The sequence below is a fragment of the Porites lutea genome, chromosome 10 (genome assembly GCF_958299795.1).
Source record: "Porites lutea chromosome 10, jaPorLute2.1, whole genome shotgun sequence".
NCBI lineage: Eukaryota > Metazoa > Cnidaria > Anthozoa > Scleractinia > Poritidae > Porites > Porites lutea.
The window spans coordinates 15,422,113-15,565,402 of NC_133210.1; the positions used below are offsets into that span (position 1 = coordinate 15,422,113).

General features: G+C 39.3%; 10 protein-coding genes across 15 annotated transcripts; 7 read left to right on the plus strand and 3 right to left on the minus strand.

Moving 5' to 3' along the window:
• The first annotated feature begins 1,968 nt into the window (after window positions 1–1,968).
• On the plus strand, window positions 1,969–3,630 carry LOC140949577 (zinc finger MYM-type protein 1-like). Its single transcript, XM_073398734.1, has one exon. It carries the CDS (start codon window positions 1,969–1,971, stop codon window positions 3,628–3,630), a length of 1,662 nt encoding a protein of 553 aa, XP_073254835.1.
• Window positions 3,631–10,278: 6,648 nt separating this feature from the next.
• LOC140949578 (histamine H2 receptor-like) lies at window positions 10,279–11,561 on the plus strand. The gene is made up of 2 exons (XM_073398735.1): window positions 10,279–11,106; window positions 11,475–11,561. Exons 1-2 carry the CDS (start codon window positions 10,279–10,281, stop codon window positions 11,559–11,561), a joined length of 915 nt encoding a protein of 304 aa, XP_073254836.1.
• A 6,520-nt stretch (window positions 11,562–18,081) lies between these two features.
• Window positions 18,082–44,496, minus strand: LOC140951168 (uncharacterized). 4 transcript variants are annotated; one of them, XM_073400390.1, is made up of 10 exons: window positions 44,406–44,496; window positions 44,174–44,238; window positions 42,993–43,040; window positions 26,996–27,072; window positions 25,287–25,588; window positions 23,489–23,535; window positions 22,734–22,778; window positions 22,239–22,301; window positions 20,401–20,550; window positions 18,082–19,308 (listed from the first exon to the last, which is right to left on the minus strand). In XM_073400390.1, exons 5-10 carry the CDS (start codon window positions 25,568–25,570, stop codon window positions 18,830–18,832), a joined length of 1,068 nt encoding a protein of 355 aa, XP_073256491.1. In that variant the 5' UTR covers window positions 25,571–25,588; window positions 26,996–27,072; window positions 42,993–43,040; window positions 44,174–44,238; window positions 44,406–44,496; the 3' UTR covers window positions 18,082–18,829. The 4 variants fall into 4 exon arrangements, with proteins under 4 accessions (XP_073256491.1, XP_073256492.1, XP_073256493.1 ...); XM_073400391.1 differs by lacking the exons at window positions 44,174–44,238; window positions 44,406–44,496 and having other exon boundaries at window positions 42,993–43,109; XM_073400392.1 differs by lacking the exons at window positions 42,993–43,040; window positions 44,174–44,238; window positions 44,406–44,496 and adding an exon at window positions 35,189–35,328.
• Window positions 40,274–57,042, plus strand: LOC140951169 (uncharacterized). The gene is made up of 5 exons (XM_073400393.1): window positions 40,274–40,341; window positions 50,218–50,622; window positions 51,783–51,851; window positions 53,545–53,610; window positions 55,946–57,042. Exons 2-5 carry the CDS (start codon window positions 50,218–50,220, stop codon window positions 56,351–56,353), a joined length of 948 nt encoding a protein of 315 aa, XP_073256494.1. The 5' UTR covers window positions 40,274–40,341; the 3' UTR covers window positions 56,354–57,042.
• Window positions 57,043–62,349: 5,307 nt separating this feature from the next.
• LOC140950157 (patatin-like phospholipase domain-containing protein 4) lies at window positions 62,350–72,837 on the minus strand. 3 transcript variants are annotated; one of them, XM_073399346.1, is made up of 3 exons: window positions 72,415–72,837; window positions 69,886–69,951; window positions 62,350–63,414 (listed from the first exon to the last, which is right to left on the minus strand). In XM_073399346.1, the coding sequence occupies exons 1-3, from the start codon at window positions 72,835–72,837 to the stop codon at window positions 63,133–63,135; spliced, it is 771 nt and encodes a 256-aa protein (XP_073255447.1). In that variant the 3' UTR covers window positions 62,350–63,132. The 3 variants fall into 3 exon arrangements, with proteins under 3 accessions (XP_073255447.1, XP_073255448.1, XP_073255445.1); XM_073399347.1 differs by lacking the exon at window positions 62,350–63,414 and adding an exon at window positions 67,361–67,878; XM_073399344.1 differs by lacking the exon at window positions 62,350–63,414 and adding an exon at window positions 67,727–68,200.
• A 4,798-nt stretch (window positions 72,838–77,635) lies between these two features.
• On the minus strand, window positions 77,636–80,379 carry LOC140951058 (DNA-directed RNA polymerase I subunit RPA12-like). The gene is made up of 4 exons (XM_073400281.1): window positions 80,204–80,379; window positions 78,804–78,901; window positions 78,422–78,531; window positions 77,636–77,739 (listed from the first exon to the last, which is right to left on the minus strand). Exons 1-4 carry the CDS (start codon window positions 80,328–80,330, stop codon window positions 77,715–77,717), a joined length of 360 nt encoding a protein of 119 aa, XP_073256382.1. The 5' UTR covers window positions 80,331–80,379; the 3' UTR covers window positions 77,636–77,714.
• A 2,086-nt stretch (window positions 80,380–82,465) lies between these two features.
• On the plus strand, window positions 82,466–87,027 carry LOC140949579 (extracellular calcium-sensing receptor-like). Its single transcript, XM_073398737.1, has 2 exons — window positions 82,466–82,559; window positions 84,374–87,027. The coding sequence occupies exons 1-2, from the start codon at window positions 82,466–82,468 to the stop codon at window positions 87,025–87,027; spliced, it is 2,748 nt and encodes a 915-aa protein (XP_073254838.1).
• Window positions 87,028–93,225: 6,198 nt separating this feature from the next.
• Window positions 93,226–96,489, plus strand: LOC140950516 (extracellular calcium-sensing receptor-like). Its single transcript, XM_073399755.1, has one exon. The coding sequence runs from the start codon at window positions 93,237–93,239 to the stop codon at window positions 95,853–95,855; it is 2,619 nt and encodes an 872-aa protein (XP_073255856.1). The 5' UTR covers window positions 93,226–93,236; the 3' UTR covers window positions 95,856–96,489.
• Window positions 96,490–106,245: 9,756 nt separating this feature from the next.
• Window positions 106,246–121,467, plus strand: LOC140951092 (tyrosine kinase receptor Cad96Ca-like). Its single transcript, XM_073400311.1, has 11 exons — window positions 106,246–106,353; window positions 107,294–107,345; window positions 108,932–109,122; window positions 109,912–110,028; window positions 111,040–111,227; window positions 111,847–111,975; window positions 112,173–112,261; window positions 113,566–113,606; window positions 114,749–114,848; window positions 115,729–115,825; window positions 121,197–121,467. The coding sequence occupies exons 1-11, from the start codon at window positions 106,332–106,334 to the stop codon at window positions 121,308–121,310; spliced, it is 1,140 nt and encodes a 379-aa protein (XP_073256412.1). The 5' UTR covers window positions 106,246–106,331; the 3' UTR covers window positions 121,311–121,467.
• A 14,815-nt stretch (window positions 121,468–136,282) lies between these two features.
• Window positions 136,283–139,265, plus strand: LOC140949580 (fibroblast growth factor receptor 1-like). Its single transcript, XM_073398738.1, has 5 exons — window positions 136,283–136,465; window positions 137,312–137,440; window positions 138,157–138,245; window positions 138,801–138,841; window positions 139,162–139,265. Exons 1-5 carry the CDS (start codon window positions 136,283–136,285, stop codon window positions 139,263–139,265), a joined length of 546 nt encoding a protein of 181 aa, XP_073254839.1.
• Window positions 139,266–143,290: the final 4,025 nt, after the last annotated feature.

The following is a 143,290-nucleotide window of genomic DNA, read 5'->3' on the forward strand; positions in this document are numbered from 1 at the left end:
TCGAACGCACCGTTATATAATATAACTTTACATTACGTAATGAACACGTACAGGTCTTTAAAGCTCTCAAGGAACTCGATCAAGCCAAAAGGACAAGACGTGACGGAATTACAGCAAAGGTACGAAAACTAGCAGCACCCAAAATTTCTCAGAGTCTGACTTGCCTTGGCAATGAATCGCTCCGCACTGGTCATGATGTTCAATTTCTATCGTCTGGAAAATAGCTAGGGTAACATCAACAGGGCCGTACATAGCAGGGGGGCAGGGGGGGGGGGAGGGGCATTTGCCCCCGCCAGGAAAACTAAATGATTTTTTTTCTAACATAGTGTTTGATTTTGTTGGGCTATTTCTTGTAGCTATATTGGTCCGAAATCTCAAGAAAACCGACTAATTGACTGAAAAATCGTCCTTCAATGTAAATTCCAAATAATTATTTGGGAAACTCTTTCGAGGCAAAAGCCAGTACGAGTTATGACAATAATGATTATGTAATTTGGGCTACCTGTGGTTTAGTATTTGGCGGGAAACAGTTGACGCATGTTTCTTGCCAACGTTCCCAAAACGTTTCTCCCTCAATCCGCTGGGAAAATGTCGGAAAGAAAGCGCCCGGCTCCCGCTCAACGAGGTATAATGGACTTCTTTGACGCCAAAAAAAGGTAAGTATCAAACTTCAACGTGTGTTATTTAATACATCTAATAGTTGCCTTGGTTGTTGTGTTCATTCTTAGCTCGTTGTGGTATGAAAATCGGTGGGACACTTCACAGTTTTGTAGATTGGACAAAACAACATTGCGATTTAACCGTCCAGCGATTGAATACTCTATGAAATTAAGCTTAACTTTTCAAAATTCGATAGCTCCAATGATGAGGACAATGATGAGAACTAAACAAGTGAGGAATCGACTAGCACAGAAGGTACGTTTGATACAATTGAAAGAATTTATCATTTGACTTTAGATTCGGTCTTCGCAAACCATCGGCAGCGTTGTGCGAAATAACGTCAACGGTACTCTGATTTTTGGAGGACTTATTGATATGATTGACTGAAGAAGCTAAGTTGCATAATCTATTTGTAATGGTTACGTAGCGATTAATTTTCTTTTACATGTATAAGTATTTTCATAAGTATTTTCCTTTTAGGTGGAATAATGATAGAAGAAAATTCCTGGCCCATTGAAGTTCTCGTGGAAATTTTTAAGTGGTTTTCAATAGAGGAACGACTCAAGCAACTGACACCAGTGTGCAAACTCTTTCACCAAGCCGTCCATACACCAAAGTTTTGGAAGATAGTTGATACTAATTCAGAATTTACACTTTCTTCATTTCATTCTGTTTTTGGGCACGCTAAACATATGTTAACACATCTCGGTTTTCGTTATTCTCAACGACAAGGTGCAGAAATCTGATAGAAAATGCTCTGAACGATTGTGTTAACCTTGTCCACTTAGACCTCGCGTACAATACGTCACTTTTAACTTTGTTTTTTATACAAAGCATGCCATTTTTAAGATACCTTGACATAACAAGCTGCCAAAATGTGAAGGAAAGTAGTTTAACACTATCCCTTAAAAACAAGAGAGGGCTGCAGGTTTTAAAAATGGGGAATTGTTTTCAGATAGATTGAAATTTACTCGTTTCCATAATCAGGAGTCTGCCTGACGTAAGGAACGTAGTTGCCAATTGGTGTGGCTCAATAACAGTAGAACAAGCCCGCGATGTTTTGCAGCAGTGCAATTTGCTGGCGTTTTCATTTTCACCATGTTGGGGGCCTCCTAACTTGTGGGAAGAATTTGTACAAGATTTTAAACATGTAGAGTTTGGGGAGGATCTGTTAGATCACGTCAAACGAGTAAACCTCCTGGGATTTTTGTATGATGATGAAGTAGAATGAATAGAGACTCATGTGTAATAGGTGCTATGAGAAATGGCTGAACAAAGAATTGAAAGTGTTAATGAAAAAATATATATATGAAGGCTCTTGTTTTTAATAAACAGTCAGTCGCAGCTCGCGTTTATTTTATTAACTTATTTGCAGACCCAAGTCCATGTGTTAGAGATCCTAATGTCCCAGCTAATTATACCGGTAAAACTTTATCAGACGACCAAAAGCTTGAGCTTCTAACCGTAAAGTTTAGCTTTCCGCACGGATTCAAGTTTCCGACAACAGCCGGAAGGCGTTTCCAACTATCATGGATGGAGAAGCGGCCATGGCTGCGTTACAGCATTAGAAATGACGCAGCTCACTGTATCTATTGTATATGTTTTTCCAACAATACTGTTCCAAATGAATCGCCATTTATCTCAAAGGGCTTCAAAAACTGGAAGAAAGCAGGTGATGAGCGCCTTGACACCCATGCGCGCAGTGAAGAACACCAACTTTCAGAGGAAAAGATGACTAACTTCCTTAAGACACGCCGCCCAGGCAATGACATCAGTGCAAGACTACAAAGACAGGCAGCCGAGCAACAGCATCGCACAGTTAAAGGCGTCGTGTCTATTATTGATGTAGTCATTGCATTAGGACAGAGGGGCATTCCATTAAGAGGCAATTGGGATCCCTCTAAAAGAAATGAAGATGGGAATTTCTCCTTCTTTGTTGACTGGAAATCCAAGTATGATCCAGAACTCAAACACCATTTGGATCATGCTTCCGGTAATGCTAAGTACACGTCTCCGAGGATTCAGAACGAAATAATCAATTTGTGCGACAGTTTCATTAGAAACCGTGTCCGGGCATCAATACCAAAGTATTGGAGTGTAAAGGCCGACGAAACGCAAGATTGTTCTACAACTGAACAACTCAGTATATGCGTGCGATATCTGAGCAGTAAAAATGAAGTCTGTGAAGAATTTATTGGATTCGTAAGGCTTGAAAAATTGGATGCCCAGACCATTACGGATACCTTGTTACACGCACTACAAGAATGGGGCTTAAATATGTCCGGCCTAGTTGGCCAAGGATATGATGGAGCAAGCTTCATGAGTTCAAGTAGGAATGGGATGCAAGCTAAAGTTGCAGAGAAGTACCCTAATGCCACGTACGTTCACTGCAGGTCCCACGTTTTGAACCTTGCAATCTCGAGTGGTTGCAAAGCTGTGCGATCCATTCAGAATCTGTTTGATAACGTCAGCAAACTTACGTGGTTTCTTAGTGGCAGCGCCAAAAGGAAAGAAATATTTCTTCAGTCGGCCGCGGCCTCCGATGACAGTGAACTGTTGAGCGCTCTAGTTGCATGTGCTGATGAAGACCAAGAAGATGAATCCGCCAAAACACTGGAGGAAGGAAGCAAGCGACAGACTGTACCGAAATTCTGTGCTACTCGTTGGAGTGCAAAAGCTACTACCCTCTCTGCTCTTCTTGCTAAATATGGCTCTGTACTTCCAGCTCTGGATGAAATTTCGTCATCAAGCAGTGGCGATGCTAACAGTGATGCTTCAGCTTATTCACGTCTTCTCCAAGACTCTGAATTTATAGCCGCTTTGACAGTATCTCAGTTTGTTCTGTCATTTTTAGCCCAAGTAACAAAGTCCCTACAAGCTAAGAGCTGTACCCTTGGCGATGCATACCAAAGCGTAACTCTTGCCAAAGAATGCATTAAATCAGAGATGAATCCTGGCAGAAGGTGTTGAGTCGAATCAGCAAGGTAGCTGACCCTATCAACGTCACCCTGATAAAGCCTCGTACAACGACCGTTCAACGCCATCGAGCAAACGACGCACACAACGATCAGCCATCAAACTACTACAGGATTAATGTGTTCTATCCATTTATAGATCACGTTGTAGGTGAACTTGAAACGAGATTTTCAGTCCAGCACGAAGGCCCGATTACCGCTCAAAACCTGTTCCCTTTGTACTTGCCCAAGTTAACTGACAGGCATTTCGGAAGATCAAGAACTACTTCAACAAGCATCTAGATTTCTCGGAGAAGTCTAATTTTGACGCAGAGCTGGCAAGGTGGGGGATGAAACACGCGATGGAGCCAGAGTCAGAACAAGAGAAAGCAATACCTGATTGCAGTCCGCAAGAATTTCCTGCCATTCACAAGGTCTGTCGATCTTTCTAACCACGCCTGTCGGAAGCGTCAGTTGCGAACGCTCCTTCTCAGCCCTACGCCGTCTAAAGTTACGGACTCGGCCATCAATGACAGAAAATCGATTAAGTGGCCTTGCTATGCTGTTAATTCATCGCAGAACGGACTTCGTTCCCACTCCAAAAGAGATCTATGACATGAAGTCAAAGTGGAGAAGAATCTAGAACAGCCTAATATAGACTCGTTTTTGAGACTTGGTATTCTGATACCGAAACCTGCAATTTTAGCTCAGTTCCTTCGAGCCAATATCTGTTCAAACTAACGAAGGCTTTCAACCCATTTTTGAAACCATCCATACAAAGTGTTAAACTTCTGTTCACAGTATAGCTTGAGTTAAAGATGGTATATAAATCATCATCGTCTAGCAGTGACCTCGGGGGCAATTTCAAACCAAACAAGGTGTTTATGCCATAATAAATCATGACAATTAAAAAGAAAAGTATCAGTGTGGTTTGTTTCATTAAATGTCTTAGAGGCAACCTTCTGTGTAGGGGTGAAAACAAAACGTCCAACTAGAAACCCTGTCTGTATACGGGAGACCCCTGTGAAGGTGTGCGGAGATTGCCCCCGCAGACAAAAAATTCTAGGTACGGCCCTGATTATGGGTAAAGAAAGGCAGCTATCAAATTTATCATCTTCTTTTTCGCCCTGGTGAAACGAACTTAAGGCTAATTTCCATTTAAATTCTGTAGAAATCGTGACAAAGAAATGAATAATGATGGTTGCTTTCTCAGGAAGCCCAACTGCGCAAATGCGAAGACGAGTTGCTTGTAGCTGGAACGACATAAAAACGCCGCATGTTGAATGCCGAATGTACGATAAGGCCTTCCAAATTTATCGATACGAAATAAAAATGCCATAGAACAAATTTAACCAAGCAATATCGCTAATTGATTGAGAACAGTTGAGAACAGTTGTTAAAGGTCATATCGACAGTCCAGGCGTTTTGCACCCTATGATGTATTGAACGGATTATAAACAATCTTTTCAATTGATAACAACTGCCTTTAAAAAACTTACCGACATTATGTTTTTAAAGGCAGGCGACAACCAATTAAAGGCTTCTTTACGTACTGCCCAAGTTCCCAGTGATTGGAAATCCGCACGGGTCATTTCACTCTTTAAGAAGGGAAAGGCTGATGAGATGGACAATTATCGCCCGATTTCCATTTTACCTGTTCTATCTAAGGTTTTAGAACGGGCTGTACATATCCAACTCTACAAATATCTCCAGCAAAACAAGATCTTGAGCCCTTATCAGTGCGGGTTTCGGAAGTGTCACTCGACAGAATTCGCTGCTCTTAGTTTTTCTGATAATATTCGTAGGAACATGGACCAAGGTCAATTAACTGGTGCTGTGTTTATTGACCTTCGCAAAGCTTTCGACACTGTGGATCATGCGGTACTTCTGGACAAGCTTTCCAATTTGGGGATTTTGGATAAAGAGCATGGCTGGTTTACGGATTACCTGTCAAACCGCACCCAAGTTGTAGAGTTTCAAGGGGTGACTTCTGCTTCGGAAGCCGTCTCTTCTGGTGTGCCTCAGGGCTCTATCCTCGGACCATTATTGTTTATTCTACTCATTAATGATTTACCTGAAGTAGTGTCCGATTGCAATATTCTGATGTACGCTGATGACACTGTTTTATACTGTTCATCCTCTCAAGCCTCTGTCATTCAAGACAAGCTGAATGCCGAACTGTCTAAGATTGATCACTGGCTTTCTTTTAATAGTCAAAAAGCGAAGCTATGCTTTTCGGATCCGCCCCTAGATTATCTGCTGTTAACTCTTTTTCTATTACCTTAAATAACAATGTAATTAAGCGGGTTTTCACTTCACTTATCTAGGTATAGTTTTTGATGACCGCCTTAGCTGGAACGAGCAAATAAAGTACCTAATTTCGAAGGCGGGAAAACGCGTAGGAATGCTCGGCAGGCTTCGCAGAAGCCTCACTAGAGAGAGTGCAAATGTAGTGTACTGTAGTCTAATTAGGCCAATTTTAGAACACTGTGTAAGTGTGTGGGGCTGTTGCGGGGAAGGTCGTAAACAAGACCTTGAAGCCCTCCAAAACCGGGCTGCTAGGATAGTGGCTTGTACTGTGCGCAGCAAGCAGGCATTGGACGTTCTGAAATGGCCCACCTTGGAGGAGCGCCGACGTCAATCTGTTTTTAAACTCGTTAAGAAATGCCTGCAAGGTCAATGTCCCCAGTATTTTAACCCATTCGCCCCTGAACCGCCCGTAACCGCCCGTGCGGATCCAGGTCCTTTCTACCCATTGTGACGTCATCAGTTTTAACGGTCAAGGATAACTTTCTTCACTAACTTGTGCAGAGTGAAACCATACAAGAATGAGCACAATTCAGTCAAGGACACCGGAGAAACAAGCAAAAAACCACGTGACATTGACCTGAAAATCTCCATGAAAATCTTGTTCCATTACCCACCTACCTTTCCTTTCGCCTAATCCTAAGATCCTAAAAGCTTTCCTAAAAACTCTTCCCACCAAAATCAAGCCTACTAAATGCCCAGCAAGAGAAAAAAAAAATGAGGCAAGAAAAGCAAAAAAAGAAGGGAGGAGAGAAAGCGAAAAGTAAAAGTCAAGACTGCTGTGTCACTTTTAAACCCAAAAACTGTCGAAATTTTGCTTTCTGCGCATGCCCGAACATCGCAAGCTGATATTTTGCATTTGGATCAAAAGGCCGCGAAGTGTTCGACCTGTAAACCAGTTTGTGGTAAGTTTTAGCTCTTTATAGCACGACAGTGACCAGAAAACCACTCGACTAGCTTCAAAACGCGTTTTTCGGCAAAATCTCCAGGAGCGAATGGGTTAAACAATATTTTAAACGTAATAATACAATCCATGCGCGCGCTACTAGACAAAGCAACCTCTTACATCCGCCTGCGGTGAGAACTGAAATTGCAAAAAGATCCTTTTATTATTATGGTTGCACTCTTTTTAACGAATTATCTTAATGATATTTCGTGTTTTACATGTTTTAATCTTTTAATTGAAAATAGTTTTCTATTTATATTATTACCTGTATTAGTGTAATGTTTATATTTTTAGTGAGTTTTTGTGCGTTGTTGCTCAGGGCTCCCATTGATAACAGACAGCTTTTTGCGTCTGAAGGGGCTACCCTGAGCGGTTTAAATTAATAAAGGTTCTTCTTCTTCTTCTTCTTCTTCTTCTTCTTCCATCTACAGTATTAACTTTTATATGAGAAAGGTCTTTTTAGTTAACGTAAAGAACAACAACAACAAACAAAACTTTATTCACACTAAAGCTAAATGCAATTGCCCTGCATGCAAATTGGCAAAAAAACTGCTATTAGAGACAGGAAAATTTAAACGCATTGAAGGTAATGAAAATGATTCGAGCTAACAACACGGAAGCTGATTTGAAGAGTTATACGTAGATATGATTTTGTAAATAGTTCAGTGGAAGATTTCCGGAAAGTTAAGATCACGATATTCGTGGCAGATATTGAATTAGAAAAACGATTAATAACGGAACTGTAAGAATCAACCCCACGGTTTACAGCGGTCCGGGGCTGAGACGAAATTTCTCATAGGAACATAAACAATACAATACATTTTATTACTGCGCGTTTCACAAACATACGAACTCTTAAGTTCAAAGGCCGCCTTCACAATTGCGTTTTTCGCTGCCGTCAATCATAATTACGACCACAAGCAACGAACCTTGAAACACAGAAACACACAAAACGGATCGAAATCTACCAATCACAAATCACAACCCTTGACCTTTTGAACCCGTTAAAGTAAAGTATTGTTTCCTAAGAGGTCCGTTAAGATGATTGACGGCAGCGAAAAACGCAATCGTCAGTTGGCTTTTGAACTTCAGAATTCGCATGTTTGTGAAAAGCGCAGTAATTCTTCCAGTTGGGTTTTTCAGAATGAATTTACAGGACTCATTAGTCTAAGTGGTTTCGAAATAACTAAAAATTACATGTATAGAAGACAAACTTAAGTTACAATTGAATTTGAATTTAAAAAGCTAATAAACAATTAATTGAAAAAGATCAACAAAATACGGGTATCATTTTGGATCATGGTTCAGTATCACGCAAGCGTAGCTCTTCAATGGTGAGCCAACCAAGTTGATGTAAGACTGCAGTGGTGTAATGTGATCAAACTTTTTTGTATTAGCAAGTATACGGCGGACCGACGGCAAAGTTTTGCATAAGTTGTAGTTTATGGACATTTTCTTGAAGTTCCAGACCATACGGTGAAGTAATACAGGCGCGGATCTAGGATAAATACTGACCGATTTCCTAAACGAGCACCTTCTAGCGGGGTCCGGGGGCGGGCTCACCCAGGAAATTTTTTGGGTTTTTCTCCCTAAGTACCCTTTCCTGGGTTTCCGAGTCATTCAGACAGGATATTGGCCAATTTTCAAATTGGAAAGTGTTTTTTTATTATTAAAAATATATTTTTTATGAAAAATGTGACCGATTTCCGTAAAACGGTGGAAACCGATGTGGATCCGCGCCCGCAATAGAACAGTTTGCTAAATGTCAATTAGGGAATGTAGGATTATGTTCAGTGCGTCTTTAGAGAAAAAGTTTCGTACCCTATTTATTTAAGGTGATTCCCTAGTTTTGCACTGCGCATCTCTTACTGCGCATAACAAGATGGCCGCCGTAAAAAAGAGCATGTGAAGTAATATTATTAAAATGAAGTTGACTGAAGAGAAACGCTTTTGGAATTTTTGCTTGCTGTTGTTTCTTGCCGAGGTGAGACTCAATGTGTTGGGAATGTGCATAACGTAAGCAGTACGCGTGTTGCTGAGTTCGACCTCCTCTCAGAGAACCTCGATAGTGGCTGTTTAACTTGTGCTTACTCACTTTGATTTTCATTTAGACACTTTCTTTATCACATTGTGTCTTAAATGTGATATCTCGATGTAAATTCTGTAAAAACGGATTTTTAATACTTCCTTCCCCCTTTCACGTACATTCTATTTTGAAACTCGCCCCAGTCCTCTCTCAAAAATTGGAGAAAATGCGTTTGGTGCGCACTTTCTGCAGCTCTACCGCAAAAACGAGTACGGTAACCCCCATTTTTTATTTCATGATTTTAATAAGGACAGTGCTTCCTTTCGATGAGAAAAAAAATTGGCACAAATCTATGTTCAGTGTTTTGGCAATTTTACTAAATTGTACGGATTGAGCCATCACGGGTCGAAAAGCTCGCGTCCAATTTAATTCTACTTTGGACCGTAAAGTAAAAACAAGGGCATTAAAAGGCATTTTTCTGGTACGTGAGTGGATAAACAATACATTAAAGTCAAATTCTGTGTGATGCCACATGCATCATCGAAAAAATCTCTCCTTTTTGTCCAGTTTTGGGCTGCCCGCGGTTTTTGTAAAAGGGTCCTAAATAGCCGTATTTGTCAGCACTGTGACGTCAAAACGAGCACGGTGATCCCCACTTTTTATTACTTTTTTATCATATTCTTGACTTGTTACATCAGTGTACCAAGTTTTAGCTACAATCTATGTTAGGTTCTTTTACTATGGAATCACCTTAAACTAATGTTGACAAAGGAGAGGCGGTTAGTGAAGCGATACGGTCATTCAAGTGTGACGCCGAGGTCCTTGGCGGAAGTTACAGGTACTAGATCTTGACCAAGGAAAGTGTACTAAAAGTTTTCCCCAGCCTCCCTTTCAAACTAAAACAGCGTAAAACAAAACATTAAAGGCTATTTCAAAGAAAAACAACTTTGGAAGAAGTTGGTAATTTTGTATCAAAATCATTGGTTAACCCCTTTGGAAAATGCAAATTTTCCGTCTATGTTGAAGTGCCATTTTAATTTTTATACTCAAAAAGCCTCCTTTTCAAAGTAGAACATAGTGAAACATAACAGCAAAGGCTTATTCAAAGAAAAACATCCTTCTTCACGCCGAACCGTCTAGAACCATTTGTTAATTACTACCACAGTTCTCTCACCTTACAGCTGCTCTCACCTGTAAAAGGTATATTTGCCTGAAATATGATGCTTATTACTTTAAAGAACCTGCTTGCACCACTTAGCCTTCCATTAGGAACCACTAGTTAACACTGATATATTTAATTAGTTGACAGTAATTAGCAGCATTATAACAAATAACGAACTGATCTGCATATTTATTGTTGAGAAGAACTCCCTTTTACTGTTAAGATGGAGACCTGGTTTTGGATTCTCGGCTGGGTTCTTTCATTTCTGACCATCACTGGAAATTTATTTACAATCTTCCTCATCTGCAGCAGACGAAATCTCCGCACCAAAACCAACGCGTTTATTCTTTCACTCGCCGTGGCAGATTTCTTTGTTGGTTTGAGCGTTATTCCCTCAATGTTCTTCTGCGACAACTTCTGCGAATGGCCTCGACGTTGGCTGTCTTGGGTGAATTTTACAAGATGGTTGTTTAGTAATGCATCTGTTGTAAACTTATGCGTCTTAGTACTGGATCGTTTTATTGCCATCGTCCATCCTCTAAAATACATTACATTTATGAATCGCCGCCGAATTACCCAAGTTATTTTTTTCTCTTGGCTTCTAACAGTTAGTTTTAATGTGCTAAAAGTTACCCTCTATATGTTTTATTTCAGAAAAATTCGTGTTATCTTTATTTGGCTGATTGTAATTTTCTTCGAGTTCCTTCCATGTGTTGTATTAATATCCTGCTTTGCATCAATGATATTTCACGTACACAAGCATGATCGGTCAGCACGCATCGTCGCAAAACAGTTACGTTTTAACCATCAGGTGTCGTTTAAAACCCATCACGAGAAGTCTGCAGTAATAATGATGGGTATTGTGATAGGAGTGTTTCTTGTTTGCTATGGGATGTATCTGCGCTGTAGTTTTTTAATACTATTCCACACTACCTCGTCGCCATGCAATGATGAAAACTACAAAATTCCTGTCTTGGTTTTAAACTCGACCTTTAACCCGCTGGCCTATGCCTTTTTGAAAAGAGATATAAAAAGAGAGGTTAAAAGAATTGTCAGCGCTGCTTTTAAAGAAAATAACAAAGTTACGTGACGCCTACCACTTTACGTGCGCAACTCCGCATTCTTGTAGGATGTAGGTCTTACTGAATATATGAACGAGTTTGAAAGGCTTGAGCGAAGACTGATAAATCTGTGACTCTTGGACTCAAAGCGAACTGAAATTTGGAAAAAAAATGGCGTATGAGGAGAGACCCTAGGAGAATATGGAGGGAAAGAACCTAAGATCAATGTTCACTGTGATGATATGGGACACAAAAGTTCTCATTGGATTGAATGTTTTAGTTTCACATCGTGACAGTATAATAAGTTCGTGTTCACATCCCACTAGTAAAACCTCTGTTTCACTTGCGCATGCTGGAGTTTTGCGTACTCAAAGAGAATAGAGTAAAATCTTTGTTGAGCATGTGCCGCTTGGTGCTTGGATACAGTTTCGAAAACCAGGCTTAATAGCCGTTCGCTTGATACAGCGGGCTTATCGGTTATGACCTTCGGTCCATTTGCAATAAACACGGATGCTCGCACTCTGAATACCAGGTTAACAAGAGAAAACAAGATTGACTAGTTAACAGAAATTCGGGGTTCGGCGACTTCAAAGGCTTGACGCGATTTCAGGCAGAGCTTCCATTTTTCTCCTTATTTAAGAAGACAGAAAGGGACTTCCAGATCAATAACCTTCGTAATCAACTCTGTTAAGGGCGGTAGATTCCTAGAATTTACTGAGCCGAACTGAGGGGTTTAGTGTTAGTTTTTCTCGTAGTATGAAATAATTTCCTTGTGAGTAAGACACATCAGTGAAAATGTAGTGGTTTTGTAATCTTTTCGTGCAAATTATTTTAGCTCAGTCCAGGTGTGACTGAATTATTAAAAAATCGTCTAAAGTGTAAAACAACTTATTATGGATAAAGAAAGGCAGCTATCAAATTTATCATCTTCTTTTTCGCCCTGGTGAAACGAACTTAAGGCTAATTTCCATTTAAATTCTGTAGAAATCGTGACAAAGAAATGAATAATGATGGTTGCTTTCTCAGGAAGCCCAACTGCGCAAATGCGAAGACGAGTTGCTCGTAGCTGGAACGACATAAAAACGCCGCATGTTGAATGCCGAATGTACGATAAAGCCTTCCAAATTTATCGATACGAAATAAAAATGCCATAGAACATATTTAACCAAACAATATCGCTAATTGATTGATAAGCAGGTGAGAACAGTTGTCAAAGGTGGTATCGACAGTCCAGGCGTTTTGCGCCATTTATATATTGAACGGATTATAAACGATCTTTTAGAGGTTGGCTTTTTTTTCAGTTGATAACAACTGCCTTTAAAAAACTTATCGACATAATGTTTTTAAAGGCAGGCGATAACCAATTAAAGGCTTCCATCTACATTATTAACTTTTGCATGAGAAAGGCTTTTTTAGTTAACGTAAAGAACAACAACAACAACAAAAAAAACTTTATTCATACTGAAGCTAAATGCAATTATCATTCGAAGCAAATTTTTCTTTCTTTTCATTGGCCGAGAGCCCACCACGTGACTTGCAAATAACTGCCTACAAATAATGGTCTGCTCATGCGCAATGCCGTCCAACTGTGTTTGGCTGCAAATAAAATTCTGCACATGAGTAAAGGAAACCGTGCTTTTCTCCTTCTTGCGATCGCTCTTGTGTGAAAGTGGCAGATCTCTTCGCTTCCCGAGGATATTCATTAAATAAACAAACTCGGTGATCAAATGATAAAACAATTACTGAACTCGGTTATCGCAAAATATCGTGATTTGTCAGTGTCTCGCAGATCAATTACTTGCCTCAGCATTACTCAACCTCGTCCAATAATTGTTAATTGTCCAGCAAATTAGCAAAAAAACTGCTATTAAAGGCAGGGAAAATTAAACGTATTGAAGACGGTGGCTAAAACGTCTCTAAAAAAGTGAATTCAAGCTTTTTCAGCATTGCTTTTGTTCCATGTCTTTTAACTTGTCAAATGTTGATGAATTTTTTCTGGAGTTGAATTCCGAAAGACTGCATTTAAGATTTAAAAAATAGTTGTGTTATGTTCAGAGATTATTATATCTATTTTAAGAAACCCTTTGTCTAGAGACACTTGTCGCTTAGACCATTGTATTCTATTCATTTTTTAAGGGATTAGATCCCTCATAACTTAAAACAACATCAACAATTTCGTCATCGACGCTTTTAAACATGGCAGAAACTACATTTTGAAAAGTTGAATAGTTCCGTAAACCGTAAATTTAGCAGGAAAACACGGGTAAACCTTGCTACCGTGCTTTCAGAAGCATTTTTCAGAGACTATGAAGCCTTTTCTACCTTAGATGAAGGTATCTCCGTTAAAAGAAAGGTATGATGCTTGAGAGCAAGGTATCGTCTTTGGTAAACAAGACGGTGTTTCTAAAATTGTCCGAATTCTTGTTCGATCTTACAACCTCAGAAAAATGACGGTTTTGCCTTATATTTAGGTTTTCTTTGAACTATTGAAAAACTTTCTAGGTTCTTTGGTTTTGCACAAAGGAAACACATAGTAGTACAATTGCTTGAAAGGAAAAAACAGTTAACAACATTTTTAATGACAGGCAACGCGGGTCTATCATCCGTTCTGGTAATCAATGGTAAGGCGCTTTGTTAACATGAACGATACAAAAAAAGGCAAGGAAAATATTATCACTCATTTTTGCGTTGTTGTTTCAACAGAAGAAAATTCCTTTGAAACGATCACATAGGACATGAAATATCCATCGATTTGCACTCAAAAAGGAGAGACTTCCGATGTAAAAAATTTAAGTAATTCTTGTAGAAATGCTCTTGAAACCCTCTATGATTGCCTGTTTTTCTTCTTTCTTCTTTTAATGCATACAATATGCCAAGGTGTACGAACCGCCATCAAAGCAGGTCAAATTTTCTTTACAACTGAAGTAGCTTTTTCATGATGTAATAATGGAGAATGAATTCGCGCGCTGATAATATATAGCCAGTTAGATTCAGTTTCCAATCAATCGTCCGGGAGGAAAAGTAACTTTCTGCGCGCGCAAGGAAAAAAGATTTTGTGCAAGTACAGCAAGTAACGTGAAATAAAGTCATGTGGTTGATTTCATTTGTAACTGGTTAGAAAACTTTATATCAGTTGTTTGTTGTGGTACATGTAGAAAAACGCACATTTTCTCTCGCCAGGCGGTGAATATCTGCGCAAGATTGAAAGTAATATCGACAGCAAATCTCTGTAGGGATACCATCACCATTCATCCATTTCTTCCTATCAACTGGTGTTAAAACTGATAGTTAGGAGACGCTACGAAACGCAGCGAGCAGTAAAATTCACTCGGGTTTAATTTAGGAATACCGTATTTCTTCAAATAAGCGCCCTCCTCCAAATAAGCGCCAACACCCATTAGTATTATCAAAAAAATGCGTTATCTCTTCTTTTAATGTTTTTCCTATTGCCGCGCTGTTTGTAAACGCGGTAAATTTCCCAGGAACAACTAGACCACTCTCTATTTTCTTCAAAGGGAAGCGTAATAAGCGCTCCCCTCGATTAAACGCCCCCAGGGCCCTCCTTCCAATAACCGCCCGGGCACTTATTCCAGGGAATACGGTGTACCCTGCACTGAGCGCACTAGCGAAAAGCGTAGACTAATGACATTCAAAGTAAATTATAATTGCAACATGGAAAACTACAATCTCACCCAACCAAACCTAAAATGTCGTATTTACTCGAATAAGCGCCCCGAATACCCGCCTCTATAAGCGACGCATTTGAGGCGTGAAAAGTTCAATTAGCGCTGGGGCACTTATTCAAGTTCGTTATGGTACAACAAAAGGTAAAAAGCAGAAGAAAAACAGACTGAAATGACATAGCCTGTGTCGCAAGCGTTTCCGCGCGAGTTCGTCGCGCAATGACTCGATTGGAAACGCTTGCTATGCAGGCTAGAATGACAGAATCTAAATCTTAAATGCAGGCTAGAATGACAGAATTTGAAGGATTCAATCACTAGTTTAACAGCGGCATCTACAACAATGAGATGCCAAGTTGAATTAAGACAAAAAAATTAAAGGTTTTTACCGTAATTGACGCAGCTAATTCGCAGTTCTAATTAAATCCAGAAAAAAAAAAAAAAAAAAGAAAGAAAGAAAGAAAAATCAGAGCGAACAAGCGGTCATTATTTCCTACCTTTTTCTGCTATTGCAGTCCACGTATTTCAGTAGTTTCTGTCAAACTGGTCCTGCTAAAAGTTTATCCCCATTTATTAACGACATTTTTTCTTTCAAATTTGAGCCACGAAGTCGCTAAAAACATAGAAAATCTTTTTTTTTTGGAAGTAAACGCCATAGGCAGCCCAAACTCTGTGGGAGTTCGTTGTTCGTTTTTTGTCGAAAAAATGGAATTTAGGACATATTATGTTTATTTTCACACATTCTCTTATAAATTCAAAGTTCAACGAACTCACACAGAGCTTGGTATGCCTGTGCAAACACATGCCCCCACTGGGGCCCTATTTTCCCTCAGAGCAAAGAGGCCGCGCATTGTGGACGTCTTCGGACCCTGGGAACCAACACTCATTCAAAGATGGCGGGAGGAAGGCATGGTTGGTTTTTCTCGTTTTTCATCTACTTTGCAAGGTTAGTAGTAATCATAGATAGATCAAACAGAAATAACTGTATTATTTATCTTTTTAAACAGTTTTAGAAGTGCTTTTGGTAATTGTTTACTTTGCATTTGGTATTTCAACGCTTTGATTTTCAGGGGAAAATCGGTGCGTGTCCGACAGTGTATGAGGTTTTATTTGCAAATTGACCTTATTGAATGTTCAGTGTGTAGCAAATCGCCACTTCCACATAGTCCCACAATGCAGCTTATTTGCCCCCCAAAATTGTGCACAAGCATTGTTTTCAATTTCTCTCTTGGGAGTTGAAAGTTAAAAAGTGGAAAAGAAAATGCCGGTTCAATTTTCATTTCTTTTTCGATTTTAAAACACAAAAGATTTAAATATAATTGATAAAAAAATCGAGAAGCAACAAAATTAGCCTATGATTCTCAAATTTCTCCTACCTTTTCATAGAGTAAATAATATACCAAAAATCGTTTTTTATTTCGTTTCCTTTTTCAACTTGGACATACCGATTAGAAATAACAATAAAAGATACTGAGAGTACTGATTTCATTTACCAACTTGAAAGCAAGTCAATTTTTATATTTAGCTGGGAGAAAAAAGGAATTTCAGCAGCTACTTTATGTTAATTATTTCCTATCTCTTTTGAAGCGGATTTTTATGGGGATGGGGAATGGGTTACTGAAGAATTCGTAGCGCCTGGACAATGTAGCCGAAAATCTTTAAGGATCCAAGCTGATCAATCAACATCTGTTCTACTGAGCTGCTATATTAAAACGTTGACTTACGCTTCAACGTCGAGTCAAAAATGTCTTTAAAACACTGGGAGTTAAATTAACTAGGCACGACGTCAGAGGGGGAGCGTGAAGAACTTAATGATCTGATGGCGTCATTGAGGTTCATAGTACAAGGCAGAATTTAGAACAATAGTTGTTTGCCTACAAAAACACCTGTAATTAAAGTTATCCACTGCCATGAATTCGGGTGAAAAGTCATGAAAAGGGGCCTAAAATGGTTAAAAATAAGTAAGGTAGTCATTGCCCGGAAAATATGGACGAATTCGAAGGGCCAAATTGAGGTCCAAAAAATATTAAACTGAACAAAGTGCGCAACTCAAACAAGACTTTGTCATCTTTCAAAAATGACTGTCATTAGACAGCATTAAAGAACTATGTTATCGCGGGGATGCACCAAAATGGAACATCCCCTTAATTGGCATAATCATACTGGGTAAGAGAAAACTAGAGCAAAACTAAAATCCCTGGGGGGTACTCCATTAAATAAGCTATATAGGTATGTGCCGCCTCATCGGGTATAGGGTTTTTGCGCCGTTTTGGTCTGAAAACGTGTTTACACTTTGCCAATTTTGGTCTGGAATCGGGTATGGGTTTTGAGAGTGCTCAGGACGTGTATGAAGGTATTTATTGTTTCAATTTCAAATGAGTACGAAAGAAAGAGAAATATGCGAGTTCCACGTGGATTTGAAGAATTTTTTTTTTACACTCTAATCTAAGTAATGATAACATAATTTCTGCATAAAGCCAGGCCCCGGTTGTTCAAACGTTGGATAGCGATATCCACGGGATAAATCGCTATCCAGCGGATAAGTATTAAGGAAACCAATTGCGTTATCCACTGGATAGATTTTTATCCGATTGATATAGTGCTATCCAACTTTTGAATAACCGGGGCCAGGTCTGAAAATGGCCGTATATGGATTTTAGAGGTCTGGTCTGAAAACGGGTGTGGAAAACAACATTTTTGGTCTGAAATAGGGTCAAAAAAAGGGGAAATAGGGGCTTCGTTTCTTAGATCAATTTATATTAGGTTTCTGGGAAACTGCCCACCTACCCCTAAAAGGATGCTTTTTTTTTCTTGTAGATACTTTTCAAAAAGTAGATAACATCCATCGAGTAATATTTTTTGCGTATTCTTACATTTCCTACCTTTTCTTACTATTTCTTTCTTTGTCTTAGTCAGACATAACCTATTTCGTCTTTGGATAGCCGTGAACGCCATTTTTTAAGGTCACTATTACACTCAAGAAGCCTCGTCTTCCAGGCAAATATACCATTGATCAACATCGCTTCGAAGCAAATATACCATCGAATCATTGGTGTGTTACTCGCATCTTTGAACTGTGGTAAGCGCCAGTTAGTTATCGGGTATTGTAGCCAATCAGAAACGGCGAAATATTCCGAATGAAGATTTAAAAAGAGAACATGCGCTACAAGTTAAGAGTTATACAAGCGAACCTGTTCAGCGGTCTCCCGTCTGTTTTGTAATTGCGATACCAAACGCAGTAGCAGAGTCTAAAAAAATGGCGATAAAATTACTACAAGCAAGACCTACATTCAACGACGCCTTAGTACCGTCCAGGCAATTTATTTCTTTATTTTCTCATACACCTTTTTAACGGGCTAGAAGAGTTAACTTTGCCTTTTTTAGGCAGTCAAGGACAGTGAAGACATAAAAGAAAAAAAGAAAAAAAAGGAGCAAAAGTAGTGAAAAGTACAACTTTTACTCTAGCGTGTGTGTGCCGGGTTCTCGGATAACAGGACGTCGCGAAGATAAAACAAGCGAGGCGAAAATAAGGCGCGCGCGATCTGGGAAAGGGGGGGTTGCGGGAAGAAAGATAGGAGAGAGAGATCCACAACCCTTTCTCTTCCCAGCCGTCGCGTGTTTGTCGCATCACTTTTCATAACTGCACAACTACACTAATAACTTAGAACCTGGAACAGGCTATGTTTATACGGGAAGAAATTTAAACCAATCACATCTTAGGCCAGAGCGGCAACAGACCAATTTCGATATGTTAACATTCCTGCTTAATTCTGAGGCCTGGGAAAATCAGACAAAAGAAATCACCTTGAGGCTCAAGGATGAACGACACATTTCTTTTGTTTAATCACTTCAAGCCCTGGAGCCAGTAAATTTTGTACACCGAAATGGTTTTATTTTCAGTATCAATTATATTGCGTTCGTGGTTATACTAAAAGAAATCAAAACTCTACAACACCCTCCTCGGCCCTCGATTTGGCGGCCAGTGTTCTCTCCACCAAGGGTGGCCCAAAGAGGTTCGACTACACGCTTCTTTCTATTTGGTACAAACTACACACGTCAGTTCTTTCCCTTCAACATAAGGAACGCACGGTATACCGTAACCGCAATTAACTTGCACTAGGTATAACAATGCTCCATTTGTGTTACTATGGCCACCCGGGACGGCCTCAGCATTCACATCAATGCACACAAATTCGCTGGTATGCTTGTGGCCATAGTGAGATGTCATCAAGTACCCGTGGTACTCTTTGGTCCATCCCGAGGGACACTTGTTGGTTGCAGGGATCATCATTTGGGAACCACGTGACTTGACGTAACACACGGCGCAAGGAGCATCCTGGTCATTAAGATTTTTGCTAAAGCCTGGGAAATTGCCTGTCTCATACTCCGTGCCGTATATCGCTCCGGTTCCCTGCCAGCCTTGGATGTACTTGTCATAAACAGGGTTGTCGGGAAGACAAACAAAATTAGATCCTCCACCGGGGTGATTATAAAAACCACTGCCCATCACACCTGTGAAAACACGGGAAAAATGGCATTTAAAAGAGTGTCTGTCGTAAAAGGTATTACATTTGACTGTCCCGTTAAATTATGGTCATCCCCGGAATAAAGCAGTTAGTATGAACAAGTTGAATTACCAGGATCCCGCCGGGGGGGGGGGGGGGGGTTATCCAGATTTCAAGTGACGGGGATAAAATTTTCGATTCCGGGATTTTTTTGGACGGTATTACTTTGGGTGGCTTGATTTGATAAGGGATATTTTAGGTGTTCAAAACAATCTAATATTCGATGTAAAGACAAACATTCAATTTCTAATTTTTTTAAATTTTATTTTTATATCATTTGATGCGTTCTAGGTTCTAAATATCGGCATGGGATTTTTTTGGGGGTTAGCTTTTAGCCCAGGGATTTTTATTGGTTTAGTTGGAAGCCCTAGCGATTTTTTGGTTTTGATTTTTACCCCCATTCGATCATCCCCGTCAATTGAAATCCAGATTCCAGAGTACCCCCCTGGAACCAGGATAAGTAGGAGATAGGCTCCTGGGATAAGCAATTATGAAAAAAATAAATGTACTTGGGGCAAATATCATGCAAACAGAAACAACTTGGAAAAAATCAGGGGCAAAGATGGCAAATACTGTATTTGTCCCGAATTGGCAAGGAAGGAAATCTTGGTAGGGCTGTGACACGAATACATGGAAGGCAGAAGCCCAATACCCGGAGCGAGCAACTTCCATGAATCGTGTCAAGGCGTTTTTACCGACCCGTTTATTTAACGATTTTGGTAGTAAGCAAAACCTGCAGACCGAAAAATTACGGATGTTTAGTTTTCTTTATACTTTGATTAAACTCAAGAACGGAGCAACTTTTCACGAGAATTATTGCTCTCAAAATAAACCAGTCCGTAAAAACGCCATTTCACAGGCCTAATATGGGAGTTGCTCGCTCCGGATTATGGGCGAGGCTCTTACGCAAGGTGCACGTGAACGCTCCTGGTAATGGGCTCACTGTCTCTGAGTAGATAGTACTGATTTAGCTGCATAAACTTCCAAGTCTTTTTATTTTCTATCGTTTTATAGATATATATACTTGTAATCCTCATACCAGTGTACACAAGTGAGGCGTCTCCTGAGCAGTTAGTTCGTCCCCATCGGTTATACGTCACACCTGACTGCGCCTGTCCTTCAGCTCCTCTATCTCCTTTAGGCCCAGAAGGACCCACAGGTCCAGGAATCCCCGTTGGACCTTCGTTCCCTATAAAGCGCGGGAAAAAATACATTACACTGTGTTTCTAGGAAAATAGCGTCTAAATAATCCGGGACGAACATTATTACGGCCATTAAAAAGTATGTTGGACAAGTTATTTTATTTTATTAGCTTCGCTAAAAAAACAAACAAACAGAAAGAACGTTGGCGGGGACGCCGCAACAGCTGTGGCCAATTACAGCGGGCCAGGATACTACTACTACAAATAATAATAAAAAAAACAAGAAATATTAAAAAACAAAGTGATACAAGAAAAACTACAGCTACGTACAACAAGTTATTGGACGAGACAAGGGACGAGCACTATTACATTTTAAACAGATAGACTTGAACGAACGTGGGTCTTCACAATCATAGGAAAACAGCTAACGCAGACTTATAATAATTAAAAATAACCGATTTAAAGGAAGCTAAGGTCGATGAGCTCAAATATAGTTCATCCGCTAATCAATTCCAAATTCTGCTAGTTGTGGTTTAATGTTAAGTTGAGACTAAACTTGTTACTATCAGTTTAATTGAGAGCATTATTGATGGTTATCGATGTAGAAGCTAAAAAAGACCACATATGCGCTTTCATCAAAAACGGAAGCACTATGTTTTGCACATAGTTTATCCTTTTTCAAGCGTTTAGAGAGTGAATTTGCATTTGCGAGCTTTATTTATAACTGACTTCCGCAGGCAGTAGGACCGGTTTAATCTATTCTCTTTTCCTGAAATAACTATTATTGTGAAGTTTCGTTTTTGTTAACCGGGCGTTTCTGCTAGATCTCACTTTTTTGAATCAGATATCCGATGATAACAGTTCATAGTATTATATTAGCGACGTTTCGCGAGAAAATAAGTCAGGTGGTTTATTATTCGGATTCAGATTATAAATTATTTCTAGCATACACCACTTGTATATATCTCAAAATGTACCTTATTTCCCCCCTAAAATTTTGCATAACCGTTGTTTTCAGTTTCTTTTGGGATGGCTGTAAAACTGAAATGAAAAACAAAGGTTATGCAAAATTTTGGGGGGAAAATAAGGTGCATTATGGGAGATGTCAAGTGGCGTATACCTGCTACATGTTCATTACATGAAGAATGCTAGGAGACCTAAATCAATAAACAAGCAACTTAGCAAGCGTTCCCCTGCAAGCTAGATACAAGATGTCCTTAATTGTTTTGCTCGTGCCTAAACTTTTGGCCCTTGCTTGCTCGCGCGGGAACGTGTTTGCTACAAAACAAAAAAACTGCCAATTGCGTTAGCGGGTAGTGCCCAGAACGTTAGTGGGGACCCATGTAATCACTCCTACAATAATCTCACGTTTGTCTGGGTTAGTGATGTTAATTGCTGCGTTTAAAGATCTCGATTAAAGTTCTCCTAACCTATTTTGCTTTGAGCTTCGACCTGTAATGACCAGTTGTTATCATATAACAACCCCTACCATGGTAGTATGACGGTATTAGCAGAGGCAGCGGAATATATTTTTTAAGGGTAAGGGGGGTGGTAAGGAGCGGGGGGCTGACTAGCGACTCGAAGTAAGGAGCCTGAGGAGACGTTCCACGTAAAAGTCTTAAGCCCCCATAATGTAAGCCCCCCGGCTCCACCGTCCCTGATGAGTTAGCAACTACTCGCGAAGAGAATTCTATAAAGCGCTCTACCCCTTTAGATTTATCTGGTATCCGGCTACCTTTTGGTCCCGTAAGTCCTCGTGGTCCCGCGGGTCCTTGTCTCCCGTCTCTACCGTCTCGTCCTAAGAGGTAAGAAACCTTCCTGAGGACGCAAACTTCACGAAATTCTCATTCTGTGTGTTAAGCATGCCTCACAATAACTTAACTATCACCCTTAGAAGATAAAACATGAAGGGAGAATGTCCTTATAAGAGGAGCTAAGAATGCTGTCAAACCTCTCATAAGCGAGTGAAGCAGTATAGTGGGGACCTCCGGTATCCCAGTCTTTGTTGTTGGTTGGAGGGGTTTCTCTTTTTGACTGAGTAACCTAGACACTTAATTGACTTGCTGTGAAAGTCCTTTAAATGGGGTCCTGTCCCAGCTGAGTCCCTTAACTAGCAATAGCTACATGTTGTGGCGTTCGACTGTTAACAATGATAATGATAATGAAAATGTAAATTAAAAAAAAAGGCGTTGCGAGGGAACGTTTCGACCTTCCACTGAGTAGTAATTACCAGCAGGTCCGGGTGGTCCTGGCATACCATCCCGTCCGTCTCGACCTAAAAGGTAAACAAAAAAAAAGCATGATTGCAAGACTAAACGCTCATTTCTGTCATTAAATTTTCTAGACAAAAACAAACCATAGTGGAAAAAGTGAAAATCTAAAAAAGACCGCCATATTGGATGACCTCAAATGCCCCCAGGAGAACTTTTTCTATATGTATTCTATCATAGCACGCTATCTATCAAGGGCAGAAACTTGTCAAAATATCGCAAATATCGTAAATAAAAATATCGTAAAGAAAATGCTAGGGGTTCCAACCACCACTCCCTCTTGTACCACGATGGACGTACCAGTTTGCATGTACGTCAGAGGGATTAAAAAAAGAAATTCAAGGGCAACGCACGACATGTTTCAAACACTATGAAACACGTGCTGTGAGTGTTTTAAGGCCGATACACTAGGGATTTTGCTCCCGGAGCATGCTCCAGGGGTACGCTTCGGGAGCAAAGTTCCTCCTTGTGTACCAACGATTTCATGGGTATACTTCATCCTCGGGAGTAGAATTTCCACCCCGCAAAATGCTCCACGATATTTAACTGGTTAAATATTTGGGAGCAAGCTCCCGGGGCAAATAACGCTCCCTCGTATGTACTGACACGTGCAAAATGATCCTGGAGCATGCTCCGGGAGCAAAACCCCTCGTGTGTATCGGCCTAGATGGCTTCAAAAACGTAACCAGGGAGTATGGGCTCAGTGGCTATTTACCTCGAAAAGAGGACCGCAGGCTCAGGTCCTTAGAGAGTTCAACAATTCTGAAATACGAATAAAAGATAAAAATTACAAACAAGGGTCTTAAAGGTCTGGTGGCATGCGCATTTACGGTTAAAGATTTATATTTTGCTGGCTTATTTTCTCTCCGTTACGTATACGTTACGGCCAGCGCTCGTTCTAAAGACCCCCTTGATATGGAACCACGTCCCCTGAAATATTATAGGGTCCATCAGCCACGAGATACGACAGGCAAGGTCCTAACGAGCGAACTGATCATCTCGACGCGTAAACCGAGGTTAGGAAAATTTCCAATGGTATTTTCAAACGTATTTTCCATTTTATTCGTAGCCTGTATGGTCAGCGTTCGAAAGGAAAGGGGAACGGAATTTGGGCGCGAAACCGCTCGCGAGGGAGAAGAGAGGAGGGAGACTTTTCCAAGGGCGCCATTATTTTCTCCATCCTGCCAACTGGTTATGTATGCAAAACTAAGGCAACCCTGAAAGTCTAGCTGTTCCCTACCCTTCCCCTCTCCCTCGCGCGCCCGAAATCCCCTTCCTCTCCCCTTCCCCTTTGCTTTCAAACGCCTGCCACGTAGGCTATTTTCTTCGCCTAACGACTTGTTTGGCAGACTTATGGCTAAGTAAGTACAAAAATCGCGGAAGAATAGTTTTGGACTTGAACACACTCTTGTGATTTAGACTGAAGGGTCGGTGTTGTTTGGAAATGCTCAAACAGACAGTTTTTATTAACTATTTTTATTTACCATTTCGAAGCTCAAGGGAAACTTGGTGACGTTTTCTCCCTCAAAACAACCACACAGTGCCATTCGAGACAACAACGACCAAGACCTACTCTTACAAACTAAAAACAGACAGCAGGTGCTGAATTTTGCGGCCACCTTGATTGGTTATTTTTACAGATCATAGGCATATTTCGCGAGCGAACGTTTAGTGAGTGGTGTTATAGAGACACATTGGACCGAACGTTACTGACCGAGGTACAGTACGTGAATACTGACGTCGCTTGGTATTAGATAGATTTATAATCCCGATCACAGCAAACGCCAATTTGTACCACGTGCCCTAGTTTTCCCTTTACTTGAAGTTAAAATTAATGAGTAATTAGCTAAAAAAATAGTTTCACCTCAGGTTTATCCACAGAATTATTTTGGTAGTTGCGATCTTTTCATTGTCTAATTTTAGAAATTGTCAACGCGGATGAGACGTTTGCCTTGCGCGCGCATGCGTTCTTTTAGGGTACATCCGGATCAGGATCAGTGATCCGAGATCAATCGGATCTATTGCACCAACGAAAGCGATGAATCCTTGTGCAGAGTGGATTTATAGATCCCTTTGATGTATCATAATCTGAGTGTTCTCGGGCCACTGATCCTGATCCGGATAATCCCAAAGGAAAACACCTTTTTTTCACCCTGCATTAGCGCGCGTGATAGGAGTGGTGCTTTTGTAAAGTCGGTAGAGACAGGAAAAAAGTGCTTTAATCTCTTAGTGGCGATTTAGCTCAGTAGACTTCAAGTCTTATTGCCACTCTCGTGGAGCCATTCGACTGATTTCTTTGAACCGAAAGTGCTCTATTTACACTCTGGGACTCATCGCAGCCCGTTGGTCTTAGTCCACATTAGCCATACAAATCAGACTACCTTGACTCTTATGCCAAGAGTAAATAATTCCCTAATGAGATTCTGCTTAATTTCACTCACGAAAAAGGCCTCCCATTTGGGACTCAAGGGGCTAAAACAAATCGAAATTGAATTAACAGCTTGCAATAGTACCTGCTCTCCACTGCAATGACCCTCTTACCAAGGTCTGACAAATTAACACGCGGGTTAGTCGTCCTCTTCTGTCGAGCATAATTTTTCGTTTGCTCCCACTTCCCATACTTCACTGTTTGGGAAATTGCTTCTATCTTGTTTTCGGCAATAGTGAGTCGTCCTTCCCATTGACTGCGCGGTTTACGTTCTTTATCCTGAACCACTCTAAGTTCACTTTCAATCGTCGCAAGTCGACTTTCTTTTCCCCTGAGCTGGGTCTCAACGTCTTCAAGTTTCCTATGCATTGAGACGAGGAAGATAAACTGGAAAGCGATGCACGTTAAGAGGCACGTAACCACAGCAAAACATAACAAAGTGCGAATGCGCTCCCATTTGAAGCACCTTCTGGAGGGAGGAATCTTACTTGATTCCTGTTCCATTATATGAAAGATATTAAGCACTTTAGAGAGATCTGAAATGCTTTACGCTGCCAAGTCGCAAAAACTATATGAGAACCTGGTAAGGACTTTAAATATAGCTTGTTTAGGAGGCATGCCAATGTTTAAGCACGTTTCAGTTACATGGATATGCTAGCAAATTGCAAAGGCACGTACTTGGCACTCTTTTTGCATACTTCAGTTTTTACACCCATAGTTTAAATTACTGATCTGCCAAACATAAGCTAGTAAAACCGACCTCTTGGACCCATCTTTTCTTGTGTTAACATCCGGTGCTTGTGATTAATCGGCCTACGTAGCTGACACAACACGGTAAGAGGCAGTGGCGGATCCAGGGGAGAGGCCGGGGGTCCGCCCCCCTGACTTTTAGACCAAACAGAGGCCCGAAGGGCCGAAAAAAAAGCTTTTTGAAGACCGGGCCCCCCACTTATCTAAGGGTCTGCCCAGCCCCCCCCCGCCCTTATCGCGGGGTCTGGATCGGTACAGGGGCTATGTCACAGGAAATTTGCAGATCCAGGTTCATTCCGTTTAGTGCACTTAACCATACACAAAATGCTCCGTTTGAGATACAGTGAAATCCCGCCTTACACCACACACCTACCTCGGCAATATGGTCAGCTCGTTGTTACGGCCACTTTTTATTGGTCGCCCGGCAAAAACAACCATACATTTCCTTGTAAAGAAACCCTCGTTAATACGGTCAGCTCGTTATCACGGCCAAATTTTTTCGGCCCATTGGTGACCGTGTTAACGGGAGTTGCACTGTATGAAGAAGACCATAGCTCAATTTTTTGGTGACTTGCAGCAAACTGATTTGTTGCAAGACAGGTTTGCAGTACGTGGGTGGTAAAACGACCAACGTTGCTTTGAACACACTCGTTTTGCGTCACCATCATGTTGTAAAACAAGTTTTATGTATTTGTTGCCCGTTTTATCGTACCTTGAGCCATCACCTCCGCAGACAGAAAAAGACGGCGCGCGGGGGACGATGGAAAAAAAAGCCTTTGCCCTCTTCTCATCGTCCCCCCGCGCGCTTTCCATTTTTCGCTGATTGCTATTTTTATTGAGATATACTGTACCCATCGGGAGCTTCTGCGGAGGAGAGTGTACCTTGGGTGAACAATGCATTTACCTTAATTACATGTCTGAACAGAGGGGCATTCTGTTTGCGCATGTGCTGTACGGAGAGGCTTTTATAAGTAGCCGCTGACACGCGCCTGCACGTGGTGAGCGCGCGTTCGCTTCCCGCTCTTTTTGAGCGAAACCATTTACCTTAATTACATATCTGTTATTTCAGGTTCCTCCTTGCCGTCAGACAGAGTGATTCTTCTGAATTCCCAATTTTCTCACTAAGAAGAGTGGGCAAACAAAGACATACTCAAGTAAATGTCATCTTCAAATGATTATTAAGTTTCATTTCAACCAACGGTTTACTTTTCAAACAAGACAAATTGTTGGAATAAACAATAGAAGAAACAATCGCTCTGAAGCAATGTTCACACAATAGAGTGTTTTCACTCACGTGGCCAGCATCTATGCAAATTTATTGGAACAAAAGAAAGCGTTTGCATAAGAAAAGAGTTCAACTCCCAGAGGATTGGTTTGGGACACCAACATGACCGCCGTTTCATTGTTTTGGGACACCAATATGGCCGCCGTGACGTCATGTGAAAACACTCTATACCGGATAGCTCTTGCGCAGGCGCGAAAACCATATTGGATAAAACTTCTGTCCTCGCACAAGAACGGTGATTTTGGCGCTATAATTTCTATAACGGAGCGAAGCTGCGCCGCGCCGATGTACAAATAGGAGCGTCACTCATCGGATAGGTTCTGTGCCAGACTTTGGTGTAGTGTGAACAGAGGTATTCGGACAGTGGCGGAAGTGAATCAGTAGGAGTGAGGACTGGTAAGCACTGAAACGGAAGTAATTGTTCAAGAGTGAAGACTGGAATTAAGACGGAATCCATCAGGAAATTGAGTAATTTTAATTTTCATTGGACAAAAATTTTGTACCAGAATAATGAAAAAAAAATCCCATTCTTTTTTAGATTTTTCAAGGACTATAGATTTAATTAGTTATCTGTAATGACACCGAGGACTATTTCTCATGGGGACCCGAGAAAATAAATGTCAAATTTTACAAAAATTGTAAAACACAGCTAAATTAGGAAAATTTAATTTGTAAGATGTCTTTTTCCGAAATTTGGCATTTATTTTCTGGGCTCCCATAAGAAATTTTCTTTGGTGTTATTGCAGATAACTAATTACACCTTTAGCCCTTGAAAAATGTAAAAAAGAATGCAACATGCTTTAAATTATACCGGTACAAGGTTTTTGTCCACTGAAAATTAAAATTATAATTACTCAATTTCCTGGTGGATTCCGTCTTAAGTGCACTAAAACCTTTTAGCCTGCAAGCAAGCTCTCCAATTATGGCGAGTAGAGCGAGGCGAGACTCTCTTGGTCGCGAGAGAAGACGTCCGGCTGTAGCGTGACTTTTCCCGACTACCCTAAATGGTGTGCTTACTCGCGGGCTACAAAACCTCTCGGCCAAGTCCGCTCAGGCGCCAAGTTCGATGTGTGTGAACGACCTGCTCTAGTCCCGGGTGTTAAAACACCGCTAATTTCCCCGCTCCCTGGGTCAAGATATTTTTTAAAAGCCCCGTATAGCGGGAAATTAGTAAAATTTAGTTCTAGGCTCGATTTTAAACGCTCTCTCCTATCTGGTATTCTGTATTCAGCGTGTGTATTTCTTAAAATTCAAACCATCGGACCCGTCAATAAAAATTCTCGATTGCGTTCCTTTAATTCATGAAAAATCAGAGTTACCCTGGGTGCCAGGGGATTTTTTTTCTTACCTAATTCCTACGAACGGACCTTTGGGACCAGTGTAGAAAAATGCGGTTAGATCGCTTACTAAACAACAATATTTGTATGGTATGCTTGTAAGGGCAAGGGATCTTAAGCGAAACCCGACCTATAAATATTGCTGAATCAGCCCGAGGTCTAGTAGTAGAGATTTTCAGTTTTGACCTGGAAATGGCGATTTATTACAGATAGTATACACTGAATAACAATTATTCCCCTGTATTGTTATGTTTAGATGAACGAGGCCGAATTCAAAGGAAGATATTTATGGATCAAATCAGTTAGCCTTTCCCGTCTCCTTTGTGAACTGCAAAACAGTAATTCTCCAAACAACGAACATTGCCAAAATCTATTTTTCCTTTACTTCGTACACAGAGGAACTCATAAGTCGCCTGAAAACCTTGATCTCGCTTGTATGGTTTTCCCGTCAGATTGCAAAAATGTGACATAATAAGTAAATAAGGTCACGAGTCCACCGGAAGGGTCCCGACAGGAAGCGGAAGTCTCTCTTCATTTTGCCAAACTACCGCTGTCTCGTTAATTGAACGCCAGCAACTCACCCTCCCTCGACGCCCGTGGAAGATTTGTCTCTCCTCTATGCTTGAGCACCATTGTGAGAAACCAGTAACAACGGAGCCAAAGTTCTCGGGAGGCGGGAGGGGGGGGGGGGGGGGAGGGGGCGACGTTTGTAGGGTCATCATCCCACCGACCTTATCATGAAAACTGGCTGGGAACGCAATCTACGTGTGTGGTTGCAAACCGACATTATTTGTCTTGGAATGGAGACCTTTTTTTGCAAGATACCTAGAAGCAAGCGAGTTCCTCTTTTTAAGTGGCCCTAAAACCGATTCAAAACAAAAGTTCATCATATGGATATAAAAAACGTTACTATGACGGGTGCTAGTCGCCTTTTTAAGACAAAGGGCAGACCATGCAACAGCAAAATTCCGGAGTAGATTTTCACGGAAACGAAAACCGAGATGCTTCAATTTATTACGAGTACTTTAAGAGTCATCGGGGTTATCTGGGAACTTTAAACTTTTGTTTTTCAACTTTTTCAAATGAACTTAAGAGTCTAATAGCACATAGTCGATTGACAAACAAAAGAGTCTAATAGCACATAGTCGACTGACAAACTAACTTTCGAAAGATTCATCATTCATGATCATTTTCAAAAAACACTTTGTGTCTTCTTGCACGCAAACCCTCACGTGCAAATATCCTATTGACACTCAACCGCGGCATTTTTACAGGACAGACTGGGAGACCTCCTTTGACCTGTGATTTGCATCTGACAGGCAGAGAAAAAAAATTCGAAAATCACGAAAAAACAATACAAAAACAAAAGAAATCATTTTGAAATTAACTGCGGTCTGGCAGAAACTAGACACACAATTCGTACCAAAATTCGAACGATTAAAACGAACTGTTATTGGGAACTCAGGTCATTTAGCAGGCAAGAGGTATGCAGTCTGGATAAGAATGGAACGAATTATGGCAGGGATGACAACAGGCTTACATGTTTCATTTACTTCTTCGGACAAATCATGCATCCCATAGATCAATTATTACCGTATGTCGATAAACTAATCCAGAATTTTTAACGTAAAGCATTAATGAATACCCCAGTTTCGGAGCTTCTCATCGTTTAGCGTTTGCTTTAGCGTGCGTGCGTGAGCTAATGTGTTTAAACAAGCGGCCAATTTTTTTTTAATGGGCGGAACCTGTGCGACTAAATCGCGGTTGAAGCAGGAAATTCCTGAGTTAGTCACCCGTACAAAGACAATGTCCTTTTGTAAAAGTTAATGCCCAGGGAAAAAAACATCCCAGCAAACTGAAGAGGCTGTCAAACAATATCAAGTGAAAATGATACTTCTTTTCTGTCAAATGTCATCTCGTCTTACTATGTCTAGTATGAAAGTTCTCAACCGGGTAAGTTGGAAAATTAGAAATATGGGATTACGGAATTCGGAATCTGCACTAGACTTAATTAATATAATTAGTTAGGGAAAAAATTCCTTTCTGGACACCACCTCCACTTGGTTTGAAATGTGTATCAAACAAACCCCAAGTTTAAAAAAGTCTATTCGAAACTGAAAAGGAATTAAACCAAAAATACAAAACAAAACAAAACAAACCTTAAAAAGCAACAACAAAAACAAAACATACAAACCGGGAAATCAAACCTAAGATAAAAACAAAAAGAACAAACAAAACAAGTACAAAAAGACACTAAAGAAAATAGGAATGTAAATGGAAAAATGATTAGCTTCTTAAATACATTTGTGTCCGAATTTTTATAGGCTATAGAGGGAAAAATTGATTTCCAATCGAGTTTGTTCCTCCCTCTTTTCCTCCTCAACGTTAAGTCCACCATCGATGGTTAAGCTTATTCAGGGACAACCAGTGTCAAAGTGCTTATCTGGCTTGTGCCAAGTTTATAAAAAGTGCGTTTTCAAATAAGAAGAATCCAGCAAATGTAACCTTGGCCGCTGGACTGCGAGCAAGCTCTCCCGGCGGTACAGGTTCCTTAACTCCTTTCCTCTCCCGTACCCCCTAGATAGATCTTGCTAGAAGGCTATATTGGCCGCCTGTACCCAACGTGAAAAAAGTTCGAACACCAAAAACAATCGTTTTAGTTCAGAAACTACGACGAAGCGTATGCAGAGCAGTGAAAAGCAATATCTGACTTTTCTGCTTAATGAGATAAAAATGAAGAATAAGCAATTTTACTCGAAATACATAGCTGTCTTAGTTTGGGTCATCGGAGGGGGGCACGAAACCTCTTTCGAATAGACAAACTCTTTTTCGATCACGTGCGAATAACTGCTATTTAGAGGTCAGACAACGCATGAGCATTAACATTCAAACAAGTAAGCTTCTTCACGAGTACACTGAAGAAAAACCTTACAGCATCATTCACAGGTTAGCGTTGATATTTCATGCGGTCCGGTGTGATACCCAACTTAATGACTGGTGATTTGCGTTCGACAAGCAGAAAATAGAGTGAGAGACATTAAAAACAATAAAGCACACAAAATAGCAAAGAAAGACACTATTTCTTTGGGATTTTGTCGCGCTATCGGATAGCAATCTCGCAAAATAAGTCTGCTGCATAAAATGTAATTAAGTGCTGGAAACCGAGTCCAATATTTGCTAACAAAGTTCGTTCACGGGGAAAAGGAAGTTCCTTTACCTTCATAGCTATCTAGAGAAGAAAATGCTACACTGGATGGGAACAACTCGAAGAAGCGAGCTCAGTAATTCTTGACACCTGATGCCTTGCGCGCTGGCCCTTGAAATGCCTTATAGTTTAATACTCTAACATGGACACTGGAAGACTACTCTTATTCTAAGCGCGAGTCAGTTGAAATCTCTGTAAGTTTAGGCCTCTAAAATTGTCCATATCAATCACGCTGCCTCAAGGTATTCCGCAACTTTGAACATAAAGAAAGTCAATTGGCTGTAGTACAGAGGTTCAATCAACCTTCGCAATGTCGCTTAGTTATGCTTTACCTTTTCGATACGAGGTGCGGGGAAGAGTTCAGAAATTAGCTGACAAGCAAGCTCTCCATTTCAAGGGGCGAGCTAAGCGACTTGAGAGAACGTGCCAGCAAGCAGCAAGACTGAGAGGGGTTGGGGAAAGGACGTATGGAGAAATAAAGGAGGTTCCCGCAGAAACCTTCAAATGCCCATAAATAGGATCAGGGACTGTACAAGAAAAACGTAACATACTGAGGTCTTCTCAGTTTGATTTCAAACCCAATCAGTCTTTTTCTCCTACAAATTCATATATTTCGAAGAGCCTACAGGACAATGCCAACGCTGATATCATTGTGATTTTATCTAATTTGTTAAGTGCCTTGAAAACCGAAAGAGCCCTTCCATGAGGAAATAGTCAGCCAAGACGTTGCATTTGAACGAACTCCATATAGGATTTCATGTACAGACTCAAAAGTTAGAATTTCAAACTAAATAAATAGTACCATGTGAAAGTACTGCTGAAGAGGTTTCATTTGAATGGTAACAACATAGGATTTCATCTGCAGACCCAAAAGTTAGAACTACATACTAAATATGGTACCATGTGAAAGTACTGCTGAAGAGGTTCATTTAAATGGTCACACAATAAGAATTCATTTACAGAATCAAAAGTAAGAACTTCAAACTAGATAAATAGTACCAGTGAAATTACTCACGAAGAGGTTTCATTTGAATGATTACACAATAAGATTTCATCACATAATCAAAAGTTAGAACTACAAGCTAAATAAACAGCACCATGTGAAAGTACTGCTTTGTTTCAAGCCAACGAAAGTATTGCCTATGCGTAAATTGTTTCATTTGAATGATCGTATCGTTATAATCATATAGGGATTCAGTCCATGTCAGTCTAAGGACTAAAAGCTACGGTAGGTGATAACTACATCTATTATCTGACTGTGAGTGCAACTGAAAAGGCCGTTAACTATATAGCGTGGAAGAATAACAAGAACTCTCCCAAAGAAATGATTTGTTGTGATAAGCTTTTAAAATTGCAAAAGTTAAACCCGGAGCTCTAAGACACTGAGTAGACATTCGAGCGATTAATAACACCGTCCCTAACATTGACAGATCTTCTTGTTGGCGTCTTTCTACAACCCCTCTTCGCTGGTCAGCTTTTTTCAGTATATGTTCCTTTCAGCCTTTCCGCTGGGAAGATTTATTAGCAACATGAATATTTCATTCCATGATGCTCATTTTTCAAGTAATTGTAAGGAGTAATTGAATATAGGTCTATAGCAGACTTGAATTCAATAAACCAGAACACGCGCTTTCACTGTGTTGGTGAAGAATACGAATTGCTTTCCTAAAAAACCTTTCAATTCGATTAAGCACCACAAAGCTTGACCACTAACTGGTTAGTTATTTTTTCAACTTTCATTGTGAATAAAATAATCCTGCCGTCGTACAGCGAGATAAACGGATAGTCTTGAAGCCATGCACTTTGAAAATGTGGTCAGAAATTAGCGGCGGTGTTCCATGCATGTCTAACCTTCTCTAAGGTTACATGCCGCAGAATTTTCCCAATATTTCTCATGGAACATCATGCAATACATCTAGCTCACCAGCTACAAGTATAGACTCAATACATTCACCGATTATGACACTTTTAGCTCTTGAAAAGGGGCAGTTAGCCCGCGGATCGATGGCGACATTTCAGGATGAAAAAGGCTCAAAGTTGTGAAGGCAAACTGAACTGCAACCTGACATGTGCAGTTGATCAGCTCTGGTTGTTCATGTTCAGAACAACTAAAAGAAAAAAAAAAGAAAAAAAGGAAAGGAGAAAGAAGCGGTAACTGCACGTGGAGGCAAACTAGGTTCTGCCTCGTACACTGAATCTATGCGGCTAATGAGGGGAATGTATTGTTGTGTCACCCAAACTGTATCACTGATATTTCGGATCTTCCGCTGCGAGCTGTAAAGAACGTTTCCTCTAAATTGTCATCCACACTATTATTAACTAAATCTCGATAGAATTTGAAAGATTTTGTGATATAGATTTTCAATGCCGTTCACTTCAAGGCGACATGCAGGGTTACCTTCCTCTAAAGACTCGAAACCTCTCAACTTTGTCAATAGAATGATGATAGGAATACCTTCAAAGCTTGCCCAAGAATTGTTCATACCACACAAAGGAAAGAAATTAAAGTCATAATGCTTAACTTTCGGTCTAAAGTAAAATAGTAGCAGTGAAGTGAAACTTCTAACTAGACTGTGCACTGATGACGCCTTCTGTGGTGTCTACAAGTGATGCCTGTCGACATTATATTGTTTTTCAGTGGTGACAACTTCTCCTCGTAGCTACAATCAAATCACAGAAATTATGTCTACAATAGAAACTACTTAGATCCAGTACGGAGCAATGCATTTAAGAAAGCAAGGCATGAAAGAAAAGAGAAACGTTTTGAATGTCAACTGAATAGGGCATAATAAAGGCCAAAAACGATTACCGAGATATACTAAGAACTAGAATTCGACCATTACTTTCTGTAGACAAAAGCACTGGAACTATAACAATACTGAAATATAGTTTTACGTTCACCCACCATTATCAGAACAGAAAAAGAACACCTTCCATAAGCCGAGTCAGAGACCGGCGTAGTCAGAACCACAATTTGTGACATCATGAACAGGAAACTGTTATTTTAAATATCTAACTGCAAGCATAGTCCCGATACAACATTAAAATTTACCTTTTTGAGGTTACAGACAGACAACACTACAAAGGCGTACTCGATTTTAAGTTCGATCATTCAAATCCCGTAGGGTTTCTCAAGTTATGAACGAAGCACCTCGTGGTAAAATTGTATTATAGAACCACAGACACAGAGGCCCTTTCTGAATGCGACAAGCCTCAACCAGAAAGGTCAATCGCCTATTTCGTTTTTTGCAACCGAAATACAATATAATCGTTATTATACCTGCGTCATAGTCTTTTCGTGCGATGCATGTCGCTCAAGTGCCAGGTTCCGAACTACAAAAATGAGCAACCACTGCTGCGACAAACGTGAGCATTTCGATTTGTGCAAATCAGGTAAAAGGGACACTCACATACGAATACAAGGAGAATGTTCTCAGTCCAACAAGGTATTCCGGAGCATTTTATCCCCATCACTGTATTGAAGAGCAGACAAACCAGACGTATAACATTTCCGAGAAAAAACTTTAAGGTTTAGAAATCAAGTGTTGTTATATAAAATGTTATATAAAAATATATAAAATGGATAAATACGCAAAAGAAGCATTGCTACTTGAAATTACACGGCGCCTAAAAGCGGTCGATGTCGCGGGGTTATAAGACACATAACAAGGAGTGTCTAACTTGATTGACAAACGTGAAGCGTGTCATGTTTTTATCACCTGGGACTACCTGCCATCGGCACTGCCCAAGAAACAACGCATGCGCGGTGGAATTCAAACAAAAGAGCTCTACGTAGCATACAAGCACAGCCCTCAGCATTATTCAGGTTAGAATTAATAGATAATGTATCCCCGATCTATCTCAAAGGCCTAGCAAAATACGTTTTCTTGGTCAGTGGTTTGCGTCTTACAAGCAGAAAAATAAAGATCAAAGAAATAAACCACCTCCACTAAATGACAAAGAAGGAAACTCGATGATTTTTGAGGGGAATTTTGTCACGCTGCTGTTACTATTGAACACTAATTCTTGCAATCCTGCAATCCAAAAACTCTCTCCTCCCAATGCAATATCAATTGAAAGCTTGGGGACTATACAGGCCGTATTTGCAAACTGAGCTCCATTTCCAGAGAAAAGAGATTTCGGTTTACTTATACACAGCTGACAAAAGAGGAAAATGCTAAATAGATACAATTGAGACTAAAGATGTGAATTCAGCAAACTGAACTAAGTGATTCATAAGCTTTGGCGTGTTTTAAGAACTTCGAACACATTTGAACAAGAATCTTTAAAAAATATACACCCGTCGGTAGCGTGAATCAAGGCGGTTTCTCCCTCATCTGGAAAGACTATGCTTTTCTGTCCGCTAGCATTTTCGAAAGTCTTGGTGAAGGCCTTATTAGAAGAACAAAAACTACTTCTCCCTTATGTCCACTTCTCTAACCTGACCAGCTTAAGCGGAATCAATTCCGTGTTATCAGAGTTGGCTGGGCAACAAAAAATTATAAAGTGGTAAGAAAACAAGAGGTTACAACTGAAAGCTCGTGGAGAATTTACGTTCTGTCTCGGAGGATGTAGGCTTGTCGAGGCAGGCTTCAGGGTCTTTCAGTAGCCGTTTAGTAACGAACGTGCCGCGAGGTATGTGCAAGACTTTTTTTCATCTGCAATCGGGTAAATAAAATTGTTGATAGTAAATCATAATTCGGCTTGGACAACCAAGGCAGTGTATGGCTTTTTTATAGTTAAAATAGTTTTTTTTCTTGGAAATCAATGATCGTGAATCTGCCTGGCTAGACGAAATGTTACTTAGATATTATTTGTCTGACACTTCTTCACTGTAGTCCAACGAGAAAATTTCGCGAAAGCTAATAAAAGCAAAAATACTTCATGCAAGGTTGGTACTTTACTGTTTAAAGTCTAATATATTAAAAATGTGCTGTTCTACTCATTTGTTCACTTATTTGTCAAATTTTTTTTCATCTTGGTCTGCGAAGCGTTTTCGACGAAGAAGAAGCTCATAACTTTGGAAAAAGTGCAAAGATAGTTAACTGATGATTTTATATATCCTTGTTCATGTTTCTACTGCGTGAAAGCTCATCAAATAAAACAAGGAACGCCGAAGACTTTTGCACTGAATTGATTGCAGTGGAACACGCTTTAGTGCCACCCGTAACATTTTAAATATACGCACTAATTTCACCACTTCATGTAGGAGGGTGAAAAGGTTGGTCTTGTAGGGTGTAATTTCTTCGAATCAACTTCCAAAGCACCTTCGGTAATTGAAGTAAACTCTTTATTGATCTAGTCACTGGCTTATCGAGCTTAAACGGTCACGGCGCTTGTTAAAATAGCGACCTTTTATTATACCATTGCATAGTTTATCACTGTACTATATTCTTGTTTTGTCTGCCTGGGTAACCGCATCGACTGTGGTATATTTGCCATCTTCAGCTCCTTCGATATGTTCAACACAATCATATTAGAAAAGATGTGAAAACGCAAAGTTACTGCCGCGAGTGGCAGGCCGTGAGACTTTTAAAAAGAGAATCAGTCAAGAATCTGCTGGTTACACAAAATCTATTTCAACTACGAACAATTTTACGCTATCAACTATCAAATATTAAAATTATACTCTCTGATTCCCAGCAATGAAGTTCAAATACGCACACCTTTTTCACCAACCAGCACATTAATCCACTAAATGAAAAAACTTGAAATAATTTCCAGTTAAATGCTAACAATTTGGCGGCAAATTTACCTTTCTTAATACCAAGATGGAATGGTTGACTTAAGGCTTCAAACCTTCTTTGTTAATGTCGAGACTGATAATCTATTGAAGCTTCCGAGCAAGCTTGCTCAAGAATTGTCCAGGTCCACAAGAGTCAAATGCTTCGGTTCATCTTCAAACAAACTAACTCCGTAAAGCGAATCCTACAACAACCACAACTAAGCTGTTTGCGCGATGTACTGTGCAGGAGGCTTGTGTGAAATCACAGACAACTGGCCCTTTCACCGTACTGAGCAAAAATTATGACAGGTTCCTAATATGAGCCATGAAGGGAAAACTAATTTTGGATGAGGACTGTTCACAGTAACAGTATGATAACTCTTTTGCTTTCAAAGTGAACGATGCAAGGATTTCATGTGGTCTAAATCAGTGTCCAAATGAAACTTCTCCAGTAATACATTCACAATGCTATTTTTTTTCCCAGCATTTTTACAAATTTGATTTAAAAATTTTTGTCAAATTTTTACCTTGGCCAGGGTAAGAAGACTTTGAATAATTTATTGCATCTGCTACACAAACAAAGGAAGCCTTCTTGCCTGAAAAGGTTATACTTGTTTGCTGCTTTGATCATGTTCAGTTACTTTTCAGTTCAATCATGCACGTTAGCTACTAAAAAATAGGATTGTATTTCACCGATGCTTTGTCATAATATTAAACCTAAACAGAACCATACAGAATCATTGTGAGCTGAGAAATGCAAAAGCCCAAACAGCAAACATCGTTCAGTCTAGCTAAGTGAGAGAATTATATCTTGTTATATCTTATGGTCAAGTATTTGTGGTAAGAGGACTGACCAGAACTGAACCTAAGAAGTGTCAACATTCAAATAAAATGGCAAGAGCGTATAATCATACAATTGTCAACCTTTGTTTTTCCCTTTGCTTTCTTTGGCATAAATACATTCGGTGCAAGTTAAATTGCCTGTTGGATTCAGTTAGACAGAATTTGCTAAGAAACTCGAAATGCAAATATCAGCCCAATCAGTTTTAGACTTCAATTCTAACTGAGAAGTTATCTTCTGTTGATTAAACATGCATGCTTTTTTGTTCTAATTGGCCCTCTGCAAGTCCTCAATGAAGTATTTCGGGAGTTTTCGGGGAGTACAAACCGCGCTATCGTATAGAAACGGGTAAAATACAGGTCTCAATGATTACGAGTATTAAGTTATGTCTGCATGATGAAGTCGGAAGTCATGCAAATCAAGTAGAGCCAAAGCTCGGCATAGAGAAATATTTCTTTGAAACCCCTGGCCGGACCTATCCTTCTTGGTGTCTGGATATTAAATGAAGTATGCCTCCCTGAGAAACAACTTTTAGTAACCTGAAGGAGAGAAACGGCCTTCCAGTTCGCTAGGATTCATGCTCTATGAAAATAATTCTTCTACGCGAATGTTAAATTTAATCTGTTTAGAACAAAAAACCTTCAATCTAAAACCAGAATATAGACAATATAGCATATTTCAATTAGAAAGCAAGATAATTAAGAGGAAGGAATGAAGAATATACTAAGACAGTCGAGGACAAAATTTATATTCTGTGGCCAGGAACACTAGTTCATCTGGTAAAGCTACATGTTTTTACAAAAATACAGCTATAATTTCATTGACGCCATAAAAATGAAAACAGAAGACACTCTTTTCCGGTATTGTCGCTCTTCGCTCTTGTTAAGAAACAACAACACTAACACTACATGCATCTTCAACATCATTAACAATCGTTGATAAATACAAGAAACAACCATACCCAAAGAGAAACATAAATTTTGATGTTAAAGGCAGAAGACAGAGCCTTTCACGCCTGCAGTAGACTGGCTCCTAAGTTTGATCAAGCAGATCTCTTGCGTGTGCTATTTAGAAAGCGTAGCGTGGTAATACTTTTTTAAGCTGAGGCTTCAATGTGGGGGTCGGGGGGGGGGGGGGAGGGCCTTCAAATCCTGAGGCTATTGAAGAACAACAGGCTTTCGGTCCAAAGACACGCTTTTTCAAAGACGGTAAACAGTGAAATTGTGTACCTCCCTGAAACCCATACCCTGTTCAGCCGCACATACCCGTCAAAGTCAAATAAGGGAGTACCTGCCCCCCTCGGGGGACGGAGGTGGGGGGGGGGGGGGGGTTGAGGACTCTGTCTACTGAGACAAGTCAACCAGAAAGGTCAATCGTGTATTCCGGTCTAAATTACTGTCATGTTTCACTGTAAAACAAGTTACAGCTTCTTTTCACTGTACAACAAATGCTAGGTTCCAGCTTTCGAGTAAAATGAAAACACAATACTAACTGACATGAACTAACGCTCCACAAACGTGAACATTTCGCGTTGTTTAAATCAACAATCGACACTTAAGTGAAGTATGTTAAAATCCACCAAGGTATGAGGAGAATTGTATAACGTTTCACGAAGAGCAGGGGTGAAATTTCGGATCATCGGAACTGAACTCTTTGGTTTCCGAGATCAGAGAAGTTCTTGTTGCAGAAACAAATCGAGTTTTTTATACTTGAAACACACATACATAGTACAGCAGTCTATTAAAAGTGGTCATCAACGTCATCAGTAGGGAGGTAGGATAGCCATACCTTCTTCCAATAAATTCAGTGATTAGAGAGATTGACAAAAATGAAACATAGTAAGTGTTATGACTGAGTCTTTCTATCACGTGCCTGTCCAAATGGGCTCCTGTCATTCTTGTCACGCGCCATAACCTGCCTTTAATGGGCATAAAAAATCAATTGGACGGGCTTTACGTCCTACGTATGCAAGAAAAGGCTTCCAGGATTATTCACAGGTTTGAGTTATAAAAAATTCCTCTATTTCTGTTTTGTACTCTACGTCAGGGAGTTTCGAACTTTTTCTAGTCCTGATATTTTATCGCGCAAGCAAAGAAATTAAATAGAGGAACCAAAAAGGCACAACTTAAAAAATGAGGGAAAATAATAATTTTCTTTTCTTTCGTGTAATTTTTCATGCTGCAGTTTTGCAAAGTAAGCTCTCAAACAAGCTGCACCGGGAAGCTGAGTTCTATTTTCAGGCAAGGTTGGGCTTGCAGCCACGTACATGGCACCTTATAAACGAGGAAAACCAATTTAAAATATTTTAGAACCAACAAGAATTCGAAAAACAGGTCATTAAGATTCTTAAGCTGTTGCGCAAGAACTTTGAACGGGTTGCAATTGATTAAGAGTCTAAGATGCACTGAGTATGAACTGATTCAAAACATGCGATAGCTAGCGACTTTTTATAGAAATAATAATTGAAGCAAGCAAACAGTTTCTCCCAAAACCCCGGGCAACTATCATTAAGCCTAGAGCCTGATATAAAACCTGACTTTCGAATGCAGGCACTCTCCAAAAAGTACGAGGGAAACGTTTAAGATGGTATTTCTTCGAAATGTCCTTACTTTGTTAATTTCAGTACAACAGATAAAAACTAATTCTTTTTGAATAACATAGGTTGTTTTATCTTCAACGCATTCCAAAGGAAAAACTTAATCCTTCGTAAATTATTGTTCACTGCTCGACTGGCTAACCGCTCCCTGATAATTTATTTCTTTGTCCATAATAATATTATCGCCTAAATTATTAATTTTTTGCTACACCTTGGTTAGTATGCAACACCTGATCTATAAACATGGCAATTCAAAAATGTACATTGTTATAAGGGCTGGTTATCGAACGTTCATTGACTAAACTTATCGCCGTCTTGAGAACAATCACGTTTTCGAGTTAGGATACTAACTACTTTCTTCTATTTTAACGTATACATATTTATCAAACAGTTTTAGCGTGGTCAGTTTGCACGTTGTCGGAGCCGATTAAGCCGCGAGGTAATGGTAAAAAAGAGGGGTTATTGATAGATGTTGAATGCAAGGATCATTAAGCTTTTGCAGTCACCTGGTATATTTGAACAATTAATCGAGAGTGCAATGGCTGCATGGGCGGACTGTCCACGTCCGCCGCTGTTGCGATGAACGAATCGTTCTTTTGCAAGCAGTTGAAGAAAATAAATTCGTTTAGAATCGATCTTTATTTGTAGAAGAAACTCAGTAGAGGCGCTGTTTTCTTAGATTTCGTAACAATGTATGTATATGCATGTAGTGTACGATCTGTGATCCCTGTTAACATCGACGTAAAGGTTTGTATGTCGTTTGACAAAAATCAAGCGCTGTACCTTATTAGAGTAGGTTTTTAAGCTAGCCCGTTGTTAGGAAAAGCGTTCAAAAATCGAATAAGTATACGTACCTGTGCTTCAATTGATCAATTCTTCGGTAAATCGCGGTCCGATAACGACAATTGACCAAGCACCTTATAATTTTGTCGATTGTGAATTTCAAATGGTATCGTCTTTGGACGTAAACATTTTTTTTTGGACGTAAACTTGTCAACAAAGAAGCAAGAAAATCGGGATGGTACTAATTACGAGTAAAACTACAAGAGCAGTTTTTCAATCTAGCCAGGAAATTGTGTTATTTTAAAATATTAAGCCATTATGACAATGCTCTTAAACTTCGTTGCGATTATCCACTTTTCGAGACATGGCGCTTTCTTCGTGTAGCTGTGGAAGCCTAGTTTTAGAACAGCTGACGAATGCATCGGCTTTTTGTGTTGACTAGCTAGCTATAGCATATAATCAGAGCCTCTACACAATGCATGACTTATAAGCGATGTTTTACTGTACTGAGAAATCAGTGTACTAGGTTTCTTAGACCTCTCCTAACCACTGACTTCGAATCACTCCCTACTCGATAAACGATCCAACAATGTTATAAGAAGACAAACCCTTTTATTATGGGCAGTATTGTAAAGCAAATCCATAAAATGTCGACGGACTTCCTACCTAAATATTCCTTAAGTGTGGCAGATTTTGCTTCTTTTAAAACCAAGCGGTAAATGTTCAGGCTCAAAACCTAACTGGCTTGATAATCTGTCGCGGTTTTGTGGATAGGACTATTTCCCAAACATGGCCAAGGCCGCCGAAGGACACTGCAAACGAAATTACTTAGTACAGTCTTTAGATTGATATTTACTTCGTAAAGCAAAATAAAACCAAAAATAAGTTAACCTTAAATGGCAGTCTTACTTAAATGGCAGTCTTACACATGTAACAGCGGCCTAGTTGTTTATCTCTCACTGCTAGCCAAATATTTTCACAGACGCGATTTGGTACAATGTTGGTAAGCTTAATTCTTTATCCACGTACAGTTACTCAATAAGTTTAGTCAAATGGTTGTATAAGTGAAACCAAGATAAGTGCCTCAAAAATTATTGCTATCAGTCAACCTGGGATCCACCATAAATAATCGTGTCCCAGAATCAAGAAGTAGTAGCTTCGGTAATTGGAGATTCAACTCATCTCCGTAATACAGTTTCGCAGACCCTCCGATGACAAACAGTTACGAAAACTAGGATTTATCTCAGTAGAGAAATAAAAGGACGGTACCTCATGACCAACACTGGATGAAAATTTTTAAAAACCAGATGTGTAACTCTGAATAAAAAAAAGAAGAAGACAACAGTTTAGTTCTTGTGCTGAACGCATGCCGAAAAATTATATAACAGAGATAGGTCACAGGTCAAAGCTTCCTTCACGTGCAGTACTAGTTAGGTCTAGTGCTTGGGTCTAGGGAGGAGAACGATGTTACGTAACAACTGCAGCTCCCTTAACCCTCAGACGTACAATACACACGCAAAGTCACCCCCCACCGTGGCGTACAAGGAGTCGGGGGGGGGGGGGGGGAGTTAACAAAATGAAATTTGGAAGTTTCGATAAAGTTTGATTTCAGGGCCACTTTTCATGGACGTGAATAAATATCATTTATTTGATTCTCAATTACATCAATCTCCTTCGTGAGAAAAACTAAACGTGGGACAAAACCTATATAAACCGTGTCCAGTTTACTTGTTTATAAGTGTTTGCTTGGGGGGTTCATGAGTAACACACACAAGAATAAGCGAAAGAAACAGGACACGGGAATATTATGGTATTTTGCACTCTTGTTTTGGCTTACACCGTCTCGGTTTGCTCTCACCGGACACAAAGACGCAAGCATTTTAACAAACACTGACGAAATTGAAGTGAATTCCATTCTCTTCAAGAGTCTATCTAGGAACGTTTTTCATGGAAACCGGGGGAGGAGGAGTCAACGTTGCTCGAACTATTGAAACTGTTTTACACTCAACCAATTTCACCCCAACTTGCCTTATTACACATTGATTCCAGAAATTTCGTCTACATATGATCTCCAATAGTAAGTATCTTGGTTTAAAATCAACAAGTATTAAATATACAAAACATTCTTTCAATGAGAGTTGTATTGGGAGGGGGTCAGAGATTTTCACCCCCAACCCCCCTTGGTCGGTCAATGCTCATCTGCTTGTGCTTGCTTCTGTCCTGCGGTCACACGTGTAAAACCCCAAAATAACTAGGCAATTATCACAAAACCCCTTTTTGCCAGCTCGTTGAGTTTATATTTTCGCATAAATTTTGAGGCCAACGTTTATGTCCTTGCGTAGACGCCTAAATGGTAAGATCAATAAATGGTACATTCACCTAAAGTCATAACTGCTAGTGTAGTGGCTGTAGAGTAGGCTCTTAAGCGAAACAGGACAACTAGTTCATACCTGAAGCCGAAGGCCTTTAAAAAATGAGTGAACGGATAATTCCTCTGGTTTACAGGACGTGAACCCTGAAAGTCAAACCATTCAAATGTGCGTTTATGAAATGCGTCATAAATCTAAACAAGAGCTTATGCATGACAATCCTCGACATAACCACTAAACCAAGCTAGTTTTCAAGGTTTCTTTCAAATCAGTGTTATACAACGCTGTTTGCCTTAATGTTGACTGTACTTACGCCACAAAATTAATCCAAGCAAAGTTGAAATTTCGGCATTTATCTCCGATAAAGTAGTTCTACGTACATAATGCGCCTTATCTGGGTGGCATAAAAGGGTGAGTCACATAACTAGACGCATCTTGTTTCACAGGCTTAACCAATTGCCAGTGAAGTGTGGAAAAATCATTTTGACGTATATGTCATTTTGCATCACAGCTTAAGAAACGGACTGGTATGGACTGGTAAAAGGAGGACCTTTAAAACATGGAGTATAGTCAAATTCGAACTTTTTAAAACGAACTGGTTAACCTTTGGAATACGGAATTCTAGAAGCGGAGAAACACATTTCCTACCAACCAGTTTTTTAGACTTGATTAAGCTTCATTTTGTTTTTTGAGGCATGCGCATAAGCCAAAATTTGGGGAGAACTGAGTTTTTGTTTATGATTTTTTTTGTCCTTGTTTCGATCCTTTTTTCTTTCTCTCTTTCCTTCCTTTTCCCTTCTTTTCTGTATATCTGGTTTTGTTGCCTTCTTTATCGTCTTTCTTTCCTATATAGAATTATGGCTGGCTGGTTTTTTTTCTTGTGAGAATACATTCTATAAGAATATTGAGGCTGAAGATTGAGATATTTGAAGAATAATTTTGAAAAGGATATAATAGGTCATAATATTTTGTGTTGAAAATCTGAATTACCTGTTTTTAACTTAACCGAATAAACTCATTTCTTTCCCTCAACGACAAAACTACCCCCCCAAACCGGAAGAAACCAACAGTAACTATAGCCAAATGTTTAATGCTCAAGACAGTTCGATGAACGGTACATGAAAGACATATCTATAGTATACAGCACAAAAGAAATCAACAAACTGCAAAAAGTATACGATAAATTCTTTCTTTTTAAAATATAATACAAGAATAGTACAAGAATGTTTTCAGCCTAAAATCGGCGGAAAAATAACAATATCCAGCCTGGGTCGGAAAAACAACATTCCTACAGAAAGACTGTAGCTTTCAAGACAAAGGAGCGGGTGAACAGCGAAATTGGCAGTGGGGTTTCCCCCAAACATGTTAATAGGTTTTTGTGTGTAACTCTTGCAGGATTGGTCAGAATTTTCAAAATGAGATATCTGTGCAAAGATCTATACTCCCTGAATTCGTTGCTCACTTAACTTAATTAATTAAACTTAAGATAAGTTTGTTCAGCATAGTTCTTCTTGACCCAAACTGACTCGAGACTGGTAAAACGGGGCGCATGCGTTCTGGTCACCTTATTTACCCCTTTTCCTTTAAACGCTTGCCAAGCAGGCTATGAATAGGTACCTAGTTTTATTATTTATTCCAATATCTCTCCTTTTCTGAATGGGTCACTGAAATAGGGCTATGCCTAAGATGCTCTAAAACGTCCCCCCCCCCCCCCCCCTAAATACCAAGATTTTCACGTTGCTTTCCACATTTCTATAGCGTTTTTAATTAACCTACCCAACAGCCCTTTTCACTGTTCTTTGACTCCTGAGTATTTAATAGCCTGCTAAAACGAGTTACAGACACAACAGGATGGCTGTCCCACGGTCGTTGTTACCACCAGTGGGGTTGGTTTCTATTTTTTCGGTCGGGATATGTCATTATCAGCCTTATCTGACTTACCTGGTATGCTTAGAATAGCACCCACTGTGGCAGCTATCTCAAGTGACATTAACTCTTCGAGGTCACTCGAGGTCCTCAAGCGTGGAGTCGTACGGCTCCGCCATTTCAGTTGAATTTATCAACTCACCGCTGACCACGTGAATCGCCTTTTCAAACCACAGGCAAACCAATGCAAGCAGCGCCCCACAGTGGGTGATGAAATGTTTAGAAAACTATACCTTATGTGACGGTTGTGACCAGAAAAGCGACAAAAGTGCTTCAAAGATGCTCCATATGGCAGTTTGGTCTGTTATAATCTGATAGTACTGTCTTAGAAAATCTAATTAGAAGTTGTCCAAAATAGACCTTATTCACGATACCCGCCATCTTTGCACGCGCTTTAGGATTGATGGGATAAAAGCAAGGTCACGTGGTATTTCAGGGGAAAAAGAAGTGATAGAATTTGCTAATACGAGTAATCGCGGTCGAGTTGGATCAATCTCGCAAAACGAAACGACGATTTAATAGTCAGCCGAAGTGTACGGTTCGAGTTTCGACAAGTTTACGTCATTATTACTTCCTGTGAGGACATCCTCGGTCGCTACTACATCTAAAAAAGTAACAATGATCACTTCCTCCCATAATTTTTTCTTTAAAATTTCATTTATTTGCTTCTTACAAACATTACATAAACATAGATACTTAAATACAGGAGAAAAACACTTAATACAAAAGAAACAAAATTAATTAACAAATTGGTAGTAAGGTTTCTAGACGAATATTACGTAGAATAAATTTTTTCTTTTGTCTTTTGGAATCTGTTCATATTGGATTTAAAAAAAAAAGGCAGGGGAAAAAATGAGAATTCACTCAAATAAATGCCTTTTCTGAATAATTTTTTTTCCACTCTCCTTCAAAACTTTTCTCTGTTCCTTTAATAACTGAAATTCTCTCCTCTCTCCCTCTCTGTCTTTTCCTCCTTATTTTTTTCTCGCTCTGTTCCTTCACGCCGCACTCCACTATCCGAACGCAATAGTAGGAGGATTTCCACTGTCGCGAAATGTTTACGCGCTACTCGCTCGTTCAACTTTTACGTTTACGCGTGATCTTTCATACATAGCCTTTACTTATTTATTTACTTAGTTTCACCGATTCATGGCAGGGTCACCGCGACAGCGCGTGGCGCCACAACGCGGGCCTGAACAATCCCTTCCCCCCGTAAGAGATAGCCCACCACACCGCGCACTCGTTACAAACGGTGTGTGGGTTCTTTAAGGTCCCACAGAATTTATATGAGCAAGGGTTGTGAGATGGGGCCTACGGTTTGTCGTCCTTATCCGAGAAGACTAGAAAGTCTAACTGTTTGCGGATGTCTTTAACAAAGGCAGCACTTTCTCCTCAGTTATTTAATAACTGAAATCTCTCCTCTCTCCCTCCCCCTCTTTTCCTCCTTATTTTTGTCTCGCTCTCTTCCTTCGCGCCGTACTCCACTATCCGAACGCCTGGAACAGGCTACCACCGTCGCCTTCCTCGGATCTTAAGGTCCCTTATATCAATAGAGACGCCCATACAATGTTCAGAGTAAGAAGGGTTTACCTTACACCCAACGTCCCCAATCTCAACCTGCTGTAAAGCAGCTGGAAATAGCACTCACTGGATCAACTGGAAATAAGACAAATATGTTGAAAAGGAATGTCAAAGAGCGCCAGAGACGAAAACTGCTAGAAAAGGATGGTGCTTAGGGAGGGGTAGGAAGCAGGCAGGCAGGAGGCAGTGGAATTGTCTTACCAGTCCGAATTGGCTCTCTCGATCTCGAACCTTTACCGGCTCTATGTTGCGCTCGGTCCTACTACACGTATAAGCCCCTTTCATGACTCTGTAGGTTGTATGAGAAGATCCCACACTTGTTGGTCAAAGGGTCTGCTCACTTAAACGCAGAACACGCGCTTGCGCCATAAAAGGCGGAATATCAGACTCAGTTCCAGCACGGTATTGATCACCGGGTATAAACCGATGGCCCTGTGCAGCTTTATTGGGACACACAATTCTGCTTTGTGCATAACCTACAGAACAAGTTAGTTTTGACGTCTTTCGAGTGATCATAGGGAGGCACGAGGTGTTTGTAGAGAGCGAGAAGCTCACCTGAAAAAGGCAAAAATTACGCCTGATCTGCAGGCTACCCTGAGCACTACCAAGAGAACGTAACAGAGTAGACGCGGGTGATAACCTCGAAGAAATGAGTTATCTCTATGTAAATGAAGGTTTGAGCCTATTCACATGATACCAAAACGACTTTCATTCTGTAACGAGTTCATTCCATCTCCATATATTTCTCTGTAATTGTTTACGTGATACCGAAACGACATTTTTTCCCATACAAGTCATTCCAGAATGAGTTCATTCCAATTTTCATTCCGAATAAAATTCTCGTCCTGGTACCAGGGTTCCTGGGTACGAAATTTTATTCTGGTATCATTTAAACTGAAAACGAACTTCGTTTCGTATTGAACATTGCAAATCTGAGCCGTTTGATTGTAATATGTGAACGCAGTACGAACTTTACTCTGGAACGAAACCCACTCCGGAATGAAAGTCATTACGGAATCATTTACACCGCCCCTTAGTTTAAGAAAAATGGAGGGGGAGTTAAAGTAAGATTCGGCGTTATCAACTAAGTTGATAAGGTAGACTAGCCATCGTAAGGGGATAGAAAAGCAAACTTTTCACGCGCTAGCCCTTCGTTTAATAATTGGAAATTGATTCAGCGGTAACCAGGATACGATGTTAAGTAGATTGATAAAATCAATACAGATGTATCGCTAGTAGACCAGTTTAAAGAGCTGGACGTACTTATGAAAAGTTACTAGGGACAAATAAATGAGATGAAACAAAGGACTAAAGGTTGAGACTAGCTAGCATAGTGGTACCTATCATTTGAGGCCAACGCCGCGCTAATCATAATGATGATCAGGACATAAAATACGATACTGACAAATTAATTCAAATTTTCATTTTTCAATCGCTATACAACAGACTGGAATAGTATTCCATCGGACATTATGCATTCACCTTCATTAAGCAGTTTTAAGTCCTATTTATCGGATCATTTGTGTCAATGTTAAGTCAGGTGTAACTCATGGGTGACAAGTATGCAAGTTAATTTAGGTTAGTTTTGGGCCGTATTTAAATTTTACTTCTTAATTTTGGTGTCAATTTTAGTATGCAATTTAATTAGGTTAGCTTTGGGCCGCATTTAAATTTTACTTCTTAATTTTTAGTATGTTTAATATTGGAGAATATTCTTTGTATGGGAATCTGGTTTCCCGCAATTATTCTCCAGTCATGCACTTTTTGTATTTTTTGTAATATTATTTATTTACTTGTATTAGCATGACAAAGTATTATTAAACTTAAACTTAAACTATTTTCATTCGGGTACGATTTCAGTGGGATGGTGCACAGTCTACCTTTCTAGTATTCGGCGGAAGAGGGAGGGGGAAAGATAAGTGACGGGCCTTTGAGACCTGCCCTTATTTTGAAGGTGCCATTTCATTGATAGGAGGATTTCCACTGTCACGAAATGTTTACGTGCGTACGCGCTCGTTCAATTTTACATTTACGCGTGATCTTTAGTTTCGCCGATTCTCGGCAGGGTCACCGCGATCGCTCGTGGCGCCGCTACGCGGGCCTGAACAGCCCTTCCCCCCATAAGAGACAGACCACCACACCGGGGACTACTTCCCCAACTCTTTACGAACGGTATGTGGGTTCTTTAAGGTCCTACGGAATTTAAATGTGCAAGGGTTGTGAGACCGGGCTTACGGTTTGTCGTCCTTATCCGAGAAGACTAGAAAGTCCTACTGTTTGCGGAAGTCTTTACCTAAGCTATATATGGATAGTAGGGGAGACTGGTTATGAAAGATCAAATATATAAAAAACGGTGCTTTAGTGTATTTTGGGACCTCCCTGATGGTGTACAATCTATTGTTTTTTGTTCACAAATTATGACTGAATGAATTGATGCGATGAGTTTTATTGGTCGGTTAAGTCCACAAAATCAGATAAAAAATGAGTTCATAGCCATCCCCTCTATTAACATTGCCCAAGCTTACCTGAAACGAATACGGTATCGTAATCACCATTATGTTTTTACCACAAGAACTTTACAATTCTTTGACATGTATACGTTTTTAAATTCCATTTAGATGAATTACCAAACTGCTCCACATCTAGCTTCTCAGCATGATGATCTTTTAAGTGTCTCCTCCGAGACAATACCATTGTATCATCTACTACCCATCAAGGAAGAGGCAGCTTTAGACCAAAGCTGTTGCCATGGAGATGGATCCCAGCTAATAAGTTTGAGCGGCCTGCTAGAAACTGCATTTGATATTCAAGCTGAAACCGCCACTACCAATACAACGTTCAACCACGGCAACGATGGCAGCTCCTTTTCTGTAACTCAGGGTTGTCCTGACAAATGTCCCTGTGTTTGCCATGTACCAGCTCCATGCACTTCCTTTAATCAGAGGCGCCCCTCTGTGATCATGACTCCTGTGGCTAGACGCCGCAAAGCAACAAGTGAATCATGTACACACGCTCCTCTTAAGGTACGTACAGGTACTTTAGGGTGCTTAATCAACAGCGTTTTAGAGCGACGGAAGTCAACTGGAAGTGAACTTTTTGCATCATTGGGCAGTAGTTTGGTTGAAACTCTCGGGCAAATCGTCTTAATAAGGGAAAAGAAACTTAGCAACACAAATTTGTTAGCGTAAAGGCACGTAAAAAGGCACGGTTGACTTGTGTCGCTCAACAAGAGAGCTTAAGCAAAGCCGTTTTTAGCGACGGACGGCTACCGGAATTTGTTGTTGTTGCTTTTTTTTTTCATCCTCAGGCAGTGATTTTGCCCAAATTTGGTAGTGTCAAGGTTTATTAAAAGAGAAAAGGCCACACTTCCTGTTGCCGTCCGTGGCTCCAAAAAGCCTTTGCTTAAGCAAATATTAAACTATGCCTTCCTTGAGAAGACTAGGGGTATACAGGCCTTGCCCGCTGTGCAGGCAAAACTCATTTTTCGGATTCGCTTTGCCGACCCCAAGGATTCTGAAAACAAAGAAGATCGGGGAGACGATCTGGAGTCATGAGTTTCCGTTTGAAATTCATCATGGCGGTTATGAATATCCCGAGTAGGTCCTCGCGGGTAAACAGTGCAAGAAAAACGCCTGCATGAAAGTTTATACAACACTTGTCCACGTGCACTGTATTATCGTTCGGTTTACAATTGGTGGTGTCAAAATACAGAACGAACGATGTTCTACTTGATGATGTACCCTCCACCCTCAATTTGAAATCTCCCCATAACTAAACCCACAGCAAGTCGCAGAATCATAGTTTGAAGGCCTAGCAAATTGCTCAGTGAAAATCGTCATTTATTGTTGGTGAGGCTGTGTGGGATGTCCAGTTGCTTGCCCACGAATATGAAAGTAAAACCTTGATGGCGATCTTTTTAAACGGCAGGGAACTCTTTTGATATGTGTTTTTAACTTTTTCTTCTTTATTCTTCTTCCTTTTCATGGGGGAGGGGGAGGGGGGGTTCGTGTTATAACTTCTTATTCCGTAGACAAACACATTTGCTTTGACAGACAATCTTTGATGGAGGAACGCCACTTGAAGCATTTTTCACAAAGTCTATCTTGAACTTCTTTAGTGAAAAAAATAACTTAACTAAAAGGAAACGAATGGCTATGTTATTCTTCTGTGGTTCTTTAACCAGATTAACCAGATTGGAGAAAACCTTGAAATGCCCTTCCATATCGTTCCAAATCAGGACGTCGTTACAAGCGTAAGTGTCTTTATGTTGTGTCTTTTGGTCGAGTCAAAATCTGAGAGCGCTAAAGACAAGAGCGTTCTAATGGTAAAAACATTTCGAAATCTAGAAACTACGAAACGCTTCTTCATGACGAATTTCTTGAATAACATCACAGATCTCATTTAAATGTAAAATGGCGCTTTAAAGACTGCTTACAAGGTTGTTCGTTCTACGCAGTTTGATACTGGTGTAAAAGACACGACGATGCTGTTTTTGCACAGGTACCCCAAGCTCACGAGTGAGACTCGTTGTTGCGTAACAGAAATATTATAAGGGTTTGTATGGAGATTTAAGCGATCGTTATTTAGGGGACAAACACAGAAGTAAAGATACATCAGAATTTCTTTCCTTGTGTCCTTGTCTAAATGTATGGTGTTTTCTTAGCATCTTTGGCCGTTCCAGCGAAGTTTTATTACGCAAGAACCAGTCTCACTAGTGAGCTTGGGATACCTGTGGTTTTTCGTTGTCTCGTTATACACCACACATCTTCCACCCAGGGGGTGTGTTATTTCACCATTTATTATATTTTTTGCCAATTAGCTTCGTTATAGTTGATCTATTCTCATGAAACGTAAGCTTTATAAGTTTTACTTAGACGGCGAGCAGTCTCGCTTTTGCTCGAAACTCTGTAACGCTATGCTAGTGCAAGGGTGTGGGGCGTCATCGTCGTTAGTTTAGGTACTGATCGTTGTCGTTTTGATTATGGTTGTCCGTTCGTCGTAAGCATTTATTTTCTCTACCACAGATTTAATGATTCTTTATGGTAAAGGGTATTGAATGTCCAGTTACAGCTCAAAAAGAGAAAATTAAGACGGAAGACATTTAAGTGGGCCTCGTGCATGCTTGAAATACTTGAAGGCGGCAAAGGCTTTCTGATAAGTGACTTTCCCAACTTCAAACTCATAAACCATCATGCCTTAAGCTTGAGCACTCCACGCTCGCCTTCATCTCTCTCTTTCTTGATTGCAATATATTTAAGTGCTCGTTTGTCCTGGCATTACGTGAAAAAGACACAGTGGATGTTGGTGATGGTGATAATGCCTGATAATGGTGATGATTAGGCATAAATAGATTGTCCTCGGCAACTTTTGAGCAACTTTTAGCGTTTTGAGCAACTCTTGGTAGTACCAGCAACCTAGGGCAACTTTTGCCTTCCTTGGCAACTTTTGAGCAACAAATTGATATAAAACCGATCCAAACCATAAAAGGTCGTTTCATTTCGAAGGATTTTATTAAAACTGGTTTTATCAAAACTGATTTTATGTTTTTTTATGTTTTTATGTTTTTTTTTAAACTGATTTTATTTCATAGTATTTATATTTGTCATATAACAATGGCTTTTGGCCTCTTTCAATGATTGTAAGAATATTTAATGAAAATGTTTAAATGGCAACAAACAAACAAACACGTTTTGAGTATTTATCTAAAACAAAACGACTCTAGAGAGCAAGCAACTTTTTGATATTTGAGCAACTTTAGAGCTACTTTTGGGTATATTGTGAAGCAACTTTTCCTGAATTTACTAGCACATTCTATTCATGCCTAGTGATGATGATATGTACATAAACTGTCGGTTGAAACAGAGGACGCAAAAAACCACTTATCTAGCCAACGTTTACCATATATGGTGAGTGCATATTGTAAGCAACTTTTATGCCTCTTTCAGCAGGAGGAACAAGAATGCAACGAGACTATGGATGTCATTCCTGAGAAAGAAAGCAACAAAAGGGTGGTAAGCGTATCCAAGAGAGAACAATGAAACAGAGAATGAAACGCCCAATCCAGCCCAAAGTTATTTTTTGGCCGATTACAGTCGGTTGTTTCTAAGCATAGACACGCGGCAAAAAATCATGTTCTATTAAGGTGCCAGACATGACGTGTTTTGCCACCAAACATTTGAGTTTGACAGCCGTTAAAGCAAACTGTCGCGCCAAAGGCTTAAGTTGTTTGTATGCTTTTGAACAGGGTGATCCGCTCATCTTTTATTTTTCTCAACTTTTAGGAATATTTCTCTCTCAGAAACAGCACACTTGCATCTAAGAATCACTCTTTGGTGTTTACAACTCCAGAAATTCTTCGCAATGTTTATAATACTTGCGATGAATATTTTCTTCAGTGAAAACAAATCAAGTCGACAAACAGCCGTCTACTTTGCACGTGAACATTCGTTTAAGGCCATCCCAAACTTCGAATGCCTGGCGGTAAATCATGTGATGTTTGCCCTCAATTAGAACATGTTTTTCGTCACGTGTACACGTTTAGATGCATCCGACGGTAAACGCTCGAAATTAATCAAACATTTGTTTCCGGCGAGGTCCGCATCGTTTATTCATTGCTGTCAGCAGCCTTCCTGGTCAGTTGTAAAGAGAGAATTCTACAGTCCCGAGAGAGAATTATTCTCTCTTGACAGTCGTCATTAAAATATTCTGCATTATTTGATTTGAGGCAGCCGCGCGTGAACATGATTTCGTTTCAAACAGTCGATTAAAATGTGCGGACGTCCTAGGAATTAGACTTCCGTTCAAATACGGCCTCTAAAAGAAGCTTAAGTGAAATTTCCATACCCCGGCCAACGACCTAAGACCCCCCCCCCCCCCCCCACACAACTGTCCCATTATTCTCTCTTGATGTATCGCATTCCAAGAAATCAATAGAACGGCAAATCGAATAAGTGTCCTTTGAACAAACCAGTAATGGCATACATTAAGGCGGAGGCTGTTTAATGACCAGTTGGAGCTACAACCAGTTGTGGAATTTATGCACTTCAGGCATCGCACTTATGGACAGTTACTGCATTAAGATATTTCATAGTTAATGGAGGTGACTGGTTATGAAGCCCGGCAAACATCAAAGGAGCAAACAAAGATGCCAAGATTTATGTTGGAAGGTCCACGACCCTGCACAATCTTTTGTTTTGCGTTCATACGTTATGCATGAATTACGTAACCAGCACGTTTCTATTGGTTAGTTCCTCAGTACGGAGTAAACAACTATTGTGTTTTGTGCAGGGTCAAGGCCAAAAAAGAGAACAAAAACATACAACAAAGAACTTTGTCGGGTTTCATAACCATTCCCTCTATTAACTATGGATATTTGCAGGAGAAATTATTATTTATCCAGTCTGTCTGCTTTGACTTATTCCTTATTTGTCGATGGGGGCACACTGGCTACAGTCAACGCCGCTCAGAGCGGTACGCATGACGATCAAGATAAACTCTAATAAAATTTGTTTTATGGTCATTAAGTTTTTTCCCTATTTCACCCGACTTTCGCCACCAAGTATGAGATAGTCATTGAGGATATCAACAAAAGAAAGTAATCAGATTCACAACAACGTTTTTCAGGATCTCTCTTGTTCCCATCCTATGGGTGGAGAGGCCCTGAGAACGAGAAAGTCAGATTTAGAGAAGATTATTGTTCGAGAGCAGGATTTTTATGCGTATAGTTTGTGTCTACGCGCATAAAAATGCATTCGTGTTCTTTATAACTTAGAGAGAGTGCCTAAATTTTTACCTTTCTTGGGTTATTGCTGAGTTATGTTAATTTGCCGTTGATGAACTCTACATGGCGAGAAAAGTGCTGGTTTGGACCTATGACGTCATTGAATGGCCGACATCCTGACCACCATCTTCTCTTCACCGAAAATTCAGATTTTTGCAGATAGTAGAGAAACTAAGGATGTTTTAGTAGTAACATCATGACATTTATGGCAAACAGCAACTGAATGTCACCAACTTCGTTAAAATGTGTTAGGATAACAGGTTCTGCCTCAAATTTGTTTTAAACAAATAAGGCTTAAACCGTATGAAGTTGTCTCCCCCTCCCTGTACATCAGAGGCTAAAATGTTTTGCAAACTGAACCAGTCACGGTGAACTTTTGCATCGGTTCATACGTGCCTGGAAGCCAATTACGTTTCCTTGCATTTACAAGATTAGAAGAAATCGTGTGAACATAGCCTTTTAGCAACGAGTAAATAAGATGTCCACTCATTTTGTGTCTGTTTGCAAACTTAAGCGTCTTAAATGCCTCCGGACAAAGTCTTTGTTAATTTTTTCCCTTGCGATAGGAAAAAGTCTGGAAAGATACTAAAGACGGAAAGCGTTTCCTTCGAGCTAATATCGATGGTCTGGAGACGAGATTTAAGCTGACAGAAGAAGATTGGGAAGTAATGGAGATCACCCATTTCCCAGGTGGAGGTCGTTTGTTAGGTGGTGCCTGGACTACGATTTTTAAGCGTGGTTTACACGAAAGCAATCCCTGGTGCAACTTGCGCCTAAAGAATAATCACGTTCGAAAGGAAAACTCTCGAAAGATCATTTCAGCACCGTTCTTCAGAGGATCTGGAAACTGCAAGCGCCGTGAGTGCAACATGAAATTCAAAATGGTCATTGAAGAGGACAGGGGAAAATATGTCAAAGTGACGTACACGGGAAATGTCTGCCACAACCATGAATCATATCCAACGAAAAAGTGACTTCAAGAATGACTGCAAAAGACCTGACAACGGTCTCGGCATTAATATTTCCGGCGGTTAGTTGAACCCGCCCATGCAAGGATAGGTTAGCTTTGTGAGCTTTAATCGTAGAAGTAAGAAGATGTTTGACTTTTTTAGTGTCTCGAAAATCAAAATACGAGCAGTTCAAGTTTTTAAAGGATGGGAGAGAAAGTAGAACTGTAAAAACGGAATGTACCCCTTTCTATATTCTTAAAGGTCAAAACCGTTACAAATGGACGTCATTTTTACAGTAGAAGAGACACAACAGACAAAGTAGGTGGAACGAACAGTTATATAAGGCCCCTGGAAAGGACGCGGAGGTTACCAAATCTCATTTTTCTATCCTATTTTTCCAATTCCTTTCTTCGATGTCTTCACATTACTATCTAGGAGCCTGCAACAGGCTAATCCAATGATAGCTAAGATTCCATTCCACTGGCAAAAGCGCGAGGACGAACCCAAAGTCAAAGTCACTTAGGGGATACTCAGATCTTAAAAATAGGCACATCACAGCTCTGTTTATAATTGATAAAAAAAAAGATCAATTAAAACTTTGATGTATCTTAGTGCTAAGGATTGTTTGTAGATTTTATCACATTTGTATAACCTTTATATTGTTTACAGGTTGTTGATTTATTTAATAAACTTTGCAGTTCCTCTTCTTTTCATCTTAACTGTCTTTTTTTTTCCTTCTGTGAATATTTGTTTTATTTCCTCCCTTTACATACAGTATGCAAACAGAGTTCGGGCCATAACCAGAACTGGATAAATGACGTCACCCAACTTATCAAAAGACGCCCACACCAAGGGTAACAATACACGTTCATTTCTTAGCTCGCTTGTGCGCTTTGAAATCAGGCCTTTTCCCACATTAGTTTGAGAACTTGCTTTTGAACAATAACGAAACGAGCAGAAGAGGGTTAAAAATTGCGATTTACACGTCGTGAAACGAATAAAGTTGGGACTTTTAGCCTGATCAGGCGCCAACCATCTGGAGAACGCAGATAGGCAGCAGTTTTGCTCGTCGTTCGAAAATTGTTTTTTGCAATCTTAATTTAATTTGCTTGTACTTGGTGATATTTTCATTGTAGTGCAGGTCTCCTCCACTTAGTGCTACGGTTTTGAATAACCAAATGCTACGTTTTTGAAGAACCAACTCTGGCCCTGTTACGACAGCGACTATACCGTACATCACAGGCACCTCTGAAACTATTGCACGTATATTACAACCTTACAATATACGTGTTGCACACAAACCGATAACCACTTAACAGCGACTGCTTACTAATGGCAAGGACAAAGACAAACCGGAGGACAGACAGGGAGCAGTATACAACATCAAATGCTGCGACTGCCAGGCTTCTTACATTGGTGAAACCGGCAGAAACCTAAACACGCGACTGACCGAACACAAACGAGATACGAAGAATGGTGACGTCAACAATCACATTGCTGAGCAACATTTAAAGACGAAACATCAAATTGACTGGGACTCTGCGACATGTATAACGTATTCTACTGACTTCTATCAACGTCTTACTTTAGAAAGCCGGTTTACAAACTTGGAACAAACGCCACTGAATCGTAGCCAACAGTTACCAGCGCAGTACACACGACTTATTGACGAGATCAAGCAAAACTAACTACGAGAGAATGACAATTTGACTAACATTAGACGACTGTATAACTGTGACAATAGACGGATCGAAACGCACCAATTACTGATTACGAGTTTTCATAGCCAATAACATCACGGCTTAACTGACAGACGACCAATAACATCACGACGTAATTGACCAATCAAATCAATAACCAGAGTATAATACCATCAACTGACGTGATACAACTCACTTTGACTCCGAAGATGACTGCCGCACAGGTTGTCGAAACGTCAGTCACTGTCAACAACAACAGTCCTATTCAGGACTACGTTCACCCGGACGATCAAACTCAACCTACTTTTGAAATGACTTCTGGGTTCAAACCTTTCACAGGCAACAATGAGTTGCGCAATGAGCGTTGGCTGTGAAGAGACAAATCCATTGCACAGCTCAGGCCATGTTCCTTTTCTTGCAGTCTGGTAGAAATCCACATGATTGCTTTCTTGGATGGCAATATTATACAGAAATCCGGGACTGTTCAGAAGTGTAAAAACAGCTTCTCGAAATGAACTTTCGAAGCTTCAAGATATTGAGCTTCCTAGACACAGCCTATAGACACCCGTGAAGTGCGAAATTGCGAAACGTTAACTCAGAGCTTCAAACAAAGAGGCAGACAACAAATGTGCTGTTTTCATCTTTTGGTGTTTAACTCTTTAACCAAGTAATGGCGAGATTATTTGTCACTCTACTGTTTAATATGCAAACTGAATCATATGGTGTTACCATTCAAACGGTACGACTTTGGCAGAACGTTTGGTAAGATTTCGGTATCACCCGTGTACATCTTGTGACTTAAAATCTATCCATGCTCTCCTCTTTTAGGGTTAGTGAAACATATACATGGGTCTATTTATTTCTTGGCATTTTAAGAAAGGGAAATCGGAATTGTTCACTTTGGTCGTAATGGGGAGTAAAAGGAATAATAAGATGCAAAAAGATATAAGGCGTATTTCTACAAATTCCCGCGACACCAAAGATTTCCATCCATAAAGGGTGTTTTCAGTTTGTAGAGGAACTGTGTACCATTTGAGCTTGGCTAGCTTGGACCAAGAAAAAGCAGAATTTAAGGAACAATGAAATTTTTTTAGTACGAAGAAACAGTCACCCAGCAAAGACACGCCTTCACACAATACCAATGCATTAGACAAGCGGAAACTGTCGAACGCGCCACCGAACGAACGTAGGAATACGCAACTGGTAGTGTGGCGCTGTTAACGGTAGCCGACCTTGGAGCGATGTTAACATGGTCGAGTCAGAAGGTTCCCTCAAAGAAGAGAGGACGAATTACAAAAGGCAAAAGCAATTACACGCTGCTGATTGGATTTCTCGCTTCTCAGCAAATCAATTCAGTAACAGTGCACCGAGAAATGATTCAGCAATACCTCACCACTAACACTCAAAGTCTTACTCTGGATCAAGTGATAGAATAGTTTGGAGATGTGTTCATAGGGACAAGGCTTCATGGAAGAAACCTTTACCTTACGATTGACAGTCACAATGGTAAAAAAAGTCCCGACAAGCCTAGTCGAGTCCTGTTTGCACTTAAAGATAAAGATGAAGTCCGAACTAGAACGGCTAGAACGACTTCAAATGCTTCGCAAGGTAAAACGAGCCTACATTCTGGGTGTCAAATGTTGTAGTTGTTGAAAAGCTCAACGGAAAATTGAGGATCTGCATCGATTCTGCCCACCTGAATCAGGCACTGAATCGCTCACACTGCCCATTACCTGTGACAGAGGATGTTCTACTTTAGTTAGCCGATGTTAAGTTTTAACAAAGATGGTTCCTTACACATCTAGCTCGACGACGAGTCATCCAGAGTCCCTGGAGGCGCTCCTGTTGAAAACGAACGCTATTTGGAGTGTCAACTGGCCCGGAGCTATCTCCACAGGAAAAGCTCGATCCGATTCTAGAGGGCATAACTGATGTACACCGAAACTTTGAAGACCTGTTGATTACCCTTTCAGCCTCAATGCAGGAGCATGGTGGGAATAAGCGCTTTAGGAAGGTTCCTGTACAGGAACATTAAACTCAGTAGACAGAAGTTCCTGTTCAAGTGCTTCCACGTTTCACTTGTCGGTCACTTGTTTACCAGTGAAAGGTTGAAGCCTCATCCGGAATAGGTAGAAGCTCTCTTCAGCATGCCTAGACCCAAATATATTCAAGCCGAGTAGCGCTCCGTTAGTACAAACTAGATGTTCCATATTGGAAGTAAAGTGCGGCCTCATGTAGAAAGATCAAGGGGCTGGAACGGTAGTAAATAATCTATTGTATCTAAGTTTAGGATATAAAATGGTCTTCAAGGTTGTAAGATTAAAAAAAGGAGAGAGTAAATTGTTGTCTCCCTCTCAACCGTTTTTGTCTCGTCACGCAAAGCTAGGAGCGCTGCGTGACGAGACAAAAGGGAGACTGATGTTCAAAACATATAGTTGAGTTATGTTGAATTTTTTAAGCTTGATCTTCAGCTTTGTCCGTATGTGACTATAATTCGGAACCTGCTTACTCTTAGAATTAGCTTCAAATAAAAACAAACACAGAGCATAATGCAAGCAATGAATTCCCAACGATTTTAATCAATAACTACAAGCATTAATATATCTCACTAATATATTATCCGTATGTTTTTAAAATAAACGCTGCATAATGAAAGGTTGTATATAAAATAAATACTCCAAAATCAGTTCAGATTGTTACTGACAAGAACCCAATAAAAGCATATTCCATTCGATTCAGTAAATCGTCACTGAACTATATTCGTTTCTGTTGCATTCATTTGTTTACTTCATGAGATCAATACAAATAAGTAATAAGTATTTTAAATGAAAAGGAAAACTGGAATTCAGTTTGCAGAGTTTGCCCACCTCGGTAAGCAAATCGCTTGTTTTATTCGCCTCTTTGCCGGGGCAACTTATGACCTCAATTGTAATTCTGTTTGTTCGCCTCGTTGCACCATTCACCTACTTAGAAAAAGTAGTGAACTACAACAGGAAGGTTATCTGCCAAAAACGATTCTGCTGATGTGATTGTTTAGGGCGCTGTGAAACTAATTGTCTCCTCGTGACAAGATTTCATCAATTGTGTTCGTGATCCACAATGATCCAACAGCTAATAACTGGTTGGGCTCATGGAAGGAAAAGTGATGCCAAAATGAAAGAACGTTGTCTCCCCCTCGAATCCACACTTAAACGATCGCTACCTTCCCAAAATACTTAACTTTACAACTGACATGACAAGCAAATGAGTAACATACCGGCTGCGTTACAGAAAATATTAAACTGTCCCTCGAAATCGCGTCCGAGTCTCGACTACCAACCTCATACGGATGTCTAACCAAGAGGTCGCAGATTCAAGAGTGCTAAGAAACTCTTTAACAAGTTTATCGCCATTTCCTTTTAAAGAGTGTTTAGAAAGAATCATAGATTTCCACTTTCTAGCGCTCACAAAATTCTCGGATAAAACGTTTTCGCCGCCATTTTAGTTTGCTAGCATGCTTTATAGGATGCTAGGCGGCGGGGACTGGGAACTGCTAAAACAGCGAAACGAACTTCCAAACTTCCAAACAAACTACTCGACAAATCGAGTTCTCAGAAGCTTTTAAGACAAAATTCGGTAGCTGCCACGTGCGGGCCGCAACAAATATCTCTCAAGGTTAAGTTCTTCTAAGACCTGTCTGATATGTCTGAGCCCCACCCGTAGACTTACTAATTGGCTACCTTGACCTTGAGAACTACGGCCAACATGAAACGAGGCTAAATGTCATCACGGGTTCTCCCTTTCCCCATTCCATCCGAGTAGGTGCACTGATACACATCGTTGATGTCCCAACCTTTAGTACGATTCAAAGCAGGAATCCACATAAAGTTACTCAAGGCTGGTTTGTATAGGTAATAGCATGATTTGTAGTGATATTTGGCATAAATACCACGAGTGATATTTCAAAATTGTTATACGTAATTTCACGAGCCGTTAGGCGAGTGAAATTTGAGACCATTTTGAAATATCACGAGTGGTATTTATGCCAAATATCACCTAAAAATTATGCTATTAATTGCATATACTACTACCCGTAGAAGGTTTGTAATTTTCACATGTAGGTAATTCAAATTAAGCTGAAATACCACTGCTCTAAGCCAATCAAATTGAGACCATTTTGAAAAATCAAATTTGAGACCATTTTGAAATATCACGAGTGGTATTTATGCCAAATATCGCCTACAAATTATGCTATTAATTGCATATACTACTACCCGTAGAAGGTTTGTAATTTTCACATGTAGGTAATTCAAATTTAGCTGAAATACCACTGCTCTAAGCCAATCAAATTGCAGAAATTCGCATGTAGTAGTATAAGAATCGTAATGAGGACACTCTTAATGTGTACCTAACTACTGAAATCTAGTCTACCAGTTTTAAAGTTAGGTTTACACTAACAACTAATTGAAAGCAAAAGCGGAGGTGGAAGCAGCGGTTGAAGAGTTTGTGTCATTCAAGAAACAAAGAAAGACCTGATTAGAATTGAAAGTTTTACCAACAAGGACGGCAAATGTAACGAAAACAACCAAAAAGCTCTTGGTCTAACAAGCAAAACAACAACTTTGCGCAAGGATCGCAATTTTAAGTCCATTTTTTTTCACGTCACTGTGCTGCACTGACCACGAAGTTTATTAATTTCTTTATGCAACGCCTTAGGTCCGGTGTCTAAGAAATCATCTGCACGGGAATTCATTTACATTTTTGCACTTTAAGCGAGTTGGAAAAATCGAGATTAAGTTTGAAGAAACGCGAATTCAAGTTGATGATGACGTTTTCGCTGCCGTCGCTGTTTCTACTCCCTAAGCACCTGGGACCGAAACGACGGAGGAGTAGACAGAAACAGAAACATTAAGTCAACTTCTGCTTCTTTTTCCTTTGTTCTGGTGCAAACCTAATTTGAACCAATGGCGCTACATACTCAGCGATTTTGTTTTTTTGGACAACTGTTCAGAACACTGTAAGGTGCGGAAGAAATGCAAAAATGCTTTACAGGAATCAGGCGAAAACCTTGTGCGCATCAAATCGTGTTTTTCACCCTTTTTCAATAACAATCTTACTATACACTTAAGACAACTGATTTTTCTTGACATAATCCAAGGCGTCGTCGTACCCTTTACCGTATATCTTACGAAGAAGACGCTTCCTGGGCGGGTACAAAATATTTGTCGCTCTTCGCATGTTTTCTCTGTTAACGTACACGTGCATATTCCTCCAACAAATCTCGGAAAAGGATCGGGAATTATCCTGCGGGCAGATTTCATTATTCCCGCTGAAAGGAGACACTCTAATGGTAATTCCCGATGGGGGAATAGGGAGGTTGTCAGTAAATCCACCATCAAACCAGGTCTGTGGAAAAGAAGGTGAAAGAACAAGGATAAAGCTCAGGAAATTCGAGCGCACAGAACATCCTATTCCACGGAAAGCGACTCGTTGACTTCAAAGTCCTTTTGAAAGGGATTATTGTTTTAATGATGGTTTCTCAGTCAAAATTATGGTAGAATCTAATCATAATGAACTATGGATTGTGACTTCTATATATACGTGTATAAATTTAAGAAGCGATTTATGTTGTCCCCTTAGGGGTTAAGCATGTGTGACTGACGCTTTGGTCTATTAAGATAAGTATAATAAATGCGTAAGATGCATGAGCATATTAAATGCTTAATAAATTAGACGAAAGATCATGACTGAAAATTCTTATAATGGCGTGTCCCTCAGGTTAGTGGGCGTAATCAAGTATCATGAAAGTAAGAAGGGGGTGTGAGGTTCTTTTCTGCCCTGCAGTTAGAATTTTTGTGGAGACCTTTTCTGTAGCCTGAGATAACAGCTGACATTTCGGGACCCCCCCACAGGTGGTTGACGTGCGAAATGACGTCTGAGAACGAGCGGAAAAATTCCATACTGATGACCTGTCACTACCCAGATCTGAGTAGTGCTTCGGACTGGATGAAGCAGATCTCCAACCAATAAGAAGCAGTACCCAGATCCGGGTAGTGACACGTCATCAGTATGGAATTTCTGTGCTCGTTTCTCAGACGTCATTTCGAGGGAAACCCGGGGGGGGGGGGGGTACTCGGGACTTCAGGTGACGGGGATGATCGAAGGATTTTTTTGGGTTTGAAATTTCGATTCCGGAATTTTTTTGGGTAGGAAAATTTGGCTTGGGTAGCTTGATTTGAGTAGGGATTTTTTGGGGGTATTAAGAAGAATCGGTAGTGCCCTGGCTGCGTAGTTCTGCGAATAAAGGACAAACAAACGTGTTTTGCTGTTGTTTAATAGTTAACTATGGTGTCGCTTTACATCGCACGTGTTATACAATAGTCTGCATTATCCCGTGGTGCCCGGCCGTGTACAAGACTTCAACAGCTTCAATTCAGTCAATTGGCTTTACCGTTACTGGAATTTCCTTTTGCTTAAGGGCCACAAAATCGGCATGGGATTTTTGGGGGGTTAATTTTTGGTCCAGGGATTTTTTTGGGTTTTGCTGAAAGCCCTAGGATTTTTTTGGGTCTTGACTTTTGGCTCCATTCGATCATCCCCGTCACTTGAAATCCCGAGTACCCACCCCTGGGGCGGGAAACCACCAGAGACGTCGCGAGATGTCCGCTGTTTTCTCAGGCTATTTTTTTGGGAGTAACATTTGGGTAAAGACGTTCTGGCGCCAGTGTTTTTATTTTTACCTTATTTATAGCAAACAACAATATCAGGCTAGTTCACGCTATACCTGATATCAGACACATCTGGTATAGCATGAACAGCAACGGCATAGAACTAGAACAAGTCGTCCACACACATCGCACATCGTGCCGCAGCGGTTGGCCAAGAAGGTTTGGTGTACTAAATCCCAGTCTTCACTCCTAAAATATTTACTTCCGTCTTAGTATTCCAGTCCTCTCTGCTATTTATTCACTCCCGCTACATTCCGAATACCTGTTCACACTAAACCAAAGTGTGGTGCTGGTGTGGCACAGAAGCTATCCGATATGTGATGCTCCACTTTCGAGATCAGCGCGTCGCCGCTTCGCTCCGTTACAGAAATCGCGCCGAAATCACAGATCTTACGTGTGAACAGAAGCCCTATCCGGTATGGTTTTCGCGCCGGCGCAAATTCTGCCCGGTATTGCGTGAACACAGCCTCAGTTATGTTTACAGAGGTAAATTCAGGGTTCGTACTCTTTTGAGCCCTTCAAATTCCATGACTTTTTCCATGACCTTTACAAGACCTTAGGTTTAGTTGTCACTTTCAATAATTTTCAACATGTTCCTCGTTTTGGGGTATTTTTGAACATTAAAAAGTTCATCAGACACAAATTCTGGTGTCCACCAAAATGAGTGCCGTTTGCGCTGTTTAATTACTCCTCTCTATCTTATATTGTCCTTACTTTGTCATCTGCGGTAACTAAACTATCAAACAAAACTTTCATTTTCCATGACTTTCAAGGACCGACAAATAAAATCCATGACTTTCCAGGCCTGGAAAATGAAATTCTTAAATTCCATGACTTTCCAGGTTTTCCATGACCTGTACGAACCCTGTAAATTACACGCTGATGACATGGCCATTTTCTAATCTTGTTCTTTTTTAATAGGTCTGTCTTCTTGGTTTACCCATAATTTAACCTATTTCTACGAAATTTCCCGTTCCTATTGACCCGAGTAAAAGCCTGGCCCAATTGGATGAGCTTTCGGGCAGACAAGGGAGAACAAATTTTGTCCAGTATCGGCTTCTTGAAATTGCTGTAACTTTTTCAAACAGCACAAAAGCCTTTGAAAATACAAATGACCCAAAAACCGTTTTTCAAATTCACACTCGCCTCGGACTTGAAAGGCGAAAGGGTTTGATTTTCTAGACCTAAAAAAACTCCATTCAGCGGTAAGAATAGATCTGCCCTTTTTCAGAACAATACCGGCAAGAGCAAGATCGGACTCTTTCCCGGTAAACTAGGGTTTGAAAGAAAAGTTATTTTTCTTATCACAGTTGACAAAAAATGTTTTTATTGGAATCAATAATTCACAGCCTCATGGGAGGAGACCAGTGTCACCACGATTGTGTACTTCTTGATATTTTGAAAGTGATACGTTTTTGTCAAAGGAAATCTCTGAGAGGTGGCTAGTCTTGCTCAAAGTTACCAAAAATAGTACAGGAAAACTATTTTTAGCTGAGAGCGGTTAGGAATCCATAGTGGTCAAACGTCTTTGGCAGTTTCTGCTTCCTTTAGTGTGATTTTTTTACTATTACGCGGAAAAATAGGCAAGGAAGTATAAAAGAATAAGTCATAAAGTCCGCCACTTTCCTTGAGTTTTTCTTAAAACAGCGAGCTCCTTTTTCGTTGATAATGCTTTGCGCGCGGGTACAGTCATGTTGAAGAAAAAATGGCACCGACAGTTCAAACCAATTTCAGTTTTCAAACAGGCAGAAACATTCAAACAGTTAAGTAAATTGACACCTCCTTATTTACTAGACGCCCTAATAGTTTACGACCCATCAAAGGGTCAAAGACTGAAGTCAAGAATTATATATCCCGCAATATGGATTGGAGAGCTGTGCACGATGATCCTCATGCTGTGGAACTCTCTAATGGATCACATAAGACAAGCAAAATGGATAGACGCTTTTAAATCATTTTTTAAAGGCACCTTTTAAGCAAGCTTTACATTCATGAATTCTTTCCTTTTTTAAATTTTTAGCCAGATTTTTTTCTGTGATTTTATATTGCTTTACTTTATTTCTTATACGTTTTTAAGTAAAGCGTTATTGGCCAATTAGTTTTTTATTCTACCTTATTCATTTGCTAATATCATCATCATCATCATCATTATCATCATCACCTATTATTATTATTATTATTATTATTATTATTATTATTATTATTATTATTATTATTATTATTATTATTATTATTCAATCTTCATCGCGATAATTTCAACTCACCTACATTGCCAAAAGTAGGCAAACTGTCCTGGAGTTGAATTCCTAAGAACCAAAACCCCATATCCAAATTCAGAAAGAGAAAGAAAATTTAGACATTTCACGTCATATTCTAGTCGTGCTAAGAAATGTACAAAATGTGCTGCAAGTGCAAAGTTGTTGTTTAGCTTATCAAACCTATTGCTTTTTTGACGTTCTGCGATCCTTGCCGTCGTCGTAATCGGACCTTAGGGTCCTTAATGGCTATAGCGAAGATGCACGGGAAGCTGGGTCCCCCAAACCTCACAACAGTCTCGTTATGTCCCCATTACTGTCTAAGGAAACACTGGACGCAATACCTGTACTATACACGTTCATCGAGTCAGTATTTAATAACCACTGCAGCTGGTGAAACATTTTTACCTTTTACTATGACCGGTACATTTTTATATCATATTTATTAACAACACTCAAGAAGTGCGAGACGCGCCAGCTTACAACTCGTGCTTCTCAAGAGTCCTCAAAACTAGAATATCCGCATGCTTATATAACTGATTACCGCGCTGAGAGGTGCATCTTTTATTTCAACGTACACAAATACCTAGTTGCTTACCATTACAAAAAGATTTAGTTTAAAAGTCTCATGCATAAACATTCACCTATTTAACTGAGCGTTGGAGAGAGTTTGGGTTGGGGAGTCGTTGGAAGGAATGGACCAGTTACAAAATTTGACCAATAAAAGCCGAAGAGACCAGAAAAAAGTAGGAAAACTGTATCACCTTAAATGGCAGCCCAAACTTTAAGAACCTGACCAAACAAAAGAGCGTGAGCCACCTCATTTTCTGACCATTGTTTCCAGTTTTTCCTTGCAAATCAAACGCACCACTAATCTCGACGACTTTCTATGGGCAAAGCAGAGGATCGGGTGATAACGGGGTAATTACATAAATTCTCTTCTTGTAAAAATCGAAGTGTGTCGTCATAGCCTAATTGCACTATACTCTCTATGCCTTCCTTTCGAGGGGGGACAAATATTTGCAGTTCTCTTTGGAGATTTTCTCTGTTCACATAAATATTCATATTATGGAAAGTGATATCAGTAAAACCCTTTGACTCGTCCTGAGGGCAGATATCGTTGTCTTTACCGCTGAATGGAGAAATACGAATAGTTCGGCCAAACTGGAGTCGTGGTAAATTATCACTCAATCCGCCATCAACCCATTTCTGTCAACAGAATCACAGAGATGTACTAAAACCTAATACTGGTTTTTAATTAGCGGCAGAATCGGAGTTGGAGTCACTTTGGAGCTTAACCAACCACGACGACCACGACGACGAAAACAGCGGCAACAACAACTAGACCCTCCCCCGATTTTTTCTTTTCAAGTTTAATAAAGACCAGTTAGCGAATGTCCATTGAGACTGCTGAAAAAAAACAGCCTTAAAATTGGCAAAATTAACAAATTTAAAGGTAATACGTTAAAAGTAAGCGAAGATACTGCTCCACATAGTCGCGAAATTTAATAGAAGTGTGTATGGTTGGGGGGCACGAGCGTGCCTCCCACCTTACAAGCGCCTGTAAAATTCGGCGACTTTGCGCAGCTACAGCTGTATTTCTTCGTCAGTTTTCAACAAATCATGATCAGCCTTCGCATCTTTACAAATTTTAAGGCGCCCTTTTTATCCGGGTTAACGCATTTTTGCTTGCTGGTCCCAGTCAAATGTGGAAAAAACCGTGGAACAAAACAACAGCTCTGCATGTGTATCACGCTTTTCAGTAAATTTCTTTGACGTTCACTGCACAACGATGTGAAACCTCGTAATGCGACGTTTTATGGAGAAAGTGAACGTACAACGACAATTTTCCTTCCTCTTTTTGAACCTCGATAATGTTCTTAAGAATTCAACTCCAGGAGAAATCGCAGGCCTACATTTGACAATTTGGGCGGGTACAAATACACGAGATAAGTTTGAATGGACGCAAATTCATTTTTCTTCCCACGTTTTCAATGCCGTCATCGTTGTCGTTGCTTAAGCTTCCTCTTATCAGAAAAGCAAGGACTAAACCAACCAATCGCAACAACTGAGAATAAACGTTGTGATTGGTTATTTATTACCGCTTCTGCTTCTGATCACCAATTTTCCGAAAACAATACAAATAAGTAATAAACAAAGAATTGGAGGAAACAATAGAGTTTGAGGTACATGTAAGTATTACAATTATTGTTTTATCATACATACTCCACCCTTGCTCACCCTTGTTACAAAGGTACGCTAGGGTGGCGCATCCTTGCGGGCTTTCCAAACCAACGGTATGGCTCAGCTTCAAATCCCGAATGTGATACCATATGAGGGTTGAGCTCTGGGGGCGATCAATAGTTTTCTCCTCTCCTCCAAAAACAACATTTCCAAATTCCGGAGAACAACCTTGTGCTGCCTCTTACTCATCATTCATGTTTACTCTCTTGTATAATTTTATTTAAAAAAAAAAAAAAAAATAGCCAAAGAATATGAATTGAAAAACAAATGCATAATTCAATCCATAACAGTATAATAAACTAGAATAATAAGTGTGGTGAAAAGAACTTAGAAACAATTTTTGAGTTCCAGAAGGGAATTGGACCCCCAGTCTTCCAGAGACCAGTCAGATGCTCTAACCACTGAGCTACTGAGAACTTAAGTGATGGTCAAGTCCTTTGCGGGCTGACTAACAACCGCAACTTGAATTATATTACATGTACAATTAAATAATAAGTAGAAATAAATAATGACAATCCAGTTGTCAATCCGCTTGAAAATTTTTGCGGCAAAGAAAACTTTAAAGCACAAAATTAGATATCATTTTGGCGTAGACATGGTAATTATGTACAATAACGATACGCATTGAAGATTAAGTATCAACCACATACCTGCCCTTTAAATTGTGGAAACTTCAGCCCAGCATAGAAAGGAATGTAGCAGCTTGCCAGTAAAACCTTGAAAACCGAAGATAAATTTAAGATCATATTTATATTTGAAACGTATAAACCACTTACCCTAGTATGTGCGTGGGCATTGGTTTCAGTGATCAAACTCTTATTTTGAACCACGAATACCCTATCTCCTCCAATAATAGCCATCCCTCGATTAATTACCTCGGACCTCAAATAATCACCCCCGCAGAAGGAAGTATAATCGCCTCCTCGAATAATCGCCCCCCCCCCGCACCCCTCTCGTCATCCTTTCTTTCTTTTACACCCTCCCTGTCAAGTTGAAGTGGAGTCTGATCCAGCAAAACTGATTAGTGACAAATAAAGCTAGGATGCCAAGGATACTGACATTATTTCAATTTAATCAAGGAACCAAATTTGCAACACTTAAAAAGCCCATGTTCAGAGTATTTGATGTGATCAATTTTGGTTTAATGGGATAATAATAAAAAAAATATTTAGAGCCATCTTCCAGTAAGCAATTTTTGAAATAATCGTCTCCCTCGAATAATTGCCCCCTTTTTGTCTGGCCATTAGTCGAGAAAATACAGCATAATTATGTAAACCCTTTAAGAAAAAATCATATGTATCATTTCAACAAGTATTGTCCTAATTACTTCAGAAAAAGATAATGATTCCAGACAAACTGTATGCCTCTACTGCGTAATTTGTCATCACTGTATTTACACTGTAAGGAAACTAACATAAATAAACTTGGAGCATTCAAAAAACAGCCCTCTGCTAGTCCTTTCCCCTCCCCTTTCCCCCTAGACTGCAAAACAGTCCGTACTTTTGTGTATTCAAGTGCGTGGGAACAGTCAAACAAAAAGGTCTGGAGTGAGACTGTGTACAGGTGCAGCACACATTTTTTACATTTCTGTGCCACCCAATGGGCGTGTGATGCTCGCGCACTTCGCTTGCGTGAGACTGTTACTCTTACACTTCACTAAACCAATTTTGAGAAAAAAACGGACTGCTTTGCAGTCTACTTTTCCCACTCCCCCCCCCCAAAAAAAAAATGAACTAACATTATTGTGTCCCTTCAAACAAAAGCCAATCACACTTCCAAAACAATAACAGTAAGTGAAAACATGACTGGACATGTTTAGGTAACAATGGTTTTCTTACTTTGACAGTAACATGGGATGTCCAGAATGTTAAGAAAGTCTTTTACTTCCAAAAAAAAAAGGAAACAGATCTCTAGACTACATATTCACCATACGGTTCAGCAGACTTAATAATTAATATTATTATTCATTCAAAATATTTTCCCGATTCTGACTGGCTAAAAGTACACACATAATTCACCATAACCAGCTACTGATGACCAAATTTGGAAGAATTTTGCAATAAATCAACCAATGACATCAAAAGTGCAGCTTCCTTGTAGGATAATGCACTGTTAACTGAGAAGACCTGGGGACGAGGTTGAGTTGTTTTGGTTGTGAAAACAAAAATGGCGGACATTTCACTCATTTCAAGAGTAAAAACTAGGCGAAAAAATAGCTAAAAACATGGCAAGAACAGCAAGAAGACAACTTGAAGGGCGACATCTGCTATTTGGAGAATATTTGCAGTGCTGAACAACCCTAAATGTGCACTATCGAAGATGAACTTAACATCGATGGAGGTAAGCATGTTTTAGCTATGTTTTTAAACTAGGAATTATTTTGAATGAATAATAAAACAATGATTGAATTCGGCTTTCGTATCATAAGAATTATGGAGATCGAGGAGAGTGTTATTTAAAAATAACAAGGGCACATTTAGGGGTGGGCCAAGGGGGCCCTGGCCCCCCCTTTTGTCCAGGAATTTTTTTCTTCTGTAAGCATGTGTTGGATGGTACTTCAAGCTTTGTTACTTAAATATATTTTCTTTAATAAACTTTGTTAATAAGAAAATTTATTGAAAGTTGTCTTTGCTGGGAGGTTGCCCTCTCACCACAATTGCTCCAGCCCTTGCTAGCATCATAAAGTGTTAATTACTTCTTTGATCACAACCACAGCTGTGGCTTATTAAATATTTCAGCATTTACATGTTCAATATTGCTAAATTTAAGCATCCAAAATGCACTAGATTGCATCTCAGAGAACTTCAATCTCAAAAATTTTTCCCAGAGGAGCAATTTTTTGTGCCCGAAACTCCCTAGAAAAGTGTGCCATTCGAAGCCCTGTTGGGCACTATCACACCCATACTGCCACTGTGTACTATATCTCTAGGCCCCCTCTATCAGAAAATCCTCTGTCCACCCCTGAATAATGTACACAAAAATCTAGATACTGATGGAAGAGTCTGGTGGTGTACTGTGATGCCACCATGTGAATGAATGGTTCAGTTACTATCATACACGGAAACAAAGGGAAACAAACATTCAAAAATTAAGGATAATTAAACCAATACATTACACAAAGAGCAGTCTAAAACACACTACATCTTAATTTAAAAGCTGGAAAAAAAATCACCTCTTACTTGGATCAAGTCTTCCTTTGACTCAAATTCCGATATGATAACATTTTTCCTTTCTTTTAAACTTGTTACTGAAATAAAAAGCCTTCCTGAGGCAACCTTGTGAGAATTTGTTGGTAGATGAAGTTCAAGTCCTTTTCTGATGTTTCCCACCAGGTCAAATCCTGGGTTAAATGGACCAAGTGGGTGTTTTCGGGCCTCATCAGTGAGTTCAATCACAAAATCAGAGCACTTGTTTAAGGGGGCTGATGTTGCTAGCACTGCAGCAACAAGTGACCCTGCTGAGGCTCCTGCAAAAGCTGTTATGTTCTCGAGAAATTGAGGTGCATGAGATGAAAGACAAGTTGCTACTCCAAGGTGATAAACTCCAAGAAAACCGCAGCCTGCAAATGAGAGGTTCATAAGTTGATCTGAAAGAAAAAACATAGTCATTAGATATTTATTAGACTTGAAAGAATGACATCAAAGAATAACAAAAAATTGGTAGCCTGCAAAAACAGCTATCTCTGTTTGCTCTTCGCCGCTAGGTGCGTTTCGCCAGGAGAAATGTCTTCGCCTCAGCCACAGAAATTCCATACTTGTCACAAGTATGGAATTTCTGTGGCTGAGGCGAAGACATTACTTGTGACGTATATCAATGGTTACATAATCAACTCAGGTCAAACAGTTCAAAAAGTAAATTTGTTTGATTTTCAGATTTCGATTCCAAGTTTCTCCTGGTCGATTTTAAGAAAGTTTTGAGTTCTTCTGCAAACGCGCTTTTACAAAACTCAAAAGCATAATATTCTAAAAGAATATATTCCAGGAATCTTGACTGTTTTGTTATGGATTCATCACGTTTTCTTTAAACCTTTGTGGCCTTTTGTCTTTTGTCTGTCAGTTGTAAACAATTGCTAAAACAATATATTTACTACTACAGTGACCAATCAGAGCTCCTGACAAGATTCCAGACAGGTAACCGTTTTACGTCATCAGTATGGAATTTCTGTTGCTGAGGTACATACGTCTCTCCCAGCGAAATATCCCTGGTGACAGGGAGCCAGGAGAGACAGGCTATTTTCACAGCATAGAAAATTAGCACCAAAATCTAAACATAGAGGGTAAAATATTCATACAGCTTGAATCATACAGGTATATCAAAAAATATGTTTAGTTTAGTACAGCCCCTGAAATGACCCCCAACCCTGAAATGATACCGACCCCGCCTGAAATGATGCCCATTGTTTTCACATCAACCCCGTAAATGATCCCCAGTTAATTCTTGGAGTGGAATGGTATTCTACTACAAAATTAGTAGAAGTCTGTTGCAATGTTCTTAAATCGCATTTAACATTTCACAACAGTTTGTGATTTTTTTAGCACTTTCGTCATCTGATCTCTTTTAAGTCTACTTTTGTATTTTCAATACCATTTTAAAGTTTTAAAAAGTGTTAAAACACCATTTTTTAAATTCAACATCCATGCAGTTTTATAAACACCATTTTCAGAATTTAACATCCATGCAGTTTCCTGTATAATTACCTTAGTAATTATTGCTAAGGTCCTCAAAGAGAAATGGGGATCATTTCAGGGTCAGTGTTATTTCGGGGTTGATTTGGGGATCATTTCGGGGGCTGTACAGTTCTTCCTCAACAAAACATATTTTTCCAACCTTTAGCATGAGTGGAGTCATTTGCACTACTGACATTCACGTAGTTGGCTTGTTTACACCCTTTAAAGAAAGTAAACAAGCCAACTACAAAAAATAATGTCAGCAATGCGAATGACTTTGTTAAAAAAAAATGCTGCAAACTATGCCAGAAAGAAACTACTATTAAGTTGTACAACCCTCCCAAATACTTTTGTCCGAGACTAGCAGGATAGAATAACTCAAACTTACAAATAAATGTTCAAATGGGAAGGGGCAGGTTACCAGAAAGCTGAAGTTCCAAATGAGCAGTCTTGGCACTATACTAGTTAAAAATTCTACATGTTACATCTGATGCAATAATAAAGGAATTATGAAATCTGTTGGAACCCTTGCTTACAAAATAGCTGCCCCATTCTGCCCTAGTGAGATACATGTACTTTGATAGTGCCTTGGCTCAGCTTTTAACTGGGGCTGTTGCATTTGATAACTGTACCCCCGCCTCCCTCCAAGTTACGCACCAATGGAATTCTTCAGGAGATAGTTATAAAAATTGAGGATTTCTTTAATGGTAGAGTAAAACAATGTTGAATTGTTTGAGGATGAAAGGTTAATTTTCACTAGCCTGCGAGGAGGAATGTCTGCGACTCAGCGACAGAAATTTCATACTGATGACGTAAAATCTGTCTGGAATCTGGTCAGAAGCGCTGATTGGTCGATGGAGTAGTTACATTGTTCTAGCTATTGTTTACGAATGACAGACAAAAGATAAAAGGCCACAAAGGTCAAATGTAAACGTGAAGAATCTCTAACAAAACAGTCAATATTTCTGGAATGTAGCCTTCTCTAGAGGAAGCACTTGAGTTTTGCTGGAGTTTGTTGGCAGATGAACACAACACTTCACCAAAATCGACCAGAAGACACGGAAAATTGCACAAATTTATGTTTGGAACCCCACGACTACCGGATTCACTATGTAAACATTGATTTACGTCATCAGTATGGAATTTCTGTTGCTGAGTCGCAGACGTTCCTCCTCGCGAAACGTCCCTAGCGGCGTAGAGCGAGGAGAAACGGATGTTTTCGCAGGCCAAATTTTCACAAAATTCTTCAGTTGTAGACCAATAATGTTCAGGGGTAGACCCATATTCTTCAGGGGTAGGACCTATATTCTTCGGGGGTACGACCTGTATTCTTCAGGGGTACACCCATATTTTATGGAAGTCTTCAGGGATTTATGCAAATTTATCTAATCTTTAGGGGTAAGAAGAAAGGGCAAGTCCTCCACTGTGTGGTACGGATATTAAGTGCAATAGCCAAAGCAGTGAGAGTCGAAATCAAGTCTCTTTCCGACAACGGTAATCGAACTCATAACACGTATAAGTTCAATTGTGTTTGATTGTCGATCCTTATCAAAATCCATCGAACGATTAAAATTGGACTGGATGCAATTGATTACTCGTTCGCTTGGTTTCGAACTTTCGGTTTTGTTCTTTATTAACACTGGACACAAATTATGCTCCGAAGGCAATTTGATCAAGTTAGTTCCATAATATCACATGAATTGTGTTGCAAGATAAGTATTTCTGGTGAAATAATAAAAGTGTGTAGAAAGAAACTTACCTTTTGACCGGTGCAAACACTTCACACTTCGTGCAACATAGAAGCTGCAAAAACAGACTGGGGAGCCGCGCCTTGCGTCAGATAAATGCAAACAGAGGAGGGGTGGGAGGGGAGTAGGGGTGGGGTGGGCGTGGCGGAGACAGAGGTGAGGTCAAACTATCCTGAGTTGCAGGCGTTGTACGGGCGCAAAAAAAAAAAAAAAAAACGAGGCGCGCGGTGGAGACACGCGCCTTGTTTTTTTTTCTTATATGCTTATTACCACCACGCGCATGCATGCTACGAAGGCTATATTTAACCTGGATTTTAAAAAGTCTTTACTCTCTGGGACTGGCCCAGCGTAATGTAAAAATAATATTTTACCTAAGAGCCCAGTAAGGGTTATGGGCTATTGTTTTATCTATATTAATGACAACAAAGGAGTGGCTAAGTAGGATTCAGTACGTGCTGTCGTATTAAAGACCGCGGGATATGGCCATCGAACTCGGGATCTCCTGCCTCGGCTGGCCGGTCTCAAAACATTTTAAGACGATTCAGGCCTCTCTCCTTTGTATCGTAGGGAGGCTGGAAGGAGGGAAAAAGAAAGCGCGAGTGGGACGATGGGAAGGGGAAAGAGAGGAACCGAGGCCTCGAGGTTCACGCATTTTCCGTCTTTTTTATGATCGTCCCCCGTACGATTGCTATTTTTCGAGTTTTGCTATTTTTGGCACTGGGGTACCCAGCGGGAGCCTCTTCGGAGGAGGGAGGATTCGGGCGGTTAAGATGATGTCATTTCTAAGAAAATTTCGGTGAAAATTTTTCGACCAGTGGTACTGGTATTTTTTTCGCACCGAAAGCAGGAATGGGGGATTAAGCTTAACCCGGAGCGAGCAACTTTCAAGTACACGTGTATGTATCGGCAAACAAATTTATAAGACGTAAAATGGGAATATATCATTTTTACTCTGTAAATTAGCAAAATGCGCATCGAGCTTACCTTTACTATTTATGTGCTGACTGCTTATCAGGCCTTCTAGGCACATATAAAATGCGTTTTAAGACCTGCAAAACGCTGTCAGTGAAAGGTTATGTGTTCAAAAGGTTCATAAAGCATTCAAGAAACTCGCTTAAATTGAATTTTCTAAGAATTCGTTTTCTTTTTCGTGTTTGATATGTGCTCTAAACCTATATTTTGCTAAAGGGGAAATTGCTTGGAAAGGAAAAACTTACTCGAGGTTGCTAAAACTACAAAAAGTTGCTCCAAACGCCAAAAGTTGCTCAAACGTTGCCGAGCACAATCGGGACTAGTCACGCTCTCCCGGGGGTCTTCTTTTGTAGGGGGCTCATTCAGCACGTACTGAGATGTTCCCTGGTTCATCCTTCGCCATGCTCAAAATTTGACAAAGGAATCTGAGCGGTAGTGAGGTGACCCTCGATAGCAGAGGGCTAGTGCCAGTGTTAATCCAAATAAGGCGTACAGAAAATGTCGGTCGTTCCGGTAAAAGCGAGAAAAAGGTAATTCAGTCCCTTATTTCCGAAAACATTTCAAAGGGATGAAAGGTTCCATTTGGATTCTCTCCTGAATTACCAGGTTTTCCATACAAATGGTAAGCGCTTTAATCTTACTAACACCAACTGTAAAACCGACTGTGGGAAAGCAGAAAGATTACATTGCGAGCAAGCTCTCCAACTGGGAGATATCGTGAGAAGTCACGCGCTAGAGGCACGCGAAAGCGGACGCGAGAGTAGGGGGCTTGCACGCGCGTTCTCTCTCTCCACGTTTCACTTGTAAATGACCACCATTTTGAAATAATTTATTTCCTCAAGGGAACAAAGTCAGAAACAACACCCGAAAAAGAAGAAGGAGGAGCCGATTCCTTGCCCTTTGGAGTTTCTCTCAAAAGAGAAAAACTGGAGAATCAAGCTTTGACTATGGCGCAATGGTGACACTTATTTATAAATCTGATGTTTTTAAAATCTTCATTTATCAATTAACAGTGTTTTTAAAATTGTTTTTATTTTGCTGCCAAAAAGAAAAATAAATACAAGGTACACTATACAAAAATAATTACTATTTCTACGAATATTCTGTTTCTTGGAACCTGTCAGAAAAGGAAAAAAACATACAAATATTAGAGCCCTACTGTGGCAGTAAGATAAATTCAACCTGTAGTAGTTCTGTCCACTACTGTAGATTAATTATGCATCGATTTCAATAGTTGATGGATTTTAATGCCTTAAGCATAGTATGGAAAAAAAAAATGCAAGGTCATGTTGTGTAAGTTTTAATCCTTTGTAACTCAGTCATACAGTAACTGAACTAATAATAATTATAATGATGATGATGATGATGATGATGATGATGATGATGATGCGATGATAATAATGATGAAACTACACCAACAAATTCCCTGGCAACATCAACATTCATGAACTCCAGAAAATAACTCTCCTTTCTACAGCCCACCTTCTCTCTGTCAAGTAGAAACCCTCTTTGCATCCTAAAGTCCATGGTTTGGACTCGGATGTTGAGAGAGAAAATCATGTGCAATTACACTAGTAAATCTTATATAATAATAGTAATAATAACAAAAATCTTGACTCCTGGCCCTTAAATAGGGCAAATTCCAGGTTCCGTGAAAAAACGTATTGGAACCCTCAGAAAACTACACTTGGTAATCATAGATTTTGTATTAAAATCATTTGTTTCTCTTGTTCATTTATTTTGACTTGCAGATAGACAATATTATAGGGGCCTTTTAGATTAATTACTGGTTTTCTTACTTGCATTGTGGACAGCCATAGAAAACTGTCTGTCCCTCATCAGCTGATCTGGTTTGTCTTGTGGTGTATGTCATACCTTCATGACCACAGTTTGGACACTTCCTGTCAACCTAAATGCATAGCATACAATCATTTTAGAAGATTTTAAAAGTAAATGATGAATCTAAATCTTGAGTTACAATCGTTTCATAATGTGTGACATCTCATGAGAAAACATTCCTAAAATGGTATTCATAAACATGCCAAACAAACAGCAAATGAACAGATAACAAAAGACAAAACAGAACAAAACAGAAAAGTCCAGGTGAGCCTTGGTTCTGTGTTTTGGTTTTAGTGATCTTTGCCTGTGCACAGAGAAGAATTCTGCAATTTTACTATTTACCATTGGTCCTACTGACTCATCTGCTTGTTTTGTTGTTGTCGTCTTTTCTTTGACAGTATTAAAAACCTTTCGTGAGTGAACCTCTATACCCTCAAAGTCTGCATTCATAAGAAAAAAATACATGTATATACATGTGTAATTGACAACATAAGCTACATGTAAGTACCAGTTAAAGATAAAGTTTATAAAAGTTTAACAATCAGTTCAGGCCCAGTTCAGAGGCAAAACTTTTTACAAGTTATTTAGAGCAGTTATTTATTCAGATGCTAATGTTAAATTCCAGCCTCATTTCATGTAAAATACATCATAACAATTTATGCATTGGGTTCGGCACATGAAAAGCTCAGCATCTGAATCAGAGCTGAGTTCATATTAATGCTTTACTTGTAAAACCCTTCATGAGGACATCCATGTTCAAACAAAAGCTGTATTTGTGGTCAAATAGATTTCCAAGGTTTTATGAGCAACTCTGAAATGAGGCTTCTGGAATATATGTAATTAAACTTGAAGCTGCTTGTCTCACTGCAGAGCTGAGTTGTATAATACCAGCAAGAAATCTCAAAGGTCATTCATTTGCCAATTTTCCGGATACAACGTGGTCAATAATTGTAAACAATTCTTTGCCGTGTTGATCACCTCATTCGGCAGGAAGAAATTACTTAGAAAGATTGACTTCATTAATTTGCTTCCTTAGACAAGAACACTTCTACAGTCAAAACTTGAACATCTCTAGGAAACCTCAAAGGGTCATAAGATAAACAAAATGAAATATTCAGGCTTTCAGTCAGCTTGTATGTAGGATTTACATCCCTTCGAGATTACAACTGTTAGCCAGTGAGATTGTTGGAAAGGACAATAGGGAAGTCTCAAAACAATGACAACAACTGCAAAGCACCAAGGATGAACATCGGCCTTTACGACACAATATCCAACCACAAATTCACCAGACTTGTTTTGATACATATCCTTAACGAATTAGTTGGGGCAATTTGATAAAAGATCAAAGTATTCTTCCTTTAATAATCATTCTAATAATTATCACACATGTAACCTTTTCGTTTAAATATGCTATGTTTGTGTTGTGGTTCAGTTTTATACTTGGTCAAATTTTATTTCCCTATGTTTTCAACTTATTATCAGACATTAACACATAACATTGATAGCTGCGGATGAATAAAAAAGATAAGTAAGGTGTCATTTTTTAAAAGAAAACCTTCATTTGAAAACATGTTGATGACAGTAACCTGACATTAGCAACTCATTGGTTTAGTGGGAACCAGCCTAGTTTTGCGGGTGTTTTGAACTCTGTCGACTGACTCAACTCGCTGCACATGCATGTTGGAAAGACTGATTCAACTCATCGCTTTAATTTGAATCACGAAATTTTTTTATACTCTTACCGGATGTATCTTTCTGAAAGTTGCAAAGGGTACAGGAAACCACTTCCAGTAAGCCGGGGAGAGGGAGGATAGAGCCGCAGCGAGGACAGAAATCAGGATCACATTCGAACGCTTCCACGGACGCCATCTTGAATTGTGCGAGTGGCCGCTGATAAAGATAGGCTGTGCGGCGGCTCAGAAACACTCTGTTCCAGGCCTCTCACCCAGACGAGCCCAGGCGAGCGAAAACAAAGGGACAGGAAGGAGCTGAATTTTAAAATTGAGAAAAACCAGTAAGCAAACAGTACAGACATATCGTGCATCGGTATCAAAATTTCGTGCTGGAAACATTTTTAATTATTGGGCAGCTGTAGGCAACACGCAATTAAGTTCTGAAATGTATAATGTCGAAAAAAGACAAAATGGCTGTCCCGAAAGGTTTGCAATAGTACAAACAACTGAGTTACTCGCCGAAAGTGGTACCTCTTTCAGGCTTCAGGTATATGATACAAGCAGCACCTCACTGAACGGCTCACACAATTGGCTGTGAAAACAATAGAAACGGTGACATAACAATCATCCCTATCCCTGAAAACAAAAGGCAATATTGTTTTAGTCGACCACTGAAATTAGAGCTTCATGTGAGGTACTGGACTACTGATATGATAGAGTAGCGATTTCATTAGTTGAAGTATATGAAAGGGTAGGGAAATCTGTCATTTGGGTCCGTAAAAAGGCTCAAAAGGGCTAACAGATGCATCTGAAATAATCGAGAAAGCGGCTCTGGTTTTGTGATTTATTCAAATTCAAATTTAAAAGGCAGTGAATTTATAGCAGTTAAAGGGGGGTTAAAGTTTAAAACTAGGTACGTCGGATGGGGTACCTTTTGTCAATACATGTAAAAGGCACATGAAAGGGGTACCTTTCCTGCCAAAAATAAGTAAGCGGTTGGACTTCGGGGTGGAGCCTCCCTATATACTGAAGGCTTTGTTGAGTACCACTCGGGATGAATGTACACTGAATGTAACCTCATGTCACTCAAGTATAGCGGCCTCTGTACGTATATTACGAAAAAAAAGGAAGATGAAATACACTGGCCTGCAATTGTTTGGCATTATAAAACGAAAACGTAGCAGATCCGCTATGTGATATCATTATTGCCATTTTCAGTGGCTGTTTACTTTGACTATTATATTAGATATTAATATTTAAACTAAAGTTTATGAGGTTTTTAAGTGTTTATCTACCTTTCAAGATGACACCGTCGGATGCTCATTTCTTGTGGCACCGTCAGTTCACCTCTGGCGCAAACCAAACAAGTGCGAATTATTAAAAAACAACTTTTTACTAACAGTGAAAACTCACTTAGTTCAAAGTCTCTGGCCTAGTCGCGTACCCAAAGGAGATTGAACAGAAGGTAGGAATTTTTTCTCACATACTCGCTACACAAATTAATTCATCCTTGAGATAAGCTAGCCGTTGATTCATTCGTTAGCGTAAGGAAAATTTCTTGTTTGTGGAGTATTATTCCCCCAAAGAAATTTATGTGCGGCAAATCGTTTCCGAATCAACCATTCTGTGAAGCAGCTGTTTTGAAAGAGCTTTGATGACCAGAACGTCACTGAACACTCGTAAAACCTATAAAAAAGTATCGAAGTATGCCGCGGTACAATAAGTGTCACAAGATCAACCTAAGCGGTCCTTCGGACCTTTTCTGTTTTACGTCACCCTAACTATTTCATACTTGCGGGCGTGAAAAAATTCGGCCCCTGATCAACCAAATACACATTCCAACTGAACAAGGTTGACTGCAGTGGCAAATGCCAATATTTGGTGAAAAGAAAAATGCGTTTTCTTTGAGCTCAACATTTTATTGGAATAGTTTATTTAGAATATAATTTCAGAACATAATGCGTCCCGCAGAATTAAATTAGAAAAAAAGCTCAGAAGTAGCCTGACAAAAGAAAAAAAGAAGAAGAAAAAAAAAAGACTCGATTTTATTACAATGTTTTGTCATCAACACCTTGACTTATAAGTTTACCAGTGGCAGTAGCCTGTACCAATTGAAGTGAGCTATATATTTTTGCCATGTGCTCACGCATGCATGCTGAATGAGTCAGAGCACAAAGTGTACTTATCCCGATACACACAAAAAGTCGATTTGTATATATAAAAGGCCACCAACAGGGGAAACATTTATTACAACAAGGACATACTCAATCGACCCTTTCACGGTTTTAACCACATTTTTTGACTGGGACAAGTTAGCAAAAATCCGTTAGCATGGCAGGAAAGAAAGCGTTAAAATCAGTTACGTTGCCAAGATTGAAAGCGAAGACAAAGCTCCTCATAGTGGCAGAATTATTTAACTACAAAGGTTTGCATGCTTGGAGGGCAAGAACTTGTACCGGCCCCCCACCATAGAAAATGTCTGTAAAAGTTCTCAACTTTGTGCAGCGATATGCTACCTCTCTTCGGACGAATCAATTTTAAATTGGGTCCGTGAGTTACCTTTGAAGCCCTCTTTATAGCAATGTCGATGGATAGTCGTTTAATTGCTGCTCTTTATCAAAAGTTAAAAAAAAAAAAAATCGAAGAATCTATGAAAATTTGCCCATAGGGAGGACTTCAAATTCACCAAGTTATGTATCGTTAAAACAATGAGGTGGACATGTATATTAATTTTGTTAAATAAAGACGTTGAAAGATTATTTTTGTAAGGTTATTAACACATGGAAGAGGATTTAAAGTTGCGATAAACTGAAACAGGCTGAAACAGTCATATCACCAAAAGACAACAGAAAAGATGATGATACCGATACGCGTGCGTTTCCGGACAATTTCGTATATATCTCCTGATATAGATACTGATAAGACCTTTTTTTCTCAATCGTTTTAAGCTAGCGTACTTTATTAATATAACATACGGCTTTTTAAATTATTACAAGATTGGCGAATGAAAAAAGAAAAAACTTAACCTTCATCTAAAATCTAAAAAAATATTTTCTTTTAGAACGAAAAAGAGAAGGAAAAACTATGCGAGAAAGTACTTGAAATAGGAATTTTACTTCAGTCGAACCTACATATGCGAACACCTCTCATAAGCGACCACCTATCCAAAACACCGCAAAATTTTCTCAGTCAAGGCCTTACAGTTGGAACCTCTCACCGTCAACGATCACCTCCTGTAAGCGACCGAGATCACTTTTGAGGGCTGACGGCTTAATGATTTTCCACTGATTTGACCTCTTGTAAGCTACCCTGACTTTACGCATTGTCTGATCTCTAAGTTCGCTGTGTGTACTATGATACTTAGAATATACTGTACGAAGATTTTTTAACCAAAAACATGGAACTACGCATATTTTCTATCAAGTAATGTGCGGACATCTTCTAAGGAACGACCCCGTTTGGGACCACCTCCCGTGAGCGGCCATAAGGTCCTCACATTTTGTGAGGTCGCTTACGTGTCTACAGTAGGTTCGATTGTATTACGGACTCTCGGAAACAATTCACTGAACCCTCCATTAAGAGATTATAAAAATACTGATTTTATGTCCCTTTTAATGGTTCAAGTATAGTGTCGACAGTTAAGGAAATGATGTGCTCTGATGATGGCCAGCTCTCGAAACGTCCGCCGCCACTATATGGCGCTTAATCATAACTATAACAAAATTGTCAAATCTGATTGGCTCTCAACTGCCCTGATTTCAGCCTTAATTGGACAGTTTAATAGGACAGTACGCGTCATGCCTAAGTAATTGGACAGTACGCGCCATCACGCGCGCGCTTAAATGGCTTTTTTTTTCACTGCTAGCAAAACAAAATTTCGAATTTCTTGTGTTTTGGTTTAAAAAATAGCCCATTGTATCACGAATTTTGTTAAAGTTATGATTAATTGGTAACAGAACTTCGTGTCGTCCAATTCAGTCTGCAATCATACTCATGATTAAACAAATCGGACTCCCGCTACGCGGTCGTCCGATTTTGTTAATCACTCGTATGATTACAGACCGAATTGGACTCCACTCAGTCCTGTTACCATTACTAATCCATCAAAGTACTGAAGGCCAACTTTAAAGTCGATATAAAGAATGAAAGCAATATTACCGGCAAAAAACTAGTAATGCTCGATTGCAATTAGGGAATCTCATCTATTTTTTTTCCATCTTTCTATTTTACTTATTGCAGGTGCCACGGTTGCCATGGTAATGTTTACATATATTTTGCTCTTGATTGCGGCTGGTCGCTGCGCAGCAATGCTTTCAAATGCAAAAGGAAGTAAAAGATCCTATCAATCTGGTGATATTACACTCGGAGGCCTTTTTCTCTTACATTACACAACAGAAGATGGGAAATGTGGGGAGTTATTCCCAACAGGTCTTGGTCATGTGGAAGCAATGCTATTCGCCATTGACAAAATAAACAATAACCCCAAATTGCTTCCTAACATAACATTGGGATATGACATTAGGGATTACTGCGAAAGCATTACCAAGGCGATGAAACACACGTACAGTTTTGTTCGTCAAAATGAAATTGCTTTTAAATCCATGGTTGACTATTGTTCGTGTTCTAATGACACAGACTCGGCGGAAAACGATCGTAATCCAATGGCAGCAGTGATCGGTCCCACAGATTCAGGAAGTGCAGTTGTTGTGGGCAGTCTTTTGGAAGTAGCTGGAATTCCTGTAATTAGCCACTCGGCAACTAGCAATGAGTTAAGCTCACCCCTTTACCGTCATTTCTTCCGCACTGCATCTCCAGATAGCCAACAGGCAAATGCAATGGTTGATGTTATACAGCATTTCAACTGGAGCTTTGTCATCGTTGTGGCAATGGATGATTCTTATGGTCGTGGTGGAGCATGGGAGTTAGAAAAGGAAGCCGAACGAAGGAAGACCTTTTGTATTGCTTTCGCAGAATACATTCCACGTAAAGAGTATAGCTCAAAACTACGTAGAGCTGTAAATAAGATAAAAAGCTATCCAAACGCCAAAGTAGTCGTGTTGTGGCTTTTTGGCAGTTACGGACGTCGTTTCCTGAGCGAGGCAGTGCAGCAGAAACTGAAGGACCGGACTTGGATTTTGAGCGATGCTTTGGCAACAGAAGACGACGTATTTGTGGGGCTTAAGTACACTGAACAAAAAATTATTCATGGATCTCTTGGAATTCAGCCTCGGCATTTAGATAACCAGTGTTTTAAGGAATTTGTGATCGCAGAAACAAATGGTTTTTCTTCGAGAAACAGAGTTCCCTGGTGGGAAGAGCTTTGGCAGAGTCGAAGTAAAGTTAATTGTTCGTCGCGTCTGGGAGATAATTGCCAGGATATGCTGTTTCGCTTGATTTACGACACTTATATCCCCTATGTAGTAGATGCCGTATTTGCTGTTGGATATGCTTTACATCTCATGTTAAATTGTTCCGATCATGTGACCCATGAAGTCGTTTGTCGAGATAGTCCACTATCAGTAGACCTACAGGAAGTCGAGAGATACCTCCGCACAGTTGATTTTTTTGGATTGACCGGAAGGGTGAGCTTTGATTCCTCAGGAGATCCAGTATCTTCCTTCTACGACATTGTCCACTTTTATACATCAGAAGAACAACGTCAACCAGTCAAGATTGTCATTGGTTCGTGGGAAAGGAGCAGAAACCCAAAGCTGCTGTTAAACGACACCCAAATTACATGGAATGCTCAGACCAGTGGAAATTCCTTACCGAGGTCGTTCTGCCAGGATGATTGTCTCCCAGGAACGTTTAGGTCACCAACAACTCCTTGCTGCTGGAAATGTACAAAATGTTCTGTTGGAATGATAAGTAGCACAATAAACAGTGCAAAATGTCACGAATGTCCCAAAGGGCAAAAGCCTAACGAAAGAGGTTCTAGTTGCATAGATCTGCCAGAGGCTGAGGTGGTTTGGACAAGCCTTGCTACTATCCTTGTCCTGCTGTTTTCATCCATTGGAATAGCATCAGTGGCAATGTGCAGCATCGTATTTTACAAACAACGAAATACACCTGTCGTGAAAGCAGCAAATCGCGAACTGAGTTGCATTCTGATGTTCACCATTGCGTTGTCTTTTTCCATGTCCATCTTCGAACTTGCTAAGCGGACCAACTTTACATGTCGATTTGGAGCGTGTTGGCGATCTTCTGTCCTCGCTACATTTATCGCCATTCTAATAATTAAGACCATGAAGATACTCAGCGCGTTCAGAGTGAACGTGGTCGCAGAAAAGTTTAAGAAATTCATTTTGATGGCTAAAAGCCAGACACTACTTGTTCTGGCATTGATTTCTGTTCAGCTTATACTTGTCTTACTGTGGATTATCTTGGATCCTCCAAGTCAAAGACGAATCATAAAACCAGTAGACGGAAAAATTCATCTGTCATGTTCTTTGAATCAATCACAAATTGGACAGATATTGCAGATCTTTATGATTGTTTACTTGTTCTTTCTCGCAGGAGTTAGCACATTTTATGCCTTTAAAGCAAGGAACCTTCCGGAGAACTTTAACGAAGGTCGTTATATTGTGTTATCTATGTATATTCTATTACTCTCCAGCATGGGGTATTACCCAGTTGACATTGGTCTGACCGGGTCACTGGAAACGAGTCTAACATGTGCTTCGACCCTTTTGAGTTCTTATGGGTTGCTGGTCTGTATGTTTGGCCCCAAAATTTACTTGGTTCTGTGCAAACCCGAGCAAAATACACACGAAGCTTTCTGCTCACAAGTCACAGAATTTTCTTTCAGCAGCGGCATAAGAAGCAGAGTAGCGGTTGCACCGTTAGTTTCAGTTAGAAACAGCTGTCATACTAGTGTAGAGAACTTGAATTAAGACATTAAGTTTAAAGGTTCTGGTTTAACTGATAAGCTGAGCGGGCAGAGAGTGTGACAATCCTCGTTCAATGGGCTATGGATCAAGGATATTACGGTTTGAGATCAATGCTGTGCTTAATTAATTATTTTACTTAGTGCCTTTTAATTTACTCATACACAAAATGCTCCTATTGAGTTTTGAAGAAGATTTAAAATAAATTTCATTAGGGAACAATAAAGGTAAAGGCGCACACGAACCAAGGGCCCAAACGGCTGGAGCTTATACCTTATTACCTTAGCATCCAGCATGCCTAGGAGTATTGCTATTTCCCCATGGTCGGAACGAAAGTCCATTATAGGGCTACCAAACGGTATGTCGCCGGTACCCATTTATTCACCTGGGTGAAGAGAGACAAAGTGGATGGAGAAAAGTTCCTTGTCTAAGGAAACAACGCGTCGGGCGAGGCTTGAACCCCTGACCTCCAGATCAAGAGTTTGACCGTTCGACCACGCACGTCTCCACCATACTATTTTCAAAACCATAATTGTTTTTGGTGATTTTTCAAGGAGAGCATTAAAACTTGAAAAAGTTGGGAAGTTTCAGTTCGTTTCCATCTTTGATATCTGTTGCAACAGCCGACAGGAATCAGTTGCAATGCCTAAATATAGTCATAAAGAACAAAACTGCAGCATTATTTTTGAAATTCAATTGATGCAAAGACAACTTTTAGCTTTTTAAAAAGAAATGATAAATAGCGGCTGACATAGCCCCGTAAAATACTTGCAGAGGTGGCATTTCCTGCATTCCGCTGCAGTGAGCACAGAATACAAATAGTAAAATAGACCATTTTACAGTTGTGAGCTTAGTATCCTAACCCTTGAGTGAATATGAGACTGAGGTTGGCCCTGTTTTGATACAAACCTCCTTCTTTTTCTTATGGAAATCGTGCTTAAAGAATACTCGTTTGCGTATGAAAGACATGATTAGCATGATAAAGCGGGAAGGTTGTATCGAAACAAGGTCAACTCGAGCCTCGTTTCCACCTGTAACCGGACAATTTATTTAGGGCAAGTGTTGGGTGGACAATTTTATAAAATCAGTGAATTTTCTCAACCCAAGCCGGGATAATAATAATATTGCTTTTTATTTAAATAGAACGAGATGCTCATTTAACTTTGTGAAAATATGTACATAGTTTACAGCAATATTATATTCGAATCGAAACAAAAGCGCTATATAACACTAAAAATTAGATAAAAATCATGAAAATTCAGTGTCATTAACGATTTCCCAAATCCATAATGTAGAAAAAGCGAAAAAATTAGAAAGAGTAAAATAGTGTAGATTTAAGCAATGTGTCAACAAATGTTTAATATTAATGTAATCCCATCTTTACGTGAAAGCAGTGCCACTCACAACCACGTGTTTTTAGATGCGTTTTTATGCCAGGAACACGGTATATTGTAGTCAAGGCATTTGCATTCTAGCCTCAGAAGGTATTCTCTTTTGAAAAGCTCATATATACTAATTGATAGATTCTGCGTTAAACAAGGCGTGAATTAGCTAAAAAAGAATAACCTGTTATGTTTTATCTTTTTTCTCTTCGCTTCGCGCCACATTTGTATGTGTATGAATCAAATGGTGAGTGAAATTAGGAATCAAGATATTTAAGGCGCGTTTCGTCAATTTTTTTTTAATTTCCCAAGCCTTTAGGCTCATTTTACGATTATGCCATTTGAACCATGGACGACAAAATTCGCTCATAATCGTGAGTTTTATATTTTATTTGACTTTTTTTTTACTCCTAGACTCTCAAAGTACTGTAAAGTTTAAAAAACGCCCTTCCAAGTTCACAATTTCCTGAAATTTTGACCAGATGCTCTTTAGAAATTCTCTTTTTGTTAAAAATTCTGCTCTTTGGTGTTTTTATCTTTTGTACAGCATCTTTTAATGCTCTGACATCTTCCTTTCTAACATCTTTAACACTGGTCGCCCAAATGGTCCTGAGATTTACGGAACGTTGCTACAGACATTTTGCAATTTAACATGTGAAACTATAGATTTGAGGGCTAAAACTTCACGCCAAAATAAGAGTTTAACTTCACTCGTGGTAAAATTAACTCATGGTATTAGCAATACACACATAGTAAAAAAAGCCATTCTCATTCTATAGACCTGGCACACCTCAAAGCACTAAGGCCCACCAAACATAAAAATTTGGACCAAAATTGAGAAATTATACTCGATCAATTCAAAATGATCATGATAGCAAAAATAATGATCATTAAAACACAGAAATGCTGAAAGGATTGAAAGCGATGAATTCAACTCGCAGCACTCCATCTTATGTCAAGAAGCAATAGTTTGATAAATTGATCGACCCTTCCACGGTTTTTTTCAACTTTTGACATAGACAAGTTATGGAAAATCCGTCGACACCACTAGATAGAGCACCTTAAAATTAGTAAATTTGCCAAGTTTGAAAATGACACGTCTTAAGCGAGAAAATATATGGCTCTGTAAAGTAGCGAATATTTATGCCTGGTTCTATAATTAATGCTGTTTCAAGGCCATAAGGTAAGAATTCTTCCTTACACTTCACGTGGTACACAAACCTATTTGAGGCTAGAGCGGCCAGTTGAAGTTCTTTCTAAACATGCGCAAAAGATTAATCTTGACATCAGATCGATTTGAGATTCCAGGATTTCAATCCGGAAGAAAAATGCCTCGGCTTCGACTAATATGCCTCGCTTTCATTGTTTCATCCGGGATACACTCACAGCGGATAAAAATGCAAAAACGGTCGTTTTATATGCTTCATTGTTCGGGTTGTTCGACAGAACTTTACCGACGTCTTGACATTGCTGCCTTCCTTTCGGTGAGTAAAGTGATATGCTTAACGAAGGCTATGTTTACATGTTTACACTATGCCGGGTAGCTTTTGCTTCGGCACAAAAACCAGACCGGATCGATAAGGTTCTTTTCACACATAATAACAGTGATTTCGGCGCGATTTCTGTAAGGGGGGCCGAACTCTAAAGCGGAGCGTCACATATCGAAAGATGTTCATACTATTTGATAGCTTTTTGCACGAGAACCTGTCCAGTATAGTGTCAACAGATACCCTTAGAAATACAGTACAGTGTTTACAGTGGCCTGCAAACAGTCTAAAGCTCTTTTTGCGCGCCAACATGTGCCGCCTTAGCGCAATTAGAATACAACAACACGCGCGTAAACTAATGAAAAGTAATTGATAGTAGAACGTAACTCTCTGATGTGAATCATCGTAGAATTCATTTGGATCCAACAAATACCTGAATACAACAAAAAAAATACTTAGCCTTATTGTATTCCGTCGCGATTAACAAGAACAATGCAGTTTTTAATCATATTTTTTTTTATCGAAATATCTCAGCAAGTAATTTAAGATCGCTAAGAACGTTTCCTGGCTCAAATCGCCAAACAAATAAGTTCGTCCAGGTCCTCACTAGAGTGATTTTACGTAAACCGGGAAATATATGGCTAACAGACAATACCACTTAAAATTGGACGCGGTCATTGCTTTCTTTTGTTTAAACAAGAGTTTTGTGAGACCCGTTTTCGAAACTTTTTAGAAGTTATTGACACTAGTTAAGAAAAGCGATGCTAGCGCCGAAACATGCTAGGGGTAAACAAGAATACACAAAACTTTTCCCCTTAAAATGTTTGAAACTTCATTGTCCTCTTTACCTGTCGATTCTAAACAAGTTCTATATGTCATAAAACTTGTCTGTTTAAACTGCTTGAATAATAGAACTAGGCATGAATTATGCCTGGCTCTATAATTTATACAGTTTTAGGCCACGTGGACCCGGCAGCGTTTATGAGACCTTTGTTGTTCAATCTTTGTGCCGCCTATTCTCTCAAATATTCTGTTTTTTGCCCCTGGCCGACGTATAGAATTCTTCAAGGAAAGTGCCCGCGTACAGTATTTCGCGTAAATTGTTGAGGTATCAAAAATTGAACTAGTGAGGTTTCTGTTGTAAAAAAAAGCACGTTCCATGTAGCGTTGTGTTTATTTTATACAAAAGAAGAACTTCATCATTGTTCCATTGTCTTTAATTTTAATTTTTCCGAAATAATAAAATGGTAAAATTTGCCGCTTAGCATCATGGAGTGATAAGTAAAACGAAGTAAACGTTCAAAAACTAATTATAGTAAAAATTAGTTATGACTGTATGATACTAAAGTTAATACTTGAATCGCTAAGAATCTTTTTTTCTTTAACTATAGTTAAAAGTGAGTGGAAAAAAAACATACTGGGTTACATACAACTTTGATCGGTGACAATAAAATGTAGGAAAATATTCCATTCAAATTTAATTACGGACCAAAAAAAATCCCCTTTAATACAATCTTAACAAATTATCTGCAACAGTTTAATCGTGGTATGACCGAAAAGAAACACGGAAAGTGAAGGCACCGCAGATCCCACGCGACGATTCGCAACGACGATTTTTGGCGCAACACAGCGTTGCAATATGTTGAAACAATGTTGTAACCATTCGAAACTATGTCGCAACAAGGTTGCAACGCTGTGTTGCGCTAAAAATTGCCGTTGCGAATCGTCTCGCGTAACATTACCTTTACGAGCCAGGAACTTGACTTGGCGCAAAGCTCAAGGCCTTTGCATGACTGTGATCACGTGATCAACTTTCGGTAAACAAGAAAATAGTTCTTTTTTTGAAAAATTTTGTTAGCACAAGCTGAAAGAGCATATTAAAATTAAGTAACCTGAGCGTTTTCAGCCGTATATCTTAAAAGTAGCGATTGGAAAGGCTGCCAAAACTTAGAAGCATTTATATGAGAAAAACCACTTTTGCCATCCAGTCACGCTTGCATGGTTTTCCATACAAATCCTTGTAAATTCTAAAATTTTTACACTGTTGTTAAATCTTTCCCTTACGCATTTAAATGAATTAAAAGGAGATTTGAGCTCTGTAATGCTTAGGAAATATTTCATGACGGGTTTGAAAATTTCGAAATTACAAGGATTTGTATGTGTAATCAACTGGTGACGAGTGAAATTAGGGAATAATTTCATGCGCGTCTTGTCCAAATCCTAATAATTTCCCTAGCCTTAAGGCGAGGGAAATTATTAGGATTTGGACAAAACGCAAGTGAAATTATTCCCTAATTTCACGAGTATACCATTTGTTTACCTATTAATATCATGGGTGACTCCACTCTCTCAAATGTTTAGACCTTAAATTTGGCTTATAAAGTTCAGAAATTTTCAAACTTTTTCGGCAAAATACCTGTTAGAATCCTTCTTGATGTTCTCTTGTGTGTTCAGGTTTTCTTTTCGTCTTTTTGTACCCTGACATCTTCATTCACGGCATTTTAAAACTTCGTCGCCATCTTGACACTGAGACGTACGGAAGGTTGCCATAGCAATTTTGTAATTTCACATGTGAAATTACAAATTAACGCTGAAATCTCGCGCCAAAATTAAACAGTAATTCGTCACCTATGACATTAGTAGGGAAATCCATGCAAGGGTGACTTGATGGCAAGTTATTTTTCCTATACAAATGCTTCCAACCTTCGGCGGCCGTTGCAATCGCTACTTTTGAATTGACAGCTGAAAATTTTCAGGTTACCTAATTTTAATATGCTCTTTCAGCTTGTGCTAACAAAATTGAGCTGTTTTCGTATTTACCGAAAATGATCACGTGATCAAGTCATGCAAAGAGCCTCAGTTGGGCGACCATGTTTTGTCTCACGTGGAAAAACATTGTTCACGATTCTCATTAGACGAAATATTTTTCTCACGGGTGAAAAAAAAAATATCCTTCGCTCCTTTGCGTATGAAAGTCTACAGTACAGCTTTTTATTGAGTACATAATAAAACAAATTTTAAAGAACAAATTTCAATATCCGTCCTCAAAACCTAAATCGAGGTTCGATCCCAACCTAGCGCATTCCAGTAAGGATTTTGTCAAACTCAAATCCCCTTGCGACACGGATTTTCATGAAGACTCCAAGTCACAAAATCCTTTTTTTAAGTTTTTGCTCTCGATTGTGATTATTCAAGACAGGTGCCATTGTATGTAATTATTGCACTTAATGTATTCCATTTCTGAAGGTCATCTTCTACAAGCGTGTGTAACTAGAGAATCGTATTGATCATGTTAGGAGACCTGATCTATATTTCTTATCTTCCAGGTGCAAAGGACCCTTACGCAATGTGTACATATCTAGTGCTCTTCATTTCGGTTGGCCTTAGTGTAGCTGCATTTTTAAATACAAAAGAGGATAGACGTTCCTACCAGTCTGGTGATATTACACTCGGAGGCCTTTTCCTCATACATTACACAACAGAAGATGGTAAATGTGGCGAACTTTTCCCAATAGGTCTTGGTCATGTGGAAGCAATGATATTCGCCATCAACAAGATAAACGATAACCCAAAACTACTTCCTAACATAACTCTTGGTTATGACATTCGGGATCACTGTGAAAGCCCTGCCATGGCGATGAAACACACGTACAATTTTGTTAGAAGAAATGAAATTGCTTACAAACCCAAGAGTGGCCATTGCTCGTGCGCTGATAAAACAAACCAGACGGAAAACGAACGTAATCCAATAGCAGCAGTGATCGGTCCCACAGATTCAGGAAGTGCAGTTGTTGTGGGCAGTCTTTTGGAAGTAGCTGGAATTCCCGCCATTAGCCACTCGGCAACGAGCAATGAGTTAAGCTCACCCCTTTACCGCCATTTCTTCCGCACTGCATCTCCAGATAGCCAACAGGCAAATGCAATGGCTGATGTTATACAGTATTTCAACTGGAGTTATGTTGCCGTTGTGGCAATGGATGATTCTTATGGTCGTGGTGGAGCATGGGAGTTAGAAAAGGAAGCCGAACGAAGGAAGACCTTTTGTATTGCTTTCGCAGAATATATTCCACGTCAAGAGTATAGCTCAAAACTACGTAGAGCTGTAAACAGGATAAAAAACTTCCCAAACGCGAAAGTAGTCGTGTTATGGCTTTTCGGAAGTTACGGGCGGCGCTTTCTTAACGAAGCAGAGAAATGGCAGCTGGATGACCGTACTTGGATCCTGAGCGATGCTTTGGCATCAGAAGACGATATTTTCCCGGAACTGAAAAACACTGATCAAAAGATTCTTCATGGATCTCTTGGAATTCAGCCTCGATATTTAGATCACAGGTATTTTGAGGAATTTGTGATGGAAAAAACAACAGGTTTTTCAAAACGAAATAGAGTTCCTTGGTGGGAAGAGCTTTGGCAGAGTCAAATTACTACTAACTGTTCCTCAAGTCTGGGAGCCCATTGCCAGGAAGTTCTGTTTCACTTGATTTACGACACTTATGTCCCCTATGTAGTAGATGCCGTGTTTGCTGTTGGACATGCTTTGCATCTTGCGTTAAACTGTTCAAAACCTCACACAGCCCAAGAAGTCGTTTGTCCAGATACTTCACCATTAGTAAATCCACAGGAAGTGGAGAGCTACCTTCGCAAAGTTGACTTTCTAGGATTGACCGGAAGGGTTAGCTTTGATTCCTCAGGAGATCCAGTATCGTCCTCATACGACATTGTTCACTTTCATGCATCAGCAGAAAAACGCCAACCATTCAAGACAGTCATTGGCTCATGGCAAAAGAGAAGGAACCCGAAGTTGATATTTAACGACACAGGCATCGAATGGAATACAAAGACCAGTGGAAAATCCATACCGAAGTCGTTCTGCCGTGACGATTGTCTGCCAGGAACATTTCAGTCCCTAACAACTCCTTGCTGCTGGGAATGTTTAAAATGTCCAACTGGAATGATCAGTACCAGAAGAAACAGTGCCATCTGTAACGAATGTCCTGAAGGACAGAAGCCCAATGAAAAAGGGTCAAATTGCATTGATCTCCCTGAAGCTGAGGTGGTTTGGACAAGGCTCGCTAATATCCTAGTCCTCTTGTTTGCATTTGTTGGACTTGCAGTCGTGACCATTTGCAGCACAATTCTTTACAAGCATCGAAATACACCTATAGTGAAAGCAGCCAATCGCGAATTGAGTTGCATTCTGATGATCACAATCGCCTTGTCTTTTTCCATGTCCGTTTTTACACTTGCTAAGCGGACCAACTTCACGTGTACTATAGGAGTGTGTTTCAGCTCGTCTGTGCTAGCTACATTTATCGCCATTCTAATAATTAAGACAATGAAGATACTCAGCGCATTCAGAGTGAATGTGGTCGCAGAGAGGTTCAAGAAATTCATTTTGATGGCTAAAAGCCAGACACTACTTGTTCTGGCGCTGATTTCTGTTCAGCTTATACTAGTTTTGCTGTGGATTATCTTGGATCCTCCAAGTCAAAAACGAATCATAAAACCAGTAGAAGGAATAATTCATTTGTCGTGTTCTTTGTATCACTTACAAATTGGACTGATATTTCAGATCGCCATGATCGTTTACGTGTCATTTCTGGCAATAGTTTGCACATTTTATGCCTTCAAAGCAAGAGGCCTTCCGGAAAACTTCAACGAGGGACGTTATATTGTGTTCTCCATGTACATTTTGTTGCTGTCTAGCGTGGGTTATTTCCCAGTTGACATTGGTCTTGATGGGTCGCACGCAACGAATCTAAAGTGTGCTACAACCGTTTTGAGCTCTTATGGGTTGCTGATCTGTATGTTTGGCCCGAAAATTTACGTGGTTCTTTGCAAACCCGAGCAAAATACTCGCAAGGCGTTCTACTCACAAGTCAAGAAATACTCTTTTAACAACGGAAGAGATACAGTTGTATCATTGGCTTCTGAATCAGTCTGTGGCACTGGTCAGGAGAACTAGGGCTCCCTTTTGTCGGGGTTCAAAAACTTTTAACTTTTAGATAACACAATGAAACTGAGGCTTGTCCAGTACAAATTTAGTTAGAAAGCAACTTATTCCCCTACATTTTGCAGTATAAAATTCGGTACCTCTGCCGGCATCCAAGTTCAGATGACCTGGAACTTTAACTTTAAAAACTGAGAATCCAGTTTCCATAAAACATGTCAAAGTCCTGTCATTTCTACCCATATCCCTTTAGTACGATACCATTTTCTCATTTCTTGCAGCCCCTTTAAGCCTTTTCACTCCTGAGTAACGACAAAGCAAAGGATTAATTCTGGTGTTGCTGATATGCACGTTATCTTATCCTTTAGGATTTATTAACCCACACCAATTATTATATATTAATCGATACATGTTCTAGAGGGAGTATTTCGAGTATTTTGCCAAAGTTTTCCCCAAGTATAAGCAGTTTTTTAGTAATACCTTACCAGTGTACTTCAGTGAACATTTTGAAATTTGGACTCCATATACTGGCACAATCATTTCATTTACTTGTAAAACAAACTTTTCCTAAGCTCACACCTCTGTTAAGGGGACATTAGTTCGGTTAATCCCGACGGATTATGCTGGCAGTTGTCATAAAGGGGTTATTTACAACGGGAGTTTTAGCCTGCCTCATCTGATAGTTAAATTATTGACCGTTCCATCAATGCCTCATTATAAGGTTAGAATTAGTAACAGGTTGGTACATCAGGAGGACACCATTTTACTGTTACCGTTTATAAAATAACTAAGACAGTGCGCGCGCTCTGGTTGGCCGAGAGACGTGTTTGCATGAGAGTATGTAAACATGGTGGTGACGTCAAGATGTTTTGCTTTTCGCGCGCTAATCACGCAAGCACGAATTTGATAAAGGTTATGAATTAAAAAAAACTTGACAGGTTTACTTTATTTACCCATTTCCTCGTCGGTTGAAACTTGGAAAATCTTTAGGAACATGCTGTGTCAATTGTTTTTCGCTTGAGCTGACATTTTTATCGAGAAAAACCCGTATTTTTGAAAGCATCTTTTTTGCAAAACAAGGACTGATTACGCGTACAACCTGGTGTACAAGACTTCGCGACTGGTAAGAATTTCTCTTTCAATCAGTGCTCTAAACAAAAGAGAAAGTTATTTCATAAAAGCAATAGAAAACTTTTTTCCTGTGTTTGTATATCCTGATATAAACACTCGAGGGGTTGGGAGAATTCTCGACATTTATGCAAACCCTCGACTTCGTCTCAGGTTTGCATAACTGTCTCGAATTCTCCTAACCCCTCTCGTGTATATATCAGGCTATGCAAACACGGAAGACGTTTTCTATTGCTTTATTGGACGTTAGGGATTGGTTTTAACTTTTATAAATTTGACAACGGGAGAAAAAATAATAAATATGAAAAATGAAAAGAAAAATATCAAAAAAAAGTGTTGATGAAGGCTAAAGAAGGGTTGTCATGTTGTCAAAACAACAATTAACCTTTGCATTATCGTTAAAGGGATAGGAAGAGTTAATTTAGTAATTAATGAAAGAGGCTTAGTAGGGTATAAAGAATTAGGCAGATCGAGGAGGGTGCTATCCGAGGTGGATAACGCCCTCCGAGGTCTGCTTGATTCTTCATACCCTACGAAAGCCGAATTCATTAATTACTTTATTATTCATTCAAAATAATTCCTAGTTCAAAAACATAGCAAAAACATGCTTACCTGCATCGATATTAAGTTCATCTTCGATAGTGTACGTTAAGGTTTGTCCAGCTCCGCAAATATTCTCCACATAGCATATGTCGCCCTCCGAGTTGTGTTCTTGCTATGTTTTTAGCTATTATTTCGCCTAGTTCCAGCTGTAGTTCTTACTCTTGAAACGAGTGAAGTGTCTGCCATTTTTTGTTTTCACAACCAAAACTACTCAACCTCGTCCCCAGGTCCTCTCGGTAACGGTGCCTTAACCTGTAGCGGTCTGCATTTTTGACGTCATTTCATCGTTAAACACAAAATTCTTCCAAATTTGGTCATCAGTAACTGGTTATGATGAGTTATGCGTGTGCTTTTAGCCAATCAGAATTGGGGAAATACTTTGAATGAGTAATAATAACAATTAATGAATGAGGCTGACTTAAGAAGAATTATGGAGATCAAGGAGGGTGTTACCCTTCGAGGCCGAAGGCTGAGGCAGATAACACCCTCCTAGATCTCCATAAATTTCACATGAAACGAAAGCCGAATTCAATAATTGTTTTATTATTTATTTAAAATAATTCCTAGTTTAAAAACATAGCTAAAACATGCTTGCCTCCATCGATATTATGTTCATCTTCGATAGTGCACGTTCAGGGTTGTTCAGCTCCGTAAGTATTCTCTAAATATTAGATAACGCCCTTCGAGATGTCTTCTTGCTGTTTTTTGCATGTTTTTACTCTTGAAACGAGTGAAATGTGCGCCATTTTCGACTCAACCTCGTCCCCAGGTCTTCTCGGTTAACGGTGCATTAACCTGCAAGAAGGCTGCAATTTTGACGTCATCGGTTTCATTAAACTCAAAATTCTTCCAAATTTGGTCATCAATAGCTGTTTATGGTGAATTATGCTTGTGCTTTTAGCCAATCAGAATCGGGGAAATATTTTGAATGAATAATAAGATCAGTTAAAGGCCATCAAAATACAACAATGGCGATGTCAAAAGTGAAACTGGCTATAACATCGTCATTGAGAACATATATAGTTTTTACGATATGAAAAACTACATTGATATACGCAAGAGACCTAAACATAGCGATTTCCAATTTAGTAACCACATCTTTTAACCTTTAATGATTAATGATATTTTTCATCTACAGCTTATCGATAGGAGAGTAACATTTGTGACATACGAAGTAAAGCAGTTTCTCAGATTTTTACTTGAGTAAATAAATTTTATATTAAAACCTTTCATAAGAATGTAATAAAAATTTTCATTAAAAAACAGTAATGTAGCGAAAACATTAATTAAAGACCTTTGCAGTCTCTCTATCTTAAATGTAATTTCATTTCATAATGTAGTCTTCCTAAGTGTATTATTGGCAGTTTCCATCTTATATATGTACATGTAATTTCATTTTACTAATCTAGTCTTCCTAACTGTATTATTGTAAATACAGGCTGTTTCTAATTTCCTTGGGGTGTCTCATGATTTATTTAGTTAACGACTTTTTCGTAAAATTAATTTTTTGCCCAGGTGTTTGCATTATTACTTTTATTTATAGAAGAATCAAACAGTGTTGATATCTGAAAAGGCGAAAAAAATTATATTTTAAAATCGGTGCGTCGTTTGCAAAAAGTGAGCTTAAATACATCTTACTCCGTTCGGAAGCAAGAAAATAAAATTTTTCTAAACAAAAATACCAAAATAACAAAAAAAAATTGCCAATAAATAATGATTCTAAATAAATGATAAGAAATTGAAGTTATTTATTAGGTTTGTTTATTTGACGCCCCTTTGGTTTTCAAACAATGCCCATTGCAGACTTTTTCGAGTTCGCCGAAACTTGAAAGCAGGCACTTTTAATGTTGCTTGCATGCGTATCATGAACAACGGACTAACAGGCTTGAAGATTTTACATGTGCAGACACAAATGTTTTGGAGACTTTCACTTCGTGTGCTTATGCTTTCTGCTGGTTTTTCGATCGTTCATGGAGAAACGGCTACACATTCATCGACACCGACCACGATCCAAGCAGGTATACACATGTATGGCACCAATGGCCTCTTGTTTAGTTGGCTTGTTTTCAAAGCAGCAGTATACTTTTCGTCTCGAAGTATTAAAGTGCCTCGAATTCTTTATAAAACAAGCGAACAAACAAAAAAACTAGGACCTGCTAGTCCCCGTCGCCAACCGACGCAAAAATTTTGTGCTTAGCTGTGCAGACATCAGACAAGAGTTAGATTAAGTTCCGCACTAACTGCGTAAGCCGAAGGTCCGCTAGCCGTGACAGCGTCGTTTGCCGTTCCATCCGCCGCGGTGTTTGTTAGTTTAAGCTTCCCGTTGACACGGCAGAACTGGAAACTAGTAGTGGCAATATGTACTACGATAGTCTCAAATATTTGAAAATTAACTAGGTACTAACCATGGCTGTTGGAATTAACTAAATGTTTCCTTATTTCTTAACTTTTCTTTTAAGCTAAGTGAAATACGTATGATACACAGCAAGTGTTTTCGATCGCCATTCACTATGGCGGGACAAGATAAGCTTATATAGAAGGTTGCTATCTTTTCTTCGCTCGAATTGGAAACTATTTACAAATAGCTTACAAACAGTTTACCTGACTGTAGAGGAAAAATGATAAAAGATGCATATATAGCTATCAAAACAAGCGATCAAAATGTAGAAATCGGTACAAATAGGCTTCAGAAATACTCACGTTTTCGCGTTTCATCCGAACGAGAACAATTTGCACCTTGCGTTGAAACAGCGGCTGGCAAACAGCTACCCTGCGAGCAGAGGCCCTTCGAGATCGAAGGGCCTCTGCTTGCAGGCTAGCAAACATCAGATGCGGGAAAAGTTAGTTAACCTGTCCCTCTCTGCCGTTCGCGGGAAAAAAAGGGTGCTTTAATAAAATTTCTCTAATTTATGAACAATTGTAGCAAAGAAAGTTAAATTCACCTCTTCTTTGACATGGTCGTGGTCGGTAAAATCTGAAAAATGGCCAAGGCTATGCTATGACTTCCAGAGGCAGAAGGACAACATAAAAGTGTAATTTGATTCTTTACAATTATTTACTAACGTATAGTTTAAAATCTGTGGAGAGCCTTATCTGCTGTTGGATTTATGCAGAGCTTAATAACCATGATGTGAAAAATCACCTGCTCCAAATCGACAAGAGAGAATACCTCATTCTCTCTTGATATCTGTGTGTAATTAACGATTGGTGGGTGTAATAAAGCACGAAACTCGTAGAAGCTCAGTCCATGAGTATATTAAAGCCGATCGGCGTGCTCTAAAAGAAGACACGATAATAATGACCATGAGCTTCATGGCCCTAATTAAGAGGTAGAGAATTTATCGTCATTAAAACAATGTGACTCTAACATGCTTTTCAAAATAGTTAAATGTACGTACATTATCTATCGAATCAAATATATAGAAACACTGCTTCCCTAAGCAACCACTCCAAAAGCCAAGATTTGTGGAGAAGGTGACATTACGAGAGTTGTATTCTCTCCTCTAGGAATTCAATTCTATTTTCTTCCAGAGTAAAAAATAAGTTATTTAATATCAGGGCGGTTGTTTGCATGGGTCTAGGGTCCCGTTTGCATTTGCCCTTTTGGGGATTTGCAGTTTTTCTTTACTTATTATTATGAAATCATGATGATGATGATGATGATGATGATGATGATGATGATGATGATGATGATGATGATGATGATTATTATTATTACTATAATCATATATCTGTTTTATTATTCTTTCTTGATTATTGATTATTTGCCCCCAAAAGGTGTTAAAACAATGAAACAAGCTGACACTACAATATGTGTAGTGCCATGGGTCTTCGTATACTCTGAGTAGCGTAGTACACACATTGACTATGAGTTAAGCGGTCGCTTACAAGAGGTTATAAATAATTGAAAAATATAAAACCGTAAGCCCCCAAAACTGGTAGCGATCGCTTACCATAGGTTTGCACTATATTGTTTTGACTAGGAAAGTTCTTTTGTTTTGGAAAAGTGCTTGCTTCCTGGAGGTGGTCCCTTACGAGAGGTGATCGCACATGGTGGTCGCACATGGGGCTTGTTTTTTAAATTGTATCTATTGATGCTAATTTCTATCTTAGCTTTTTATGACAGTGTAAAATTATTTTAATATCAATTTTGATTTTATGTTTTATAGAGGTCCACAAGTTTATAAGTGTTATCATAACTGTCACGTGTTTACCCTCTTTAAATAAAGGCGTTACCTTACCTTACCTTACTCTACTGATTAAGATTTTCCAATCTTAATAATGCTGTGAATGAAACAATTTAAGTGTCTTGAGTAAGTGTAAGAGGTGGTCGCTGACGATAGCTGGGTTGTTTTTACCTCCTATATTTGCAGCCCACCCGCGGTGGAGAAACTGGGGCCATTGTCTTGGTAAATGCAGCGTCAAGTTTCAAATAAGGAAGTGTGAAGATAGGTGCGAGGAGAAAAAGCTAGAGATGAGAGCATGTCCAATTGGCGATGTCCATAATGACTGCACGAGTGAGTGACCTATTGTGATCTTCAAGTGAAGTATCGATATTTATTGTATAAACTACAGTGTGTTATAGGGGTTTTGGCCACTAAGAAATATCGTACGAGAACACATGTGTTCTGATATCTGTTGGAATATTTACCTTTTGAAATAATTGATCTAAATTTATATAATAAATAGAATAATACATGGGAGCTTGGAGATATGAAATTTGTCTTCTCGTGTTCCGCCTCTATATCGATCTCATGAGTGAGCGCAGCGAACGAGTTGAAAACTAGAAGATAAATTTCATATCTTCACGCCCCATGAATTATTCTCTATTTAGTATTTACCAAGTCAGTGGAAAGCAATGCTCGCTAGTTTTGATTGGCTCGACCGTAAATAGAGAATATTACACGGTGGCGCGAAGATATGAATAATACATATCAAGTGGCAAAAACAACATCAAGGAGTGAGATACACACGAAACTGGAAACCCGTTAACAAAAAAATGGAATTTTTTATGCAATCTAGTTTGCACTTAAAAACAACTATCAACGTCAGGGTCGGTGCATACCGTAAGATTGTTATCGAAGCGTTTCCACATGACGTTACGGCGGCCATATTGGTGTTCCAAAACAATGAAACGGCGGCCATGTTGGTGTACCAAGACAGCCCTGAGGAAGTTGAACTCTTTTCTTATGTAAAAGCTTTCTTTTGGCCCAATAAATAAGCATACATGCTCGCCACGTACGCGAAAACGCTGTATATGTTTCTTGTGGTCTTGACGGTGCACAATGTTCTATAGCATTCCTATAATTTTCATCTTACACCTTCAGGGGCAACATAAACTGTTACACCTTTGGTTTTGTCTTTGATGTTTGCCACCTTTCATAAACAGTCTCCTCTGTTAAGCACTGCAGGGTTGTATAGCATCTCCAACATTTTTTGACAACCATTGAGTGTCAGTATAACTTAACTCCATAAAACACGAAGCAATGACCAGAATCGGAAGAGAAAGAGGCTGAGTAGACTAACTGAAGTCACATGACGCCATCTGTCTTTCTTTAATCCTTTACTCGTTCCCAGTCTCTGGGACATTTTCAGAAGGGAAAAAAAGGAGTGTTTAGATGACCAAAATTCAAGAAATTTCTTTGGGCGACATATTGTTGAAGTTCACAGTTGTTAATTAAACTTAACTAAAGACAAAGATCAATTTAAAAAGTTTTAGTGTCATAAACACTTTAAAGGTGGATAAAGGAAGTCTTACACAAAGGGGGAAATGGCTGGGGTGCTGAAAGCTAGTGAATTTTTAAAGGTAATAGCATAATTTGTGGTGATACTTGGCATAAATACCACGAGTGATATTTCGAAATTGTTATACGTGATTTCACGAGCCGTTAAGTGAGTGAAATTTGAGACAATTTTGAAATATCACGAGTAGTATTTATGCCATTAGCACGTACAAATCATGCTATTATTTGTTTCGACCACTACTAGCAAACGTTTTGTAATTTTCACACATAAGTATTAAGCTGAAATACCACTGCTCTAAGCCGATCAAACTGTAGAAATTTGTCATGTAGTGGTATAAAATTGAAAGGCCACCTAAGGCAAGAATTTCTAATTAAATATGCATATTTTGATAAAATGCTATTAAGAACGGTTTGCTTCGATCAATGATCCTGAAAATTGAACTTCAAATGTATAGCTTAATGGCCTTAGGAATATGAGACCACATTTTAGAAGCTCAAATTTTCGTCACGTGACTGATAATTGAGAATTAACGGTCAAAATATTTACTCTAAAATAGGGAAAGGATAATGAAAGAGCAACAAGTTCTTTTTGAGAGGCTCTCAAAAATGTTCTGAAAAATTCGCCTTGTATGTGTGATTGCGTTATATAGGAATAGTTAAATCGTTAAATCGATAAAAGGAGAAAGGGTCACGTGACTTATTAATTAGTTTAATAGCTAATAGGATAAATACTAAATACGATTTACACTGTTCATGTAACATTTTGGTTGTGAAAATTCTTAAGATTAAGGTTTGCAACCCTTCCCATTACGGAAAAGGTGTTTTGTGACGTCGTTGACGAAGCAATGTCACGTGTTGTTCTAAATCACGTTTCACCTGTTTTTTTCGTTGAGCCACATTTGTAGTTCACTTTTCAGGATCACTGATGAAAGCAAACTGTTCTAAATAGCATTTAACAAAATATGATGCATTATATTTAATAAGGTAGTCATGCGTTTAAGTGGCCTGAGTGACCCCCATTTATCATAACTTGATTTTCCCTTTCAAGGCTACAGCATCAAAAGTCTTCCTGAGAAAAATCCTTCCGGTACCAAATTGTCCCTTAAAGTTAACACGTCAAATGGATGGAGACCATTTTGCCACCCAACATGGGATAGTAAACTTGCTTACGAAGTATGCCGCGTCAATGGTTTTCCCGAAGTCCTTGACTTTGAGGAAAGTGATCGTGACAAGTGTTCCGTGAACGAAGATGCTAACAAGACGGACTGTTATAACCTTCCGACGATCTTACCAACCTGCAACGACAAGAAAGCCATTGTTATATGCGAAGATAAATCATCATCCAGTGAGTACTTTGTGTATTAATGAGGTAGCGCTGAAAGAAAGAATGAATGAAAGAAAGAAAGAAAGAATGAAAGAAAGAAGGAAAGAATGAAAGAAAGAATGAATGAAAGAAAGAAAGAAAGAATGAATGAAAGAAAGAAAGAATGAAAGAAAGAAAGAATGAATGAATGAAAGAAAGAAAGAAAGAATGAAAGAAAGAAAGAAAGAAAGAATGAATGAAAGAAAGAAAGAAAGAATGAATGAAAGGATGAAAAAAGAGACAGATCAGAGAAAGAAAGAAAGAATGAATGAATCTCAGACATTCCTTCGAGTTGCATACTCCTCTGAAGAGTATACGACTCGAAGGAATGTCTGAAATTCAGGCTACGTAAATGAATGAAATGTAACGAACGAACGAACGAACGAATTAATTCTACTTGCGTTTGTCGAAATTCATGACAATTGACGATACCACAGGTAACCCACGCTCTTATTTGTAATCTGCAAATGGAAATTAAATAAGAGATAAAATCTCACCTGTTTTGTTCCATTCTTGAATCTGCTGCGGTACGAAGTGAAATGGAAGTTGTTTTACGATGCGAAAACGATGTTAAAGTCGACGCTTCCCTGCTTCCCTCGGGGGAGCTATTTGAATTCAGCCTCAGGGGAAATACGGGGTTGAATGACTGCACAATGGTAACCTGATTAGGATGAAAGTTTAACAGAAAGAATACTAATAAAGATGAAATTTTATATTGACAGTCCTCCTAATTATCAAATAAATGAAAAGTGAAAAATATGACAAAATTTATCTTCAAGAAAAAGTTACAAAAAATTCTTCCTTAACCGACCAAAAAACCGTTGACCGGTGAGAACTTATTATGAAACGAAATAGGAAGTTTTCTAATCAAAAAAGGACCAAACCGCGGTCCATGTTATCATTTAACAAGAAGGAGAGGGCGAAATGAGTCACAAGTAAACAAAATTTAATACTTACCATACCAGTTTGCAATTCCGTAAAAATTATCATCGTTCATTACCTAGCGTTGCACTTAGATTTAGCGACACTCTATTCGAGCAATTTTTCCTCTTGTTCAGCCGGTTAACTGTGGATAGCCGTATTGCGAAGGCAAGTAGACCCTTAAACCCTGTTAAAACCCTTAGACCCTGTTAAACGGTTTACTTCAGTTGCATAGTACATTTGTTCAAGTATTTCTGCCTAACATTTGTTTTTTAGTGCTGTTTTTGTTTGACTTTGTCAATCAACACGTTGTAAAGCGAAAAATGTATTATTAAGCAATCTTATTGGGATGAAATACTCCGGAGCTGTTTTTAAAGCACTCACAGCTCGTGATTTATCACTGGTTGGTTATTTTCACTTCCGAAGAATCAGTCCTCGACAAAAGTCGCCTCGAAAAGCGTAGCCATATTTCAAAAGAACATTTAGCAATAACAAAAAGTCGACAAAAATAATGCTGATTTTAAATTCAGTTAGTACTAATCATTCTTTTCAAACTGGGACTAGTTTTGTAATTAAAGTGCGAACGTTATTACGCTTGCAGATAAATCCTTCGATGGCAACAGTAATGAAGAAAGTAAACACGAAAGCTCCAGTACAAAAGCTGTAACTATATCACTGGGTGTTGTAGCAGCAGTGTTAATCCTCTGTTTGGTAGCATTACTGCTTTACCACATGCACAAGAGACGGGTTGCAGGTACGTTTTCATGTGCGCATACACAATTGACAGAATGGTATGAATTGCACAAATCACACTTTATGGTACTAAATTGAACAACTACTTAAGATTGAATGCATTAATAAAGTACATCAATATGCCGCCAGACTGGCCTATAAGAAGTCTTATTACTTACCAAAGATCAGGACGAATTATGGAAAATTTAATATCCGTTTCAGTGGGGCTAAACTCTGGAACGCTATTAAAGAAGATCTAAAATCAGCGAGTCGTTTTCGCTTTAAAAAGCTTTTAAAAGAATCTGTCATCTCCAAATATTGATTGGTGTACTTTACGTGCAGCTAATTGCGTGCAAAGCCGTTGTTTTGTCTTGCTTCTTTGTTTATTCGTTTGTGTATTTGGTTATTTATTACAGCTTATATATATCTTCTTTGTGTGTCTTTGTGTGCATTTGTTTATTTAGAACAACTTTGATATCTAGTTACTTTTCCGCATAGCCCAGCCACTCAGCGTGATTAGCTTTTGCATTTCTGAGTGGCTGTGATCTCTTTTTTTTTCACAATTATTTCTTTTTAATGTCTTTACACTTTTTGTATCAAGAGCACAATAAAGATTGTTGCGTCTTGTCTCCTTCAGTCTAAAGCAGGGATACCATGCATTGGGCGGAACCTTAAGGGCAACTGTTACAATTTTTGCAATGACAGCTATAAATTTTGTCAAAGCTTTGCCCTCGAACGCCTTCCTAAAATTTTGAATATCCTTTGGCGCTTGCTTGTCTCCAACTCCTACAATCTAAAACAGGGATACTATTGGGTGGGACCTTAAGGGCAACTGTTACAATTTTTTCAATAATATCTATAAATTTCGTCTAGGCCTTGCCCACGAACACCTTCACAAAAATCTTGAATATCCTTTTCACTGCCATTGTACTTAAGTATTGCGTCTATGATCCATTTAAAAGCTCAAACTAACGGCGGCTTACGAGGACTTCCAGACAACCTTCAACTTGAAAGGTAAGCATAGTCCAAAACGGATTTTCTCTAAACTTGAAAAGATTACTGCTAACCTCTTCCTAGGCCAATTCCCGGGATCAGAGTGAGCGGAGGAGGCCTGGCACCGAGCCCGAAAATTTCCCAATAAATTTGACGGGTGACGTCACACCCAAACCATTGCCAAAAAGACTGGAACGAGACTGAGCTTTTGTAGTTGTGGAACAGCGAAGTTTCTCCGTTAGCACGGAAGCCAAAATCTTGAGAACCTGAAATTTTGAGACTGAAAAGGTCGTTAAAATAATTTGACGCGCTTAGGTAGTTGGCGCGAATATGTGGAGTTTATGTGGTGTGAAAGTTACGACAGGACTTCAGCTAAATGCCGTCCTGAAGATCAATGTATATCAAACCAAAGATGGTTGTCATGACAACGAAACAAATCTTGAAATATATCAGACCACCGTTCTGCTGGATAAATAAACATCAGAAACAAAAGATATGTAAATCATGCATTCAGGGTCAAAGAGGACCTTTGTCCGTATTTTATGTTAAATTCAGCTGATAGAAACCATTCAGGTATAGTCCCTATCATGGTGAACTCGACTAAAACCGAACTACTGCAAATAAAGAGCTGGGTTATTAAGTAATAACGATCAACTATCTTAACAATATGCTGTCGAGTTCTATTTAGCCTTTTTCTTCCCTTCTCTCTTTGCTAAAATGTATACTATACCTTTCTATTTGAAGCAGCTGGACATTCAATAAGAAGGTCTGACTCTTCCCCAGTCGTCTTCGTGTAACGCGCACGGCCGGAGCTGGAGGTAATGGGAGGGAGAGGAGAGAAAGACACTCTCCATCGCTTTTCTCCTTCTCATCACAGCCCTGCGCCACTAGGAAGAGGGTACGAGAGACGACTGGGGATCAGCCAGTAGCGAGGTAACAATCACTGAGGAGATTATTTTACCTACTTGGTCATTGTTGTTGCTTGTTGCTGGTTTTCAGTGTCACGCCATTCAAAATAGATCAAAACAAAAATCAAAACCATTCGACAGATAAAGTCCAGAATCTGAGAAATGAAAGGAGGTAAATATACAAAGACCCTCGCCAAGATTTGGGTCGAAGGAATGATTCGTATACGAGATATCCGTGTAAATGTTTTACCCAAAGCTTTGTATGGAGACGCCATGCTGGAGTTCATCCGGATGAGCTCCAACATGGCGGACGGAAACCAACAGAAATATCTGTTATCGAGTTTTGCTACAAAAGCGTGAACTTACTCCTAGAGGAACTCATAAACATTAAAGTAATACTTTTTCTAATGCATTGAACTGTTTAGATAGCAAGATTCCTCGAAAAAAGTCACTTTTAAAACCTAAATGACAGCTCTCTCGGCCGTTATGTAAATACTGCGTCACGCAAAAGCTTAGAAATTCAAGCGTACTCTATTACAAAACCAAGAATCCTTTTGAAGCGAAGATTTGTTTGAACATTCTTTTTCAGCTGCTCTAATACACCATGAAAGTAAAATCTCAGTACCATCGATAGTTTTGTAGTTTGAATTTTTGTGACGTCATGTGAAAACCAACAATTAATTTTTTGTTTTTCCTTAGCACGGTAAATGGCTCAAACAATACTAACAGATACCTCTCGGTGACTCCATCGCGTTGGGAAGTGTCCTCAAAGCAAATTGATCTACAAAACATTCTTGGAAGTGGTTCATTCGGTGAAGTGTGGAAAGCCAGGGCTACTGGATTAAAAGGAATCCCTGGTGCGACAACAGTGGCTGTAAAGAAATTAAAACGTAAGACATTATTTCCAATCTGTCTCCTGTGGAATTTAAATCACTTTTTAAAAGAGCACTTCATACAATAAAACGCCTGCCTGGTACGCAGACGTCTCTCTATCGATAAAAATGTGGGCGCAAAGGAAGACGGGAAGGAGACAACCTGCGAGATGTCTGGCGCGTCACCTGCCGTCTGTACCCTTCCCACGTTCCCTTGCGGTTTATCACCAGTCACTCGCGTTTCCAGCTCGCCTCTACTATGCGAAAAACGAAGTGCCTGAGGAGGGGGCTGATAAAACGCAGCGAAAGAATCATAAAGGTTTTTTATTTCTGGTGAATCTGTAATTTTGTTTGTCAAGTTAAAAATGTACCGCTAAGTCTTTCATAGAGAAAAAATATGCAGGACTAGTCTAAGGCTGGGGACGAATGTGAGTCTAATCCTGTCTTAAACTTTTTACTGTTTCTGAGCCACATGTAAGTGCATTAAGTTTTATTAGCTCTAACAAAACATTGCCGAAAGAACTGGTCGATCATCAAAAACAAACAAAAAAATCCCCATTTTGTAATTTTGTAGGTAATATTCCATGACCTATCTTTCTTGATTTATCAGGCTTCATCATTCAGAGTGACCTCTAAACGTACTGAGAGTATGTGGGAAAAAAGCTGTTGCCAGATACAGGCAGAAATCACTTTTGCCCGTTTTATCATCATTATCATTATTATTATCATAATGTTATCATTATCGTTATCATTTTCATTATCGTTATCATTGTCATATTATATTAACATCGTGTCATTTAATTACAGATAACAGTTCTGGCACAGAGAGAGAATCATTAGAGAAAGAAATCGAGCTGGGAATATCGTTGGGAGGAGACAGGCATCCGAACATTGTCAACTTTCTGGGACATGTGTCAAATTTCGGTAAGAAAATTATCGTGAAGAGTTTGTCACTTAATATGATGGCTTATATTAAATGACCCCATGGAACTGGGATGAAATAAAAATGACATTCCAGTATGCTGTTCTGTTTCCTTCACATCTCTCTTTTTTGAAGGAAAATTAAATCGCTTGTTTATGGTAGCCGGCCGTTAGGCATACTTACTAAAATTTCATTTTCCTACTTGATTTACAGTTTACAAAGCTGATTCAAGCAACTGTGATTTTACAATTAAGGCTTCTTTTATCATTTGATGAAGGCAGCTATCAAAAGGTTCCCGGATCGATACTTCTTGGTGTATTTTCGACCATATTATATAAGCTATGTTATGTCCAAAAATGTATCACTAGTACTATGTCATAACAGTTTACTACAAAAAAAAAGTTATTTGGCAAATACAACGTAAATACAAGCTGAAAATCTTCAATAATTTCGGAGTAGTTCCCCCCGCGGGGGGGGGGGGGGGGGGGGGGAAGGGGGGAGGTACTCCCTTACAAGAGGCTAATAGAGATGTGCCGCTGGATGGGGTCGCATTTTCAAGACTGGAGTGACTATAATGGGGTCGCAAATTTTCGGATTTTAAGGATAAGTAGGGATTCAAAATGGGAAGATTCTCGGCTAAAAAATCAGAAAGTTGTTGTTTATTAAATTTAACAAAAAGCTCGCATTGACCGCATTACATTCCACCGTTTAAAACAACATTGATAAGGTAGATGCATAAATAGAAAGTGACTAAGTTGGGATCGCGAAAATTACATTTTCCAAAAAGTGACTAAGACGGGGTCTATAATTGGCCAAAAAATAGACTATAATGGGGGAGGGGCTCTGAGAGGCCAGCGGCACATACCCAGCAAACATTAACCCAAGTACCCCCCCGGGAGTAATTCAGTATTGAAAAAGGCGACAATTGCAGTCCAAGAGACCTGAAGCTTAAAATCTAAGTTAACCTTAATTCACCAATGACTCTGCAATCTCTACATGTATGTTATTTTAAGGTCCAATGATGTTAATTCTTGAGTACGTACCATACGGAGATTTACTTGGTTATCTAAGGAATAGTCGAGGAATGGAGGACAAGTACTACAATAGTCCAGAGTGCTGCCAGAAGGAAGTAACGTCATACGATTTGCTATCTTTCGCGCAGCAGATTGCATCTGGCATGAGCTTCCTAGCATCTAAAAACGTACGTGTTTCAGAGCTATGATTTCCTTAGGTTTTCTGATTAATTTTTTCAAAGCTAAGTCTGCTCTAGGTTTGTGACCAAACTAGGGTGGGGAGGGGGGGGGGGGTGGTTTCTCATATATCGGCTAGAAAGGCATGTGCCCCCTGGTAGAGTATTGCTTTTGAGGGTCTCCATCCTTAAATAGGGTATCTTTATTACCCTTGTTAGTGTTGTGTTCCCGGTGTGATCCTTAGATAGGGTACCGTTATTTTTATAATATCAGCCACAAGCTGAGTGCGTAAATGCTTAGCTACGCGATAAACAAATCATCATCTTCTTGTTACAGTATTATGAAAGCTTTTTACGAAAGATTTGCGTGTTTTATTTAAATTCGTGGTTCTTTTTTTCCTCGACATTGCTTGAACTGGGTCTCAGTTTTTAGGTTTGGCCTTTAAAAAGGGCATCCCAACACCTTTGTTTGTCCCAACCTTTGAATAGGGTCAGGGTTTCAGACCTTGAGCTGCACACTCCTATCTGAACTTTATGTGGGTATCCCCCCCGGGCGGAGACTAGGGGTCATTTGCGGGCTCGGCAAAAGTATTATGGTTGTAAGCGTTGTCTTGTGTTTTGCGACCATTAGATTCTTCACCGTGATTTGGCTGCCCGAAATGTGCTTGTTGGCAAAGGTATGATTTGTAAAATCGCAGACTTTGGACTGGCTCTTATCAGGGATAAATATCAGTATCTGTACTGCACGGCGATGCGAAAGGTAGGGATCCGTCATTGTCAGAGGACAGTGGCCGTATTCATAGAGATGTGAGTGTGGGTGTGCTTTGCAAAACATCTTGAAAAGGAAGTTATACATTAAATTAGGGCTCTATATAGTAAAAGAACGTAGTACTGGCATTTTTTTTTATTCGGTTAGACTGTTTCTTATTTGTTTTCGCCTCTTGATTTTTTTGACAGGGCCGATTGCCAATCAAATGGACTGCCCCAGAACATTTATTTAATGACTCACAGGACCAGGATATGAGAGTATCAGAAAAAAGCGATGTGTACGTTTGAGATAATAGGGAACTTAAGATAGAGACGTTTTCGGGGCGACGGCGACCGGACTGGCAGAGCAAGCCTGGAACAGAGGCACCCGTCGCTTCCCTCCAAAATTCGAACGTTCAGATCGCAGTGAACTCAGAAGGACGGCGCCTTGGAAGACTACCGAAGAGGAAAATATGGCTTCACATAAAGAATTAAGAGAATTAATGCTTATTTGCTTGCATGCAACAACAATAACAACAACAACAACAACAACAACTTTATTTCAGTATTCACTAACGTGGTATTACCTACTATTCTAAACAATTTTCAATACGTTTCATTTATACGATACTCTAACGAAAAAAATTGAGCTAAAAACAAACAATTAAAATATCGGAGCTCACACTTTTTGTCTGGATACTTTCATTTGGCTCACAGGAAGATTTTGTCCATGTAAAGCTCACTTACGGTTTGCTGTTTGCCATATTGGATCAGATTGGATCTTGACTCTGTGACATGAAACATAGAAACATTATAAAGATTTAAGTTTAGATAACAGAGCTTGGAAATCGAGCTTGAAATGTGACTCAGAAAACAAGGACAATTTAAGAACGATAATCTGCAAAATTCTGGTTGCTAAATGCAACAAACCTGATCGAAATGAAAGTTAAATACTCACGTTTTCGCCACAACGCCAAACAGACCAGTTTCACGTCGCGGACGGGAGCACGACGGTAATGTGGTGAGCAAGAGCATGCGCAATATTGCACAAATCATGACGTCCGGTTGAAGTTGCCGTCGCCCCGAAACGTCTCCATCTTAAGTTCCCTATATAGCCCCTTCGCAGCTGGTCAGTCATGTGGTACAAAACCGCCATGTTGGAGAGCAACAGACGCACTGGAAGAAGACAAACAAAGAGGATTACCATTTTAAATGATGTGAGCTCTTTGCTTGTCTTGTCCCAATGCGTCCTTTGCTCTCAGCATGGCTGTTTTGTTCTACGTGAACGACCAGCCTTAAGGTTGAGAATGATTTGAAGAATTATTCATGAGCGAAGACTGTCCAGTCTGTCGAAACTAAAGCACTCCTCGAAGGAAATTAGCCAATCGATTTAAGCTATTATTTCTCTCCTTTTCCCAGTGTATTCATATAGAGTCACGGTAACTGTCAATGCAATGGGCGGATCAGATTATGTTTCATTGCAGACAGATCGATTGGGGTTCGCAGCAAACAAAGCTGAAGCTGCTTTGAAAATCATACTAATATTTCTTGAGAGAGATCTATCATTGCTATTCACTTTTCCATTTTCTAATTACTTTTTCAGGTGGTCCTATGGTGTTGTTCTTTATGAGATCTTCACCTTAGGTAAGTCGTCAGGTATCATTCACCAAGGTGAAGTCGACGAGCTCTCTGTTTTGTAATAAAAAAGGTTACTCCAGATAGGACTTTTAACATCTTTCCAAAGACAAATAAAAAGATAACAATCTGTTTAGTTTGATCACCGATTTCTGACCCTTGAATGTCTTTCCGGTCCTAACATAACTCTTCTTTAAAGATTGTGAGAAAAATAATAATAGAAAAAGGGAGCCGGACCGGAGCCGGGAGTCGGCAGCCGCCATTTTGGTCACGCCAAGAGAGAATAATCATTCTGTTGGCATGACCAAAGCAGGCTGAGCAACTGTTTTACTAAGCTTATCGTGGTAGCTTTCCGCTCACCAATTTTATCTTGGACAAGATGACTTAACCCTATTCAGGACCGGGCTTTTTTTTGCTTCAAGCGACCGAAGTGAGGGGCTTCGAAGGGCCCGCTTCTATAACGTGATACCGCCAACAAAATTGCACAGGATAATGCACTCATCATTTCCATCATCTAGACGTAAGTAATTGACTTGATTAACACAATAACGTATTTTGACGTCATTATGACGTCATATTGCTGAATTTAACGGCAAAATCAAAATTCCCTTCAAAGTAGCCATAAAGCCAAATAAAGTTAAAAAGTAAGGTGTCTGCAGTAAAATCAAGAAGTTGGCCAACGCAATAATCTTTAACAATAGCAATGATGTCACGATGAAGTCATTTATTATTAAAGGAACTGACACCATCCACCATTTTGGATCCAACATTTTGAGTCAATTAAAGTTTGAAAAACATGGCTGTCAAAAACTTGGTTGTCCATGGGAACGTCAAGGTTGACATACACGTCACAATGACTTTTAGATGTTCCCAGATAATTGTTAGGAAAAACCGCTCAGTTTAGTGGTCTTAGCTTGAACGGTTTTAAAATTATCTAGAGCGGAGGAAGCTGTAAAAGGCCCCCATGAATAGGTGTAAAGCATAGAGGCCAGGCTGCTCAGCATGATCCAAAATGGCGGCTGCTATATGGAAATTCTGTTAGGATAGGATGGAAATTTAAGGCGTGAAAGGAAAGTGAACGTCGGTGTCATCCCATGGTTCCGTTAAGGGCTTTCGTTTACGCAAGTCGCTCGTTTGTTTGCTTTTTTAAGGTGGAATGCCATACCCCGGATGGAATGAATGGAAAGTTGTGTATGAACTGAAGGTGAACAAATATCGAATGAGTCAGCCAGAGCACGTCAGCGATGAACTGTAAGTGTTTACGCAAATCCACGTGGTTTCAATTTTTACATTTTTCAAGAGTAAACAGGGATACCCTGATCAAATGACTTTTTAACCACCAAAATTACAGTTATCTGAAACCTTGTTTTTGTCCTTTTCAGATCATGGTTTCCATATCTTCCACTATGCTTGCTGGCCGTAAGGCACCTCCTGACGTTGTAAAAAAAAAAAAAAATTCCACCTTCATCCTATGTTAAAGAAAAAGCTCTATTACTCGAGCCTGAAAGTTTTTAAAATTCACGTGAATAAATTATTGATTAAATAGATAGACAAACTATATCAAAGTTATACACGACTCAGAACGATGCTTAGACTATACCAGATCCGCATAGCTTTTGCGTCGGCACACAAACCACACTGTATAGAGCTTTTGTTCACACTTAAGAACAGTGATTTTGGAGCGATTTCTGTACGGAGCGAAGCTACGCCGCGCCGATCTCGAAAGTGGCGCATCACATGTCGGATACGATCTGTGCCACACTTTTGTGCAGTGTGAACAGATATTCGGACCGGGCCTGAAGTAAATAAAATATAAGTGGGAACGTGAACTGGAATCTACTAAAACGTAAGTAAATAATTTTCAGGAGTTAGGACTGGCATTTGGTCCACCAAACCCTCTTGGCAAACCGCTCCGACACGATGTCAGATCTGAGTGAACAACTTTGTCCAGTTTGAGGCATTTACTGAAAACACGAAAAGCTATCCGTTGTGGTGTGAAGATTGCGTTATTTTGTGTCAAAAATAAAAGATGCATCATAATTTACTATGACAATAATTGTAATAATTAGTTGTCTCTATATGAATGAATGAATATTATGGTACCCAAGAAAATGCTAATTTATTTCAACAGATATCAAATAATGTTACAATGCTGGAATGAAGATCCCAATAATCGTCCAACATTTAATCGACTGCGTGAAATAACAACAGAATTTATTCAAGAAGAGGTAGTACAATCTTTAATCAATGCAACGGTTATTACGGTCTGTCATATTGAAAAAAATTAAAGAATGCATTGAGCTTAAAAAAACTTATTGATTGGCCTAATTAAATCGTCAATTTGCAATTATTTGTTTACGCACGAATCACTTAAGAGTTCTTAGGAACTAGTTCAAACGTGTCCGTGCGTTTCAGATCAGTGGAAATGTTGGTTTTTGAGGAGAGGGGAAAGCCGGAGTACCCGGAGAAAAACCTCTTTGAGCAAGGGACAGAACCAACCACAAACTCAACCAAATACAGAGGCTGAACAAACCACCCTTGTGATTCATTATATTTAATTTGTGGCGATGTTTTTTTTTTTTTTTTACCAAAAGCTTCTTTTTCACAAATTTGCAGTTTATTTAAGCTCGTGGTTAATGAAAATAAGCTGTAAAAAACGCACCGGTTAGTTCTTTTTGGGCAGGAATCTCATTAGTGAGGGAAGGGATACATGAACGCCGATGACGTCATGATATACACGATTTGCGCGCCAAGAATCAGTGAACCGCAATTAGAATAATTGGTTTTCTACAATGGTTAATGAAAGCGGTAGAAAAAAGTATGGTGGGCCATTTGTTTCAAAATTATGACACAATATACGTGCGGTTTTTCCCACGTATACTTACAATCATTCCTGATACACGATATACGTGCGTTTTTTTGTCACGTATACTTGCGTTTTATTCCCAAGTATATGACCATTTTCTTGCAAACGCGCATATATATGTGCACAAAAAAGCCCATATATATGGGTTACAAACAAGCGTGTGGTATATGGGGTTACAGAAAGTCGTCGTATAATAGGGACCGAATTATACCGTCAGCACAAAACCCCTTCATGTACGATGGAGCTGAAAAGTAACTTCACTTTGAATCAAGCATGGCCGCAATGGCCGCGTTAATTTCGAACAAGATTTGGTTCTTATTCATAGCCCTCACAGTAGTGGTGGTTGTTGGCTCCCCGACAACGGATTTGTTGGAATCCGTGGATTGTGTCTTGAAAGACTGTATACGCTTTCACAAATGCTGACCGAAACAACGATCGATTCAGTTAGAAATTAGCATCCGACAGGCAAAACACGACTCATGTGAAACCATAGTTATTAGAGGAGACTAGTTATGAAAAGCGGCAAACATCAATGATAAAAACAACAGTGCTGCAGTTTATGTTGGAAGCACCCTGAAAGTGCACAATCCTTTGTTTTCTGTTGGCAAATTGTTACGGAATAAATTAATGCAAGGTTTTTATTGGTCAATACAATCAAAATGATAGGAATTCTTTTGAACGTTGTGCACTTTCAGGTCCACAAAAACATATAACAAAGGAGTCTGACGGGTTTCATAACCATTCCACTCAATTAACTATGGTCGCCTCCACGAACACGTTCTAAGTCTCCTAGTCTCCAAGCTTTTTATTATTTCCCTGGTATTCTCACTGACTTTAATAGCCCGTTCCACCTGCCTCTCTTTCCTTAGTGCTCCTCCACTGTAATTGTGATTTTCATGGTTATCTAACTCGTTCTCGTTCAACTTGCATAAAATGTCCCTCAGGTGTCAATTTGCTATTATTTCTCAAGCCCTGATTATTTGGAAGGATGGTTTATTTATAACTTCAGTTTGGCGTTTTTTTGCAGCCAATGGCAAATCAGTATTTTTGATTATAGCGGCTAGTTTCGCTATCTGCACCATAGTAACAACCGACGAGGAACTGCATTCTTGCAGAATTCATAACATTCGCATAGACACAACAGTAAATTCCTACGAAGGAACAACACGACATGGCGCTTTTGTTTAAAGGCTCACTTCTGATCTCAAAAAAAATTAAATCGGACTGCATCACGCTATCAGCGGTGAGAATGACCTTGACTCACGCATACCATTTTTCACGATTTCGTATACCTTCTATTGACAAATGGTACTCCTTTCACATATCTTGCTTAGAACTTTGTATCCCTTTTAACTGCTGGAAACCCGCACTGTCATAAAATAGGAATCAGTCACAAATGTAGAACGCTTTCTCGACGGGTAAGGGGTTGAACCTCGGGGCGGAGCCTCCCCGTACAAATATTTGTTAAGTACCTCTCCGGGATTTCGGGCGGAGCCTCCCCGTATAGGCCATCATAGGGAGTGCCCTCTCCGCTGGCATAGTAAGAAATAATCACATTCGCGGACAAACAAACTTACATGCATGCATGTAGTTATTCCTCAGATCCAGAATTTACGGAGAAAACCATAGAAACTAAAATCTTTATTTAGCCGTAATACTAAATTAATGCTTTAGGCTTAAACAGAGGTCAAAGACTTAAAACACGTTACAACTGCATCTGAGGTCAACTCCTAGCAGGAACACCTAAAGAACCATAAACCACAGGAGATGATTACTCAGTATCCATGTTATTCTCTGTAGTGCTAGTAACTTTAACTTTAACTTTATTATTCTATCGTTCATATAGTACAAAACTCAGTAAAGCCAAAGCCGGGGGCTTATACGACCTGTGGTCAAAATGACAGAAATTATTTTATGTAGAAATGACGCTACTGAAGGCTAAATTTCAAAACTAAAACAAGATACAAAACTTAAATTAAGTAATGTAAGCAGTCCTATAGCAGAGGTAAAACTAGAAGTACTAGTGACAAATAAACTAACAATAAACTATGATAATCCTGCGCTAATTCAAACCAGGCTTAAAAAGTAAAGTTTTAGTTTCTATTTTTTAAGTAAAGTTCTATTTTTAAAGTAAAGTTTTAGTGTCTATTTTTAAACAGAAACTAAAACTAAAAAGTCAGTGGTGGTAAGGCTGTTACGGACACCGTGAAGGGTATATCAGTGGGATATCCTTGGCAAAATAATCGGGGCTTGAGAACTAATAGCAAATTGATACCTTAGGGACATTTTATGCAAGTTGAACGAGAACGAGTTAGATAAGGAACGAGAGGCAGGTGGAACGGGCTATTAAAGTCAGTGAGAATACCAGGGAGATAATAAAAAGCTTGGAGACTAGGAGGCTTAGAACGTGGTCGTGGAGGCAAAAAGGTGATAATTCGCGCGCGAGAGAGAAAAGAAGAAAAACCAATCTGTTCAAGCAGACTCTCAAGGTCATGTTTCACATTATCAAGAGCTTATGAGTTGTGTTTTGCCTGTCGGATGCTAATTTCTAACTGAATCGATCGTTGTTTCGGTCAGCATTTGTGAAATAGCGTATACAGTCTCTCAAGACACAATCCACGGATTCCAACAAATCCGTTGTCGGGGAGCCAACAACCACCACCACTGTGAGGGCAATGAATAAGAACCAAATCTTGTTCGAAATTAACGCGGCCATTGCGGCCATGCTTGATTCAAAGTGAAGTTACTTTTCAGCTCCATCGTACATGAAGGGGTTTTTTGCTGACGGTATAATTCGGTCCCTATTATACGACGACTTTCTGTAACCCCATATACCACATGCTTGTTTGTAACCCATATATATGGGCTTTTTGTGCACATATATATGCGCGTTTGCAAGAAAATGGTCATATACTTGGGAATAAAACTCAAGAATACGTGACAAAAAAACGCATGTATATCGTGTAACAGGAATGATTGCAAGTATACGTGGGAAAAAACCGCACGTATATCGTGTCATAATTTTGAAACAAATGGCCGACCATAATAAAGAACTTAATCATTACGGAATCGCGCCTGTAGATACGCGTCGCTAGTAAATGCAAATTTTTCTGTCAATCAAATGTGTCCTATTATTTGTAGGTGGAAATTGGTAAAACATCGTTATTGTTTTGGAGACAATAGAAGAACAAAAGATAACAGAATTCACATAATTACGTTACGATTCAGTGACTTTAAGCCACGGGCGAGTCAGTGCTTATTCCTTCGACAGGACGAATCAACCAATGAATACTTTTCTTAGTTTTTTATATCCTTCATTCCAGAAGCAAGATATTCACCGATCTAAAACCTGTCAAACCGGTTAAACCGCCTAAAAATAGCACACGACGATATCTAATGAGTTTCCTCCGAGACAGAGACAAAAGGCTTTGACGTCATTGGCGTTAATGTATTCCTACTCTCCTTAATGAAATTCCTGCCCATAAAAGAAACCGAACCGGTGCGCCCTATACTTTGTCTACTAAAACAAGCAAAGCCATCCAAAATTTCGTGATTAAGCGTGTTTAACTCTACCCATCATTTAAGCGATTATTTGATTTGTTTTTAAGAGGGTATTGGTTGAAATTTATTGGACTGGGGCCTCTTTGAATTGAATGTGAAAGAAAAATAAGATAAAAAGAAGAGTTACGACACAGTACAAACGACTTATTAACGGACTCAAGCAAAACTAACTACGAGAGAATGACTGGACAATCGACAATTTGACTAACAATAAACGACTGTTAAACTCTGACAATAGACATATCCAAAAACACCAACGACATAACAATTCTTCATAGCAAATAACATCACAGCTCAACTGACAGACGACCAATAACATCCCGACTTAACTGACCAATCAGGTAAGTAACCGTACCATCAACTGACGTGATACAACTCACTTTGAGTCTAAAAATGACTATCAAACAGGTGGCCAAAACGTCAGTCACCGCCAACAACAGTCCTTTACAGGACTACGATCTCACGGCGGACGATCTTACTCAATCTACTTATGAAATGACTTCTACGTTCAAACCTTCCACAAATAAAAAGAAGAGTATACACAAAACCAGAGTTTTGTTTACTAACTATCCGCCTTACAATAGTAATTGTCAATATTTAATCTTTTTTCTCTTTTCCATAATTTTTAACACCCCCATTTTCCTTTTTTTCAGAAACATGCCGAAAGTATTAAAACCTGTAAAGAAGGCTCTATCTAATTAAAGCCATCTCAGATCGAATGAAATCTAGACAGGGTTTTGATTCAAAGGAGAAGTGCTAGAATGTGCGAAAAAGAAAGCGTTTGACCGATTTTATTACAACCTGACACTCGAAGTTTATTTTCGATAACTTTAAAGCTGTAGAAAAAACGGAGAGGGAAGGGCGGGGAACGGAATGACCCCCTCTCCCCCCGTAATCAGAATAAAAAAAGTTTTAAAATTGTATTAATGGAATATTCAGTAAAAGTAGTTTCCTTTAATGTATCCAGTTTGAGGATACAAGAACCTACCGGACCTTTGTCTCATTCGTAACAAAATATCTGAAATTACTATAACTAGTATATTGACGAGACAAGAGCCGTTAAAACTGTATGTTGAAGGTCAGGACGGAAGTTTATCTTGAGAGATTAGAATATAAGAACATCTATTGTAACTTATTTTCCATTGCCCACTTTCATCTTTCTTTTTTGTCAGCATTACTTTGAACTGGATATGACCAAGTATCAACCGAGCCTGTACTCAAATGTGGAGGAATTGGCAGGCATGAGTCAAGCTGTATCACTGGAGGCTGTGAACACTCACCTATGAGAAAAAGACGAGTAACTGGACACAAATTCAGTGCGTCAATCTGGAGGGTTAAACAAACATGGTTCAAGCTTTTTCACTTAATGTCTTAAAACTCTCAACTGCCAAAAAGGGCAAAAACTGTGAATGTAAATAATTCCCCAAAGAAAGAAATCAGCAGTATAGGAAGAATGATTTTTAGAATTTCTAACATGTTCGGTTGTTAATTAAAGGCTACAGGACAAGTGGATGAGCTCTAAGCGTTTACTTGTAAGCAAACTAACTGCTATTTAAGGAAACTGTGAATGAGAGCGGTAGTTGCGTCGGTGTTGGAGTGAAATGCAAAGACTTCGTTTTATCAACCTAGTTGATAAGGAATATTGGCCGCCAAATGCGTAAGAAGATAGAAAAGCTGAGGTTTCAAGCGCTAAGACCGGTTACAAAAATACTTGAGACTCTGTACATTTGGTTTAAATGACCTGCCCATCATCTTGTGCTCGTGATCCCCCCCACCCCTTGTCCAAGTTGCTAGCAATACAAGACCATGCTCAAAGCTTGGAGGAACAACTTTGAATGGAAGGGAGGAGGGAGGTGAGTATTAGCGGGGCTCCCGCGCGCGCGAAGCGCGCGTGGGACAGAGCCCCATACTCATGGAATATGGTCAACCTCTTTTCGTTTGGTTGTCACGTGATTGACCGAGCGTACGTACGTACGTACGCGTCTACAGATTGTACGGGTGGGGTAGGGGAGACTATCAAAAGGAAGGGAGGGGTGTCTCAGGCATGTCTTGGCAAGTCCACATCTTTAATATAGGATTTTAGTATAGGACATCCACAATATGGTCAATTGACAGCTGTCAAAACAGGATACCCACTGACCAGTATCCCATGACCATATCGCAGGCTCATGTTTCAACTCATCGAGGTGACGTGATTTATTTGGTAGCTGTCCGCTGACCAGTTAATTGTTTTACTAGATGGCGAACAATGTTCAATCTCATACTTTTACTAGTTAAACTGATAATGCACACATATTGGACATCAATGTTTTGATCAATTGACAACTGTCAAAACAGAGTACCCGCTGACCAGTATCACTTGACCGTATCGCGGGCTCAGGTGTCGACCCATCGAGGTCAAGTATTTTTTTGAAGTTATCCGCTGACAAGTTACTAGTTTTCAAGTGTTCGCAGGCTCAAGTTCAATTTTTTTCTAAATTCATATGAAATATGTTGTGTTTATGTGCTACACAAAATTTTGATTGCAAACTGACCTCGGACGCGAAAATTCAGCCAGCTGTTACAGGCAGGGAAGACAGTTGCCTTTGACTTTTCTCACCATGGTCACGCGTTGGTCACGCTCTACGTCCAATTTTTATGCTCTGATTGGTCAAAATTTGACAGGTGAGTTCATGCGGAAAATTTATGCAGCATCTTGAATCTTGTTTACTTTGACAGCTGAAGCTGACAGAGTTTTGTGTCAACTTGTAATGTTTTTAACTGTCTTTTTCCACTGGATGTGCAAAATGAAATTCAGCTGCTATCAGGAGTCTTCTGTTATTCATGGCTAGTTTGTTTATTGGGTTTTTGGTTGAGGAATACGTCGCTTGTCAAAGTCGGAAATCCGATTTCGGATAGCATCGTTTTCGTTTTCACCTTGCTTGATGCGTAAGAGGATTGCAAAGTCTGAAGCGATACTGGCTGTTCTTGATACCTTTCAGGTGCTGCATCTCGAATGGTAAGCCAGAGAAATTATTGTATTTGATGTTTGTTTTTTGTATCTAATTTAATGAAGTCGAGCGGAGTTTATGCGGGCATTTAGTTTATGCACGTTTGTAAGATTTGAGACAATGATCTGACCGAGTATCAGGTTTGATATAAACTTACAGAACTTTAAAAAGCCTTTAGACAGTTTCTCACCGCAAATAGAAAGAAAACGTTCCAAAGAATATTTAGTTATAATTCTGGCCAGAAAAGAAAGCTTTGAGCGATTTTCTTGCCTCGAGTTCGTCTTTGAAAAAAGCAAACACCGGGAAGCCGGCTTAAAACATAAACTTAAGCTTGAAGCTTGAAGACTCAGGATTTTTAGGGACACTTAAATACTTGTCTTCCAGAATGAAAATTGTTGTCTCTGTATATGTTTCACCGAATTATATTTCTTTTATTGATTGTTAGTAGTCTCTGTTGTAATTTTAATCGCTGTGCCGATTGTTTTCAGTCGTTCAGTGAACATCGCTTGCAGGAGTACGTACTCAAAATGCCGCGCGTTAAACCATTAAATAAAAATAAACATAATAAATTCTTTATAATGTTGGAGCGTAACTCTGTTAATGTTCATTCAAACACTCGCCACAGCTCGCACTACAAAAGTGAGAACCGGATGGCCGTATAGGTGATTTTGGAAATTTTTTTAACAGTTTATGAATATTGAATGAGTCTAATTTGTATTGTGAAATACTGCTTTCTGTCCGAGGTTTGCCGGTATGATAAAAACAGTGCCTCATACTACTGTTTCACCTCAGTTGTGATGTATTAATGCTATAAAAGGTTGGTTTACACGCACCCAGATTTGTTGACAAGATTTTGCAAAGTAAACTTGTCGAACGCAAAAAAGTTGGCCTGATTTTTTTTTCCACTAATTAATCTACGGTGATCAAGAGGCATTATGGCTCTTAAATGTGATCGAAGATCATTACCAGTTTTTGGGTGTACATATGAGGCTATCAACTCGATGTAAGATTTGGTTCACTCTTGGGCTGTTTGCAAATTATTTTTCTCTAAAATCAGGTAGCCTTTCCCTCAAAAGTCACATAAATGTGCTCTAAAGTTAACTGAATTGTGGAATTCGAATACAAGTTTATTGTTTAATTTAAATTATAAATTTATTAATGGGAGCCTCGCTTTTAGCCCTGGCTAAATCTATATATTATATCTTACAGACGTGTGACTAGCAGTGATTTGAAGTAATAAAGGTCGGTTTTTCCTTGGAGTGTCTTAACATTTTTACAACCGGTTGTTAAGCTCTTTGTCTGAGCGTGACGAGATTCGTTCGCTTCGTAATTCGCTTTGATGCAGTGCTGGCGCATAAAACAAAAGCTTCTCTATCTACCCACGGTGGCAATTCAATCTTCCTTATCACGGCTCATCAGTTGATAAAACCAAAAATTTGTCCGAGCTATATAGTCAGTATTCTAATTAATTTTGCACACTATGCGAAAACATACGCGGAGAGGACAAAGAACAGGAAATGGTTGTGAAAGCATCATCAGGCAAGCTAAAACCGTTCCGTTTTTTTAATTAGATATTGGTAACATCACAATTTACGGTACGGATCGAATATTATTTGGTCGCTTTATTTGTGGACGCATGTCATTATGACATAAAGGCTGGAAAAATGAGAGTCGTAAAAACCTGATGACTTCGTTCTCTATTTCAAATAAATTAAAACGAAAAATAGAAATAATACAAGCAAAGATGGTGATTTAAAAAACTCAATAATAATTTTGGAAAAAATAAAAATTTGATAAGTGTTTTAAAAATCCGCTGCTGACAATCTAGCTCTAATTTTCTGGGAAAAATAATTTATAAACAAAAGCTGAGAATAGTGATTTGATAAAACACTCCCTCTTGCAGTTGATAAATATTACATTAAGAATTGCACCTTGAGCTGTATTCAAACAGTTTACGTAACAGTGCTGCGACTGATTAATCTTTCTTTATTGAATCGGAGTCATATTTGCATCACATTAACGTACCTCCAAGGGCTTTAAAGAAAAACGGACATAATAATGTATTGAACTAATACAGTCAGAAACGTTGAACCGCACTTAACTACTGGACTGACAGAGGGGATTCTAATAGACGCGAGATGGCTATAATAAGTCGTTCTGTTTCTTCTTCGATGCTTGTTTTTATGTTCATTGTTTGGTCTTCTACAAAAAAGCAAAGCCTGGGACAAGAAGGCAAGTATAGTACCTTTTTGTTTTTCTTTAATTTGCAACGACATGTATTACGCTGTCTTAATTCGGCCAGACATAAGCGCACCGTTGCTTTTTTTTTTTTGAAAAAAAATGAGAGAGAGCGACATTAGGGTATCATAAGTGAGATCGGCTGTACTGCTGTAACAGTAAAGCCTACCTTAGCGAGACTGGCAAAGTTACGAAAAGAACTACGATTTAGTGGCCACATTGTGCCTCTTAAAAAAATTTCCCGGAGTAAACTAAACAAGAACGCCTACCCCCTTGCGCTAGCGGTCTCCGTGGTTTCTATTTCGTGCGCGCGCCCGGCGATTTCTAGAGATCTATAAAGATATAGAAGGTCTATGAACAGAATAGTTGGCGCACTGTATTCGTCTCCCTCTTTGCACGTCTCCATCCTTTTCTTTTATGAAGTAGAAATAAATATGACTGACTTTGGAGTTTAGTTCTGTAAGAAATTAAAAGACTTTGATGGTTTAGAATCAACCACGTTTGGGCAGTGAAATCTCTCTAACACTTCTTTCGTACACATAAACCTGTAGTCGTGTACACGTAAATGATTTAACAAACACAAGCACGTAGCTGCCTTTAAGAAAATCATTCTCCTTCTACTTTTTCCAAGAGAGTAGAGGTAAACAAATGGAGAGCATTAAACGAGTCGCTTTCAAACGGAGCTGAATAGTCTGTGTAATTTCTTTTTTTGATTACAAGTAAATTTCTTTAGCAAAGAACGATTGACTAAGTCTGAAACTGATGATCGCTTGCAGGGAAAATTTAGAGAAAAAAGAATACTACAGTGTGACCATGAAGCTTTAAGACGGAATCCATCAGGAAATGGAGTAATTTTAATTTTCAGTAGACAAAAATCTTGTACCAGAATAATTCAAACAATATTGCATTCATTTTTACATTTTTCAAGGGCTAAAGATGTAATAAATCATGTGTAGTAACACCAAACAAAATTTCTCATGGAAGTCTGAGAAAATGAATGTCAAAGTTCACAAGAATTGCGATTACACAGGTAAAATTCTGAAAATTAATTTTATGTGTAAGATGTAATTTTGTGAAATTTGACATTCATTTTCTCGGGCTCCCATAAGAATTTTTTGGTGTTACTGTGTCTGATTTATTACATCTTTAGCCCTTGAAAAATGCAAGAAAGAATGCAATATGCTTTAAATTATTCTGGCACTAGATTTTTGTCCACTAAAATTCAAAATTACTCTAAAGTGTAAATCAAAGTGTTCTCAATTCCTCGCAAAAACCGTTGGCTTTAGAATGAAAACTACAATACACCTTAAAGGACCCCCTAGATGAGTGTGCCTTCTACGTATTGGTACTGGCACTCACAACAATCAAGGCTTGAAGCCAGAAAATGTCTAAAAACGCCCCTGAAACGTAATTGGATTGAACATAGTCGACCCAGTTTGATTAGTCGTACATATATGTACACAATATATTTAATACATGATGTACTAAATAAGAGGAGTTGTTAGTAAGTGGAGCGCTAATTTTTTGCTATATCGTAATGACTTTTTCTTGCATAAGTATTAATTGCAACAAATGTGACTCAGTAAAGGGTCAATGGGATACGAGTTATTCCATTTACTTGTAAATGAAAAGTAGTGAAACAATATTTTATCTCCAGGAGTTATGTCCTAGTAATAGGATAATCCGGATGTGCCGATAGATGGAAACGCCTTTCACGCCTGGGGCGGGTTGCATTTTAATTAGAGTTACTAGAATGAGATCGCAAGTTTTTGGGATTTGGGGGATCAGAAAATTCCGGTAGGTAGGGAAATGGAAAATGGGAAGATTCATTTCAGGAGGACCTAGCTAAAAGGCTTTACAAGGTAGATGCATAAACAGAAAGTTACCTAGTTGGGATCGCGAAAATTACATTTTCCTAAAAGTGACTAAGGTGGGGTCTATATTTGGCCACAGAATATAGATTATAATGGGGTAGAGGTTCTGAGAGGGCCAGTGGCACATACAAACAAAAATTAAACAAAAACTAACCCCTCTCCCCTCGCGGGATTTTATTAGGGAGCTTTAGCAACGACGACGGCGACGGCAACGAGGACGTCAAAAGAGCAATAGGTTTATTACGCAAAACAACAACTTTACACGTGCATAACGCTTTTTTTGTACATTTCTTTTCCGTCCTTGCACGCCTACGACGTGAAAATGCCTAATCGCAAGATCTATGGAGGACCTAAACAAAGGACGACGAATCTCTTTTTCTCTCTCTAAACTTGAGTGCGGTCCTTAAGAAATCAACTCCAGGGAAATTCGCCTACACTTGCCATTTTCAGCAAACTGGAATAAACGCGACAAAGATTGAAAAAAAGCGAATTCATTTTACAACTGACATTTTCGCTGCCGTTGCCGTCGTCGATGCTAAAGCTCCCTAATACCTATACTAAGGACAAGTGACCTTAATACTTTTCGACGGTAATAAAACATTCAAGTGTTCATCACTTTTGACACTTAAGGCGCTGTCAGGCTAGTGTCGTTAGTCGAATAAAACACCAAATGCGAGTTTATTAAACGACCTCAGAAACCTTTCTCTACATATTAACATTTTTTTTAATAATCATGAGTTTCTTATTACCCCTCGGAGCTAAAAAAAGCTAATCCGTGTTTTATCAGATCTAAAGACAATAATTCAACCTATTTTTCTTTTATGTTTCCTTTATTATTGTTTTTAATTAAATTTGATCAATACGCAATAATAGCAGCTGCTTTATAAATTATTTGGATTTTCCAAACCGTTCTTTTAAAGCTGCATTTCCCTCTTCGAATACAGCTTTACCTTTTTCTCAAATTGATGAAAATGTAGGTGTCAGGTTTTAATACTGGGGAGCATTGTAACTGTTACTCATTGAGGAAGCGTACACAGTGAAGAAACTGAAGTTAGAGTCTGGCAAATAAACATCTCGCATGAATAAGAATTCATGTCACTCTCTACTCTTATCTACAACAACTTAAAAATTAGTCGATCAGGCCGCGAGAATAGTGCAATTATTATAAAAACAGTTTTTTTAAATATATACAAAACATCATAGAAACCAGCAAAATTTTTAATTGTATAAACTGATTAGTTTGTTTCAATTTATAATTTCTACTTCGTGATTTGGATGTAGCTAGATGATCAGAAAAATAGAAAAATGGTGGCGAGAGTCGAATGACGTCACAGTTGCTTATATTCCATCTCAACTTGTAGGGCTGATATCGCTGATCGGTCGGCTGGAGAGGAATCGACTCTTAAGCGTCTCCAGCTGGCTTGGTATTGGCCAGTGCGCAGAATGTCAACCTTTAAGAAGTGCTTGTTGAGGTCAATCCATCCCTTGACTTGGTGGGAAAAGGACTTCTGTGGTCTTCCTGGGGTATTCTCCGGTGGGCGGTTTAATAGAAAGCGTGTAGTGGACATTGGTGCGTTCATCCTTCTCCACGCGCAAAATGCGACCAAGGAAGTTAAGCTGTCGTAAGATGAACGTCGACAGCACAGAGCTGGTTTAAATTCTGTCTTTTAAGACATTTTCCAGACCTTTGATAGTCAACATGTTACATGTTACTATGAGGTGTCGAAAGTATTTAGTCTCTCACCCATGTCTTTGGTGATGATCCACGTTTCGCTGCCATACAATAAAACGGATAAAACAGGTTGCTCTCAAGAAGCACAGTTTTAGGACCAAAGGTATTGACTGTAAGCACTAAATCTTGTCGTAGGTCCAGAATGTAGACCCCTGAGAGACTAGCCGTCTTTGTCTTTTCCATTGTGTGTGGAGCCATTTTAGTTAGGAGGTCCGATTCATCCGACTTATCATTGGCCGTTTTTATACTAGGGACGCATTATCCGTCTGGACGAACTTGGGCAAACATTTTGTAGTTCGTCTGGGTTGTGCGTCTATAGTATAAAGATGGGCACAAGACGCATTATGCGTCCAGACGAACTACCTTTCGTAGTGCGTTGTTGAAGACGTGTTTCGAAGGAAAGTTCGTCCAGACGCATAATGCGTCTTGTGCCTGTCTTTATACTTGAGACACATAACCAGACGAACTACAAATGTTTTCCCAAGTTCGTCCAGTCGGATAATGAGTCCTTAGTATAAAAACGGCCTAGACGCATTTCCGTCTGGGCGGATAATGCGTCCTCTAATATAAAAACGGCCATTGTCATATAGCGGTGAAAATGGCAAGTGTGCGGATTCTGTCTGCTGACTGTTTGGGTCAGTACGGTACCTCCTTTTTACCGCGACAGAGCTCTTTCTGTTCTTAATACCACACATAATGTGTATGGATGCCTCAGGTTTTATTTGTCTCTCCCTTTTCGTCCGCGGTTGCTAAGATCTCTACCTTATCTTTTAGATCCTTGGCCTGATCTACCTGCTGGTAGGATGCATTAAGTATGTTTTTAAAATCCTTCAACCTTTCTGGAGGCAGCAGTCTTAAGGATAGGTGTTTGCTCTCGGTTTCGTCATCTCGAGCTTTCAGAGGGCTTCTTTTTCTGTCCGTTTGGTGAGTCGCTTGAAACACTTGCCGACAACCTCTTTGGTAGTGCTAGTCGTAATTCTTTCGAATTGATGGTATTGTACCTGGTGGTGATTGGCTTAACAACTGGGGGTGAGGCGAAAGGTTCGAAAGTTTTAGCTAAAATGATGTTTTTATCACAGGATCTGCGAGTCTCTGCCAATTACACTTTTTGCAGTTAACAGGTTTGCCTTAGGTAATTCTAATTCTCACTTAAGAATGGCACTTAGGATGCGGTGACCGGCGTCCACTATTGTAGGCTCTACAGTCCCTTAGTTGGCTCACTAAGTACTGACCGGGATATGGTCAAGTTGGGCAGGAAAGCCCAATGGGCGGGGGGGGTCAATGTACACTGCCCCAGACCTGGGGTGAGGAAACCTGGATTGAACGTGTCGGAGGTTAGTTAAAGTCAAAAGTAAAGAAGCCAGAGTGTCTCCTGTTTTGTTAGTGGTATCATGTAGAAGTTAGGGAGTGGCTACTCTTGGAGCTTCTTGATGAATGTCTTAGCCTATACTAAGCTAGCGTTGAGATCTCCGATAACGAGATAAACATTATGACACTTGATGTTGTCACATGTATGGGTGTTCAGAATTCATCCTTTTCGTCTGTGTTGGACAATTCTGTCGGAGCATGGTCCACTGTTCCAGCGAGTCTTGAAGGATACAGAGATGATACGGTCTAAAATGTACCTTGTACCGGTGGGGCTTTTGACTAAGTCGGTTTGCAAAAAGGAAGCCCAAACCTCCTTGTCGAAGTCTGGAAGCAGAAATCTGAATGAACAACAAGTTCTTGTCGCTAGACCACAGTTCTTTCATCGGAGTGGATGAGATAAGGCGGTGTTCTTGCACACCAGTGATGTCAAGGCTGGAATTAAGGCTACCAAAGCAGGATTGGTATAAGGTCCTGACAGTGTAGGTTGATATGATAATTGGCTTGCGAAGGGAGATTCGATCTCTATCCTTCCCAGCGGGCTACTTGGCTTCCTGTTGCTGCTTCATGTAGCTACGGGAACGACTTCCATTCGCTGAGTTATCGTTTGTATTTCTTACAGTTTTCAGAATCCAAAAAGTTGGAGGCTGTTCTGCTTTTTCCCCTAACTGCGGCAAAGCTTAAATAGTCCTTATGCTGTTTACGGGGGTGGGGGTATTATTTAAATTTAAACCATATTTGGTGTATGGTGCCGGCAAGGAGTGCTGAAACAACCTGTTTAGACGTCAACTACCAGATGTGGTAGGTGGTAAGGGTAACAATGTTTTTCAAATGCCACGAAATGAGTTAAGGTACGGCTTTTACTGTCAAAAGCCTGCTTATTTTCCTCGAATTAATTTTTGAATTCTTGATAAACACGGTTCCACTAGCTTCAAAGAGCGTCTACCGGCAGAATTTCGTGGGGGAAAACGAACATAATAATTTAACGCGGTTGTTGAGCACTTGGTGACGTTGCGCAGAAGACTAGGAGATGACTTTAGGCTCTGTAGGTCCGGGATTCGACTCCCAGTCGAGGAAGTTTTTTTCCCTTTTTTTTGCCGGTTTGTTTTTGCCATATTCATTTTTAATCTATTGGCTGGTTTCAATTTATTCTTATTTCTGCCCCGTCACAGCTTCGCGAGGTGTTGCAATAAACGTATTTCTAGTTATTGAAGACTATTTTAGGCATTGAAACTGTTTCCTGCCATTTGCTGTACCGATGGCAAGAATGAACATGGATTGAAACTTGAAAAATTTGGGCCAACTGAAAAACCTTTTTTTTTTCAGGGACAATTTTTAATACAATGTTTTGCAAAAACCACCAAAAAAATATTATGGTTAGTGCTCTCTGATAAAATCTGCTTTATATCTTCTTCTTAACTCCATAGAAACATTTTCTGCATGGGTTAAGCCACTAGCACAGAATATACATTAAACAACAAGTTCCCATCGAAGGGGAACACTTTTGTCTTGTCAACCAACATGACCGTGGTGACGCCTGCTGCAAACCAGCAAAAGCTAATAAATAAGACCCTGTAAGAGAGTTCATTTGGGCTTAAAACGACCGACAAATAATGAAAGGACTGAAAAATGTGAGGGCGAGGGTTTGGTCGCAACTTTCACTTTGGCTGGTACGAAGATTTACACATGCGCATTAACAACCAATTCCAACTTTGACAGCAACCATATAACAGAATCGCGCGAATTCGATTTCTCTACTTGGAGCTCCACCCAAGTAAAAATGAGTTTCATTGTCAACTTTTTTACAATTGCAGAGACTGCTTAATCTCTTATCACAATTTATGTTTGCTGTAGTTACGGCGACCTCGGGCGCAATACCTCAAACGGAAGCAAACTCGATAATAACAGTCACCATCATGACACCAAACTTCACATACGATGTTGGACAAAAAGTCGTCCTTAATTGCAAAGTCTGGACAACGAGCGAACCTACTTTTGTACAGTGGACAAGACGTGACGGAGAAACAGTAACTGTTCTCGAAAATAAAACGATAATTCCATCAGCCACCAACGACTCAAGACTACAATACAGTTTATTTCGCCACACAATCAATGAAGTTTCCCTCGATCAAACAGGAACATACGTTTGTCAAGCTGAAATCTTAAATTCCTCTCACTTCGCGAAGGATTTCTACCACTTAGCCGTCAGAGGTAATTTTTTAACTTTATTAATATTATTATTAATATTATTAATTGTTATTATTGATATTATTATTTTCTTATTCTTTAAATTCAATCTATGTGATTTTGGATAAAAGAGAAGAATAAAACTCGATATCATCTTGAAAATTATCATATTCAAGTAAAGAAATAAAACTATATTGCGTTAATGAATATCATGTTATAAAATATGTTGCGCTCATACGTTTACCCTCTTACCTGTTCGAGGATTTACATTTGATATACGCCATAGGATATTTTATTGATTATTTCTTTATTTTTGAAAATACCGATATATGCTGATAGACAATATGCTGATAGACACCTGCATCCTTGGTCACTTAACCTTAAGCGAAGATAAGGGTTTATCATAGACGGCATAGGAGATAATGAAAGTGTAACTAACCCTTTTTGCTCTTTTCGTTTGCACAATTAGGAGAACCCTTAAAGCAAACACTATACATTCCAAGGGGCAACAACACACCATTAGTGGTGTCTGTGAGTGTTTTGTCAGCCCTTTTATGCCTGATTACTGGAACCTGCTTGGTTTATCATAGAAGGCGATTTGCAGGTATGAGCTTATGCCACTGATTATTGCCCTGCATGTCACGGATAACCTCACGGACAAGTCTCTAAGTTCCAAAGATACCATACATAACTCTAGAGAGAGAGAGTACTTCTATAATGCAGACACCTCAGTCCTTAATGCGGACGCTTAGCCTTGTCTCTTGATTTGGTATCCGTATTAGAGAGGCCCGACTAAACATGGAGAACTCTGCACTTGAGATAAATTAGTATGTGTTATACTACTAAATGAGAAAGTTCTGCAATTTGATTGGCTTAGAGCAGTGGTATTTCAGCTTAATTTGAAATACCTACACGTGAAAATTACAAACCTCTCGTGGGTAGTAGTATAAAAAAATAACAGCATGATTTGTACGTGATATTTGGTGTAAACACCACTTGTGATATTTCAAAATAGTCTCAAATTTCTCTCGCCTAACGGCTCGTGGAATTACGTATAACAATTTCGAAATATCACTCGTGGTATGTATGCCAAATATCACGTACAAATCATGCTATTACCTATACTAATCAAATGGTTACGTGTGAAATTAGGGAATAACTCCACGTGCGTTTTGTCCAAATCCTAATAAATTATTATAATTTTACGAGTATACCATTTGACTACCTATTAATATCATGGGTGACGAATTACGTTAGCAATCTTGGATTTTTGACATGTTTAGCCTGGATCGTATCGATCGAGAACTCCACTCTCTCAAATGTTTAGACCTTAAATTTGGCCTATAAAGTTCAGAATTTTTCAGACTTTTTCGGCAAAATACCTGTTAGAATCCTTCTAGATGTTCTCTCGTGTGTTCAAGTTTTCTAAAGCGTCTTTTTGTGCCCTGACGTCTTCATTCACGGCATTTTACAACTGCGTCGCCATCTTGACACTGAGACGTACGGAGATTGTCATGGCAATTTTGTAATTTCACATGTGAAATTACAAAATAATGCTAAAATTTCGCGCCAAAATTAAGGAGTAATTCGTCACCCATGACTTTATAAGTATTATTGCACTGAATTATTAAGTATTACATACATGATTTATCAGGCGAGTAGATGGATTTATTCTTTTCAAGAAATTCAATTAATTGTTTAATTGTGAATCTTTGATTTGTTCCCCAGCACAAAGAAATGAATTTTTGCAAAGAAAGGAAATAAATCTTGAAAGGTATGCCCTTCTTTTGTGACGCAATCAGTCGATATCATCTCTTACACTTTTCATCTTCTTCCCTCTAATCATTACTAGCATCATTTAGCATGGTTATCATCATCATCATCATCATCATCATCACCGTCATTTTCATCGTCATCGTTATCGTCGTCATCATCATCATCATCATCGCTTCATTTTCTTTAAACTCACACTGAGCCGAAATAAAAATATTATCCACCAGGCCTACTTCTTGACAAAGCCGTAAACGGTGGCGATGAACTGAGTCACTTACAACCGCGCAGAAGCATCTTCTTTGTGCAACAAGCATTGCTTGTGATGATCGCGAGTCAAGATCCACATACATATTCTTCAGACTGATCTCCATACATTTCTTTTAAGAATAGTTGAGAGAATTTCGTTTAAGATCAAAGCATTCTCCCTTTGGTAATCAATTTAGTAATTCTCATAACCTTTACTCTTGATGATCTGCTGATGTTGTTAGGAGAAAAGTGATGTTGGTCACTCTTGGGACCTAGAGGGTTAAAGAACAAAACGTAATGAAGAATCTTTTAAGATGCTCAAAGAGTTCAAAGCGCCATAGGGTCCCTCCAACTTGTGCGTTCATGCAGGTTCAACTTTTTAACTCCAGTATATAAGTTTAATGATGTAGGTGGCTTGATTTTTTAGTTGAAATTTTGTGTTCTTCAGTGAAGAGCTGTGTGCCTTGGATACCACCAGCTGCCTTTCAGTCTCTGCTTGGGAAGTGGCCCCAAAGCAAGTCGAATTACAACATACTCTGGGAAGCGGTTCTTTCGGTGAAGTATGGAAAGCTGTTGTCAGTGGATTAAAAGGGTCTTCTGGCGAGACAAAAGTCGCAGTTAAGAAGTTGAAAGGTAAGAGCTTCCAGTAAATAATTTTTATTTTTAAAACTTCATTTTTGAAGGTGCAGTCAAGCCCTTTAAGGACGCACTGACCAAAGAAACAGAGCTAAGTGTCCACTAATAACAGATGTATCAGTATTATGGAGGCAGGAGTTGACCTTTTGAAATGTCTGTGACAGAGTGGTTTTTGTCACTGTTTGAGTGTAACGACGAGAGGGCCAGATAAAGCAAAGACATACGATAAAGAGCGGAAAATACATAATGGTAGATCGAAACTGAAAATTATCAATGTTAAGATTACGTGCTTATATAACAGCATTACAATGCTGATGAGGCAAAATAAATTTGAATTAAGGCTTATTGTCATTAAAGAGCAAAAATAACACTCAGTGTGAAACCAGTCAAACAATTGCATTCAGAATTGCGCATCACTAAAACGTACGAGGTCAAAGACAGAATCATAATGAACATAAACCCTCTTTAATCTCCTATTATAACAGCGCCTTTTACCTTTAACATGACATCGAGGCTGAATAAAAACGGCTAAATACCAGCTTAGGGGGTTTGAATGTATTCTGAAACCTTGCAGTGAACTGTTCAGACTTGGAAAAGGAGTCACTTGCGCAGGAAATTGAGCTGGGCAAATCTTTAGATGGGGACAGACATCCAAATATCGTCAACTTCCTGGGATGCGTGTCCACGTCCGGTAAGACGTTTTACTTTCTTTGGCCCCACAAAAGCGTAATTCAGTAATCCTAACACGGGGTCTTATTGGAAAAAGTTCGAAAGCAAAGGTACCGGGATCTCACTTCGTGAGAAAGTCTTTTTAATTAATATATTTTCACAACAAATTTCCTGGTTTTGACAAGTTTTAATAGCGATAAAGACTGGACTGGTTGAGTAACATACACTTACCGTCATTTTCTGATTCAATAGCGTAGAGGGCTGCTTAAACGTACCACGACAACCCTAAGGGCGTTAGTTTTAGAATGATTTTAGTCTCCTGACAGGGGCATCCAACGACTGTTTTCTGTAATGTATCGGAGAAGCCAATATTGCCAAGAAATTTCTTTTGCTTGAGGACGCTGCGAAGACCTTCTAGATTAACGTTCCATTCCTGTAAAGTTTTCGAAGCTTATCTAATAAATAGATAGTATCACATTTGCTTTTATTTCTATGCCTCCGCTTAAGAGAAGGTGAATTTTTCTCGTTAAAATTTGTTTACAGCTCATATGATGTTAATCTTGGAATATGTACCATACGGGGATTTGCTAGGATACTTGAGAAAAAGCCGAGGAATGGAAGATAAGTACTACAACTGCCCAGAGAGCTGCCAACAGGAAGTGACGTCATATGATTTGCTTTCTTTTGCACAGCAGATTGCTTCCGGCATGAGCTTTCTGGCGTCTAAAAAGGTTAATACCTCTCAGTCTGTGACATAAACAATGTATCATCTTTCTCATATATATTTACCAAGCTCGATATTTGCCATGCCTTATTATCACTTTTCACATCACAGGAAGCATTAACGCATTGCAGGAGGCAAGTCACATGTTAAGGAATCAGGCAATAGAGGCGTTTAGATTCTAAGACGAGGACGACTACGAGTACGAGGTTTTCTCAACACTTAGTAGTGCTCGCGCGTGAACCAGCGGCATTTTGGCGGGAAAACTTGATAGTCGTCGTCATTCTACTATGAGTTTTGACGAGAATATCGTCGTGGCAGAAACAAGTTATGAAATGTTAGAGCTTTTATCGTTTTGCGACCGGGAGTTCGCTTAACCTCTTTCGAAAAGATAACCGTGCTAGTTTCTTTGATAAAAATAAAAGTACAATGAAGCTTTCCGGAGTGTGTATTTTTTTACAATACGCGAAAAAACTTTAAGTCAAATCTCGTACCCGTAGTCGTTCTCGTCCTAGAATCTAAAGGTCGCTAACATGAAGGCGACGGCAACGAGAACGCCCCAGATGCGATAGTTGTATTTCATCTAGCTACAGGGAAAAGTTCTAATGTTTATGCCGATTCTTTCTTATAGTCGAGGCCTATTAACTCTGTTGGCCCCAAGATGCAAATCTTGTTTTATACCCTTTCAAGCTCTGTGTTATGGATAACTCAGGATTACCGCTTTTGCTCTGTCCTTTCGGTTTTTTTTTTATCAAGAAGGTTTAACTATATATCCGGTAATGATGAAAATGAAGGTGATGATGAAGATGCTGTTGATGATGATGATGATAATAACCGTTTTTGACACCATTGCTAGATCATTCACCGAGATCTTGCCGCTCGCAATGTTCTAGTAGGCGTGGGTAGGATCTGCAAAATCACCGACTTTGGACTGGCTCTCATAAGAGACAAATATCAGTATCTTTACTGTACAGCAATACGAAAGGTAATTAACGAAGTACTCCTGCGTACGAAATTATCTCTTTTAAGTTCTACGTCGGCCGTGCTGTCCTTCCCAAGGATTTATCTGAAATTAAAAATTCGCGGGAAAATTGAGCAAACAATAAACTGGTCTGTGTAAACACCGTTGCATGATATGAGCACAAGGGACTTGCTGGCACCGGGTTATGGGCTCCTGCAGTCGGCTCATACATGTTTCCAGCCTCCAGAAAGTGATTTGGTTTGAGTCATCAAGCATTTGAAAGGGGGTTTTTAAATCCCAGATTTTATTCCAGATTTCCTAAGAATTCCATAATATCAAAAAAATGACAACACACCCAGTATTACAACTCCTTTTTCCTACTAGAGGTAGCCCGTTCATTACAGACCCTCTATTTTCTCTTTAGAGATCGTCGAGCCCATGAGAAAACAACGTCTGTGTACAGGCTGGACCAGAGGGTTCAAAGCTTACCGTATTTTAGACCTTTGTGATACCAAACCAATAAAGCTTAATAACCGAAGCATGCAGTCTCTAAATGTGACATACATGACAAAGGACGGAAGTAATAAGAACCTTACATGCAATAGCTTTGTAAGTTTTGTATAGCATTATATTGCCTGGGGGAAGGTACATTTGGACTGCTCCAAAGGGTGTAGGGGGATGGAGATTTATGTCTTGAGTCGTAAAAATTGCTCAACGTCCTTTGGTTTCAAACGTCACAGGGCAGACTTCCAATCAAATGGACTGCTCCTGAACATTTGTTTAATGATGCACAGGACAAGGACGTGAGAGTATCAGAAAAAAGCGACGTGTAAGTTTGTAGCCTGTTCATAAGCATCTTTAAAACAATAATTCCAGTTGAATTTTTCAAAGATTGACATTTTTTGGAACCCTATAACCCTTCGTCAGGGTAGAAAATGGTGAAGAAAAAACAACAACAACAACCATGACAACAACAAACCAAAGAGAAAAAGTATTTTCATCCTTCCAAGGAAAGTATTGCGCTATACCTCGATAAAACTAGGGCCCACCTATCCCTCGGCCTACCCCTCCCCTAAACCAACATTAACACTTAGTTCTTACTCAGAGCAAAATGTTGGCTTAAGGGAGGGGTAGGTGAGCAGTTTCACTGAAACGTAAAATGATCCAACCTTTTCGCAAGTGATTGCAGGATAAGAAGAGAGCATTGTTGGTAAGTTGCAATCTCAGACAGAAATAGTTGGGACACTTGAACCGAAAGGTTGTACTAGGGCAGTAGTAAAAGCAAAGAAAATATAAGTCCCCACAGCGTAATAATTTTATAGGTGTATATGTCCAACATTAGTTCCTATTATTAATAATTGACTATGCAAAATTGTATCAACAGCTGGTCTTATGGAGTTGTTCTGTACGAGATCTTTACCTTAGGTATGTTTCTCCTGACTTCATGCATCAGAATGCGCTCGCTCGTCTGAACCATCACACTCTTGGCTAGGCGTATAGTTAATTTTGAGGGATACTTCAAATAATTGTTAGTCATTTTGTTAGGATTTATGGACTAGACAGTATTAAGTCTGTCAAACACTCTCAATTAGTATGACACAGTCACACACGCACGAAGTTTAAACAACTATCATCCCTGTACGTAGTTTGGTTTCGAGGGATAACACCCCTCGATCTACATAATTATTCATATCACACTCGGCCTTATTCAATAATTGTCATTTATTACATTATTTTTCCTGTAGGGGGAACCCCATATCCTGATTGGAATGAATGGAAAGTGGTTTATGAGATTAAAGTCAATAAACACCGCATGAGTCAACCGGAACATATCAGTGATGAGCTGTAAGTACTAAATATTATTTCAATTCAGAGACCCACCCGATTTAAGTAGAATCCATTTTCAACACCTTTAATAGGAAATCTCTAAACATACTACCTACAGTACACAACAAAATATTGTAGCCAATCAAATAAATTCTTGGCCGACTAAAAGCTCTCTGAACAGCTGACTAGACCGATTGAAAAAACAATAAAAAAAACGACACAAACACTGGACCATTAGCCCTAAAACCAAAGAGCTTAGTGTCAGGAAGAACGAATGAAATTTATTAAATTCTGTGTGCAAATTCACTAAAACCAGGTATTTTTTTCCTTCACAATTTGCAGATACCAGATAATGTTAGAATGCTGGGACGAGGATCCCAACAATCGCCCAACATTCAAGAGGCTTCATGAAACGATAACTCGACTCCTGCAGGAAGAGGTAAATGAAGTAACGATTCTTATCCCACGACCGTTCTTGTTTATTATTATTATTATTATTATTATTATTATTGGGTTTCAGTGGCTAGTGAGGATGAGCCCCCACTCTCTGTTTAAATGCCCCAGATGGCGTGCTTTACAGCTGCTGAGCCAAGGATTTTGACTAAAACACCATACGGGTACACACAGGGTAACATAACGAGTAACTCACTGATACACACCCACACATTCGGATACATAAGAATAACATACGAATACATATGAGTAACTGATACGGATAAACGCGAGTAACAAACGGGTAGTTCGTAGCTGATATACACGCAGTCTACCCTCTACAGAAGAGAAATGTGTTTTTAGTTGTTATCGATTTCTAAATTAAACTCAGGCACTGTTGTGAGAGCTAAATATCTCAGATCAAGTGATATAAGTACCTCGACTAGGTTAAGAAATTGTCAATTGGCGTTGGGGCTCGATCGCGAACCATGTAAACACCCCCTCCCCATCATCTCCGACAATTCAGTATTAAAAATGATCTAAATGAACGTTTTGTAGTTGGCTTTTCGAATACATGATCGCATGAGTCAGTCACACCTTAATTGGAAAAAAGAACAAAAAAACTTTCGCGCTACCTATCGGTAATCTGATTATGATTCATTTAGGTTAGATGATTAGAAATTGTTAAAAACTATCAGAAATGAACATTTGCGTGGTTTACTTTTACGTTTTACGTATGTTGCCCGTATATTACTAGTAGTATGTATTCGTATGTACCCGCATTTAACCGAGTGTTACTCGTACGTTACCTGTATGTACCCGTGTGGTGTTTTAGTCAAGATCGACAGGATTAGCTCCGGCCTTCACGCGGCCAAAGCTAAACTGACAGGAGAATGGGCAAAAGGTGAGTAGCTGGCGCGTTCAAAACTAGCCGCTCAGGGTACGGCTCCTGCCGGCTCATCAACCTGAGGAAAAGGAAAACCCTGATTTCAAACCTCCACCGCCTTGTGGCTATTTTTCTGCCCCTAGGCAGCGTTCGGGAGTAAACCCCAAGGACAAATCCCTAGTTGGAGTCCCTTAAAGGCGATCCGCTGCTGTACTCAACAATTCTGGCAACTCCTGCGGCGGCGTTGGAGCCATGTGTTTTGGCTTCTGCCTTTCCATTGGACCATTTCGTCGACGTAAAGAAGGGGGATCTGTTGCTAGGGTAACAACTCATCTTCCATAGATAATTAACCAGGCTTTGCGCACTTTAGAGACCACCTTGGCCAGATGACCAATCCATAGTTTCTCCATTCTATAATATCGTTGTTTTCGTCATTTGTAGCGTGAACTAAAATAAAGAGCTCGAAAGCAATAACTAAAAATATTCGAAATATACTACACCCGACAATATCAATTTTAGCTAAACACTAAGCTATTTTGTACATTTTTTTCCCAGCATTATCTTGATCTGGAAAAATACGAGCCAAGCCTGTACAAAAATGTGGAGGAAATTGCTTCTTTGATGACTCGGCCTGCACCGGAAGGGGATGCAAAAAACGTTTTAACGTAAACAACGGGTCATACAGATCTGATTTTCAAACAAAGAGAGCAGACTGCAGGGGAGTAGAAAGAAGTAGAAAGATCAGTATTCTCTGTATATTCTTAGACAATAACAGTCACAATAAGCTCAGCAGCAGGCTCTTCCTCAAAACACTCCCCAAAAAGATTATGACGAGAAAGAAAAATGCGAATTTATTTTAATTTGAGAAGAGACAGTTGCTGGGATGAGGTACATCCAGGCAAAAGCAAAGCGAAAAGGGAACTCTTTCAGGTGGACTTCAGTGACGGATCCAGGGAGGGGCCCGGGGTCCCGCCCCCTTTATTTTAAGACCAAACTGAAACCCCCCCCACCCCCCCCCCCCCCCTCCCCCTCCTTTCCTCTTATCTGAAGGTCTTCATCCGCCACTGGAATGGTATTTTCAAATATTATGAGTAGGATATTAAGCAATTTAATTTTTACTGTTGCTGTGTAATGCGATCGCCTAGTTTTTCCAGTTACATTGTCCACAATCGTGGATTAATGCAAATGTTTTACTGTGACATTACACAATTATGTGTTATTCTCACTTCCAGAGAATCAGACCATATTAATACAAACGAAGAACATTTAGCAATTACTAATGGTCGAAAAATATAAAGCTGATTTTAGTATTAATTATTCCAGCTTGTAGTTAATCCGATATTATCAGCATAGCTATTGTCCTTATATTGTCCTTTCCACGTTTTTTTTTTCGATTTTTGACATGGATAAATTAGGGAAAATCCATCAACACTACTGGAAAGAGCGCCCTTAAAGTTAGCAAAAATGCCGAGTTTGAAAGTGATCGGTTGAAAACTAACCGAAAGCTAGTAGCATCTCAAATTTTGCAAAGTCGCAAAAATTTACAGACGTTTGTATAGTGGTGGTGGTGGTGGTGTCTGTAAATTTTCGGAACTTTGCGGAGCTATATCTTCGCTGCTTAAGACGTATCACTTTAGATTTTATTTGTTCAAACGTATTTTACTGACTAAGTTTGCCCTAAGAGAGACAAACAAACAAAAAACACTCATCGAGAGGACTCGCTTTGAATAACATTACATAAACAAAATTACTTATTACTTAGGTACTTTTATAAAATCTCTTTGATTCAGATTCTAAACAAGACCTTGACATTCATAAGGTAATCGGCATAGTGTCAATGGATCTATCAAAAGCCTTTGACACTCTGCCGCATGGTCTGATAGTGCTGAAATTAAAACAATGTCAGGTCTACGACAAAATTATTAACCTTATAAAGGACTATCTCTTTAATCGAAGGCAACGGGTGAAACTTGGAAACGTTATTCTACATGGCAGGATACAACGACTAGAATTCCCCAAGTATCCATACTTGGCCCTGTTCTATTCAACATAGTTATGAACTATCTTGCTTACGTGATAAAACGTAGAAACCTATACATTTCAGTCGACTTATGCAGATGACACCAAGATTTTCTTTGCCGATAAGGATCCTTTGATAGTCCAGGAAACCATAAACTCTGACTTATCATACGTAGATAAACGTTTTTTGGAAAATTGCGCGAAAAGAAACCACTCTAAATACCAGGCTATGGTGATGGATTGAAAGTTGATCCGGAATTTGGCTGCGAAAATAACATCATTCCAAATCACGATGCACTACATATGCTTGGACTTACTATTGGTGATATGTCGAAATTCGATAAGCAAGTCGCTAATATCTGTAGAAAAGTATGTCAACAAGTTGCAGTTTTAAAGCGCATTAGAAATGTACTCCCTTTCGATATAAGAATATTTACATGTCATTTATTGTACCACATTTCGATTGCTGTCCACAAACCTGGCTTTCCAGCAATAAGAGTTCGGCTGGAAAACTGGAGAAAGTAAATGAAAGAGCTGTTCGGTTTGTTTTTAGAGACCAGCACACTATATTTGAAGAACTTCTTAAGCTTTTAGGTAGAAGAACCCTGATGAAGCAGAGATTAATTGAGTAAAATTCTCTGTTCGGTTTTTAAACTCGTAAATAATAAAATGAACCCGGAGAGCTTGAATGAGTAAATCTTATTACAACA

What these genes read in the sequence shown, in the direction of transcription:
- LOC140949577 (XM_073398734.1), top strand. Translation starts at nt 1,969, where the DNA reads ATGAAGGCTCTTGTTTTTAATAAACAGTCAGTCGCAGCTCGCGTTTAT.
- LOC140949578 (XM_073398735.1), top strand. Translation starts at nt 10,279, where the DNA reads ATGGAGACCTGGTTTTGGATTCTCGGCTGGGTTCTTTCATTTCTGACC. An exon ending in AAAGAGAGGTTAAAAGAATT is followed by an intron (nt 11,107 to 11,474) that starts GTCAGCGCTGCT and finishes CGCATGCTGGAG; the next exon opens with TTTTGCGTACTCAAAGAGAA.
- LOC140951168 (XM_073400389.1), bottom strand. Translation starts at nt 25,705, where the DNA reads ATGGAACAGGAATCAAGTAAGATTCCTCCCTCCAGAAGGTGCTTCAAA. An exon ending in GTCATTGCAGTGGAGAGCAG is followed by an intron (nt 23,536 to 25,286) that starts GTACTATTGCAA and finishes TTCGTATTTCAG; the next exon opens with AATTGTTGAACTCTCTAAGG. An exon ending in CCTGCGGTCCTCTTTTCGAG is followed by an intron (nt 22,779 to 23,488) that starts GTAAATAGCCAC and finishes TTTACCTTTTAG; the next exon opens with GTCGAGACGGACGGGATGGT.
- LOC140951169 (XM_073400393.1), top strand. Translation starts at nt 50,218, where the DNA reads ATGAATTACCAAACTGCTCCACATCTAGCTTCTCAGCATGATGATCTT. An exon ending in GTACACACGCTCCTCTTAAG is followed by an intron (nt 50,623 to 51,782) that starts GTACGTACAGGT and finishes TTCTTTAACCAG; the next exon opens with ATTAACCAGATTGGAGAAAA. An exon ending in AAGAAAGCAACAAAAGGGTG is followed by an intron (nt 53,611 to 55,945) that starts GTAAGCGTATCC and finishes CCCTTGCGATAG; the next exon opens with GAAAAAGTCTGGAAAGATAC.
- LOC140950157 (XM_073399344.1), bottom strand. Translation starts at nt 72,837, where the DNA reads ATGTTTTTTCTTTCAGATCAACTTATGAACCTCTCATTTGCAGGCTGC. An exon ending in CAAAGGAAGACTTGATCCAA is followed by an intron (nt 69,952 to 72,414) that starts GTAAGAGGTGAT and finishes TCGGTTTTCAAG; the next exon opens with GTTTTACTGGCAAGCTGCTA. An exon ending in TTCCACAATTTAAAGGGCAG is followed by an intron (nt 68,201 to 69,885) that starts GTATGTGGTTGA and finishes TTCTGTTGACAG; the next exon opens with AAATGGGTTGATGGCGGATT.
- LOC140951058 (XM_073400281.1), bottom strand. Translation starts at nt 80,330, where the DNA reads ATGGCGTCCGTGGAAGCGTTCGAATGTGATCCTGATTTCTGTCCTCGC. An exon ending in CTTTCAGAAAGATACATCCG is followed by an intron (nt 78,902 to 80,203) that starts GTAAGAGTATAA and finishes TTATGAATGCAG; the next exon opens with ACTTTGAGGGTATAGAGGTT. An exon ending in ATGAGTCAGTAGGACCAATG is followed by an intron (nt 78,532 to 78,803) that starts GTAAATAGTAAA and finishes CTATGCATTTAG; the next exon opens with GTTGACAGGAAGTGTCCAAA.
- LOC140949579 (XM_073398737.1), top strand. Translation starts at nt 82,466, where the DNA reads ATGGCAGGAAAGAAAGCGTTAAAATCAGTTACGTTGCCAAGATTGAAA. An exon ending in AGAATTATTTAACTACAAAG is followed by an intron (nt 82,560 to 84,373) that starts GTTTGCATGCTT and finishes TACTTATTGCAG; the next exon opens with GTGCCACGGTTGCCATGGTA.
- LOC140950516 (XM_073399755.1), top strand. Translation starts at nt 93,237, where the DNA reads ATGTGTACATATCTAGTGCTCTTCATTTCGGTTGGCCTTAGTGTAGCT.
- LOC140951092 (XM_073400311.1), top strand. Translation starts at nt 106,332, where the DNA reads ATGCACAAGAGACGGGTTGCAG. An exon ending in TTATGAGATCTTCACCTTAG is followed by an intron (nt 113,607 to 114,748) that starts GTAAGTCGTCAG and finishes TGCTTTTTTAAG; the next exon opens with GTGGAATGCCATACCCCGGA. An exon ending in CAGAATTTATTCAAGAAGAG is followed by an intron (nt 115,826 to 121,196) that starts GTAGTACAATCT and finishes CTTTTTTGTCAG; the next exon opens with CATTACTTTGAACTGGATAT.
- LOC140949580 (XM_073398738.1), top strand. Translation starts at nt 136,283, where the DNA reads ATGATGTTAATCTTGGAATATGTACCATACGGGGATTTGCTAGGATAC. An exon ending in ACTGTACAGCAATACGAAAG is followed by an intron (nt 137,441 to 138,156) that starts GTAATTAACGAA and finishes CAAACGTCACAG; the next exon opens with GGCAGACTTCCAATCAAATG. An exon ending in GTACGAGATCTTTACCTTAG is followed by an intron (nt 138,842 to 139,161) that starts GTATGTTTCTCC and finishes TTTTTCCTGTAG; the next exon opens with GGGGAACCCCATATCCTGAT.